This window comes from Oncorhynchus nerka, linkage group LG20 (assembly GCF_034236695.1).
Source record: "Oncorhynchus nerka isolate Pitt River linkage group LG20, Oner_Uvic_2.0, whole genome shotgun sequence".
NCBI classification, from domain to species: domain Eukaryota; kingdom Metazoa; phylum Chordata; class Actinopteri; order Salmoniformes; family Salmonidae; genus Oncorhynchus; species Oncorhynchus nerka.
The window spans coordinates 80106412-80250590 of record NC_088415.1 but is presented as its reverse complement, the minus strand read 5'-3'; the positions used below and the strand labels follow the sequence as shown (position 1 = coordinate 80250590).

Sequence of the window (144179 nt, the reverse complement as noted above, 5' to 3'; positions counted from 1 at the left end):
GAAACAATGGCATAATACTCACAGATTCGGGACAGAGTGTTAGCAGACAACATTACATTTGGAAATATTCACAATGTAAATGTATTCACAATGTAAGCATAACAACTCTATCTAGAGTTCTGAAACAACATCAAGTCAGGATGAAGCAGTTGTACACTGGCCCCTTTGAGAGGAACTCTGAACGAGTCAAGCAACTCAATATGTCCAGGCAAGTTGACTATAAAATACAGAACTGGTTTTAAACAAAACCAAACAGGGCAGAGGCACACAATGGATGTTTTTAGGTATAATGTAAACTACCGTAATAGCCTAACTCTTATGTTGCCTTGTGGATTTATTTTAGAGAGTCATGGAGATTGAAGCCAGGCAAACACCCCACATATTCATCTTTGTGGATGAGGCTGGTTTCAGCTTGGCCAAAACACGGTGGCGAGGAATTTGATTGGGAAAAGAGCCACAGTGGATGTCCCGGGTCAGAGGGGACAACATCACAATGTATGCAGCAATATCCTCTGATGGATGGCTGTTACACAAACTGCTAATTGGGCCATACAACACCGAGCGCATTTCATTCCTGGATGACCTCTATGGAAGGGTTGTGTCAGGTGAGGAAAGGGTTTGCAGTGAGGCAAAATTGGCCAAAGTTTGTAATTGTATGGGACAATGTGGCATTTCACCACTCCAGTCACAGGGTTTGCTACCGATCCCAAGATGGTGTCACTTTTCCTCCATCCTTACTCTCCATTCCTCAACCTCATAGAGGAATTATTTTCCTCATGGAGGTGGAAGGTTTATGACCACCCACATGGTGGTCATCCACATGTACACAAAAGGGCCAGTGTACACCATCCACATGATCAAATGTCCTTCCTGGATGCAATGATCGCTGGATACCTGGACATGTCTGCAGAAGATTGCCAGGGACGGACCAGGTATGCCAAAATATTATTTCCTAGGTGTATTGCCATAAGATGTGATGTGGATGAGAACCTGTCGCCAAATGCAGAAAACAGAGTTGACTAGCATTGCTACTGTTTCTGTATCGGTAGATGGTGTATATACAAATTATTGCATTTTGAAATCATTCAATGCCAAAAAATGACATAAAACATATTGAAGCATATTGCATCATGTCTGATTCATTCCTGTAACATATACTGTATCCTGTAGAGCACCAGGGTCCTGACATGTTCAATCAATCCCCTGTCATCTCCATCACCTTCAGCCTCGGTTACCTGCCTAGGGGGGCCTCTCCATGGGGATTCCACCGATGCACCTCCCCCCAAGGAACTCCTGCTGTGGAGCTCATCCTGTGGAGATCCCCTGATTACTGAACACAAATGCTGACCTGGCTGTTTATAGTCAGCCCATAAGCCATTTCTTTAGTTTTCCTCACTTTTCCTACTTCCAACCTGGCCATGCAGTTTGACTGGGACGAAACCAGGGTTAGTAGTAACGCCGACATACCTATTTATAGTGACAGTGTGGGAAACTGCTACTACTCACTTACCCCTATCACTTACATTCTCTTTTTCCTCTTACAGTATTATTCTAGCACTCCTGCAGTGGGACAGAACTTTCACTTCAAACCGTCCCGATGCAACTTCGCCCCACAGATCCCCAGAAGCAGCTCTCCACAGGGTAGTGTTTGAATCTCTGCCAGCCTTATATGTAATGAAACTTGAGCATCGAACCTTCATTTTGCCCTGTGGGATGAAATTCAGCTGAGGTATTAGTTTGTGAGAGGCTGTTGAGAAAGTCACGTTGCATTACTGCGGGCAGAAGACATTCTATAGCCGTGGGAGCATTTGTGTTCATTTCATGTCTGCGGTAAAACCTGGCTGAGCGCTGAACCGTACATGAACCCGAGCGCATTATGTCGTCACTGGTGTCTTGTGACTGCTATCGGCAGAACATGTCACTCGATATACACAGTACATTTGACATTGATGTGTGGTCACATTTCACTTGTCACCTTTCCTAACCTGCATTGTCACCAGTGATATTTGATATTGCTGTCAGTGGTGGAAAAAGTACTCAATTGTCCTACTTGAGTAAAGGTAAAGATACCTTAATAGAAAATGACTCAAGGAAAAGTGAAAGTCACCCAGTAAAACATTACTTGAGTAAAAGTCTAAAAGTATTTGGTTTTAAATATACTTTTAAGGATCAAAAGTAAATGGAATTGCTAAAATGTACTTATCAAAAGTATAAATCATTTAAAATTCCTTATATTAAGCAAACCACAGTTTTTTTTTTTAAATTGATGGATAGCCAGGGGCACACTCGAACACTCAGACATAATTTACCAATGAAGCGCTTGTGTTTAGTGAGTCCACCAGATCAGAGGCAGTAGGGATGACCAGGGATGTTCTCTTGATAAGTGTGTGAATTGGACCATTTTCCTGTCAAAATGGAACAAGTACTTTTGGGTGTCAGGGAAAATGTATGGAGTAAAAAGTACATTGTTGTCTTTAAAGATGTAGTGTAGTAAAAGTAAAAGTTGTCAAAAATATAAATAGTAAAGTGAAGTACAGATACCCCCCAAAAACTACTTAAGTAGTACTTGAAAGTATTTTTACTTAAGTATTTTACACCACTGATTGTTGTTATACTATGTAGTAACAATATGCTGTTTCATAGTTGTTGAGTTGTTTTATTGTATTACATTAAGGGCAATAAAGTAAGGTCTTCCTGCTTCTGGGTAGCATGTATCATTGTACTGTGCTCAAAATCAAAATGGTTCACATTCTCTCTCTGTTCTCTGAGTGGAATAACCAGTGGGAACAAGAACAGACAAACACTCAGTAATTTAACCCACAAAGGGACCAGGAACAATGATTGTAATGGCTATATTAGCGGTAATTGAAGATCAGTTAACGGATGTGCAGATTTTTCCTTCTTTCTCTACTCATTCACAGGATCTCTCTCTCATGGCCTGACCTACATTCTCTAGACCAACCCTCTTCTTCGTTTCAGAGAGAATAAGCCCCCGTGAATTTCTCTGCCAGAATAAGACATGATAGCGCTATAATAGAGATCTCAATAGGAATAGTTTTCCATTTATTTGATGGAGAACTGAAGTCTATGGGGGGTGCTTCAGGGCAATAGAAAATATGTTTGTCACAACAATTGCTTATAACGATTGCTGTTTTATTCCACCAATACTGAATATAGACACCAGTAATACAACATCTCGGTTATAGCACCCATAACACCCCTACCTTTGACAAAATTAGGCTATAGCTCACAATGCAGCGATGATCTATCGTGTCTGTCTCAGTCTTTATTGGTAGAGAGCAACCCTTCTCTTTCTTTCTTCCCTCCTTTCTTCCCTTCTCTTTCTCTTTCTCTTTCTCTTTCTCTCTTTCTCTTTCTCTTTTTCTGTCTCTTTCTCTTTCTGTCTCTCTCTTTCTCTTTCTGTCTCTTTTTCTGTCTCTTTCTGTCTCTTTTTCTGTCACTTTCTGTCTCTTTTTCTGTCTCTTTCTCTTTCTTTTTCTGTCTCTCTCTTTTTCTGTCTCTCTCTTTTTCTGTCTCTCTCTTTTTCTGTCTCTCTTTTTCTGTCTCTTTTTCTGTCTCTCTCTTTTTCTGTCTCTTTCTGTCTTTTTCTGTCTCTTTCTTTTTCTGTCTCTCTCTTTTTCTGTCTCTTTTTCTGTCTCTTTCTCTTTCTTTTTCTGTCTCTTTCTCTCTCTTTTTCTGTCTCTCTCTTTTTCTGTCTCTCTCTTTTTCTGTCTCTCTCTTTTTCTGTCTCTCTCTTTTTCTGTCTCTCTCTTTTTCTGTCTCTCTCTCAATTCAATTCAAGGGGCTCCATTGGCATGGGAAACACGTTAACATTTCCAAAGCAAGTGAAGTAGATAATATACAAAAGTGAAATAAACAATAAAAATGAACAGTAAACATTACACTCACAGAAGTTCCAAAAGAATAAAGACATTACAAATGTCCTATTATGTATATATACAGTGTTGTAATGATGTGCAAATGGTTAAAGTATAAAAGGGAAAATATATAAACATAAATATGGGTTGTATCTTCCCACAGGGCCGTGGGGTGATATAGGGATGCAGCTTAACCCCCACCCTCTCCAACATATGTATCAACGAATTGGCGAGGGCACTAGAAAACTCTGCAGCACCCGGCATCACCAAATGTCTACTGTTTGCTGATGATCTGGTGCTTCTTTCACCAACCAAGGAGGGCCTACAGCAGAACCTAGATCTTCTGCACAGATTCTGCCAGACATGGGCACTGACAGTAAATCTCAGTAAGACTAATGGTGTTCCAAAAAAGGTCCAGTCGCCAAGACCACAAATACAAATTCCATCTAGACACAGTTGCCTTAGAGCACACAAAAAAACTATACATACCCTGCCCTAACCATCAGCGCCACAGGTATCTTCCACAAAGCTGTGAACGATCTGAGAGACAAGGTAAGAAGGGTGTTTTATGCCATCAAAAGGAACATGTAATTCGACATATCAATTAGGATCTGGCTAAAAAATACTTAAATCACTTATAGAACCCATTGCCCTTTACGGTTGTGAGGTCTGAGGTCTGCTCACCAACCAATAATTCACCAAATTGAGACTCTGCATGCAACCTATCCTCCGTGTACCACGTAAAACACCAAATACCAAATGCATGCAGAGCAGAATTAGGCGAATCCCCTCTAATTATCAAAATCCAGAAAAGAGCCGTTAAATTCTACAACCACCTAAAAGGAAGCAATTCCCAAACCTTCCATAACAAAGCCGTCACCTACAGAGAGATTAACATGGAGAAGAGTGGCCTAAGCAAGCTGGTCCTTGGGCTCTGTTCACAAACACAAACAGACCACACAGATCCCCAGCACAGCAACACAATTAGACCCAACCAAATCATGAGAAAACAAAAGGATAATTACTTAACACATTGGAAAGAATTAACAAAAAACCCCAGAGCAAACTAGAATGCTATTTGGCCCTAAACAGAGACTACACAGTGGCAGAATACCTGCCCACTGTGACTGACCCAAACTTAAGGAAAGCTTTGACTATGTACAGACTCAGTGAGCATAGCCTTGCTATTGAGAAAGTAGGCAGATCTGGCTCTCAAGAGAAGATAGGATATGTGCCCACTGCCCACAAAATCAGGTGGAAACTGAGCTGCACTTCCCAACCTCCTGCCAAATGTATGACCATATTAGAGACACATATTTCCTCAGATTACACAGATCAACAAAGAATTCAAAAACAAATCGAATTTTGATAAACTCCCATATCTACTGGGTGAAATACCACAGTGTGCCATCACAGCAGCAAGATTTGTGACCTGTTGCCACAAGAAAAGGGCAGCTAGAGAAGAACAAACACCATTTAGAAGAAATGTATGTGCCTATTTTGCCTATTTTAACCACACAAATGTGTGTTTGTGTACAAGGATTTTATAATGTTGTATGTTTTTCCCCCAACACCACTTTCTATCAGTTTGTATAGCAGACTTTTGAATTTCTAACCAAATGTAAACTGTTCCTGTTTTGATTAATTTAATGGATTGAGTTAGGTCTGCTCTATACCAAATTAGCATACCCCCTGAGTCTTTTCCCTGTTTTACACCTGATAGTTTGGTGGATGGGACTACCAGCTCTCTGTAACCTAGAGGGTAGCCTGTGGGTCCGTCTCCTTTATACCATGTTTCTGGTAGGATGACAATGTCTGTATTTCCAATTTCTTTGATGACATCTGGGTTCCTGCTCTTTAGGCCAAAGGATGAGATAGTAAAAACGTTGTGTTCCATAGTGTCTAGTGTTGTTTTTGTGTGCTTTAGGCCTGGACCATCACAGTAGGTGTGAGCAGAGCATGTTGAGCATCTGATACATACCTCTTAGGTCGCAGGATAGGGCTTGGGCAGGTGTAATAGTGGGGGCTGGGCCTGTTGCTCTGCTCTCTCTCTCTCTCTCTCTCTCTCTCTCTCTCTCCAGCAAGTCAGAGATGAGCTTGATTGACGTCTGATAGAGTGTGCCACTTCATTACTGACTCAGTCTGAGGTTAAACAACAGAGGACTGGACTCTGAGGCCCTTATCTCTTATAGACCTCACTAAACAACAGAGGACTGGACTCTGAGGCCCTTCTCTCTTATAGACCTCACTAAACAATAGAGGACTGGACTCTGAGACACTTATCTCTTATAGACATCACTAAACAATAGAGGACTGGACTCTGAGACTGAAATGGCTCCACATAAAGTGTCAGACAAGTTCAGGCAATGAAGTTGTGTGTGTGTGTGTGTGTGTGTGTGTGTGTGTGTGTGTGTGTGTGTGTGTGTGTGTGTGTGTGTGTGTGTGTGTGTGTGTGTGTGTGTGTGTGTGTGTGTGTGTGTGTGTGTGTGTGAAATGCATTCAGAGTGGAATGTATTTGGGGGTCAGCAGACACCTGCCTTCTGTAGATTTGTATTGTGCATTGGGGGTTGAGAGGTAGCAGACATGGTGCCACACGTCTGCCCAGAGGGGAGCCATCTTGGAAGTGGAAGGATCATATTCTCAGTCATGTCTGTGTTGATGACCTCACACTGAGAGGGGAATAACAAGCCTGGTCTTACAAGAAGCTAGAATGACTATGCATGCGGAGGATTCCACACTCTACATGTCAGCACCCAAAGCCAATGAGTTCACTGAAATTCTAAGTAAGAAGTAACAGTCAGTATCAGAATAGGTGATTAATAACAAACTGGTCTTAAAAATGAAAAGCATATAGCCAAGAGCAGCAAAGAAAGCTCAAAACAGAGCAGCACATCTTGCCCTTAACTGCACATATAGAACTAACATCAACAACATGCCAGTCTTTGCTGGTTGAGGATTGACGAGAGATGAACTGCTTCTCTTCTAGTTTTTATGATAAATATTACTGTGATAAAAATTCCAGATTGTCTGCATTGTCTTCCGGCGCCGACTGAGATGGCCGCCTCGCTTCCCGTTCCTAGGAAACTATGCAGTTTTTTGTTTTTTTACGTGTTATTTCTTACATTAGTACCCCAGGTCATCTTAGGTTTCATTACATACAATCGAGAAGAACTACTGAATATAAGATCAGCGTCAACTCACCATCAGTACGACCAAGAATATGTTTTCCGCGACGCGGATCCGGTGTTCTGCCTTACAAACAGGACAACGGAATGGATCGCATGCAGCGACCCAAGGAAACGACTCCGAAAAAGAGGGAAACGAGGCGGTGTTCTGGTCAGACTCCGAAAAAGGGCACATCGCGCACCACTCCCCAGCATTCTTCTTGCCAATGTCCAGTCTCTTGACAACAAGGTTGACGAAATCCGAGCAAGGGTAGCATTCCAGAGGGACATCAGAGACTGCAACGTTCTCTGCTTCACGGAAACATGGCTTACTGGGAAGACGCTATCCGATGCGGTACAGCCAACGGGTTTCTCTACGCATCGCGCCGACAGAAACAAACATCTTTCTGGTAAGAAGAGTGGCGGGGGCGTATGCCTCATGACTAACGAGACATGGTGTGATGAAGGAAACATACAGGAACTCAAATCCTTCTGTTCACCTGATTTAGAATTCCTCACAATCAAATGTAGACCGCATTATCTTCCAAGAGAATTCTCCTCGATTATAATCACAGCCGTATATATCCCCCCAAACAGACACATCGATGGCTCTGAACGAACTTTATTTAACTCTTTGCAAACTGGAAACCATTTATCCGAAGGCTGCATTCATTGTAGCTGGGGATTTTAACAAAGCTAATCTGAAAACAAGACTCCCTAAATTTTATCAGCATATCGATTGCGCAACCAGGGGTGGTAAAACCTTGGATCATTGTTACTCTAACTTCCGCGACGCATATAAGGCCCTGCCCCGCCCCCCTTTCGGAAAAGCTGACCACGACTCCATTTTGCTGATCCCTGCCTACAGGCAGAAACTAAAACAAGAGGCTCCCACGCTGAGGTCTGTCCAACGCTGGTCAGACCAAGCTGACTCCACACTCCAAGACTGCTTCCATCACGTGGACTGGGACATGTTTCGTATTGCGTCAGATGGAAATATTGACGAATACGCTGATTCGGTGTGCGAGTTCATTAGAACGTGCGTCGAAGATGTCGTTCCCATAGCAACGATAAAAACATTCCCAAACCAGAAACCGTGGATTGATGGCAGCATTCGCGTGAAACTGAAAGCGCGAACCACTGCTTTCAATCAGGGCAAGGTGTCTGGTAACATGTCCGAATATAAACAATGCAGCTATTCCCTCCGCAAGGCTATTAAACAAGCTAAGAGTCAGTACAGAGACAAAGTGGAATCTCAATTCAATGGCTCAGACACAAGAGGCATGTGGCAGGGTCTACAGTCAATCACGGACTACAAGAAGAAACCCAGCCCAGTCACGGACCAGGATGTCTTGCTCCCAGGCAGATTAAATAACTTTTTTGCCCGCTTTGAGGACAATACAGTGCCACTGACACGGCCTGCAACGAAAACATGCGGTCTCTCCTTCACTGCAGCCGAGGTGAGTAAGACATTTAAACGTGTTAACCCTCGCAAGGCTGCAGGCCCAGACGGCATCCCCAGCCGCGCCCTCAGAGCATGCGCAGACCAGCTGGCCGGTGTGTTTACGGACATATTCAATCAATCCCTGCATGCTTCAAGAGGGCCACCATTGTTCCTGTTCCCAAGAAAGCTAAGGTAACTGAGCTAAACGACTACCGCCCCGTAGCACTCACTTCCGTCATCATGAAGTGCTTTGAGAGACTAGTCAAGGACCATATCACCTCCACCCTACCTGACACCCTAGACCCACTCCAATTTGCTTACCGCCCAAATAGGTCCACAGACGATGCAATCTCAACCACACTGCACACTGCCCTAACCCACCTGGACAAGAGGAATACCTATGTGAGAATGCTGTTCATCGACTACAGCTCGGCATTCAACACCATAGTACCCTCCAAGCTCGTCATCAAGCTCGAGACCCTGGGTCTCGACCCCGCCCTGTGCAACTGGGTACTGACTTCCTGACGGGCCGCCCCCAGGTGGTGAGGGTAGGCAACAACATCTCCTCCCGCTGATCCTCAACACGGGGCCCCACAAGGGTGCGTTCTGAGCCCTCTCCTGTACTCCCTGTTCACCCACGACTGCGTGGCCACGCACGCTCCAACTCAATCATCAAGTTTGCGGACGACACAACAGTGGTAGGCTTGATTACCAACAACGACGAGACGGCCTACAGGGAGGAGGTGAGGGCCCTCGGAGTGTGGTGTCAGGAAAATAACCTCACACTCAACGTCAACAAAACTAAGGAGATGATTGTGGACTTCAGGAAACAGCAGAGGGAACACCCCTATCCACATCGATGGATCAGTAGTGGAGAGGGTAGCAAGTTTTAAGTTCCTCGGCATACACATCACAGACAAACTGAATTGGTCCACTCACACTGACAGCGTCGTGAAGAAGGCGCAGCAGCGCTCTTCAACCTCAGGAGGCTGAAGAAATTCGGCTTGTCACCAAAAGCACTCACAAACTTCTACAGATGCACAATCGAGAGCATCCTGGCGGGCTGTATCACCGCCTGGTACGGCAACTGCTCCGCCCTCAACCGTAAGGCTCTCCAGAGGGTAGTGAGGTCTGCACAACGCATCACCGGGGGCAAACTACCTGCCCTCCAGGACACCTACACCACCCGATGTTACAGGAAGGCCATAAAGATCATCAAGGATATCAACCACCGAACCACTGCCTGTTCACCCCGCTATCATCCAGAAGGCGAGGTCAGTACAGGTGCATCAAAGCTGGGACCGAGAGACTGAAAAACAGCTTCTATCTCAAGGCCATCAGACTGTTAAACAGCCACCACTAACATTGAGTGGCTGCTGCCAACACACTGTCATTGACACTGACCCAACTCCAGCCACTTTAATAATGGGAATTGATGGGAAATGATGTAAATATATCACTAGCCACTTTAAACAATGCTACCTTATATAATGTTACTTACCCTACATTATTCATCTCATATGCATACGAATATACTGTACTCTAGATCATCGACTGCATCCTTATGTCACTAGCCACTTTAACTATGCCACTTTGTTTACTTTGTCTACATACTCATCTCATATGTATATACTGTACTCGATACCATCTACTGTATGCTGCTCTGTACCATCACTCATTCATATATCCTTATGTACATATTCCTTATCCCCTTACACTGTGTATAAGACAGTAGTTTTGGAATTGTTAGTTAGATTACTTGTTGGTTATCACTGCATTGTCGGAACTAGAAGCACAAGCATTTCGCTACACTCGCATTAACATCTGCTAACCATGTGTATGTGACAAATACATTTTGATTTGATTTGATTTTGATTTGATCAAATAACATTCACCCGTACATACCCCACCAGACATGACACCAGGGGTTTCTTCACAGTCCCCAAATCCAAAACGAATTCACATCATGTCTTGGAAATTCTAACCAAAAGGAAGAGATACTGTAGATTCTTCAAATAACAACTTTATTATAAGATTTCCAAATCTGGAGCAGTTAACAATCACTCAATAGTGTAGAGTTAAAAGCCCAACGAACAGAGTTGATACATGGGATTTAAAGAGCCTTTCAAGAAACCCAAGGACACTCTACAGCAAGAGAGTAAAAACTAAAAAAGGATAAAACAATATAATAAAAATAAACAAAAGCTACATAGCTAAGCGATAGCTGAGTAAGGTCTGAGCTAAGCTAAGAGGAGAGACAGACTGAACGAGTATGTTGTGGTGCATCAAAGTTGCAGCATAATTTAAAATTAGCAGTAAAAATCTAACAAGGACATGCATTACTTAAATACGGCTGTTAAAACCTATTCACAAAGACAACGTGATTTATCCTAACATATTGAATGACATTTGGACCATTTTGGGGTTCCTGGACTCATAAACCTAATCCTGGACCAAAAAGTGATTTCATTGGAGATTCTCCATTGGTTTTTAGTCAAGGATAGGCTTAATCCAGTTCTTTAAGTTCAGAGCAACATGTGTGCTAACATAAAACTGTTGAAAGCGAGTGAGTAATTAACGACCATAGAGTTGAACCTAAAGACCTTCCAGTACAGTGTCTTCAACTCTCTGACAGGAAAATATATTTTAATGGTTCTGTGTTGCACCCAGGTCACACCCATAGAATGACCCCTATTGCAGAGCTCTGATGATTTCACTCAGCTGTTCAGCAGCTCATAAGTGCAAAGGCAAGGTCATAACTGCGTCTCCTACACTGTAGTAAACTGATTCCACTACAGTGTGTCATGTATGAGAGAGAAATATCATACTTGTGCACTGGCTTTAATAGAAAGATGGTTCTCACCATTTCCCTGTACATTTATATTCCTACTGATCACTTAGCAATGAAAACAATGATCCATTATTCACAAGCGTTAAGGAACAAGTAATACGATACTGACAGTGAATGCTGAGATATTTTGTTAGGCTATGTTTTGTATGTTTGTGGCCGACCTCCATCAAATTACCTTGAGGAGAACACTAGATATATTGGACAATTATTTTGTCAGTGGAGCATAGTATTTCAATATTAGTGCCAACTCTCTACCTGGGAAGAGAAGTCTCATTGAGAAATGAGTGGCTAGATTTTCCTGACCACATTTGTTTGGCTCAGAGGTCGTGGGTGGCTAAATATAGGGATAAATAAATAAATATGTAAATAAATAAATATTAAGAGAAATAAATAAATAATTGGGTGCATTAGCAGACCCACCCACATTAGCAGTTCCAACATGTCGACTAATTGGAACATTTGCCTTAGTGCTCCATTTGGGAATACCCCAGAAAGGGAAGAGAGATGGATTTAAATAGAGAGAGAGAGAGAGAGAGAGAGAGAGAGAGAGAAAGAGACAGAGAGAGTAGCCCAGAGAAGAGAGATTAATTGAAATAAATCAATAAAAAGCTAGAGAGAGAGAGAGGTAGATAGAAAGATAAAGTGAAACCCTGCAGTGTCGTATCAACAATTCATTCAACATTCAAAGGAATGCCCCAGACACATAAAAGCAGTGAATGAAACAAACTAATTAGAGTAGGTTGTCATATCGACGCCCCTGGCCTTGATCTAGCCATCACTATTATGCTTTTATGACTTGTCTACGCACCAATATCCTTCTGTTTATATACCTCCCTAGGCTCCAACATTATACAGTACTTTGTAGCGGCTTGTCAAAAATTCAGAAACTAAACAACATATCCCCTCAGGAGAGATATTGGACATGGGTTTTCATTTTGTTTCCCACCTCAGGGCCAGAGAGCACATTAGAGCTCTTGGGTTGTTTTTTCTTTTCCCTCCCTTCCCTCCCTGCCTCTGATTTTGAAAACCACATAGAGTTGGGGAATAATAAGCCACAGATGGATCAGGCTAATACAGGGATGACTGTCTGGTTCTATTTCTTGGTGACATCAGCTCAAACACACATAGCAACACAGAGAGACTGACAGGTCCCCCTTCTTGAACTACAAACAACAAGATAGTCTTGGTGTTTTAATACTGTGTGTTGACGGGCATCCAGCTTTAATCACAAGGATGTAATGAAACATGATCTACTGTCAGATTGTTTTGCTTTTGGATGTGTATGTGTGTGTGGGACTGTCTAGTCCACAATGCTGAACACTCATGCCCATCTTTTGACAAAAAGCATTGATTGGTAACGCTTACTCTCTTCTATCTGGAGAACAGGGACTAGAGCTCCCGCTCTCGCCTCTCCGGAATTACCATGGCAACGCGGGTGAGACAGCAAAGTTGTGGTACTTCTCTCTGCACAGATTCAGAGGCTGCTGGTGACGGTTAAATAGGACACCAGCGTGTGTGTGTGTGTGTGTGTGTGTGTGTGTGTGTGTGTGTGTGTGTGTGTGTGTGTGTGTGTGTGTGTGTGTGTGTGTGCTCTGCTAGGGAGAGAAAAAAGAAAGCACACAATGCGGTGAAGAAGAGTCCTGTCCAATGGAGCTCCATGTACTGTAGATTGGGTATTAATGTTGTACATTATTACAATCATGGTTTTTCTTGTTTTTCTTGTTCCTCTATGATGTAGACAGGACTAAATTGATCCACACAGCTGATTCAGATACTGGAGCCAAATAATCATGTACTGGTCCTGACAGAATAACCCCTTTGAAATCGATCTGAAATATGAATGCATGATTTAGACACAATACCCTCCCACTGGGGACACTGGTTGAATCAACGTTGTTCCAGTGTCATTTCATTGAAATTATGTTGAACAATGTGGAATAGACGTTTAATTGACATCTGTGTCCAGTGGGTTGTGTCTATTGCAATGTTGCTACAATCATGGAATGAATCCCTACTGTCACGCCTTGACCTTAGAGAGCCTTTCTCTATTTGGTTTGGTCAGGGTGTGATTTGGGTGGGCAGTCTATGTTCTTTATTTCTATGTTTTGTGTTTCTATGTTTTGGCCGGGTATGGTTCTCAATAAGGGACAGCTGTCTATCGTTGTCTCTGATTGGGAATCATACTAAGGCAGCCTGTTTAGCCACCTTAGGCTGTGGGATGTTGTTTTTTTGTTAGCTCTGTGTAGCCTTCAGAACGTGACGTTCGTTGGTCTTTTGTTGTTTTGTTTGGTGTTCGGATTAAATAAAGAATCATGAACATGTACCACGCTGCACCTTGGTCCACTTCTTCCGACGAACGTTGCACCTACAACAGATTTGAAATAATAAAGGATTCATCTCTGTTATATGATGTTGATGTATTGAGAGGACATACCGTATGCTCTTTGCAATTGTCCTGTTGCTACGCCAGTTAATGTGCCTGAGGAAAAAAGATGGCAGAAATACAGACAATTTGAAAAATGTTTTTATCAAACTGATGGCCGTTCACACTCACAGTGGAAAATAATGTATCATTTACCAATCTCGGATGGCATATTGGTTTTAGGGTTCTAACACACAAGGGCAGTTATCACTGTCTTTGGTTCCATGAGAGGACCTGCTATTGCTCTGTCACAGAGTTCCATGAGAGGACCTGCTATTGCTCTGTCACAGAGTTCCATGAGAGGACCTGCTATTGCTCTGTCACAGAGTTCCATGAGAGGACCTACTATTGCTCTATTACATAGTTCCATCACAAGGCATGCTATCGGGCCGACTCTTTTCTCTGTATATATCAATGATGTTGCTCTTGCTGCGGGTGATTCTCTGATACACCTCTACGCAGACGACACTGTATACTTCTGGCCCTTCCTTGGACACTGTGCTAACTAACCTCCAAACGAGCTTTAATGCCATACAACACTCCTTCCATGGCCTCCAACTGCTCTTAAAAGCTAGTAAAACCAAATGCATGCTTTTCAACCGCTCGCTGCCCACCGGCCCGACTAGAATCACCATCCTGGGCGGTTCTGACCTAGAATATGTGGACAATTATAAATACCTAGGTGTCTGGTTAGACTGTAAACTCTCCTTCCAGACTCATATTAAACATCTCCAATCCAAAATCAAATCTAGAATTGGCTTTCTATTCGTAACAAAGCCTCCTTCACTCATGCCGCCAAACTTACCCAGGTAAAACTGACTATCCTATCGATCCTCGACTTCGGCAATGTCATCTACAAAATAGCTTCCAATACTCTACTCAGCAAACTGGATGCAGTCTATCACAGTGTCATCCATTTTGTTACCAAATCACCTGATACCACACACCACTGCGACCTGTATGCTCTAGTCGGCTGGCCCTCGCTACAAATTCGTCGCCAGACCCACTGGCTCCAGGTCATCTATAAGTCTATGCTAGGTACACGATAACAACCCACCCGTAGCACACGTTCCAGCAGGTATATCTCACTGATCATCCCCAAAGCCAACACCTCATTTGGCCACCTTTCCTTCCAGTTCTCTGCTGCCAGTGACTGGAACGAATTGCAAAAATCACTGAAGCTGGAGATATTTCCCTCACCAACTTTAAACATCAGCTATCTGAGCAGCTAACCGATCGCTGCAGCTGTACATAGTCCATCTGTAAATAGCCCACCCAATCTACCTACCCCATACTGTTTTTATTTACTTTTCTGCTCTTTTGAACACCAGTATCTCTACTTGCACATCATCATCTGCTCATTTATCACTTCAGTGTTAATCTGCTAAATTGTAATTATTTGCTACTATGGCCTATTTATTGCCTACCTCCTCATGCCTTTTGCACACACTGTATATAGACTTTCTTTTTTCTACTGTGTCATTGACTTGTTTATTGTGTTATTGGCTTGTTTATTGTTTACTCCATGTGTAACTCTGTGTTGTTGTCTGTGTCACACTGCTTTGCTTTATCTTGGCCAGGTCGCAGTTGTAAATGAGAACTTGTTCTCAACTAGCCTACCTGGTTAAATAAAGGTGAAGTCATTTTATTTTATTGTTCCACCACAGAACCCACTCCTTGTCCCCAAGCGCCGTTTCAGAGCCCACTACCTGTCTTGAGAGGTGGACATTGATTTATGCTTCTCTTCTAAAGCTGTTGTGGCCAGTCTCTAACTCAGTGTCAACTCTTGGACTCCTTAGTTCCCACCTAAAGCTTCTCAAATGCATGCGCATCTGTTTCACGCTGTCTCTCTTTTTCCCATAGTTGTCTATCACCAGGCTCTCTCTCTCTCTCTCTCTCTCTCTCTCCCTGTCACGTTCTGACCTTAGTTCCTTTTCTATGTCTTTGTGTTAGGTTGGTCAGGGCATGAGTTGGGGTGGGTAGTCTATGTTATTTTTTCTAGGTTGTTATATTTCTATGTGTTTGGCCTAGTATGGTTCTCAATCAGAGGCAGGTGTCGTTCGTTGTCTCTGTTTGAGTACCATACTTAGGTAGCCTGTTTTCCCCATTTTGGTGGTGGGTGTTTATTTTCCGTTTTAGTGTTTTTCACCATTCAGGACTGTTTCGGTTTTTCTTTATTCGCGTGTTCGTTTGTTTCCTGTGTTCATTAAATAAATATGACGAACACTTACCACGCTGCATATTGGTCCGATATTTCCTACTCCTCCTCAGAAGAGGAAGACGACAACCGTTACTCTCTCTCTCTCTCTCTCTCTCTCTCTCCTTCTCTTTCTCTTTCCTCTCTCCCTCAGCGCATTCCGTTTGGTCTTCAGGGATGCTGTTTAAGCTGGAGACGAGCAGGATATCTCTCTTTCAATTTAGGTCAACTCCTTGCCCTACTTAAGACCTCCTGATGATTATTACTCCCTCTCTCTTTCTCTCTCTCTGTGCCGTGATAACAAGGCCCATTTCCACCATCACATGTCCGCACACGCATGTGTTTCATATATACAGCAATGCTATTCATTTGTCATTACAAAGAGTTGAAAATAGGATGTTAAGGGGTGAACAGTCAATATTGCCTGTGGGGTCATGGAAATGCAGAGGCTTGAACAAGTCATGGCAGTGAAGAGGATCACCATTGTTTATGGATGAAGCAGTGTGAAACGGGGTCAAGAACAACGCATATCATTTTCACTGTCCAATCACAAAAGCTCCACTTTCACTTCATTTGAATATGATTGTGATGCGTTCTGCAGCCATTTTGATAAGTAAATGTAGCTATACTATTTCATCTTTCCATCTGAGGACAAAAACCGGACAAAAAAAACACAATACTTTCATCTGTGCAAATACACTAGTCAACTGAAGCCACAAACTCTACAGTTGGAAGGGCAGCAAAATAAGTGTCTATTTTCATTGCTTTTCTATTGCCATTTAATTAGATATAGCTATCCATGATAATAATATTGTTGCATGATTTTGTCTGGATCAGAAAAGTTTGTCTCGTCCGTGCACAGCATTCTCCGTAGATGGGCAAGACCGCATTTCAAAAGTGAGAAATTGTTTCCGAGGTCAGAAAGGCAGACAGCAAGGTTTACAAACCATCACTGTTGGAAATCAAATGCTAGGCTAGAAGCAAGAGGACATCATTTGTTAATAAATGCCTTACTTATAACATTGGTCGCATGGCAGAGATAGATTGTTGGTCGCATATTGTGTTTGTCCGTTAGCCCAGGGCTTTGGAATACAAGTGTGAATCCTTAGCCTAGGGCTAAAGCTTAGCGCCAGGTTAACAAATGCTTGTGTGAACACAGGATAAGCTAGCCCAGGACCAGTCTTAGCCTGGGGCTAAGATAGCCTGGGGCTAAGAACAATGCAGTGTGAAAAGGCCTTACATGTCAACATACTGTTTGTGCTTCTGTGTCACAGGGACCTGAACGTTTGAAATGCCTGTGTGACAGAGATACATTACATTATGATGTGCCTCTGCAACACAGAGAAATCATATCACAATGTACCATGACACAGTGATGTCATAATTCGGTCCTGCTGTTACACAGAGAAATCACATCACAAAGAATTTGATGCTGTGACACAGAAAATTTACATCACAAAATGTTACTGTGATGGAGAGATATACCATTACACCACAATGTATACCTGTGAGACAAAAGTACATTATATCACTATGCATCTCTGTGACACAGAGTGAGACAGAAAAATACATCACCATCAACAAACCTTTCTCTAGTTTGATATCAAACATTTATTTCAATATTTAGACATAGTCGACCTCATAGAATGGTGAAATTCAGAGTGACTTCTAACTGAGACGACTGTTTCGTTAGCAACCACGCTATCCACCAATCACCACGTCTATTCTGAATGCACACAGGCCAATCTTACAGATGTATAATAAAGCCAACTGACCTAGCAACCATGGAAATATAATGACTAGATTATATTTCTATAAATTCTATTTCTATGCTCTCAACTCGTCACAAATACATCCTCTGCCAAACCTGATTTCTTTCTGTAGATATGTTGTCCTACCTACTCTACACTGTAACAGCATTGTCTGCATGGCAAAGTTACAAAGATTGTATTTACAGTGATAGAAAGAATGAAGAGTTAATCAATTGGTTGATTGATTGATGAATTGAGTAGGTATAAATCAAGGTACGAGCCATAACTTTCAAAAGGTGTCATATACAGAAAATAAGCATTTAGATACAGTACATAACAAATTACCATGCAGATATGACCACAGTTTAAAGCCATCATGGAACGTACAAGTATACAGGAAAATATACAACTTTTTCCCTTCAGTTGTCGCTGCTAATATCCCCTTTGAGAAGTAAAAAATATGTGTAATATTTATATAATATCAATTCAGTTTCAATGAAAAAAAAAGAAAACCTTGATTATTGATAGAAATGTTCAACAATATCTAAAATGTATACATCCAGTCTTACTTTTGTATTATTGTGTACAAACCAGGAGTTGGAACCAGCTCAGGGAACAGAACCAAAAACTGGAAATAAACAACATTTTTCAAGGAACAGAATCAGAACCGGGAATGAAAGTGATTTATACTGTTCCGGAACATAACTCTTATTTTAAAAGGATGGGAACCATTTATTAACATTATTTTATGCTCCAGGCATGTTTTTTTCTGTCCTACAAAAAATGCTACAAAGTGCCTATACAAAGCCCTCACTCTGTCACTCAGAAACATATTCCAGTGCCTGCCTGACTGCCAGATGAAAGTCTTACATTTTTGTTATTTTTAAAAATTTTTAACTTTGTGGTATCCAATTAGTAGTTACAGTCTTGTCTCATCGCTGCAACTCTTGTACGGACTCGAGAGAGGCGAAGGTCCTCCGAAGGTCCTCCGAAACACAACCAAGCCGCACTGCTTCTTGACACAATGCCCACTTAACCCGGAAGCCAGCCGCCCCAATAGTCGGAGGAAACACCCTACACCTGGTGACTGTGTCAGCGTGCACTGCGCCTGGCCCGCCGCAGGAGTTGCTAGTGCGTGATGGGACAAGGATATCCCGGCCAAACCCTCCCCTAACCTGGATGACGCTGGGCCAATTGTGCGCCGCCCCATGGGTCTCCCGGTCACGGCTGGCTGCAACAGAGCCTGGACTCAAACTCAGAATCTCTAGTGGCACAGTTAGCACTACAGTGCCTTAGACCACCATGCCACTCGGGAGACCCAGCTGAAAATCTTTGCCTGTGTGTGTACGTGTGTAGGCTACCTGTCCCTCCCATCTGAAGCATAGGCTACTGCAGCCTACTTACATTACTAGCGTGATTCATAAATTAGGGAGAAACATTTTTAATTGGAGAAGAATGGATTCACTATTTCAATGCTAGTTAAGGATACTATAGTAATTACGTTTCACATAGGATTTATTAAATACAAAAAGGTAAGACGTGTTGGTTATTTATTATTCTGGTGCCGTTCTGCACACACAAGCTTACAAGCTAGCTCTGGTCCAACGTTAAACCAACTCTCGGAAGTTCAAAGACATTCAATGTTCCTCCATAGAAGCCCCTCCTACGTAGGTACAATTCTGTAGGCCTAATTCAGATCATGCATGTCTTAACAAGATGCCCAGTGTTTCAAGCCAAGCCACCTCCACCCTCTCTTGTTCTCTCCCCACCCGCAAAATTTCTGTCACATCTCGCACCCTACAGTTGTCTGTCCAATGTAAACACCTATAGCTCCATAGCAAGCTGCTCTATCCACTGATTGATGAAGTCATTTAAATATATATATATATATTTAACTTTGATTTCAGAGGTTTAAAAAGGAACAGAAATGAACGATATTAACCATTTTTGGGGTTCGAACCGTTTCAGAACTTTATTTAGCTGGTCGGAACAGTGTGAAGGAACAAACAAAAAGAATGGTTGGTACTGTTCAGAACGAAACGATTGGAAAATAATTTCAGTTCCAACCTCTGGTACAAACACAAACAAGCTCAATACAAGAATTATATTGGTAATCCAAATGCAACTGGCATATTATGACCACTGTAAAAACGACTGTAAACACTATTGTAGCTATCTCAGGTGTCATGAGTAAAGCTAGTGTTCTATGCAGATAGCACTGTATATCAGGGATCTCAAACTGATGGCCCGCAGGCCTCATTAAAGACAGAATGTGGACCCGGGTGAAATGTCTTTGAAACCCCTGATGTATATGAACAGTAAGCTCTTGGCAGTCTTATAAAGGTATCAGCGTGTCAGAGGCTGGTGGGAGGAGCTATATGAGGATGGGCTCATTGTAACGGCTGGAATGAAAAAAATGGTTTCCATATGCTTCCGTATGTTTGATGTGTTTGATACCATTCCATTTATTCCATTCCAGTCATTACAATGAGCACATCCTCCTATAGCTCCTCCCACCAGCTTCCTCTGCAGCATAGTATACTATATGTACTGTAAAAGCCTCACTTCCGTTCATGTATTGTTGATTGGCCCTACCTTTGCACAACAAACTGGATAAAAATCATTGAAAGATTTTCATTGAACAATTATATTGTTCAATGGCAGCATATAACACACATAGAGTAATGTTAGAATTACAGTGAACTAACCAATGGTAGTGTTTGTAATGTCATTGTTGCACTTACGTAGTTTGGATACTGAGTATGACTCACTTGTTTACTGTTCTCTTGTGGGAGGGAGAGGGATGCTATTGCCATTATACAACCTCTCCTCAGTCCTGAATCATGCACGGTTCATTATCGCCCAAGGAACACTAATGTATGATTGATTTGAATCTAACAGCATAACCAAAGTTCCCAGCACAGGCTCTGCTGCCACATTGTTCAATCAGGAAAATCAAACTGGACAATTAAATCAATTATTGTGCGCATATCAATGTACCAGGAAGAGCAGCCTCTACCGAGAGTGGTTTCCCTTTTATGTCACTCATCAATAGATACATTTACTTAAAAAATATTTGAGTGCACAGTAAGTAGCATTAACAACTTGTACAGCTGTTAAACATTTTGCAGAAAAAACTAACATTTTCTTAAACTACCATACAGGTTGCTAATAGGAAAAAGGTCACTGTATCAAAAAACAGCGAATACTTGTTAGTATACTTCGTCAAAGGCAATACAGGATGCAAAGTTTAAAGTCCCTCTTGAATTTCCAGTCTTTAAGCAAAACTAATTTGATTAAGGTACTGTATCCACTGCCCCTGGTAGTCTATTAACATACTTCATTTGCTGCCCTTGTAAGCTAAGAAAAGCATGTTATACTGTTCGAGGGATACAATGTGTGGCTAAAGCACAGGGAAAGACTGGTGTGTTCACAGCGATAATTAGGGTTGCAAAATGATGTTCATTTCCCCCAAATTCCCAGGGTTTACAGAAATCCCAGTTGGAAGAACCCTGGAGTTGTGAGGGAATTCAACCAGGATTTCTGGACAACCCGGGAATTTGGGGAAAGTTAACGGAATTTTGCAACCCATGGATAATATTTGGTGATTTCTTAAAACATTGCTCTGTTATAAATCACCTGCCAAACCAATTCATATCCCGCAAAAGTTCTAAAAACAAACAACATTGAATAAACCCACATTTGTTCAAATAGACTATCAATAATTAGTAATAAGCCAATGAAGACATCTGAATATTGTTGCAGATCAATCGGGAGAACTATAAATATGTACATAGCAAAAAATATAAAAATGTATTTTCACAATTGTCATGGTACTGTATGTCGTCTTATGAAAAGCCCCTCCAGCGTTGCTATGCAGTGCAACACCCAATCACGGTCACATTACACAAGGACATTTATATGTTGCTGAGAAAGCACACAGTACATCAATGGAAAAGGCCTACAAAACATCATGTCCATCAACTCAATACATAACCTGCATGGTTCATTGCCATCAAAGCCTCTTGCAAGTTGATAACAAATAGTATCAAATTCAAAGTTAAAACCACTATAGCCATTGTATTAAAAGAGTTAGTACTTGTGCTTGTCAAATGGAAGTTTATGTAATGAAATAAGGGTTGAAAGGTGTGCGCAAAATGACTTTGTGGCGATTATTCCAGCATCTCCTGCATTCTTAAAGGACCATTGTGTGTGATAGTGTTTCATTTTCAAATCAAAAAAGAACCATGCCTGGGGCGTAAAACCGCCAATTCAGACAAACAAAGAGGTGTAATGGGTCTGCACTCAAAAATCTGTCACATAAAGCTTACTTAAAATATATATATTTTTACTGCATTTCTCAAAGAACACACACCAATACATTTAATCCGGTCCTATCAAACCAAGTCTAACAATAAACTGCTGAAAACAACAACAAAAAAACAGATTTTTGCAGAACGGAAAAACACTGTAGTGGCCGTCCTGTACTAGACACACTGAGCTAGCTAATGAATTATGACCTTCAGAATGGCACTGGAAAAGGTAAGCCAGCCCAGTTAACACCACTGAATCCATGATGGGTTTGATAATATACAGTCGTAGCTGAATGTGTTCCTATTGGTCCTATTGTGGTCATATTGTGGGTTCCAGACTAGACCCAGTGTAGAAGGCCACTCATGGGGACAGATAGGCCACCACATGGGCGGTAAGGGGGAATGGTAAGGGTAAGGGATGACTGGGGCAGCTGTTCACTCTCTATAGGCCAGTCCCAGGGTGGGGGGCGGTGTGGGGGAGGTCCCTTTGAAATAGTTTCTGGAGTTGTCTGGACTCTGACCTCTCTCCGGGAGCAGGATGATGTTGCCTTTTCTCCGCAGGGTGGACTCCCTGCTGGAGGCGATGGACAGGGTCTCGGAGGCGGCCTCGCTTCCTCCTCCTAGTCCCTCCACAGGGGTCACACGGATGGTGGTGATGCCTTGGTGGGGGTGGTGGTGGTGGTGGTAGTGAGGGTGGTGCACGTGTGGGTGACCACCTCCCCCGCTGCCACCGCCATGCTCGCTGCCGGTGTCGGTGCCTGTCTGGCTCCTCCTGCCATCGAAGGAGCCGTAGCCGTCCTTGAGCGAGTCGCAGCTCTCCGTGTCGCGGTTGAGGTCGTTGAGCTCGAAGGCCTGGCGGATGCTGCCACGCTGCTCCTGGGGCTTCCACCTCCAGGAGCCACTGCCGTCCGGAGGCTTGATCACAGGCTTGTTCTCTGGATGGGCCTCCACCCTCACGATCCCCTGGCCGGCCTCCTGGTCCATCAGGGCCTTGTACTGGATGGAGCCTGTGCAGCTGACCACGCTGCCGTCCTCGGAGCTCTTGGGGCTGCCGTGCTGGAGCAGACCCTGCTGCTTGGACATGGTGATGACCTGCATGATGCGTGGCTGGTTAGTTAGACTGTTAGTCCTGCAGGGGGCGCCCTCCTTCAGCCACTTGGAGCGAACCGAGCCTCCCCCACCAGGAATCCCACCGCCGCCATAGTTATCCTCCCTGTCGTCATCATCCTCGTCCTCCCTACTGGAGGTGCCGCTGTTGACGTGCTCCTGCGTCTCCTCTGGGATGTGGACGAGCTGGGAGGAGCCTGGCCGGGACTGGATGGACACGCGGGCCCCCCCTGCCAGGCCGCTGCTGCCCCCGTTGTGGGGGAGGTGGTTGGACAGTGGCACGGTGCTGGCTGCCAGCTTCATGTACTGGGCGGGGATGTGTCCCTGAGCACGGAGCTCTGCCTCCAGGCCCATGGCGGATGGCTCAGAGCTGCACCTCAGCTCCATGGTCCTCTGAGGCGAGGAGGAGGAGGATGTTGAATGGTGGCGTCCCACAACCACCCCGCTGTCCATCACCTGAAGAGAGAGCTTCCGGTTCTCGTTCTTGCTCTTCCACTGAGACAGCAGCTGCTTGGAGCGCGTGGAGTCCATGGAGGAGTGGATGCTGGCGTGGCGGCGAGGGACGCGGTGCTCCTCAGGTAGTGAGCCACCATGTGACCTGGGTAACGTGCTACTGTTAAAGGTCACCAGACAGTCCTGTTTACCCATGGGACTCGGCGGGGTGATGCACTCCAAATCGGCGCTGGCCCTCTTCAGATTATTCAGGGAGCTGGACTCGCGGCAGGAGGGCACCCGGGTCAGGATGGTCTCGGGGTGGGCCGCGGTGAGGCCGTCCGCGGTGCTCACGCTATTTAGGCTGTTCATGCTGTTGAGGCTGTTGGGCTGCAGGTGGCGACCTGCATTCTGGCTGACGTTGGGCACAGTGTTGCTCCTGGGGGGCTCTCGGAGCGGGGGAGGCTGGGGTTGCTGTCTGGATGTGTCCTCACTGGGCTGGAAGTTACCCACTGCATACAGACCCTGAGAAGAGGAGAGACCATGACAGCATTCATTATTGGTTCAACTTATCTATAACCTAAATCTACTTCTACCTACTGTATCTATCTACCTACAACTGTCTAAAATAAGTCTCTTTTGGGAAGACAACATTCATTATAGGTTGAATGACCTATCCTGAACTACCTCTACCTACCTTTGCATTCCTACTATGTCTATATCTACCTATAACAAAATGGTCTTAGGCGTCTCAAGACAGACATTAGTATAAAATTCCAGGATTCCATGACGTTTTTTCAAGCACTATTGAAGCACAGTGAATATACAGTATCTGACACAATAAGACATAAATAGCCTAACCAAGAGCCAAGAGACATTTGTTCAACAGGAGGACTGCAAGATTGTGACAGTGGATTTGTCTTGGTCATTGAGTCAGATAGAATGCAGCAGTCCAAACTAAACTGCATTACTGTTGGGGTAAATTACCAGTAGCACGATCATAGCCTCAAGCACCTCTGATTGAAGAATATTAAATGTGAGGATATTGCATGGGTTTGTGTAGGCGGTGTGTGTGTGTGGGATGTGCATATGTGATATTTATAACTTGCTATGATTCAGTACAGTCAAAGATGGAAGTGGATTTTACAGCACATTGCTGAAATGGACAGTATCTTTCCCAATTGTAATCATGTTATGTATCTGCACATTAAGCTAATTCAATGCACATTTCATTTTCTCACATATCCATTACCGTATTGCCTACTTACCATATAGCCGACAATATTGAAATAATGTTCAAACATTGATAAAGTCATAAACTCAGCAAAAAAAGAAACGTCCCTTTTTCAGGACCCTGTCTTTCAAAGATAATTCGTAAAAATGCAAATAACTTCACAGATCTTCATTATAAAGGGTTTATTATAAAGGGTTTCCCATGCTTGTTCAATGAACCATAAACAATTAATGAACAAGCACCTGTGGAACGGTCGTTAAGACACTAACAGCTTACAGACGGTAGGCAATTAAGGTCACAGTTATGAAAACTTAGGACACTAAAGAGGCCTTTCTACTGACTCCAAAAAACACAGAAAGAAAGATGCCCAGGGTCCCTTCTCACCTGCCTGAACGTGCCTTAGACATGCTGCGAGGCACGAGGACTGCAGATGTGGCCAGGGCAATAAATTACAATGTGTGTACTGTGAGACGCCTAAGACAGCGCTACAGGCAGACAGGGCGGACAATTGATCGTCCTCGCAGTGGCAGACCACGTGTAACAACACCTGCCCAGGATCGGTACATCCGAATATCACACCTGCGGGACAGGTACAGGAGGGCAACAACAACTGCCCGAGTTACACCAGGAACGCACAATCCCTTCATCACTGCTCACACTGTCCGCATTAGGCTGACAGAGGCTGGACTGAGGGCTTGTAGGCCTGTTGTAAGGCAGGTCCTCACCAGACATCCCCGGCAACATAGTTGCCTATGGGCACAAACCCACCAAACCTCACTGAAGAGTTGCGGTTTGTCTCACCAGGGGTGATGGTCGGATTTGCGTTTATTGTCACCGAGCGGGATCGATTTGGAGCTGGAGGGTCCATCATAGTCTGGGGTGGTGTGTCACAGCATCATCGGATGGAGCTTGTTGTCATTGCCGGCAATCTCAACGCTGTGCGTTACAGGGAAGACATCCTCCTCCCTCATGTGGTACCCTTCCTGCAGGCTCATCCTGACATGACCATCCAGCATGACAATGCCACCAGCCATACTGCTCGTTCTGTGTGTGATTTCCTGCAAGACAGGAATGTCAGTGTTCTGCCATGGCCAGTGAAGAGCCCAGATCTCAATCCCATTGAGTACGTCTGGGACCTGTTGGATCGGAGGGTGAGGGCTAGGGCCATTCCCCCCAGAAATGTCCAGGAACTTGCAGGTGCCTTGGTGGAAGTGTGGGGTAACATCGCACAGCAAAAACGGGCAAATCTGGTGCAGTCCATGAGGAGGAGATCCACTGCAGTACTCTTTGCAGCTGGTGGCCACACCAAATACTGACTGTTACTTTTTATTTTGAACCCCCCTTTGTTTAGGGACACATTATTTCATTTATGTTAGTCACATGTCTGTGGAACTTGTTCAGTTTGTCTCAGTTGTTGAATATTGTTATGTTCATACACATTTTACGCATGTTAAGTTTGCTGAAAATAAACGCAGTTGACTTTTACTGAGTTTATAATAGCATGAAACATATTGCTCAAAACTAGAGCATCCTGTTCTCATTCATACGGATAATTGAATATCTCTAACACCCTATACAAAAGTGCAACAGGACTCAACAAACAAGATAGCGAAACATGTCACTATTCATTACATCCATCAATATACAGACAGACAATTTTATATCACCTTATATCAGAGAATAATCAAATCAAATCAAACGTAATTTAGCAGATGTAATTGCAGGTGTAGCAAAATGCTTGTGTTCCTAGCTCCGACACACCTAACAATTCACAACAATACACACAAATGGAATTAAGAAATATATAATATATAATATTAGGACAAGCAATGTCGGAGTCCGGAGTATAAATACAGTATATACAGTTGGAGTCGGAAGTTTACATACACTTAGGTTGGAGTCATTAAAACAATTTTTTCAACCACTCCACAACCTCATTGTTAACAAACTATAGTTTTTGCAAGTCGGATAGGACATCTACTTTGTGCATGACACAAGTCATTTTTCCAACAATTGTTTACAGACAGATTATTTCACTTATCCACTGTATCACAATTCCAGTGGGTCAGAAGTTTACATACACTAAGATGACTGTGCCTTTAAAAAGCTTAGACAATTCCAGAAAATTATGTCATGGCTTTAGAAGCTTCTGAAAGGCTAATTGACAGTATTTGAGTCAATTGGAGGTGTACCTGTGGATGTATTTCAAGGCCTACTGTCACGCCCTGACCATAGAGAGCCCTTGGTTCTCTATGGTGTTGTAGGTCAGGGCGTGACTAGGGGGTGTCAATTATTTCTATGTTTGGGTTTTAGTATGGTTCCCAATTAGAGGCAGCTGATTATCGTTGTCTCTAATTGGGGATCATACTTAAGGTCTCCCTGTACCTACCTGCATTTGTGGGATATTGTTTGTGTTTGTGCTTGTTGCACCACATAAGTCACGTTTCGTTGTTTGTTTATTATTTTGTTAAGTTTCACTGCAAATAAAATATGTGGAACTCAAATCACGCTGCGCCTTGGTCCGTCTCTTCTAACAACCGTGACACCTACCTTCAAACTCAGTGCCTCTTTGATTGACATCATGGGAAAATCTAAAGAAATCAGCCAAGACCTCAGAAAAAATATTGTAGACCTCCACAAGTCTGGTTCATCCTTGGGAGCAATTTCCCAACACCTGGAGGTACTACGTTCATCAGTACAAACAATAGTATGCAAGTATAAACACCATGGGACCACGCAGCCGTCATACCACTCAGGAAGGAGACGCGTTCTGATATCTATTTAACAATCTGATGGCCTTGAGATATAAGCTGTTTTTCAGTCTCTCGGTCCCAACATTGATGCACCTGTACTGACCTTGCCTTCTGGATGATGACGGGGTGAACAGGCAGTGACTCGGGTGGTTGATGTCCTTGATGATCTTTTTGACCTTCCTGTGAGATTGGGTGCTGTAGATGTCCTGGAGGGTAGGTAGTGTGCCCCCGGTGATGCGTTGGGAAGACCGTACCACCCTCTGGAGAGCCCAGCACTTGCAGGCTGTGCAACTGCCGTACCAGGCAGTGATTCAGCCCGACAGGATGTTCTCAATGGTGCATCAGTAGAAGTTTGTGAGGGTCTTAGGGGCCAAGACGAATTTCTTCAGCCTCCTGAGGTTGAAGAGCCGCTGTTGTACCTTCTTCACCACACTGTCTTTGTGGGTGGACCATTTAAGATTGTCAGTGAAGTGTACACAGAGTTGCTTGAAGCTTTTCACCTACTGCACTGTGGCTCCGTGGTGTTCTCCCTCTGCTGCCTCCCGAAGTCCACGATCAGCTCCTTTGTTTGAATGGTTTCAATAAGATTAATCTTTAGATTAGTGCTCTCCAATCCTGGTCCTAGTAACCTATCGGGTATGCAGGCTTTTGTTCTATCCCAGTACTAACACACCTAATTCAATTAATCAATTTGATCTGTTATTTCATTGACTAGATGAATCAGCGTGGTATGTTACAACATGGACTAGAACAAAAACCTGCATCTCCTGTCGGTCTCCAGGACCAGGCCTGAAGAGCCTAGGGATGTGTCCGAAATGGCACCATTTCCCCTATATAGTGCACTTCTTTTGACCAGAAAACATAGTGCCCTTTATAGGGGCTACGGTGCTACTGGCAGAGCAGCCTATATCTACAATAGTACAATAGTATCACCATGTAGTGTCCATGGACCAAGACCTAGAAGATCAGTGATCTAATAGAGATATGCTAGATTTACTTGAGATGTACTGCAGATGCTGTACCTTAATTTGACCCAGTTTCTCACAAAAGGAAAATAATCCTGTAGATTATAAATAAATTATAATGAATGGACATTTGTTTGGGGGGGTTGATAAAATATTTGTTAGGGCTAATCAAGTCTAACTTTTATTTATTTTTTATTGATTTTCTTTACCCAATTTCCTGGTATCCAATTGTTAGTAGTTACTGTCTTGTCTCATCACTACAACAGGTCAAGAGTCCTCTGAAACACAACCCAACCAAGTCGCACTGCTTCTTAACACAGCGCACATCCAACCCGGAAGCCAGCTGCACCAATGTGTCGGAGGAAACACTGTACACCTGGCAACCTGGTCAGTGTGCACTGCGCCCGGTCCGCCACAGGAGTCGCTAGTGCGCTATGAGACAAGGATGTAGGTCAAGACATGGCAACCTGGTCAGTGTGCACTGCGCCCGGTCCGCCACAGGAGTCGCTAGTGCGCTATGAGACAAGGATGTCCCTACCGGCCAAACCCTCCCTAACCCGGACAACGCTAGGCCGTGCGTCACCCCATGGACCTCCCGGTCGCGGCCGGCTGCGACTGAGCCTGGGCTCGAACCCAGAGTCTCTGGTGGAACAGCTAGCACTGCAATGCAGTGCCTTAGACCACTGCACCACCCGGGAGGCCAAGTCTGACATTTTTAAGGGGAAATTAGCCTTTTTATACCTCAAATGGACTACAAATGTGCATTCCCTGCTGTGCAGGTAAATTCCTGTAACAACAGCATGATCAAATTAAGATACGGCATCTGTAGCTCTACTAGAGCTCTACTGAAGCATCTCACCAGGTAGACGGCGATCCCTCCTCCGATGAGGAAGCCACAGTAGACGTCGATGGCGTGGTTCTTGAACTGGATGATGCGGGTCAGCCCACAGATGATGCCACCCATGATGAAGGAGAAGACCAACAGGGGCTTCAGCAGCTTGGAGGATTCTGTCAACGTCGCGTTGAAGTACATCTGGAGAAGAGAGGAGCGATACACTCCGGCATCCATATCAGGAAGTCACCAACTAACTAACTAAAGACTTCCTAGTATGGATTGCATACAGCTAATAATTCAGCTGTCTTCTACACAGTTATCTATAGATACTGTATATCCAGTTTAATTAAGGATTCTACTCTGAACAAATTGTTCTTGTCTGTAGAGAGGCCTGGAATCAATATACTATAAACAAAGGACTTTTAACTTCAAACGGAGGTAGCCCCTTGTTCAAAACTTGATTTGCATTATGACTGCAGTCCAATTCAATCATTACAAGGATGACTCATGTTTTGGAGAACATTACAACCGTTTACTGCAGTGGGCTGAATCAGCGTCACATGGAGTGTTTTTTGGTAGTCTTAAACCAATCTACTTTGAAAAAAAAGTATAGACCTCACACACATGGTTATGGGCTTGTACCATGTCATATATAGAGTTGAAATGTACTCCATTTTGAGTTTGCATCCCAATATTACACTTTATGTACACCATATTTATAAAATGTATGTATGTAGACACCCCTTCAAATGAGTGGATTTGGCTATTTCAGCCACACCCATTGCTGACAAGCGAGCACACCGCCATGCAATCTCCATAGACAAACATTGGCAGTAGAATGGCCTTACTGAAGAGCTCAGTGACTTTCAACGTGGCACCGTCATAGGATGCCACCTTTCCAGCAAGTCAGTTTCTCACATTTCTGCCCTGCTAGAGCTGCCCCTGTCAACTCTAAGTGCTGTTATTGTGAAGTGGAAACGTCTCAAAGCAACATTGGCTCAGCCGGAGAGTGCTACCTGCCTCAATGCATAGTGCCAACTGTAACGTTTGGTGGAGGAGGAACAATGGTCTTGAGCTGTTTTCCATTGATCGGGCTAGGCCCCTTCATTCAAGCGAAGAGAAATCTTAACGCTACAGCATACAATTACATTCTAGACAATTCTGTGCTTCCAACTTTATGGCAACAGTTTGGGGAAGGTGCTTTGCTGTTTCAGCATGACAATGCGCAAAGAGAGGTCCATATAGAAATGGTTTGTTGAGATCGGTGTGGAAGAACTTGACTGGCCTCTACAGAGTCCTGACCTCAACCTCATCGAACACCTTCGGGATGAATTGGAAAGCCGACTGCGAGCCAGGTCTAATCGGCCAACATCAGTGCCCGACCTCACTAATGCTCTTGTGGCTGAATGGAAGCAAGTCCCTGCAGCAATGTTCCAACATCTAGAGGAATGCCTTCCCAGAAGCGTGGAGGCTGTTAAAGCAGCAAAAGGGGGACCAACTCCATATTAATGCCCATGATTTTGGAATGAGACGAGCAGGTGTCCACATACTTTTGTAGTGTACATCACAGAATAATTAAATATAACAAAACCGTTTGACATAAACACCAGATTTTCTGCGTTTTCTTATTTTTATGTTATTTAATTATGAAATTACGCCCATGAGGCCTCTAGAGGGTGATTTTGTTATTTGACTGCAGGAAGCACAGTGAAAATCATCATAGAGCAGCCAGCATTCAGTGCACTTGATGAGAACCAGTTATACCAGATTGCTGTGAGGCAGTAGACAGAGGAGGTATGTGTGTGTGTGTGTTTCTGTGTGTGTGTATGCGTGTGTACCCCTACAGTATGTGTGTGTGTGCGTGTGTGCTTGTAGCTGGATTACTTACAGAGATATAGACAGCAGCGAAGGCAGCCAGAGTAGCATGCTGCGAGGGAAAGGACTTCCTAGAACGACAGGGGAGGGAGACAGACTTTTTAATCTTCTGCTTGAGAGATAGTGAGACAGACTGAAAGGAAATCCACCGTAAAGGGTACAACCCATGATCGCATTGCCACAGCAGTGAGTTGGTTTTATTTGCCCCTCAAATCACTGACCATATTATAGGCAGTTTGAGCACATACGCATAGCAGGCTTTTGTTATATACCAAGCCTGAGCTAGCTTTCCAGCAAGGAATAAAGTCAACAAATAGCCCTTTATGTACTTTAATAATAAAATGACAACCAATCTGATTTCAGGGCTGTGCTGTAGCCACCATTTGTCTATGGTCCAGACCCACTTGTCTACTAGAGTTTTCCAAACCCTACATCATCTGTACAATACAAAAACAGCACCCTTAAAGAACTTAAAAGCGAGTTTTGTCTGACAACTGAGGGACTTTCTAATATCGATGCCATAGTTAGGGCAAATGTTAACAGGCCAACTTCTCTTCATGAGAGGCTGGACAGAACAGAAACACACAGTATACATTCCGCATATTGATGAGTAACAGGAAGTGACAGCCGTGGTAAGATCTGAAAATGATAGCTGTGAAATGCTCAGCTGCCTGGGCTGTGTGTGGGTGCAGGCAGGTCTGCCACAACATTCCCTGTTTCGTAAGTGCACGGGGGATGAACTGAGTGGGTTGTAGAAACACCATCTTCAGTTTTCCTCGCTCTCTTCTCATTGCGGTACCAGCAGACCGTAGCTAGGACTGCTACATTGTTCAGTGAGTCAGACACAGTATTCATTAGGTTAAGCCAGTGACTTGGTATAGAGTGGAGACATTAAGTGCCTTCAACAAACTAATGTATCTGAGACTGGTAGTGAGTCACTCCTGAGGTAGAGGCTACTATGGGTGTTTTTCTGCAAGCTAGCGCTGTTATTAACATTACACTGTTATTAACATTACGCTGTTATTAACATTACACTGTTATTAATAGTACGCTGTTATTAACATTACGCTGTTATTAACATTACACTGTTATTAACATTACGCTGTTATTAACATTACGCTGTTATTAACATTGCTAATGAGCATTTTGTAACATCCCAACCAAAAATGGGTTGAATCAACGTCGTTTCCACGTCACCCCTCATGCTTTAGTATTCACTTTAGTTTTCTTTGCAGACTGAAGTCTACAATATTTACTGTACTATACTGTAGTATTACAGTTTACTATAGCATAAGTACTGTAGTTAAAGAAATTGTAGTGTATACTATAGAAATGACTGTCGTGTTTTTGCACACTGTAGTATACTGTAATATTTACTCTAGTGTTTTGCGGACTGTAGTATCCTGTAGCATTTATTGTTGTGTTTTTGCGGACTGTAGTACAGTATACTGTGCTATTTACTTTAGTGTTTTTGGGGACATTACTGTAGTATTTACTAGTGTTTTTGTTTTATTATCTTCGGCATAGAAGTGAGGGGGGTGCTTTCTCCTTGAGGAAACCTAGTGAAGAAATACAAAAAGAGCAAATCTTCCATAAACTGTAGGTCTGAATGGATAGTTCATAGCTTCTGCTATTTCCTATAACCTGTAGGGAACACAATATATTGTCTATACTTGGCATGCAGGCTTCTCATCTACGGATGGCACAAATTGGGATATGGGAGAGTGGAATGAGCATGGTATATGCAAATTAAATACTAGTATTTACTATAGTCTTTCAGTGTTTTTGTGGACTGTAGTGTTTTTGCAGATATTTTATTTTGTGGATAATACTGTAATGTTTAGTATTTTACAGTATAATACAACATTCTATAATGAGTACAACACATGATCGAGGAATACTACAGTATGTAGTAAAGTATCCTACCGTATACTACAGTTTCTGTATACTACAACAATATTTTTTACTTTCTGAAGGCAAATGCAAAACTGTCTAGGACAGGGGTGGGAAAATGTTTTGGCTGAAGAGGCCACATCAGGATTTCAAAATTTAGCGGAGGGCCGCACAGATTTATATTTGGGCTGATTTGTTCATCAAAAGCAATTTGCGTGCCAGAAAAAGGGCAGTTATTTTAAAATACACAGGTCCATTATAATTTCTGTCCAGTTTTAGACATTCAAGAGTGGCCTGGAGTGTTTTTCTAATAATACCTCCCCCTTCAAATAAAAATAGTGATACTTCCCGCGGGCCGTATTTTGCCCACCCCTGGTCTAGGTGCAACTTCACCCTACACCTGTTTCCACAGACACAGTGGAGATTATTCATAAATGCTGACTGCCATGGTCAACCACATGTTCTACCAACCATCTAGTTTCTCCTGAGGGTGATGGTGCATGCGTCATTCCAACCTCTATGCATATTTTAAATACATTTTCAGAACAGTCTGGTTTACTGGGCCCGTATCCATAAACTGTCCAAGGGTAGGAATTCTGATCTAGGATCAGATTTTCCCTGTCCATGTAATCTTATTTATTATTACTTGTTTATTAACGCAAAAATGATCCTAGATCAGCACTCTAACCTGCCAGAGTTGATGACGGCTGGGTCTGCTCCATCAGAACAGATGTCCTCTATGATGAAGGAGCTGTCGTCACAGGTCATGTTGAGTATGGTGTAGTTGGGTTTACACACTGTCAGGAAGTAGGGGGCGTGGTAACCCGTCGACAGCTGGATGATGTCAGTGATGAGAGCCGTGATGCATAAGCCAAATACATGGACCCCTGGTAGAGAGAGATGGGAGGAAGAGGTGAGAGACAACCCGCAAAGGTGGGGACAGAAAGAGGGAGAACAAGGGAGATATTACTCAGCTAATCACCAAAAGACAAGACAAAACACTATACAAAACATGTGGCTGTTCACTACACAGCTAGGTCCCACAGAGTTTATGTTTTGTGAAGTGAGATACACCATATGTTTTCATATGTCATGATTGAGAAAATATCAAAACTTACCAACAAACCGAACAGCTCGCCGTATATACGAGTTGAAATTGCAGCCGGCTGCGTTGATATTGGCCTCTGTTTTGACCCCACTCTTTTTCCTGGACAGACAGCAATACAGGATACCTTCTCCTATCATTATCTAGGGAGAGATTTGACAGAAAGGACAGACAGAGTGAGGGTTTAATTCCTGTATGTTGAATAATTGGACCAAATAATTTATTAATAGGAGTGCAATTCCATTCCTGAATTGACTGGAATTTAAATGGCAATGACACTAACTGACAGATAAGTTATTCATAATCTCAGTTATGAGTTGCCTGTGGATAGCAGCAGCTGTTAGGGAAGGAGAGATAGCTAAAGTCAATGCAGGGCTGCTCCACCACCTAAGCCTTCTGTTGTGAATCAGCTAAAACAACTACAGTATGTGCCTATGACAGCCTGACAATGAGGCATGTGGGGCAGCTACGCTAACTGCCTGCCTGTGGGGCAGCTACACTAACTGTCTGCCTGTGACACCTGACGCCATGCTGAGGTAGAGATCTGTTACAACAGGACGGCAGCTGCGACAAACCTTAGACAGCTAGCACGTACCATCTCACCTGGTGGGGAGAAACAACTGACCTGTGTGGAAACACTAAACATCTCGGTCGAACCATCTAACCAGCGTGTGAGATTTCCCTTGGCACATTGTTTTTATATACAGTATATCTTTTTTAATTTCACCTTTATTTAAAAAGGCGGCCAGTGAATTGACCAGTGAATTGAGATAAGGCGTAGCTTTACCTAGCATAGACTTTTTTAAAAATATATATTTTTATATATACTTTTAATTTTTTTTACCCCTTTTTCTCCCCAATTTCGTGGTATCCAATTGTTTAGTGGCTACTATCTTGTCTCATCGCTACAACTCCCGTATGGGCTCGGGAGAGACAAAGGTTGAAATTCATGCGTCCTCTGATACACAACCCAACCAAGCTGCACTGCTTCTTAACACAGCGCCATCCAACCCGGAAGCCAGCCACACCAATGTATCGGAGGAAACACCGTGCACCTGGCAACCTTGGTTAGCATGCACTGCGCCCGGCCCGCCACAGGAGTCGCTGGTGCACGATGAGACAAGGATTTCCCTACTGGCCAAACCCTCCCTAACCCAGACAATGCTAGGCCAATTGTGCGTCGCCCCACGGACCTCCCGGTCGTGGCCGGTTACGACAGAGCCTAGGCGCAAACCCAGAGTCTCTGGTGGCACAGCTGGAGCTGCAGTACTGCACCCTTAACCACTGCGCCACCCGGGATGCTACCTAGCATAGATTTATAGATGACCTGGAGCCAATGAGTCTGGCGACGAATATGTAGCGAGGGCCAGCCGACTAGAGCATACAGGTCGCAGTGGTGGGTGGTATAAGGTGATTTGGTAACAAAACAGATGGCACTGTGATAGACTGCATCCAGTTTGCTGAGTAGAGTGTTGGAAGCTATTTTGTAGATGACATCGCCGAAGTCGAGGATCGGTAGGATAGTCAGTTTTACTAGGGTAAGTTTGGCGGCGTGAGTGAAGGAGGCTTTGTTGCGAAATAGAAAGCAGATTCTAGATTTGATTTTGGATTGGAGATGTTTAATATGAGTCTGGAAGGACAGTTTACAGTCTAGCCAGACACCTAGGTATTTATAGTTGTCCACATATTCTAGGTCGGAACCGTCCATGGGTGGTGATGCTAGTCGGGTGGGCGCAGGCAGCGAACGGTTGAAAAGCATGCATTTGGTTTTACTAGCGTTTAAGAGCAGTTGGAGGCCACGGAAGGAGTATTGTATGGCATTGAAGCTCGTTTGGAGGTTAGTTAACACAGTGTCCAAGGAAGGGCCAGAAGTATACAGAAGGTACACATAGGCACGCCCTTGCTGAACAACTTAGTATTCATTGTCAAATTTTGTTACTGTTCTTTAACAGCCTATGTTTTTTAAAATGTTGATTCTAGGATCAATTACTACTGTATAGCCTATACTGTACAGAAAAACATGTGCGTTCGGCACAGTAGGAGGCACATGACATTTAATAGGGCATTGCCTGCATTTACTTTAATGATGAGAGGATCAGTGAGTGGGAACTAATTAAACAGGCAGTATATATAGTCAAGGCAATCATATCTCCTGCTGCAGTGTAGTGATGTTATATAGATGATACTGCATTTCTTAAACAAGGGACCCAATATGAAGTTAATGACTCAAGGAGAGCGATAGGAGTTGCATTAACCATCATAGAACATGTTGCTAGAGGCAAAGCCATTATACTAAAAGGTTTTTAGTATGGCTTTGTATGGCTGTCTGTAGTTTTTGTGTGTAATACTAAAGATGACCTAGTGACCTATTTCTTCTCAACAAAAGGAATTCGATTACAAGTCGCAGCTAAACATCTGAACCGTATCCAAGTTGCCTGCGAAGCCAGTGTCATACTGCGATAACGTTGTCATAGCTAAAGTCAAAGAAAGCAACATAGAGAAACCAAGTGTAATCTGTGTGTTTCGACCAAACATCAAAACCAAGTCATTCAAGCATAAACAAAAACAAGAAACCCCTTCACTGGGAAGCTGTTTTATAAGTCATAAAATCTGTCTGTCTGTCTTTCTGTCTGTCTGTCCCTCTGTCTGCCTGTGTTGATGTTCTGACAGTGGCCCTAGGTGGACAAGGCATGACACTGCAAGAAGCACCACCCCGCAGGTTGCCTAGGTGATAACAGTCGAAGGAGAGAAAGAGAATGTGTCGCCGAGCGAAACGCAGTCAAGGGAATATTTGCTGAGGAGCATTGAGAGAGAGAGCAGCAGCAGAGTGATGCTAAGAATTGTACAAATATAACATGTCCAATTAATGGATAATTGTATGAATATATCACGTCAAATTAATGGAGAATTGTTTGAATATAACACGTCAAATTAATGGAGAATTGTATGAATATAACACGTCAAATTAATGGAGATTTGGGGTGATCATCAACCAGCAAAATCAGGACATTATATTTTAGGCCAACACTTTTCATAAAAGTCCATGGGAAAGTGTCTCGCAGACACCTTGAGGTTTGCTGTTTTCTCACATTACTAGTGTATAGAATACAGAAGACACCATAGACAGAACAACGTAGAGATGTTATCTTTATAGAAGATACTATTACAAAACCATGACCTTTAGCAAAATGATGACACTTGACCCCTACACCCAAGAGCAGAACACTTCTGGAAGAGTGAGATATTAAATATTAAAACAATGAAAACCTATTCTTAACTAGACCCTAAAAGCGGAACCACTCTACAAGAAAAAACTCTAGGGAGAATACACTTCCCTCAGAAGTGATCCCATTGCCTATGAGCGAATTCATCTGCATGAGTAAACACATCTGAGCATACTTTAGGGAGAAAACCCTTCTGATTAATCCAGGAAAATGAGAATGCTAAATTATTAAATGTGATACTTTTTGGAATGAACCCCAGACATTGTAAGCAAACCCTTTGGATTCTCCCTGGACCCTTAGGAGTGAACTCTCATTCAGCATGAATAAACCATAAGATGTGAGCACTGATAAGTGGATGAACCCTTTGGAAGGAACACACTGAGTATAAGGACATGCTGGCCGTGAGTAACCCTTAGAAGTGAAATATGAAGAGTGAATTTTGCTGGTACACTAAATATAGAACCCTTAGAGGGGGACTATCCACACTCACAGAGAGTAAACCAGGACTGAGTGAGTTTGCCAGCAAACAGGCCCTAAAGCCTTAGATGTGATCCCTTGGTATTGCAATTAGGGTCCCTTGAGAGTAAGAGCACACTGCTATTATGAATTTAAGATGTTGACACTATTCTCAGCATGCTCTGGTGAATGGAGAGGGTGAACTCTGATCCGGAGAGTAAAACTGATCCTAATCTATTTGATCTATTGGAATCATGATGCTTGTCTTAGGTCATGTTCATTTGGCACCAACGGAATACATTTTACTTAAACCAAGAGTCACTATCTGGATTTGTCCAACAAGATATGCTAATGTTAGTTTCTGGGATGGAAATAGTTATTTCCACCATGCTGATCCATTGGAGTGTGCTAGATAACTAAAGATGATTTTATTCAACTCCATTGTTGCATGTACTGCATTATGCATTAAATATGTGCTTTTCATGAAGATATAGCTTTGAACCTCATAATCTGTATGCATCTTATGTTTTTCTTCATGGGTTCGTGCAGGTGACTGTGCATCATGACCTCCCCAGACAAATTGGTAGAATAGTTAGAATATGTGTTGGAGGTTGAAATGGGAGACAGTTATAAAATGCTGTGGCTCAAATCCCCTCGTTGAGTTCTCAGTGATCACCTCCAGGGGTGTTTACCGACCAGCTCCATTACTGCACTAATTCAATAATAAAGTTTGATTGTTTTGAAGAAATCTAAAAGTCTCTCCTTTTGATTACAATAATTCCACCACAGGAATGAGGTTTGTGGTTACACTGACCGTGGCTGCAGGTCCAGCGAAGGCCAGACTGAAGAGAATGAGGAAGGGGATGGCCTCCTGAGCGGGCTCGATGTAGGGCATGCTCAGACTTCGGTCATTGCAGCTGTAACCTGACCGCACCGGTTTGAACACATCTGTCAGCTCCAGAAAATACAGACTGACCACAGAGGAGGCCAGGATGGGAAGCTAGAGAGAGAGAGAGAGAGAGAGAGAGAGAGAGAGAGAGACAGAGACAGAGACAGAGACAAAGAGGGGGAAAGGTTAGAAGCTGTTTTAAGAACATATGGCAAGCAGCAGACCGAAAACAGACTAACATTAGAGCACTGTCAGACAAGCCATCCAAAAGACAACCTAATATTCTTCAAAATTACATCCTTCCTGAGTAACTCTTATCCTTCCTGAGTGATCCTCATCCTCCCTGAGTGATCCTCATCCTCCCTGAGTGATCCTCATTCTTCCTGAGTAATCCTCATCCTTCCTGAGTAATCTTCATCCTTCCTGATTGATCCTTATCTTGACCTGAGTAATCCTTATCCTTCCAGAATGATACTCACCCTTCCTGAGTAATCCTCATCCTTCCTCAGTAATCCTCATCCTTCCTGAGTGATCCTCATCCTTCCTGAGTAATTCTCATCCTTCATGAGTAATCCTCATCCTTCCTGAGTAATCCTCATCCTTCCTGAGTGATCCTCATCCTTCCTGAGTAATTATCATCCTTCATGAGTAATCCTCATCCTTCCTGAGTAATCCTCATCCTTCCTGAGTGATCCTCATCCTTCCTGAGTAATTCTCATCCTTCATGAGTAATCCTCATCCTTCCTGAGTAATCCTCATCCTTCCTGAGTGATCCTCATCCTTCCCGAGTAATCCTCATCCTTCCTCAGTAATCCTCATCCTTCCTGAGTGATCCTCATCCTTCCTGAGTGATCCTCATTCTCCCTGAGTAATCCTCATCCTTCCTGAGTGATCATCATCTTTCCTGAGTTATCCTCATCCTTTCTGAGTAATCCTCATCCTTCCTGAGTGATCCGCATCCTTCCTGGGTGATCCTCATCCTTCCTGGGTGATCCTCATCCTTCCTGAGTGATCCTCATCCTTCCTGAGTGCTGAGGACTTTTAAGCTATAATTCTCTTTCCAGACAGGGCCACAAAGGATCAGAAAATGCTTCCAATCAGTGACTTAATAACTTGAACTACAATTTAATTTGGCAAACTAAAAAACATAAAGGATACAATAGGAATAAGTGGTTCTATATTATACACAATTGTGGTAAGAGTGATTGGACCCCAATTATACTTGTAATGGCTAACATAACAGAATGGAAGTCTCTATATAAAATATTTACCCCTAGCACCTGTTGATGACCAACTGATTTACTTAATGTTTGTACTCTTATCTTTTCTTATTGTTGTTGCATTGTCGAGAAGGAACCTGCAAGTAAGCATTTCATTGGACGGTGTATACCATGTGTATCAAGTACATACCACTAATAAAACTTGAAACTGTTACCCAAGCACAAAAACACTGTGTATCGCAGAACATGACCTGAACATACAATGGCTTACAGTGGCTTATGAAAGTGGTTACACAGGGTGGGTTTTCCATTCATTCTCCATTTATAGTTCTCTCTACCTCAGCAAAGAAAAGCAATTATCTGAGTGTTCTGTGAGAACTGAATTTCTACAGCAATTAGACAGGCAGTTTCCATATGCCTCTTGCCAATGGTGATTACAAATGATTACAACAGCAACAGAATGGGATAGCATACGATCTGTTGAGGATCAGTATGGGCAAGCGATCAAAGACGATGGAAATGTAACATTTGAAGGGAAATGTTATCTTACTACAGCTGACCAAAGGCATCTTCAGGAGCTACATTTACAGATCTTACATGAGTGAGATCAATGTTCTCTGTTGGGGACGGGGGTTACAGTACGGAACTCTTTAAAGTAAATGTACACAAATGGGACTTTCTCGCACCAGGAGTTTCTCGCACCGGATCATAAGGTAAGGAAAAACTCCTGGCCCTACACAACTCCTCCCTCATTCAGTGCATGATGGAGACTAAGGGTTTAATTCAATCAGATCTGCTTTAGCCGATATCCACATGTCGGAGGTGGAACTGCGTTAGAGATGTCAAATCCACAAGGGGCTCCCGGCAAACTAGAATTTGAGATGTATTCTACACTTCCAATAGGCTGATAGAAATCCTAATTATTTCATTGAATGATTTGATCTTCGTTATTAGGGCTCCCGAGTGGCGTACCGGTCTAAGGCACTGCATCTCATGCATCTCAGTGCAAGAGGTGTCACTACAGTCCCTGGTTTGAATCCAGGCTGTATCACATCCCATCGTGATTGAAAGTCCCATAGGGCAGCGCACAATTGGCCCAGCGTCGTCCGGGTTTGGCCGGAGTAGGTCGTCATTGTAAATAAGAATTTGTTCTTAACTGACTTGCCTAGTTAAATAAAGGTTAAATAAATAACTATTTCTATATAGCCTAAACTTTCTCTTTCTGAACTTGTAACGCGAATGGGACGGGTGTAGGTTCGTGACAAGCAGCTGTTCCCCGATTTGACAGCTCCAACGCAGTTACACCTCTGACACCGCCAAAACATCAGCTATGTAGGTGTCGCCTACTGCCCGTTAACATTTGATCTGATTGAATCACTAGTTCTAAATTAGACTAATTCAGGTCATTTAAGACTCCAACCAGAAGGAATTTAGAGCCAACCCAGTATGGGTCAATGGGTTATTTCTTCATGCAGTTTCCAACCTGCTAATATACCAGCGCTATAAACGATGAGGTCTTGCTTAAAATTATACTGGAATTAACAAAATAACGAAGAGGATCATCATGATTGATATAATGCTACAATAACTGGTTCAACTAACGACCACAACAGCTGACAATGCTACTACTACTATACTACTACTAGTACTATTAATACTATACTACTACAACTACTATACTACTACTAATACTACTACTGATGCTAATAATGCTACTACTATACTACTACTACTATACTATACTACTGCTACTACTACTACTACTACTACTACTACTACTAAAACAACCAAAACCAGAATTTTGACCTACTATTTATGAGCAAAAGAATAAACGGACATAAACAATGGCATCAAAATAATACCTAGCAAACTATTGGTATGAACCTAATCACAAACAAACACCTTAGAAGCTGTGCTACATGGATGCTGCCTGGTTGCCCACCACACTGACAGCACTTTGCAACCTTGTGCTCGTTTAATAAGAGCTTATCATGCAAGTCTGTCCCTGCATCTGTTTGATTACTGACATCCAGGTTATGTGTAGGCTTTCTGCTTGTTGTGATGACACCAGTTAATTTACTATATAATTGAGCTCCATGAAGCAAATAACTGAATGATGATCTGCACGACCATCTTGCCTGTCACTAAGCAGTTGTAAAGGAACATCCATCTGAATAGGCTGAAGGTAAGGAGGAACAGTAGGTTGTCCCCCACCAAAGGGCAAATGACAAAAATGCAATTCCAGTAAATCTGGAAGGCTCTGTTTGAGCAACCATTGTTTTTAGCCACTTCTGCTGTAGTTATGTAGCAAAAGTCGAATACTAACCATAACCATAGAAATAGGAATCCCCATTCAAGTCAATAACGCCATGATGGATGGCATTCTAGCGATTCTATTTCTATGACCATACACTATTTTTAAGTTATTCAACATAACTTGAGTTCATGGTTTCCAGAGATAATGTTTTGTATTTCATTGCAATCCTATGATAGAAGAGACTGGGCCACCAGGGCAGCTCGCAAGATCAAGTGGCTAGCGAGGCCAGTGATTTAGGTCCCAGGGTTTGACACTTTTATAATCCAATGATCCCTCATACTCTCCCTAGATGGAGTCTCTCTCTCTCTCTCTCTCTCTCTCTCTCTCTCTCTCTCTCTCTCTCTCTCTCAGGGAGCAGATCCATTGTCTACCAAGGGCTATCCTTCTTGTTGATGTCACACTTAGACAGAGAGTTAGCCTGCATTCATGTCCTGTTGAGGTTCTTTATGTTTACTGAAGCATAGCAAACACAGTCGACATATTCAGCTAAAGAGGGTAGAGGAAGAAGTAGAGGATGGAGCAGAGAACGCTGCTTGGTGCTCAAATGAGACATTGTGCACCACTGTGTGGTTTCTCCATTTTCACTACTCGTATCTTGTTTTCCTCTCACTCACAAGTTAGCAGGACATTTGTGTTGTTATCGAGCAGCACTGACCTTGCTGATAGCTGCTTTATTGATGAACAGTTCTACTTACTATGACTGATATCTTGTTGTCTTACCTAGCTACAGTTGAAGTGGGAAGTTTACATACACTTAGGTTGAAGTTATTTATACTCGTTTTTCAACCACTCCACAAGTTCCTTGTTAACAAACAATAGTTTTGGCAAGTCGGGTTAGGACATCTACTTTGTGCATGACACAAGTCATTTTTCCAACAATTGTTAACATACAGATTATTTCACTTATAATTCACTGTATCACAATTCCAGTGGGTCAGAAGTTAACATACACTAAGTTGACTGTGCCTTTAAACAGCTTGGAAAATTCCAGAAAATGATGTCATGGCTTTAGAAGCTTCTGATAGGCTAATTGACATCATTTGAGTTAATTGGAGGTGTACCTATGGATGTATTTCAAGGACTACCTTCAGACTCAGTGCCTCTTTGCTTGACATAATAAGACAATCAAAAGAAATCAGCCAAGCCCTCTGAAAAATAATTGTAGACCTCCACAAGTCTGGTTCATCCTTGGGAGCAATTTCCAAACGCCTGAAGGTACCACGTTCATCTGTACAAACAATAGTACCCAAGTATAAAAACAATGGGACCATGCAGCCGTCATACCGCTCCAGAAAGGAGACGCGTTCTGTCTCCTAGAGATTAACGTACTTTGGTGCGAAAAGTGCAAATCAATCCCAGAACAGCAAAGGACCTTGTGAGGATGCTGGAGGATACAAAAGTATCTATACATTTACATTACATTTAAGTCATTTAGCAGACGCTCTTATCCAGAGCGACTTACAAATCCAGTGGAACAGCCACTTTACAATAGTGCATCTAAGTCTTTTAAGGGAGGGGGGGGGGGGGGTGAGAAGGATTACTTTATCCTATCCTAGGTATTCCTTAAAGAGGTGGGGTTTCAGGTGTCTCCGGAAGGTGGTGATTGACTCCGCTGTCCTGGCGTCGTGAGGGAGTTTGTTCCACCATTGGGGGCCAGAGCAGCGAACAGTTTTGACTGGGCTGAGCGGGAACTGTACTTCCTCAGTGGTAGGGAGGCGAGCAGGCCAGAGGTGGATGAACGCAGTGCCCTTGTTTGGGTGTAGGGCCTGATCAGAGCCTGGAGGTACTGAGGTGCCGTTCCCCTCACAGCTCCGTAGGCAAGCACCATGGTCTTGTAGCGGATGCGAGCTTCAACTGGAAGCCAGTGGAGAGAGCGGAGGAGCGGGGTGACGTGAGAGAACTTGGGAAGGTTGAACACCAGACAGGCTGCGGCGTTCTGGATGAGTTGTAGGGGTTTAATGGCACAGGCAGGGAGCCCAGCCAACAGCGAGTTGCAGTAATCCAGACGGGAGATGACAAGTGCCTGGATTAGGACCTGCGCCGCTTCCTGTGTGAGGCAGGGTCGTACTCTGCGGATGTTGTAGAGCATGAACCTACAGGAACGGGCCACTGCCTTGATGTTAGTTGAGAACGACAGGGTGTTGTCCAGGATCACGCCAAGGTTCTTAGCGCTCTGGGAGGAGGACACGATGGAGTTGTCAACCGTGATGGCGAGATCATGGAACGGGCAGTCCTTCCCCGGGAGGAAGAGCAGCTCCGTCTTGCCGAGGTTCAGCTTGAGGTGGTGATCCGTCATCCACACTGATATGTCTGCCAGACATGCAGAGATGCGATTCGCCACCTGGTCATCAGAGGGGGGAAAGGAGAAGATTAATTGTGTGTCGTCTGCATAGCAATGATAGGAGAGACCATGTGAGGTTATGACCGAGCCAAGTGACTTGGTGTATAGCGAGAATAGGAGAGGGCCTAGAACAGAGCCCTGGGGGACACCAGTGGTGAGAGCGCGTGGTGAGGAGACAGATTCTCGCCACGCCACCTGGTAGGAGCGACCTGTCAGGTAGGACGCAATCCAAGCATGGGCCGCGCCGGAGATGCCCAACTCGGAGAGGGTGGAGAGGAGGATCTGATGGTTCACAGTATCGAAGGCAGCCGATAGGTCTAGAAGGATGAGAGCAGAGGAGAGAGAGTTAGCTTTAGCAGTGCGGAGCGCCTCCGTGATACAGAGAAGAGCAGTCTCAGTTGAATGACTAGTCTTGAAACCTGACTGATTTGGATCAAGAAGGTCATTCTGAGAGAGATAGCGGGAGAGCTGGCCAAGGACGGCACGTTCAAGAGTTTTGGAGAGAAAAGAAAGAAGGGATACTGGTCTGTAGTTGTTGACATCGGAGGGATCGAGTGTAGGTTTTTTCAGAAGGGGTGCAACTCTCGCTCTCTTGAAGACGGAAGGGACGTAGCCAGCGGTCAGGGATGAGTTGATGAGCGAGGTGAGGTAAGGGAGAAGGTCACCGGAAATGGTCTGGAGAAGAGAGGAGGGGATAGGGTCAAGCGGGCAGGTTGTTGGGCGGCCGGCCGTCACAAGACGCGAGATTTCATCTGGACAGAGAGGGGAGAAAGAGGTCAGAGCACAGGGTAGGGCAGTGTGAGCAGAACCAGCGGTGTCGTTTGACTTAGCAAACGAGGATCGGATGTCGTCAACCTTCTTTTCAAAATGGTTGACGAAGTCATCTGCAGAGAGGGAGGAGGGGGAGGGGGAGGAGGATTCAGGAGGGAGGAGAAGGTTGCAAAGAGCTTCCTAGGGTTAGAGGCAGATGCTTGGAATTTAGAGTGGTAGAAAGTGGCTTTAGCAGCAGAGAGAGAAGAGGAAAATGTAGAGAGGAGGGAGTGAAAGGATGTCAGGTCCGCAGGGAGGCGAGTTTTCCTCCATTTCCGCTCGGCTGCCCGGAGCCCTGTTCTGTGAGCTCGCAATGAGTCGTCGAGCCACGGAGCGGGAGGGGAGGACCGAGCCGGCCTGGAGGATAGGGGACATAGAGAGTCAAAGGATGCAGAAAGGGAGGAGAGGAGGGTTGAGGAGGCAGAATCAGGAGATAGGTTGGAGAAGGTTTGAGCAGAGGGAAGAGATGATAGGATGGAAGAGGAGAGAGTAGCGGGGGAGAGAGAGCGAAGGTTGGGACGGCGCGATACCATCCGAGTAGGGGCAGTGTGGGAGGTGTTGGATGAGAGCGAGAGGGAAAACGATACAAGGTAGTGGTCGGAGACTTGGAGGGGAGTTGCAATGAGGTTAGTGGAAGAACAGCATCTAGTAAAGATGAGGTCGAGCGTATTTCCTGCCTTGTGAGTAGGGGGGGAAGGTGAGAGGGTGAGGTCAAAAGAGGAGAGGAGTGGAAAGAAGGAGGCAGAGAGGAATGAGTCAAAGGCTGACGTGGGGAGGTTAAAGTCGCCCAGAACTGTGAGAGGTGAGCCGTCCTCAGGAAAGGAGCTTATCAAGGCATCAAGCTCATTGATGAACTCTCCGAGGGAACCTGGAGGGCGATAAATGATAAGGATGTTAAGCTTGAAAGGGCTGGTAACTGTGACAGCATGGAATTCAAAGGATGCGATAGACAGATGGGTAAGGGAGAAAGAGAGAATGACCACTTGGGAGAGATGAGGATCCCGGTGCCACCACCCCGCTGACCAGAAGCTCTCGGGGTGTGCGAGAACACGTGGGCAGACGAAGAGAGAGCAGTAGGAGTAGCAGTGTTGTCTGTGGTGATCCATGTTTCTGTCAGTGCCAAGTAGTCGAGGGACTGGAGGGAGGCATAGGCTGAGATGAACTCTGCCTTGTTGGCCGCAGATCGGCAGTTCCAGAGGCTACCGGAGACCTGGAACTCCACGTGGGTCGTGCGCGCTGGGACCACCAGATTAGGGTGGCCGCGGCCACGCGGTGTGGAGCGTTTGTATGGTCTGTGCAGAGAGGAGAGAACAGGGATAGACAGACACATAGTTGACAGGCTACACAAGAGGCTACGCTAATGCAAAGGGGATTGGAATGACAAGTGGACTACACGTCTCGAGTGTTCAGAAAGTTAAGCTTACGTAGCAAGAATCTTATTGACTAAAATGATTAAAATGATACAGTACTGCTGAAGTAGGCTAGCTGGCAGAGGCTGCGTTGTTGACTATGTAGGCTAGCTGGCAGTGTCTGCGTTGTTGACACTACACTAATCAAGTCGTTCCGTTGAGTGTAATAGTTCCTACTGTGCTACTGTGCTGCTATTCGGGGCTAGCTGGCTAGCTAGCAGTGTTGATTACGTTACGTTGCGTTAAAAGAACGACAATAGCTGGCTAGCTAACCTAGGAAATCGCTCAAGACTACACAATTATCTTTGATACACAGACGGCTATGTAGCTAGCTATGTAGCTAGCTACGATCAAACAAATCAAGCCGTTGTACTGTAATGAAATGCGACCGGATTGTTGAGTGCGGAAGTTCTGTTCGGTAGACGTTGGCTAGCTGTTGGCTAGCTAGGAGTGTCTCCTACGTTAAGGACGACAAATAGCTGGCTAGCTAACCTCGGTAAATTAAGATAATCACTCTAAAACTACACACTCTAACTACACAATTATCTTGGATACGAAGACAGCAAAGACAACTATGTAGCTAGCTAACACTACACTAATCAAGTCGTTCAGTTGAGTGTAATAGTTGTGCTGCTAATCGGTAGACGGTGGACTAGCTAACGGTGGACGTTAGCTAGCTGGCTAGCTGCAGGGCAGTGTAGACTGCGTTAGGACGACGAAATACGATAATTACGCAATTATCTATGATAGAAAGATGGCTATGTAGCTAGCTAAGAAGAAATTGCTAAGATTAGACAAGATTAGATCTATATCCACAGTAACACGAGTCCTATATCGACATAACCTGAAAGGCCGCTCAGCAAGGAAGAAGCCACTGCTCCAAAACCGCCATAAAAAGACAGACTACGGTTTGCAACTGCACATGGGGACAAAGATCGTGCTTTTTGGAGAAATGTCCTCTGGTCTGATGAAACAAAAATAGAACTGTTTGGCCATAATGACCATCAATATGTTTGGAGGAAAAGGGGGAGGCTTGTGTAACCAATGTGAAATGGCTAGCTAGTTAGCGGGGTGCGCACTAATAGCGTTTCAATCTGTGATGAGACTCGATCTGAGACCTTGAAGTAGTTGTTCCCTTTGCTCTGCAAGGGCTGCGGCTATTGTGGAGCGATGGGTAACGATGCTTTGTGAGTGTCAGTTGTTGATGTGTGCAGAGGGTCCCTGGTTCGAGCCCAGGTAGGGGTGAGGAAAGGGACAGAAGCTAAAACTGTTACATTAATGCTGTTGACCTGGATCACTGGCTGCTGCAGAAAAGGAGGAGGTCAAAAGGGGGGTGAGTGTAACTGATGTGAAATGGCTAGGTAGTTAGCTGGGTGTGTGCTAATAGCATTTCAATCGGTGATGTCACTTGCTCTGAGGCCTTGAAGTAGTTGTTCCCCTTGCTCTGCCACGGCTTTTGTGGAGCGATTGGTAACGATGCTTTGTGGGTGTCAGTTGTTGATGTGTGCGGACGGTCCCTGGTTCGAGGCCAGGTAGCGGTGAGGAGAGGGACAGAAATTATACTGTTACACTTGCAAGCCGAATAACACCTTCCCAACCATGAAGCACGGGGGTGGCAGCATCATGTTCTGGGGGTGCTTTGCTGCAAGAGGGACCGGTGCACTTCACAAAATAGATTGCATCATGAGGGAGGAAAATAATGTGGATAAATTGAAGCTTCAGTCAGGAAGTTAAAGCTTGGTCGCAAATGGGTCTTCCAAATGTGCCCAAGCATACTTCCAAAGTCATGGAAAATGGCTGAAGGACAACAAAGTCAAGGTATTGGAGTGGCCATCACAAAGCCCTGACCTCAATCCTATAGAAAATTTGTGGGAAGAACTGAAAAAGCAGGTGCGAGCAAGGAGGCCTACAAACCTGACATTTCACATTCTTAAAATAGAGTGGTGATCCTAACTGACCTAGGATCAAATGTCAGGAATTGTGAAAAACTGAGTTTAAATGTATTTTGCTAAGGTGTTTGTAAACTTCTGACTTCAACTGTACCGTAAAATGAATGCACAAACTGTAAGTCTCTGTGGATAAGAGCGTCTGCTAAATGACAAAAAATGTAAATGTAAAACCAAAAGAGTCAGCGTTAACAGACAAAGAAGAGAGGACCTCTGCTTGTCAATGACATAGGTTTGCATTGCAACCCTCCTTACCTGCACTATAGAAGCCCCCTGAGAATGCTTGTCCTACTTAATATGGGCATCGTGCCCCTCTCCCATTTGTACATCCAAGAACCAGGCCATATAGCCTTCAATGGCTGCATTTACACAGGCAGCCCAATTCAGATCTTTTTCAGAGCTGATTGGTCAAAAGATCAATTTGTGTAAATGTGTAAATGCAGCCTATGTAGGGGAAAACATTAGACCCACCCGGTGCTCTTTCAGGTAATCATCTATGGTTAATCTTCACTTGATCTATAATGAATGGTAAAACCTACATATTTGTTGGAGCATCATCAAACTCATAATAATGCATTGAAACCACGCAGCAGTCTTCAGTGCTATGGAGAGCTCCCAGATTCAGCAGATGACATTACTGTCTTTGTCAGTTAGGCCTCTAGTCACAAAAAATGCTAATGCATTTATTAATCCATTGGCTGTATAGGCTTATGTCATTTTACATAGGCGTCACATGCTGTATAACAGAGTAATCCTTTATAAACTAGCATGGCATATCAATATTCATGATTTGCAGTTTCATTATAATCACTGCGTGGGAGAAAACTAACAGGGCTAAATATGTTTCCTTCCTGTTTTATCTTGAACGCACCCTTGGGAGTCATTTTTGCATAATCCAACTAGTTTTGGACGAACATTCTCTAAATTATGTGGGTGTTGAGTTATATGATCGATAAAATAGAGATTAAACAAGAGAGATGTGACTATTCGAGTCACAAGATTTAAATGATTTATTCTCTATCATGTTCACCACTTTACATCATCGCTACTGTATGAATCTGTGATATGACACAAATGACAGAAAGACATGAGGAGAGCTCGTTAACCTTGAATAAGTAGCTTTATGGCAACCTCATCATTAATCCTAGCTTTGATCGTGACTGCCATACCAATGCACAGCGCCGTGACTGAAAATTACACACATTTTGCGCGGCTACCTGTAGGCAATGAGATGCATACAATAAGATACAGCTGCATTTTGTTGCATTTCCGCTGTTAGTGACCGCATATTCATTCAAAACCATAGATATTCTATTAAATTATATTATTATTATAATGTTCTAATTCCTAATTGTATTGTATTAACTCACCTACCTCAACGAAATAGAAACATGGCAGTAAGGTAACGCTGTCTTTGGTCACCTTTCCTTTTAATCTCTCTTTTGCAGACATGATGAACCTCCTGTCTCTCCTTTGAGAGGCCGGAGACAGAGAGTTGTATTTAATTCCGCCCGTAATTTTGGCAATGTAAGAGATTATGCTTCTGTAGCTGGTGGTTTCTGCTCCATCGCCAAGTGTCGCGCTTGTGTTGAAGGAACCGCTCCACTGCAGTCAGTCACTCGCGCAAAAATCACTGTATCGAAACCAGACACAAAACCAAATGATACAATTCAAAACATTGTGCGTATTTAGATATCTAGAGGGCAGAAACATGTTCCAAATATTGCATTACATTCCTTGTGAGTATTTAGTATTTGCAGGTGACAACGATGTGGAACGACTCGAGAAGGAAAATGCTAAAAAGATCGATATAAGTGACGTCAGAACAAATGTACTTAAAACCTATTTTTCGCACGGGTGGCGCGCATTAGAGTACGCGCATACCCGAATGAATACTGGGTGCATGACAAGTGTTTGTATGTGTTACACATATAACTATTGTAGAGTCGCCCCTCTAGTGTTGCACCACTAATTGTTCATTTTCATATCAACACAAAATCCATTTTGCCTTTGTAGCCTAAGTGTCTAGATCAGAGAGCTACAGGCAGAGAGCTGGATGCAGAGGACACACACACACACACACACACACACACACACACACACACACACACACACACACACACACACACACACACACACACACACACACAAATACCCACCTCCAACTTCATTGCTGTACAACACAAACACATCCTCAACTTCCCTCTGGTTTTCCCCTTTTTACAGAATGCTTTCCAATCCAGTGTTGCTGGTTTTCTCTTGCTCTCTGTGTTATTCCACACATGTCTTTAAGTGTGAGAATCCTGCCATCTTCCACCTCTTCTTATGACAACCTAGTGAATACTGAGACAGTTAGTTGAAATGTGTCACCCCATCTGGGATTGAAACTCTCAGCTCAACCACAGTGTCTGTTAACTCCTTCATGTGGTCAGTGAGTTCACTTCATTGTTCTTATGTGGTGGTGGCAGTTGCATCCTCATGGTATTGTGTCTGTCATTTCAGCTTTATTCATTATCTGGAAGGCATTTGGGAATTTCAGAGCACACCATCAGTTGCCCTCTCCTTCCAATAAACACTGGACAATTAGCTTATTTATAACCCACAGTAGCTTCATGCAGACAGAAATGGAAACACCCCACACGTTCATCTCCAGTTGAACTCTCTCTTGAATGACTTCAGATATGAGATGAAAAGCGCTTGGGGATTAACCATTGCTGTAGTGTAGGCTGCAGAAAAGTTGGATGAGATGTGTTTCACCTCAGGTATCCAGAAGTCAAAGCAGATAACTGCTGCCATCTAATGGTAGAGCTTTAATGTTACAATAGAATGGAAGACAGCACCCCAATTGTTTGGAAAAGCTTCCTTTCCTTTCTACCTTAGTACTGTACCTTGACGACCAATTATCTTCAAGGACCTGATAAAACAATGCCCTGAGTTCTTCTGAGACATGTGAGCTGACCAGACAAACTGTCCTTGTGATAGAGTACAACTACTGCATAACACAGAGTTTTTCCTGGTCAAGTAACATGGTCAGGAAGAATCCAGGGGCTCTAACTGAAAGTATTATTGAAAAGATTCATTCCAGACATTTCAACTGTCAGTGATTAACTAGGAAATAGTGCTATTATATAGTACTGGAATATTGCTAATGGTGTGCTATAAAACATGTAAGGTCCTTAAAACGCACAAATTCATAGCTCAGAATAACCACATCAGGCAGGCAGGCAGGCAGGCAGGCAGGCAGGCAGGCAGGCAGTCGCACGTCTCTTCAACTCCCTCTGTTAGGGGAGAATCTCAATTGCATTTCCTTGATTATTTGCATCAAGGGGAGGGACCCCTGACCTTCTCATCCAATGTGTTATGAGAAGAAGAAGAGGAAATGAGGATGCAACGAATCAAGGAAATGTAATTGAGATAATCTTCCAAGGACAGAATAGGAAGTATTTGACAGCTATGACATTTTTTTGGTCTGTGCCCAGACTGCCTGACTGGCTGAGCAATCACAATACACATGGCCTGTCCAGAAACAACCCCTAGTCCTTACTGCCAAGAGTATAGACATTTGTGGAGATCTGAGAGGAATTGATGGGTGGTGACATGGTGGGAGCTCCACCTTACCCTCTAATTCTCCGTGTACACTAGCACACGAAGCCGCGCATTGAAACACCGCTTCCCATTCATTTTCAATGGAAGGATAGTGGTGAGGAGCGGAGAGGGCGTGGGACCGTTGGGCGGTGGGACGGCTCATTTTTAGTTTTTTATTTCACCTTTAACCAGGTAGGACAGTTGAGAGCAAGTCCTCATTTACAACTGCAACCTGGCCAAGATAAAGCAAAGCAGTGCGACACAAACAACACAGAGTTACACATGAGATAAACAAACGTACAGTCAATAACACAATGGAGAAATCAACTCGTAGCACTCACGTCTGTAGCCATGAAGTGCTTTGAAAGGCTGGTCATGGCTCACATCAACACCATTATCCCAGAAACCCTAGACCCACTCCAATTCGCATACCACCCTAACAGATCCACAGATGATGCAATCTCTATTGCACTCCACACTGCCCTTTCCCACCTGGACAAAAGTAACACCTATGTGAGAATGATATTCAGTGACTACAGCTCAGCGTTCAATAACATAGTGCCCTCAAAGCTCATCGATACGCTAAGGACCCTGGGACTAAACATATACCTCTGCAACTGGATCCTGGACTTCCTGACGGGCCGCCCCCAGGTGGTAAGGATAGGTAACAACGCATCCGCCACACTGATCCTCAACACAGGGGCCCCTCAGGGGTGCGTGCTCAGTACCCTCCTGTATTCCCTGTTCACTCTTGACTGCACGGCCAGGAACGACTGCAACACCATCATTAAGTTTGCCGATGACACAACAGTGGTAGGCCTGACCACCGACAACGACGAGACAGCCTATAGGGATGAGGTCACAGACCTGTCCGTGTGGTGCCAGAATTCAGGGGGTCGCTGAAGGGGGGGGCTTGCCCAGGAGCCATACAAGCTAGAACCGACACTGTTCCTACAGATACCTTGTAACTGGAGATTCCTTCAAAACGATTGTCTACAGTTACCGTGTAGGGCACTGCAAGGTTGGATGACCTGGACCATCTGGGACTGCCTCCTGGGGGAATTCAGGCCTGTGAAGGTTACCTGTCAAAGACTTCAGCAACCCTAGTCACATACTGTTCTCTCTGCTACCACACGGCAAGCTCCGGTACCGGAGCACCAAGTCTAGGTCCAAGAGGCTTCTTAACAGCTTCTACCCCCAAGCCATAAGACTCCTGAATACCTAATTAAATGGCTACCCAGACCATTTGCATTGCCCCCCGCCCTTTTACACCGCTGCTACTCTCTGTTGATATCATCTATGCATAGTCACTTTAATAACCCTGCCTACATGTACATATTACCTCAACTAACCGGTGCCCCCGCACATTGACTCTGTACCGGTACACCCCGGTATATAGTCTCGCTAATGTTATTTTACTGATGCTCTTTAATTACTTGGTACTTTTATTTCTTACTCTTATCCATATTTTTTTTTTTACTGCATTGTTGGTCAGGGGCTCGTAAGTAATCATTTCACTGTAAGGTCTGCACCTGTTGTATTCGGTGCATGTGACTAATACAATTTGATTTGATTTGATACCTGTGTCCTGCATACATTAACTTCATGAGGATGGAAACGAGGACCAGGAGGGGATCTGCAGCTCGACGCCGTGTGCCAGAGGAGAAGTCTGCTGCTCTGCAGGATGTTTCAAGGATGGGGTCCAACAACGCAGCAAGAGAGGCAATCCGTGTGCTGGAGATCTTCACCTCCTACTTCTTCAAAGATAATGCTGTTCCCTGGCAACACCATAGACTACACTATGCACAACCAAAGGCTCTTTTAAGAGCCATCCACATTGCAATAAGAGTATTCTTCCATTTACTTAGCTATGTCAACTGCAGTTATTCAATTCCCAGTTTCTCTCCCTTTGATTTCTACTTCTCAGGTGAGGGTGTTGTGTAGGTAAGGGTGTGATGTCTGTACAAAAACAAAACAGGCTATTTTAAGTCATCCATATTGAAACCATGGAGAACAATTAAACACCCTATAACCCACACCTACACACTCATGTATCAATCTGATGGATTGTGTTGTGCAGTAAGCAGGCTCAGGTGTATAACTGTGGCTCCTTCCACCTTCAAAGAACAGCAAGAGTGCTAACCATGGAGAATAGTAAGACACTTCATTATTTCTATAACTACGCTATATTGCTTGTCCTTGTGTCTGTGCATGTTTTTCAGCATAAAGTACTCTGCAGCCAATTAGTGTGGACACCAGGTGAGGCCACACACACATATTCCTGTTGAACATTGTCTCTTTACTACCTCATTTTCTCAATAACAGTCTCTATCCTTCACTTTATCTCTCTCTCCCCTTCTCCCTAAATCCTTTAGGTTATATCAGCTGTGTCGGTGAACCCCTCCCCCATTTGAACTGGCTACATAGAGGGCACAACATGATCAGAGGTGAGAGGTCACTTGGTCGGGTCAACAGGAAGTATTATTAAAGAGATGTTTTACATAGAAATACAGATAGAGATGTAGTAGTCTCAGAGTTAATGATCCAAGGTCAGTTTTGCACTTCACCTCCTGATGATTATGATGACTGCCAGTGTTAGAATACAAAAAACACAAGGCTAAATCATGCTCTCTCTCTCTCTCCATCTGTCTCTCAACTGCAGGTATGTTTTGATGTGAGAGAGGATCCCAACCCCCGACCAGCTATAGCTAGGGGATATCTCTAGTCTTTATTAGATTTTTTTTGGGGGGGGGTATATGTTTTTGTAACTTTTTACCCATTGTTTCTCCACAATTTCGTTATATCCAATTGGTAGTTACTGTAGTTGAGGACTTGGTGGACTGTATATTCTGTAGGGTTATGTTTACTTGTTCTCTTCCAGGCGCTTGTGAGGGCACAGATGACAGACCGGTAGGAATCTAGTTGAGGTTACTTAATGACACTGATTCACATATCGTAGTAATGGCACAGCACAGCACAGTGCATGGCTTGACAATTGTGTTAACCAAGAGTGTGTGTGATTCTGAAAAGGGAGAAATTAAATACAATAGTAAATGGAAGGTATAGGCTTAATACAACCTGCAATTACATAAGCTATAAATAATATGGCTACAATAGGTTGTCTGCTGCACAGGGCAATACAACCTAACACCATAGCTGTGACTTCACTAATGAATGATCAGAGGAGTGAAACTACACAACAGTACTGAGGAGCACCATCATCCTCACACCGCTTCATGAATTTTAATGTATAATGCATCCACAAGGTCATTGCTAACAAAATACCCACACAATCTATAAAGTATAAATCCATACAACCACAGGGAATATATGACTAGACACTGATATGCTAAATGTCTAAAATTGGATGACAGAAACAAGAGCAAGCTTAGAGTTACTAGCTCTCGGTAAAAATGCAAATTAGCATAACAAAGGAATGCGTCCACAACACAAGAATTGTAAGAATATGAACTCACATTTATGAAGGATGCACACTAGCCTTGGCTAGGTAATCATACGAGATGGATGGAATTTATCAAGGCTTGTGTACTTTCTCTAGTTTCTTCCTTCTCATTAGTTAGAGATCGGGGAGAAAAAGGGATTAAAAAAATATATTACAAATATGCGTCCTCTGAAACAAGACCCTGCCAAGCCGCACTGCTCGCTTAAGTCAGCTGACCAATGTGTCGGAGGAAACACTGCACAACTGTCAGCGTGCATGCACCCGGATTGCCACAAGGAGTCACTAAAGCGCGATGGGACAAGGGCTTCCTGGCCAGCCAAACCCTCCCCTAACCCAGACAACACTGTGCCAATTGTGCGCCGCCTCATGTGTTTCCCGGTCGCGGCCGGGATCGAACCTGGATCTGTAGTGACACCTCAAGCACAGTGATGCAGTGTCTTCAGACTGCTGTGTCACTCGGGAGGTCCCTGATATCTCTAGTCTAGCAATAGATGCTGTTGTTTTGTCTGTATAGCCTCATTTAATAAGATTATCAATAGTTAGCTAGGTAGCTAGGATATATCAGTCAGCTAACCATTGACAGTAACTGCAGTTCATTACTAAGTCAATTAGCACTAAATCATATGCAGCAATTGAGAAATCTTACCTCATCTTGGAACTTTGACAATTAATTAAATGACATGTTTCACAAAAAATATATACAGTATATGAGTAGTGCAAATATGTATGAATCTGATAAGTCACTTTTTTTGTTTTACAGTTGAAGCCAACTACATTTAAACTCAGTTTTTCACAATTCTTGACATTTAATCCTTGTAAAAATGTCCTGTCTTAGGTCAGTTAGGATCACAACTTTATTTTAAGAATGTGAAACGTGAGAACAATAGTAGAGAGAATAATTTCTATCAGCTTTTATTTCTTTCATCACATTCCCAGTGGGTCAGAAGTTTACATACACTCAATTAGCATTTGGTAGCATTGCCTTTAAATTGTTCAACTTGGGCCAAACGTCTCGGGAAGCCTTCCACAAGCTTCCCACAATAAGTTGGGTGAATTTTGGACAATCCTCCTGACACAGCTGTGTAACTGAGTCAGGTTTGTAGGCCTCCTTGCTCACACATGCTTTTTCAGTTCTGCCCACAAATGTTCTATAGTATTGAGGTCAGGGTTTGTGATTGCCACTCCAATACCTTGACTTTGTTGTCCTTAAGCCATTTTCCCACAGCTTTGGAAGTATGCTTGGGGTCATTGACCATTTGGAAGACCCATTTGCGACCAAGCTTTAACTACATGACTGATGTCTTGAGATGTTGCTTCAATATATCCATATAATTTTCCTTTGTCATTATGCCATCTATTTTGTGAAGTGCACCAGTCTCTCTGGCAGCAAAGCACCCCCACAACATTATGCTGCCACCCCCGTGCTTCACGGTTTGGAAGGTATTCTTCGGATTGCAAGCCTCCCCCTTTTTCCTCCACAAATAACGATGGTCATTGTGGCCAAACAGTTCTACTTTTGTTTCATCAGACCAGAGGGCATTTCTCCAAAAAGTACGATCTTTGTCCCCATGTGCAGTTGCAAACCGTAGTCTGGCTTTTTATGGAGGTTTTGGAGCAGTGGCCTCTTCCTCCCCATGTGCAGTTGCAAACCGTAGTCTGGCTTTTTATGGAGGTTTTGGAGCAGTGGCCTCTTCCTTGCTGAGCAGGTTATGTCGATATAGGACTCGTTTTACTTTGGATATAGATACTTTTGTACTTGTTTCCTCCAGCATCTTCACAAGGTCCTTTGCTGTTGTTCTGGGATTGATTTGCACTTTTCGCACCAAAGTACGTTCATCTCTAGGAGACAGAACGCGTCTCCTTCCTGAGCGGTATGACGGCTGCATGGTCCCATTGTTTTTATACTTGCGTACTATTGTTTGTACAGATGAACGTGGTACCTTCAGGCATTTGGAAATTGCTCCCAAGGATGAACCAGACTTGTGGAGGTCTACAATTATTTTTCTGAGGTCTTGGCTGATTTCTTTTGATTTTCCCATGATGTCAAGCAAAGAGGCACTGAGTTTGAAGGTTGGCCTCGAAATACATCCACAGGTACACCTCCAATTGACTCAAATAATTAGTCTGTCAGACGCTTCTAAAACCATAACATAATTTTCTGGAATATTCCAAGCTGTTTAAAGGCACAGTCAACTTATTGTATGTAAACTTCTGACCCACTGGAATTGTGAATTATAAGTGAAATAATCTGACTGAGAACAATTGTTGGAAAAAATTACTTGTGTCATGCACAAAGTAGATGTCCTAACCGACTTGACAAAACTATAGTTTGTTAACAAGACATTTGTGGAGTGTTTGAAAAATAAGTTTTAATGACTCCAACGTAAGTGAATGTAAACTTCCGACTTCAACTGTAAGTTTCATCACTAAAGTCATGTTCACCGGATATGTTGCTGAACAATTCAACCAGTTTGTTAGTGTCATTGATATATGGAAATTCACATACAAATATTCAGTTCATAAGCATTGACTGTAATACCTCTAGGGTCCTGTGGTGAAAGACTGCAGTGCAAGGTATTGGTCAATATCTGTTTCAGTATGATATGTTGGATAAAGGAATAAAGACAGACACCAAATTTCAAGTTCAATAGCCTTGTTCATGCATTGTACAAATCCTTACACTCGGAGTCCGGGGAACAGTCCAGCTAGTCGATTACCTATCAACTAGACTCCGTAACATCATCCTTTTCAATAGAAAGTGCAAACATAACGGCATAACATTAAGTTCTTAACAGTCAAGTCATAACAATTGAAAAAGCATTACATTTTCTTTTTACTTCAGTTGTCAGTAGTTATGTTCAGTAGTTCCAAAAACATCCGGTGATTTTGCAGAGAGCCAATTTACAGAAATACTCATTATAAATGTTGATGAAAATACAAGTGTTATACATGGAACTTTAGATACACTTCTCCTTAATGCAACCGCTGTGTCAGATTTAAAAAAAGCTTTACGGAAAAAGCAAACCATGCAATAATCTGAGTACGGTGCTCAGATACCAAACAAGCCAAACATATATCCGCCATATTATGCAATCAACAGAAGTCAGAAATAGCATTATAAATATTCACCTACCTTTGATGATCTTCATCAGAATGCACTCCCAGGAATCCCAGTTCCACAATAAATGTTTGTTTTGTTCGTTAAAGTCCATCATTTATGTCCAAATTCCTCCTTGTTGTTAGCGCATTCAGCCCAGTAATACAACTTCATGACGCACGAGTAGACGAAAAGTCCAAAAGTTCCGTTAAAGTCCGTAGAAACATGTCAAACGAAGTATAGAATCAATCTTTAGGATGTTTTTAACATCAACAATGTTCCAACCCGGAGAATTTCTTTGTCTGTAGAATTGCGATGGAACAGAGCTCACTCTCACGTGAACGAGCGTCACGTGCTCAAGGCATTCTGGCAGACCTCTGACTCATTCCCCTCTCATTCACCCCCACTTCACAGTAGAAGCATCAAACAAGGTTCTAAAGACTGTTGACATCTAGTGGAAGCCTTAGGAAGTGCAACATGACCAATATCCTACTGTATCTTCAATAGGGAATGAGTTGAAAAATGACCAACCTCAGATTTCCCACTTCCTGGTTGGATTTTTTCTCAGGTTTTTGCCTGCCATATGAGTTATATCCAAATATACTAATAATATGCATATATTAGCAACTGGGACTGAGTAAAAGGCAGTTTACTCTGGGAACCTTATTCATCCAAGCTACTCAATACTGCCCTCAGCCATAAGAAGTTAACGCAGTCTCTTGCTTACAGAGTAAGCCTGTCCGGTGGCTTGCACAGCCGACCCACCCGTGAGTAAGTATTGGCTCTGACAGGGGTAGGATTAGGGCCACGAGCTGGAGAACTTGGTGGGGTAGAAGCCTCACCTTCAGTTGGCTCATGTCTCAATTCTGCATCCCTTACCCTTAGGCCTGGACTGTGATCCAGCTCATCTAGGTGAGTGTATGGTGTGTTCTGGTTTGTCTGCTCTGCTACGCGCAGATCCACCCTATTGCGACGATGGAGGGAGCCACCAACATCCACCAGATAAGAACATGGTGCAACTCTCTGTAGGCACGTGCCCAGCCTCCAAAGTCCTGTGTGGTCTCGCGGCAGCGGTTTCATCCTTATCGTTTCACCCACCTCCAGCTCTGGTAGGTCTCGAGCAGTCCGGTCGTGGAAGCTGGTTTCTGTGACGCAGTTTGTCCATGACGCCAACCATGACGCAGGGCTCAAGTAGTTTGTTAGCTACGGGGATGGTAGTTTTCAGACATCTGGACAGAAGGCATTGTGCTGGGCTGCTGTCCATGTTTTCGGTGGGTGTGTTCCTCTTACAGTTCCACTGTAAGATCGCTTTCCATGGGTCGTTGCTGTCATGCAAGGCCCTGCTTAACAGGTTTTTTGCAATCTTGACAGCTGACTCTGCCTTGCCATTTGCTTTTGGGTGTCTTGGAGAGGAGGTCACGTGGTCAAACTCCCATTCTGAGGCGAAATGCTTGAACTGTGCAGGGAATTGTGGGCCATTGTTCGTGATGACCTTGTCAGGCTGACCTTGCCTTGCAAACTGCGCCTGCATCCATGACCGTCTCTGCAGACAAGTCAGGGAGCAGTTCAATTTCCCAAAAGTCAGAGTAGTGATCAACAATGAGAAGATAGTCCTTATGTCTGTGGCTGAATAAGTCCATGCTGACGATTTGCCAGGCCCTTGTGGGCAGTTCGTGTGACATCATGGTTTACTTTTGCTGTTCATGAGCGTACTCGTTGCATGTGGTACAGCTGCTGACAAAGTCTTTAATTTCTGCTTCCATGTTTGGCCAGTATAATGTTTCACGAGCCTGGCGGTAGCATGCGTCACCTCCAACGTGACTCCAACGTGATTTGATAATAATGACCTTCTGACCTCTGAACAAGACGCCATTTTGCACGCTGATCTCATCTCGAAAGGTCCAGTATTCTCTCACTGTGAAAGGTGTCTCCTCTTTCAGGTATGGCCAACCTGCAAGAGCCATGGACTTCAGTGACTGTAGGTGTTCGTCCTTGTCAGTGTGTTGCCTGATCTGGGCTAGGCGGTGATCTGTGTGTTTAAGTAGTCTGCCTGATTGATCTGTTGAACATCTTGTTGTTCCTGCTGTAGCAAACAGATGGCATGCCGCTGATAGGCAGTGCCTCTGCCTGTACATTGTGCTGTTGCCCTGCTCAGTGTGTCACTGATGTACATCTCTGGTTCTGGCTTGTAAATTACCTTCAGGCTGTAGTTTTGCAGAGTCAGGAGCATGCTTTGAAGCCTCTAGGACTTGTTGAGGAGAGGTTTACTGAATATGACAATGAGTGGTTTGTGGTCAGTTTCAGCCGTGACCAGCTCTCGACCATATAAGTAGGGATGGAAGCGCTGGCAGGAGAAGACGATGCTTAGGCACTCTTTCTCAATTTGTGCATAGTTTTGTTCGGTGGAGGTGAGCGCTCTTGAGGCAAATGCAACGGGCTGGCCTTCCTGCGTAAGGTAACATCCAAGTCCCCTTTGGCTGGAGTCACTCTGGATTGTGACAGGCTTCGTGACGTCATAGTAGCGCAACACTGGCATGGATGAAGCCAGAGATTTAAACTCCTGCACTGCGGCCTCGTGCTTGGGTAGCCAGTGCCATGGTGTGTCTTTGTCCAGCAACCGGTTCAGAGGCTCACAGACTGCTGATAGGTGTGGCATGAACTTTGCAAGATAGTTTGCAAAACCGATGAGATGTTGTACTCCTTTTGCATCAGGGTTTGGCATGTCGAGGATCGCTCTGACCTTGTCTGGATCTGGCTTCAGGCCTTTTGCCGAGAGAATGTGGCCATGGAAGTGGACGTCTTTCACCTTGAACTGCAGCTTCTTCAGGCCAAGACGAAGCTTAACCGATCGGCAGCGCTCCATCAGTGCCAGGAGCTTCACACCGTGGTCGCGTTCTGCTTCTTCGTCTGTGTCACCACAGCCTACGATCAGGACATCATCGGCGATGGATTCAATGCCCTTGAGCCCAACCAGTAACTCGTGCTGCTTGCGTTGGTATACCTCAGGTGCCACTGAGACACCAAATGGGAGCTTGAGCCAGCGTTTCTGACCCTAGCGGGTCCAGAAGGTAGTCATGAAGCTGCTTTCTTCATCCAGCTTGCATTGAAGGAATGCATCTTGGCCTTGGGAAGCTTGTATAGGACATCCTCTAGTGTCGGCATGATGTAGTGGGATCGTTTCAGTGCTTGGTTCAGATGCTTTGGGTCGATGCAGACCCTCACTATGACCATATTGCTGATCCAGTCAGTTGGTTCAGTCACAGATGTCATGTGGCCATCTGTCCCCTACTTGTCCAGCTGGGCCTTCACAGCCACTTTCATTGCAATGGGCACATTGCGAGGAGCACACTGGACTGGAGTGATGCTCTCATCCACTTCAAAGTATACCTCCCCAGGCACAGATTCAACGGGCATGTTGAATACATCGTCATATCTGCTGAGTAGCTGTTCTTTAGACAGGGGTCCATGCTGGACATGCTCTACAATGTGCAGGTCCTTTGGTACAGTGAACTGCATCAGTCCCAGGCGTTCACATGTAGAGCCTGAGAGGAGAGGATGTTGGCTGGTTTTCACAATCTCAAACTCCAGCTTGTGTTTGCGTCCCTGAATAACACGTTCGGTCTCAAAGGTGCCCATAGAGCTCATTAGCTCTCCTGAGTAGAGCTTTAGTTTAGTATCGCTGGGCAATAGTTGTGTGTCAGGTGCCAGATTGATTTTGTCTTTGTAGCTCATTACGTTGCATGTAGCACTGGAATCCAGTTGACATTGTTGTTGCTTGTTGTGTAATCGTAGTGTCACAAACCATTTCTTCCCTCTTAAGTGTATAGCCCCAATGGATTCATGCATGTAAATGTCACTTTCACTGTTCTGCTCTGAACATTGAGTGACATCATCAACAGTGAATCTTGCCCTCACTCACCCTTCTTTTGCTTCTGAGACACACAAAGTGATTATTAGTTCCACAAGCACTGCATGGTTTTCCGTAGGCAGGGCAGTGCTCTTTGCCACGGTTGTGTGTATTCCCACAGTATTTACATGCTATGGGGCTCTCTGTGTTCACCGTTCGTGGTGTATTACTCTGCCTCGATTGGTTTTGTCGGAATGTCTGACTGGCAACAGCGTGAACAGTATCAACGTCGGAGCGTGGGGTTTCCATTTCCATTGCTCTCATTCTCATGTCAGTGACTTCAGCAGTGCGGCACATTTCAATGGCAGTTACTAATGTTAAGTCTCTCTCTCTCAGTAGACGCCGGCGCGTATTCTCATTTGCAATTCCCAGTACGATTTTGTCATGAATCAATTCATCTTTCAATCCCCCGTATTCACAAGTGGCGGATTTTTCTCTCAAACGGGTTACAAAGTTGTGTACGGACTCACCCTCTTCCTGTTTGCAGCTTCAGAAAACGAACCACTCGTAAATGACGTTTCTGGCGGGTTTGAAGTTCTTTAATCAGAACAACCGTTTTCAGCTGTGCTAACATAATTGCAAAAGGGTTTTCTCATGATCAATTAGCCTTTTAAAATTATAAACTTGGATTACCTAGCCCAACGTGCCATTGGAACACAGGAGTGATGGTTGCTGATAATGTGCCTCTGTACGCCTATGTAGATATTCCATTAAAAATCAACTGTTTCCAGCTACAATAGTCATTTACAACATTAACAATGTGTACACTTTATTTCTGATCAATATGAAATTTATTTTAATGGACAAGAAATGTGCTTGTCTTTAAAAAACAAGGAAACGTCGAAGAAACGTCGAAGTTTCCCCAAACTTTTGAACGGTAGTGTATATATATTTTTTTTTGGGGTGGGGGAGCTTGCCTGTTTTGCATGTTATTTTAGCATTAAATATTAAAATCAGTATGCAAACAATGTAAAAAAATATATATATATCATTCAGTTAATAAAGTCGCATTCAAACAGGCAGTTCCAAAATGCAGGTGTTTCACCCTAGCTCAGTGCTTTCTGTGGTGGTTGGACAGGCCAGCAGAAAATAGGAGCATTGCACCATGATTGGCTCAGCATTGCACCGTGATCGGCTCAGTGTTAAGTCACCTTTGGGGACACTACGTCACCCGCCTTTAGTAAGGGTAGACATAAAAAATGTGAGCCCTTTTGGTGCTGCCGTAGAGTTACATAACAAGTTCCCTTCCAAGAAGGCTCAAGGTCATTGGCCACAGAAATTACGTCAAATCACGCTATATGTACAGTAGCTTTGACTGGGCTGATCATGTCAATATCTTACTTTCACCATCTTAGCTAGTAGTCATCATCATGAATCAAGTCTACTGGCAAATCATTTTTAATCCTTGTCATATGAAGAGAAATAATGAAGAGAAAATATAGATAAAACATATCAGTGCTCATCGGCCATTGGACATAAACATTACACAACAGTTTGGATATCGCAAATTCAACTGAGTGCTTTGTAATTAATCAGTGACAGTGGCTAACTGCAAGCATTGCAACTGGGAAGTCTGGAATAAACAGCTCAAACTGGGAAAATAAGTTTTGAGTGGTCATTCAACTCGGAATTGTAAATCCGGCATCTTTCTGCGCCACTTTCCTGTTCAAGCACATCATAACAATGTTGTCAAAATATGTCTTATGGTGCTTCATAAATTATGTAGGATGCCAGAGAGATATGTATACTGTCGCTAAGAAAGTAATACTAAGTGTATGTTGTGTAGTAAGCTGTTAGTAGCCCATGTGCCTCACCCTAATAATTTTGGTCTATTTTTACCAACGCGGTATTGTAAACACATCGTTCGTGTCCCGGTGTGTGCTCGTTTGCTATCTTTTTTTGTACAGCTTTGACAGTTCTACTGATAGCAGTACACTGTAAGAATGGCACATGTTCTGAATTCTGTTGCTTTACATTTCAAAATTGCTGAACAAATAGTTATATTGACTATGTCCGTTGTCGCTCGGTCATTAATTGCTTAATCGAAATTACGGATTGCCTCTTATCCGCCTGTCGTCCCCTTATGCCGTAGTTTGTACATCTCAATTGTCGGTAGGAACCACATTTGGTTAAGCAAGTCTGCCATATCAGCAACATTTTTTTTAAAGGCAGTAAATTAGGCTAAATTAACTGTTTTTCTGCAAGACAAGGCTCCGCTGAAAGCCAAGTGTTTGGACTGCTGTTGGGACTCTGCTGTTGGGACAGATTTATGTTGGCCCTAACAGTTTGTGGGCACCGTTTGTCACCAATATAATGTAATTCATGTATTGCTTAGTGTTGTGTTGTGTGGCTATGCTGCATCCCACATTTTGTTTTGTTTGCCCCGCCAAGATTTACATGTTAAAATCGCCACTGGTTTTCACACAAGAGGTTCACAGGATCAAGGTCAATGTGTAATGATTTAACAACAAACAACAGTATCATAAATGTAAGGAAAGAAAGTTAGTGTTTTAAGTCACACGATTTTTGCCAAATCTGTGAAGACTCAAAGAATGAGAAACGGTTTAAACATAGGTTTTGATTCAACTCATGAATTATGTTGAATGTATCTACAGTATGTTCCCACTTTATATCTTAATGAATGTATTCACATGGGGGAAAAAGCGAATTATTATTAATGATTTTGTAACAGCGTCAAACAGTTGTCCACTACAAGAAATGCTCAAGGGGTACATCCCGTCCTGGACCAGCTTCCAATATGGTGACCTTGTACATTTCACACACAGGGGATCATGTTGGAACAAACTGATGAGTAGGTAAAAGTTGCCCCTAACCACTCTCATAATTGTCATGATGCAACATTGTGTAGCAGTGAATCTCAACCAAGGGGACTAGGACCCCAGTATTTGGAAGTTATGGCTGGGATTTTTTTTAACCTCTTCCCTCTACTCGGGACGCTTGCGTCCCAACTAGAGCTCTGGAAATGCAAATGTGCTACGCTAAATGCTAATAGTATTAGTTAAAACTCAAACGTTCATTAAAATACACATGCAGGGTATCGAATTAAAGCTACACTCGTTGTGAATCCAGGCAACAAGTCAGATTTTTAAAATGCTTTTCGGCGACAGCATGAGAAGCTATTATCTGATAGCATGCACCAATACACTACAACACAAAAGCACAGCAGGGGACGTAAACAAAATAATTAGCATTTCGGCGTTACACAAACCGCACAATAAAATAGAAAACAGTCATTACCTTTCACCATCTTCTTTGTTGGCACTCCTAGATGTCCCATAAACACTATTGGGTCTTTATTTCGATTAAATCGGGCCATATAAAGCCAAGATATCGATATATGTAGACTGTGTGATAAACGAAAAAAACAGCGATTTCACAACGTAACGTAATTTTTTTAAATTCAAAAAGTAGACGATAAACTTTCACAAAACACTTCGAAATACGTTTGTAATGCTACTTTAGGTATTAGTAAACGTTAATAAGCGATAAAAATCATCAGGAGGCGATGTAAAAATCATTAGCTGTCGTCTTGGAAAAAATTTCACGAGAGAGCTCTTCCAAATGATCTGGGCGAAGACTGGAGGTAAGTGGTTCCCCTGATTCGGTTCAACCAAGAATCAAAGATTATTCAATTCACAAGACTCTAGACAACATGCGGATGCTGTGGGAGTTGAATCCTCGGTCTTATCTAATTCGGCTCACTGTGAACAATTGCTGGAAGTGGCGCAAGGATATTTATTTCCATTTTCTGTGATCAGGTTTTCCTGCGCTTTCCGATGTAACACACGTTATGTTATAGCCACAGTCGTGATTTAACCAGTTTTAAAAACGTCCGAGTGTTTTCTATCCACACATTCTAACCATATGAACGTACTATATTTACATTTACATTTAAGTCATTTAGCAGACGCTCTTATCCAGAGCGACTTACAAATTGGTGCATTCACCTTATGACCTCCAGTGGAACAGTAGTGCATCTAAATCTTTTCAGGGGGAGGGGGGGTGAGAGGGATTACTTTATCCTATCCTAGGTATTCCTTAAAGAGGTGGGGTTTCAGGTGTCTCCGGAAGGTGGTGATTGACTCCGCTGTCCTGGCGTCGTGAGGGAGTTTGTTCCACCATTGGGGGGCCAGAGCAGCGAACAGTTTTGACTGGGCTGAGCGGGAACTGTACTTCCTCAGTGGTAGGGAGGCGAGCAGGCCAGAGGTGGATGAACGCAGTGCCCTTGTTTGGGTGTAGGGCCTGATCAGAGCCTGGAGGTACTGAGGTGCCGTTCCCCTCACAGCTCCGTAGGCAAGCACCATGGTCTTGTAGCGGATGCGAGCTTCAACTGGAAGCCAGTGGAGGGAGCGGAGGAGCGGGGTGACGTGAGAGAACTTGGGAAGGTTGAACACCAGACGGGCTGCGGCGTTCTGGATGAGTTGTAGGGGTTTAATGGCACAGGCAGGGAGCCCAGCCAACAGCGAGTTGCAGTAATCCAGACGGGAGATGACAAGTGCCTGGATTAGGACCTGCGCCGCTTCCTGTGTGAGGCAGGGTCGTACTCTGCGGATGTTGTAGAGCATGAACCTACAGGAACGGGCCACCGCCTTGATGTTAGTTGAGAACGACAGGGTGTTGTCCAGGATCACGCCAAGGTTCTTAGCGCTCTGGGAGGAGGACACAATGGAGTTGTCAACCGTGATGGCGAGATCATGGAACGGGCAGTCCTTCCCGGGAGGAAGAGCAGTTCCGTCTTGCCGAGGTTCAGCTTGAGGTGGTGATCCGTCATCCACACGGATATGTCTGCCAGACATGCAGAGATGCGATTCGCCACCTGGTCATCAGAAGGGGAAAGGAGAAGATTAATTGTGTGTCGTCTGCATAGCAATGATAGGAGAGACCATGTGAGGTTATGACAGAGCCAAGTGACTTGGTGTATAGCGAGAATAGGAGAGGGCCTAGAACAGAGCCCTGGGGGACACCAGTGGTGAGAGCACGTGGTGTGGAGACGGATTCTCGCCACGCCACCTGGTAGGAGCGACCTGTCAGGTAGGACGCAATCCAAGCGTGGGCCGCGCCGGAGATGCCCAACTCGGAGAGGGTGGAGAGGAGGATCTGATGGTTCACAGTATCGAAGGCAGCCGATAGGTCTAGAAGGATGAGAGCAGAGGAGAGAGAGTTAGCTTTAGCAGTGCGGAGCGCCTCCGTGATACAGAGAAGAGCAGTCTCAGTTGAATGACTAGTCTTGAAACCTGACTGATTTGGATCAAGAAGGTCATTCTGAGAGAGATAGCGGGAGAGCTGGCCAAGGACGGCACGTTCAAGAGTTTTGGAGAGAAAAGAAAGAAGGGATACTGGTCTGTAGTTGTTGACATCGGAGGGATCGAGTGTAGGTTTTTTCAGAAGGGGTGCAACTCTCGCTCTCTTGAAGACGGAAGGGACGTAGCCAGCGGTCAGGGATGAGTTGATGAGCGAGGTGAGGTAAGGGAGGAGGTCTCCGGAAATGGTCTGGAGAAGAGAGGAGGGGATAGGGTCAAGCGGGCAGGTTGTAGGGCGGCCGGCCGTCACAAGACGCGAGATTTCATCTGGAGAGAGAGGGAGAAAGAGGTCAGAGCACAGGGTAGGGCAGTGTGAGCAGAACCAGCGGTGTCGTTTGACTTAGCAAACGAGGATCGGATGTCGTCGACCTTCTTTTCAAAATGGTTGACGAAGTCATCTGCAGAGAGGGAGGAGGGGGGGGGGAGGAGGATTCAGGAGGGAGGAGAAGGTTGCAAAGAGCTTCCTAGGGTTAGAGGCAGATGCTTGGAATTTAGAGTGGTAGAAAGTGGCTTTAGCAGCAGAGAGAGAAGAGGAAAATGTAGAGAGGAGGGAGTGAAAGGATGTCAGGTCCGCAGGGAGGCGAGTTTTCCTCCATTTCCGCTCGGCTGCCCGGAGCCCTGTTCTGTGAGCTCGCAATGAGTCGTCGAGCCACGGAGCGGGAGGGGAGGACCGAGCCGGCCTGGAGGATAGGGGACATAGAGAGTCAAAGGATGCAGAAAGGGAGGAGAGGAGGGTTGAGGAGGCAGAATCAGGAGATAGGTTGGAGAAGGTTTGAGCAGAGGGAAGAGATGATAGGATGGAAGAGGAGAGAGTAGCGGGGGAGAGAGAGCGAAGGTTGGGACGGCGCGATACCATCCAGTAGGGGCAGTGTGGGAAGTGTTGGATGAGAGCGAGAGGGAAAAGGATACAAGGTAGTGGTCGGAGACTTGGAGGAGTTGCAACGAGGTTAGTGGAAGAACAGCATCTAGTAAAGATGAGGTCGAGCGTATTTCCTGCCTTGTGAGTAGGGGGAAGGTGAGAGGGTGAGGTCAAAAGAGGAGAGGAGTGGAAAGAAGGAGGCAGAGAGGAATGAGTCAAAGGTAGGCGTGGGGAGGTTAAAGTCGCCCAGAACTGTGAGAGGTGAGCCGTCCTCAGGAAAGGAGCTTATCAAGGCATCAAGCTCATTGATGAACTCTCCGAGGAACCTGGAGGGCGATAAACGATAAGGATGTTAAGCTTGAAAGGGCTGGTAACTGTGACAGCATGGAATTCAAAGGAGGCGATAGACAGATGGGTAAGGGGAGAAAGAGAGAATGACCACTTGGGAGAGATGAGGATCCCGGTGCCACCACCCCGCTGACCAGAAGCTCTCGGGGTGTGCGAGAACACGTGGGCAGACGAAGAGAGAGCAGTAGGAGTAGCAGTGTTGTCTGTGGTGATCCATGTTTCCGTCAGTGCCAAGAAGTCGAGGGACTGGAGGGAGACGTAGGCGGAGATGAACTCTGCCTTGTTGGCCGCAGATCGGCAGTTCCAGAGGCTACCGGAGACCTGGAACTCCACGTGGGTCGTGCGCGCTGGGACCACCAGATTAGGGTGGCCGCGGCCACGCGGTGTGGAGCGTTTGTATGGTCTGTGCAGAGAGGAGAGAACAGGGATAGACAGACACATAGTTGACAGGCTACACAAGAGGCTACGCTAATGCAAAGGAGATTGGAATGACAAGTGGACTACACGTCACGAGTGTTCAGAGAGTTAAGCTTACGTAGCAAGAATCTTATTGACTAAGATGATTAAAATGATACAGTACTGCTGAAGTAGGCTAGCTGGCAGAGGCTGCGTTGTTGACTAAGTAGGCTAGTTGGCATTGGCTGCGTTGTTGACACTACACTAATCAAGTCGTTCCGTTGAGTGTAATAGTTTCTACTGTGCTGCTATTCGGGGCTAGCTGGCTAGCTAGCAGTGTTGATTACGTTACGTTGCGTTAAAAGAACGACAATAGCCTGGCATTCCTGGCATGAGTAGCAGGGCGCTGAAATGTTGCGCGATTTTTAACAAAATGTTCAAAAAAGTAGAGGGTAGGAGCAAGTTAAACAATGGAGATGTCTATTTTCCTTTGGTTCCAATTTATTCCCTATTATTTACAGTTCTAAAGTTTGGATTGAAAAAGTCAATATGGCTGCACAGGCAAGAAAATGTGAGTTCATATAGGACAGCCTTCCCCTTACAGGATTTTGGGCTTCTTATGTTTTGGTTAGGCCTTCGTGATTCTCCAGTGGGAAGTGGCAGCTCCTGATAAGGTCGCTGTACAGTACACTGTCCTGTAGTAGTGAACTTTGGAGTTGTGATTCTGCCGTCGTCCGCCTCAGTCGTTCTGAATCGCAGATTGTTGCGGTTACACCTTGTTGATTTAACATCTGACCTTTTGCATTGTGACAACAAGGTGACCACAGGAGTATCACTAAGTTGGTAAAGTTTGATAACCCCTGAAAAAGAGAACATAATTAGCAGTAGGGAAGTGTCTGAAAATCCAATTTCACCACTGTGACCTTCTCAGTCGTTGTCTACACTGCAAGTCTAACCACATAGAAGGGTAGATGACGGGATTGTGTAGTTCCCTTGGGTCTAGCTAACTCTAGGTCTATGTGAAGATGAAGAATAAGCTGTCGGAAACAATGTTTCCTCTACATAAAGACCAGGCTAAACCTTAAACCAGTCCCATAGCTGCTAATCAGAAGTGTTTGCCTTCATATTAACACAACCTCATTTTTATGTAAAGGCTTCCTAGTTAAATTATTCATAATTTAGTAGGATGAGACCTTTAGGAAGAGAAAGGAGGAGAATGTGTTTGCTGTCTCTTCTTATTATTAGATAGTTTTGTCAAAGCATTTATTCACAGTTCTCTGTCCCTAAATTGTCTCCAATCCAGTCCTGTCTGGGCCACCACCTAAACATTAGTCACTAAGCAACCGCAAAAAAAACAAAGCAAAATAAATTATTATCACACCAAGAGTGTCCATAGAGGACAAATACAGTAACTGAACCAAGATGACTGTTTAGTTTCGCTCGCTGACTGAGCTACCCTGCGTTATTTTAGGGACTGTGACAAATCCATTTGTAGGCTACTCTCTGTCTCAACTCCACATGCCTGATTGGGATGGCAAGTCTCACCATCTTATATTCAGATTTAGGTTACCCTGTCTCATTGCAAAAGGTCTAAGGGGATTGTATGTATTTTTTTGTCTATTGCTGTTGTGCCGACCTGAGAAAGATTCATTTAGTAAAGATATTCAGGTGTATGGCAGTGGGTCTTTACTGAAAAGGTGACATTGATTTGATGTTATGAAATAGGACTTGTTTGACTGGATATGAAAAAACAGCAGCTCATCTAGTGTGTCATTCAGTGACAACGAGGTCATCAGGTTGTTAGTACTAGGAGACAAATATTTTCCTGTTCGTCATATTCCACTAGAGGGTGCACGGACATGCCACAATATTGTTAAAATGAGGGAACTAAAACAAATCACGATTAATTAATGTTATCAAGAGGGAAATGTTCTTTGTTAACCATTTCTACAATATAAAGTGTTACTGAATATGTCTCAGATCGCCCTTCTATTAAATCTACCTGATTGTCAAGGTGATCTGAATTTGAGTAGTGTCATCTTTTCTTGGTGAATACGACAGTAGTAAATTATAGGAAAACAAGACACCTTATCAGTCTTGATGTTACTGTAGCATACAGTATTTCATTCCTCATATACATTCAATTAATTCACAGTAAACACATTCCATATTCACTGTACAATGTTTCTGTGCTGTACAATCATCACAAGAACCTTTTGATCTCGATGATGAGGGGAACGACATAACAGTATCAACATTATTATTATTATTATTATTATTATTTTCGTAATCCATAATCTGATATTCATAATCTACAAAAATATGTGGCCACTGTAGGATACTTCCAATCGGCTCCCTTTTACTTAGAAAGGGTGCCATGTTTATTATGCAATACACCAAAAGATTAAAGAAATTCAGGGTTGCCACTGGAACAATACTTGGTTTCCTTTGAAATAATCATGAGGTTGCTGAATAAATTATGGAGCACCCACCTTGTTTAGCTGAGCCACAACTTTTAGGAAGAGGGATTGTGACAGTCACAGCACATTTGGCACATTTTAGGTTGGACTATTAGGAACCAAACTCTCATCAGATCACCATCAGAAACCCTCTCTACATCAGTGGTTACAAGAATAACACTGTTAAAGATGATGACATCAACAGGAGTTATGAGAACGGTGGGGAGGACAGTGGCAACAGAAATGCTGCTGCTGCTGAAAAAGAAGAAGAAGAAGACAGACATAAACACAAGATTGGATACACAGTTGAAGTCGGAAGTTTACATACACTTAGGTTGTAGTCATTAAAACTTGTTTTCAACCACTCCACAAATTATGCGTCAGATCACACTGGGCAAACGTTGCCTTATTATTCTACAGGCATCTTATTAGTGTAGGATTTGCATTCATTGAGCACTATTACAATGATTTTCATATTATCTCCCCACTGAGCTCTGTCTCTAATGATTTTCTGTCCATGGATGTAAAGGAAGGAAGTATGCTGTTCGGAAGGAGTAACTACAGTCACATTTAGTCTTACCATTATTTTCTGAAATCGTTCTCTTTTCAAGATATCTGTAGTTATCTAGCTAGTAATCAAGTGCTTGAGCTTGAGGTTACATAGCAAACCAAAAGTGGTTCTGTCAACATTCCCAGAACATTCATTAGGTTGCCCCAAAATGTCTAATTACACAAAAACTGTCCAGTTGTGCTGATTCGCCTGATGTTGCAAGAACATTCCCAGAACACATGTTGTTATTACATTACCTGGAAACCTAATAAGAACCTCAGGGGAATGTTCTGTGGTGGTTGGTAAAGATGTTGTGCACAACATTTTAGTGAATTTTAGGAGAACATTTCAAGAATTTGTAGTATTATCTGAAAATAAAAAAAACATTTTATCATGTTATCATCCTAATGTTAGATAAAATGATAATTAGAACTTAATGGGAATGCTAGCAGCTAATGTCCTGGGAATGTTCCCGGTTTGCTTGACTCCAGATGACCAGGTGTGTGTGTGTGTGTGTGTGTGTGTGTGTGTGTGAAGGACATTCTCCATTTGATTTATTTTGGCTGACAGCATGATTTATCTAAGTCAAAGACCTCATGGCCTGAAATGCACAGTATAGTAGATCATCAACATCAGGACCTTTGGTCTAGCAAAACACTAACAAACACACACACACACACACTTGTAGATTACCTAGAGAATATCATAGCCTATTAACACCTGAAGAGCACGAGTCATTGGTGAGAATTTGGCTGCTACTGACCTGTATACTTTTTTGATATGCATAAAACATCAAACTGATGTCAAACAATATGTTTTTTTTTCGAGAATTGTGTTTTTGACCCATAGCCTAGTATTTAGCTCACACATTAACGTTAACACGTGTTTGGGACTACAATAAACGCAATATTGTCTCATCATCGCTCGAGGCGGGAGGAGGGCTGCACGCCACGCATATCTCTCGCGCCATCGAGTCCATTCCATTCCACGCGTGCATTTTCTACCCCCCTCCCCTCACTTTTGCGCGGAGCTATTGAGTGGTGTCATGACTGAAAGCTCGCCTGTTCACTCAACACAATGTTTTATGGATTATCTTCCCTTGTAGTAACGAGAGATAGATGTGGAAGGAACGCGGAGCGAGACGGAGCACTGCCCGTGTTACAGCAGTAGCCTAAAAACCGGGCGACTGGGGGGTTCCATTCAACCGGGCTTTTCTAATGCCCGTCGTTTTCGTGGGGCTCGGTTCGCTTCACCTCTGTGATCATGCTTTACTTCCAGCTGGTGATCATGGCAGGGACTGTCATGTTGGCTTACTACTTTGAGTACACCGACACTTTCAACGTGCACGTCCAGGGGTTTTTCTGCTATGACAATGCATACACGAAGCCCTACCTTGGACCAGAGGCGTCCAGCGCTGTTCCTCCTGCCATACTCTATGCAGTGGTCTGCGGAGTGCCGTCGCTTCTGGTGAGTTTTGGGAAATGGACAAATGTATGGATAAGTAAGGCATAAGTTAATCGACACACCGATTGTATAGAGATGAACAACACAAATGTCAAACTTTAGGTTACAGCAGTTGCACAGCTATCCCTTTGGAAAGAGGCACTCTAACCTCAATGAGGTTACCTGGTCAATTGTTGTTGTTGTTGCTACGTTGGTAAAGAATCGATGGAGATTGGTTGTGCCAGCCATATATTATTGATGAGCCATTCAATATTTCCCTTGCTTTTACACGTCTGACACTGTGGTGCAGTCACTACTGAATCCCTTTGACAGTCCCCATGGATGTATTCAGGTCTTTCATAATTTTGTGATTAATAAATAGATGTCTTTCTTCAAGCTGCTGATGCCTGACAATGGCGAACTCACCATACAGCCAACTAGAACCACGAGGTATAATGTCACGTTTAACGTAGTCTTACAGGTGCTGTACTCTACTTGTATGGGTTTAGGCTTAAACAACAGCTAGATAGATGCATTGGGTTACAAGAAAACATAACAATTTGTGATTATTAATGGAATTATTTTCCATTATGGGTACTTCCATTTGCCAAACCTACTTAGTTTACTTGTGCAAAACAGCCACAACCTGTCTGTGAATTCTTATTAATACTTCTCTCTTCTCAGCTGTCAAGGTATGGTCCATTGTCGAGATGTCGTCATCTTTAGTGGTCCTCAGAGGCAGTTAGTCTTCAGTGATGTTACAGCAAAATGCATTCATTCAAATGTATTCATTCATTGTAGTCCTGCTGCCATTTTTAACTTCTGACATGGGAAATCATTAACAGTAAGAACACGCCTCAGGCTGCAACATGTTTCTCAAGGAGTCTGTGTGGGTGGGTGTATCTGTGTGCTTGTGTGTCCTCCTAGACTAAACAGCCTACACTCTTAGAAAAAAAGGTTCCAAAAGGGTTCCTCGACTGTCTCCATAGGAGAACCCTTTTGGGTTCCATGTAGAATCCTCTTTGGGAATTGTTCTATATTGAACCCAAAATCATTGTACCTGGAACCAAAAAGGTTCTACTTGGAAACAAAAATAGTTATTCAAAGGGTTCTCCTATGGGGACAGCCAAAGAACCATTTTAGGTTCTAGATGGCACCTTTTGTTCTAAGAGTGTATAATAAAAATGTAGTAACAGAACTCTGAATTTATGATCGACTGAGTCAGGGCAGGCCTCGCCTCCCCCATCTCAAACTGAGTAAGTAACCGATGCTATCCAACCTTCTTATTACCATCCATTTCCCCAGAGTTGTTACCTTTGAGACTGGAGGTAAGACAGTGAGAGAAAAAAATCTAGCAATACCAACGTAGGACAAGTTTTTATTGCAGATAGATAGGGAACAGCTAGGAGGATCATTCAAAAATACCTTTTACTCAGCTGCTCTAAACTGCTCTAGAGAGCTAGATTAAAAAGCCTGACTTGACACCTCAGTGTAGTATTGCAGATGTTAACTAGCTAGTGAGAGCTAGCCATGCTTGTTCAGTGACCTCACCTTTTTTTGAGACCTGAAGTACTGCCATGGTTTAGTAGGCTACCACGTGTCAGTAGCTTTGTGGGTTTTACGTATTGTTGGGAATGCAAATCCTTTTCAACTATGCGCCCAAAGGCGTATGTCTGAGGACTTTTGAGTTGAGTACAGAAATCCTTGGCTCTGGCAGTTCCTGGGCTGTACAGGGATGGATTCCATTTTATCATTAGATGGGGTAAATATCTTACACAGTCCAACCCCCAAATCCTAGGAAGATTAGAATCAGAAACATCCACTGAAGTCTCTCACCGGCTTAGCCTTGCCCTAGAGTTCGCTGGACCTCCCTTATGGCCCTATATCATGTTGAGGGGGAATTTGTGATGAGCGAGATATTGACGGACCCAGCTATCAATAAAAGAGTAGCAGCAGAAGCATCACCATCGAGACACACGCGCACGCGTTTGCACGAACGCACACACACACACAAGACAATTCAAACACTGACTTCTCAAGCTAAAACAAAGAAGATGGCACAGTTTTCCACTGTGCTGTCTTTAAATCAAATCAAAATGTATTTGCCACATGCACAGGATACAGCAGGTGTAAACAGTACAGTGAAATGCTTACTTGCAAGCTCTTCCTCAACAATGCAGTATTCCTTGTGGAATTGACAAGAGAGCAGGAACAGACTGGCATCCAGGCTAGGATGAGCTGGCTTTATACAGTATCTATGTTGTCAAGATTAGGGATGTTAAGGTGACTGTAGTACCGCCAAACCGGCGGTCACCAGTTATGACCATTTAGTCACGGTAATTAGGCTTCTCCAAGCTCTGATGCTGGTCATTAGTAGCCTACCAAACTTTCTAACTGCCTGGTAATCAGCACTCTATTGTCCCTCTAATCACTCTGACATCAATGCAAATGTAATCGGAAATCTAATCAAACACTTCATGAGAGCCCATGAGCTCATGTTGCGCAACATTTCTATAGGCTATGCAGTTGCGTGAGAAAACAGAGTGATGGCCTTTACTAAAAACAGGAGGATCCCATCAGCTTTCTATAGGCTAGGCATATTATATGTATTTCTCAACTTTCCTAATATTAAGCAAATTGATTATATTTACAACAGGAGTATAGCCTACCTGGTAGACATGAAAAGGAACCACGTGAAAAACGTTCTCCATCCTCTATTTAAGTGCATAGATGACATGTATTTTTTCCAACTGCCCTTGTTTTGAGACAGGTGCATCATAATGGTCCATTCTAAATCAAAACAAATTTCACACTTATTATTTTGTATATGTAAAGACAAGATTAAATCAAGAATAGTCTGATGGGTGACAATATTAGCCTATCACTTGGGAATTATATATTATCACTTGTGATTGATGTCCAGCATAAGAAACAATGCCTTTTTTGCTACTTTTTCTAATCATAGTTGCACCCCTCATGTAGCCTAGCCCATTCGCCAATATGTTTTGATACGGTTTGTATCACAACTAAAGTAGCCAAATAACTTCTTAAAATTAAGCACATTAATCCGCTTTACAATGGGTGTAGATCCTAACTGGCATACATAAGCAGTGCGTGAGTTTCAAGTTTGGGGAAGATAATTTTCACCATAAAAATGCACCTTTATAATAAAAGCTTTACATGCATAATTGCATTTGCGGTCATTTTTGATAATGGTGTTTTCTGCTAATGGAACATTTGTGCTGATAGTCTACTACCAGGTGCGCATTGCTGCACTTATAATGTGAAGAAATAGCCTAATAGTTGGTCAACATTTTAAGCTAAACGTTCTCATCTGTTGCGTCAGCCACATTGCGTAAAAAATCTAGCGCATCCCACAACTGTCCCAGACTATGTTTGGAATATTTATTTCTCGTACAGAATAGAATAGGTAGGCTTTTGTACTATGGGGGATAGTAGATTGACATAGGCTAGTGCTTTTGCTGTTCGTTATACTCATCTTCTTGGATGGCGAAAAGTAAATGTGGACAGTTCTTCCAATATCGTCAATATGTACCTTGGAATTGGATAAGGATGAGCGCAGTTGCATCCTCGGCGTATCTGTCTTCACTTGTAGCCTGTGAGAAAGACCCAATCACATGACGGAGAGCCATGTGAGAGGTGATTCTGAGTGCTTAGCACTCGGAGAAGGGCACAACGGCCACTGGCCGCAAAAGGCATGAACTTTTTTAGGGTGCGTAATGGCCACACAAGGGGATGCCGCTGTGAAATTTGAGGTATTATCAAGAGCTTGTCAAATTGTGAATGAGTGACTGATGTAGTGTGTACAGCCTGCATGAAAAACAAAGCAGAGCTCCTGCCTTTCATGAAACTTTTTTCAAATCATCATTAGAGTCGCATAATGCAGTCTTTCAATGTATTAAAAATCAAAACACATAGCCCAACATTTGTAGTAGGGAGCAACGATATATCGGTAAGCATGTCGGAATCGGAAGATATTAGCTAAAAATGCCAACATCGGCATTTAACGCCGATGTGCAAAACCGATGTCAAGCTGACGTACATACCTATATAACATAGGTAGATGATTAATGACGCCAGGAAAAATATAGCGCTACACGTACAACACAGCTGTGTGGATCGAGTAGTCAACAAGTCGAGCTGTCATTTGAAAGAGTAAGAAAATTTCAGCGAGACAACGCAAAGGCAAAATCCATTATCACAAAGATAATGGAATGTATTGCCCTTGACAATCAACCGTTCTCTGTCGTGGATGATGTTGGCTTTCGCCGACTGGTCGAGCACCTTGAGCCCTGGTACACACTACCAAGTAGGCACTATTTTTCAGATGTTGCCCTACTGGAGTTACACAGTATTGTTGAAATGCACATCCATGAGCTACTTGCTATGGGCATCACTGCTATTAGCTTCACGACTGACATATGGACCTGTGATGTCAGCCCCATGAGCATACTGAGTCTGACAACACAGTGGGTCGATTTTGTACTGAGGAAAGCTGTATTGCATGCTTAAGAATGTGCTGGTTCTCATACCGCTGCTGCCATTTCAATGGCATTTGAGAACATGTTTGAAACCTGGAGATATGAACACACTCCTAGCTCCATTTCGAACAACTGACTCGAGAAATAATCTCATCAACTGCGTCTGCAGCAGACGTGATACCCTCTGTCATGGCATTGAAACACCTGCTCAACAAAACTGCCGACACAGACCATGGGGTTAACTTAAAAGTACTCTACTAGACGCTGTGAACAAGCGATTCGGTGGCATTCTCTGTGAGCCTCTTTACTGTGTCGCCACCATGCTTGATGCTAGGAACAACAACCATGCGCACCGAGGAGAGGAGAGGCCACGGACAGACAGAGCTGAAACTTCACTGCTTGACATGTATGATGGAATCCTGGTTGAGAATGAAACGGCTGAACAAATGAACAATGAAACAGCACAGCAAGTAAGTGAAAGAAATAGGTTTTAATTATGTTTTACTAGTAATGGGGACATACGTAAATGTCAACAAAATAACTTTTTGGTCAGTGTGTGTGTGCGTGTATGTGTGTGTGTTTCAACTATTTATCTGTACTAGAAGGCCTAAAAGGCCGCAAAACATTTTTATATTGGGTATCATTATCAGGTTTTTTGACAAGGAAAATATCGGTTATCTGTATCGGCCAAAAATGTCATATCGGTGCATCCCTATGTCACGCCCTGGTCTAAGTATTTTGTGTTTTTCTTCATGTATTGGGTCAGGCCAGGGTGTGGCATGGAGTTTTTGTATTGTGGTGTGTTTTGTCTGGGGGTTTTGGTGTGTATGTTAGTGGGATTGTAGCTTATTAGGGTGTTCTAGGAAAGTCTATGGCTGTCTGGAGTGGTTCTCAATCAGAGGCAGGTGGTTATCGTTGTCTCTGATTGGGAACCATATTTAGGCAGCCATATTCTTTGGTTTTATTGTGGGTGATTGTCCTTAGTGTCTTGATGTCCTTTTTCTGCGTTAGTTTGCACCAGTATAGGCTGTTTCGGTTTTCTTTACGTTTATTGTTTTTGTAGTATTGTATTTAGATTTGTGTTACGTTTGTTTATTAAAACATGGATCGTAATATACATGCTGCATTTTGGTCCGATTCTCCTTCACCATTAGAAAACCGTTACAGAATCACCCACCACAAACGGACCAAGCAGCGTGTCAACAGGCAGGAGCAGCCCAAAGAGGAGAAGCGCTATAAGGATTTCTGGACATGGGAGGAAATCCTAAACGGAGAAGGACCCTGGGCTCAGGCTGGAGAATATCGCCGCCCCAAGGAGGAACTGGAGGCGGTGAAAGCTGAGAGGTGCAGATATGAGGAGGCAGCACGGCGACGCGGACGTAAGCCTGAGAATCGGCCCCAAAAATTTCTTGGGGGGGGGCTAAGGGAGAGTGTGGCAGAGTCAGGAGTCAGACCTGAGCCAACTCTCCCTGTTTATCGTGAGGAGCCTAGGAGGAGACCAAAACCAGAGCCGGTGTTGGAGGTGAGCGAAACAGAGACCGTGAAGGAGTTAATGGGGAAATTGGAGGAGAGAGAAATGAGGGAGTTGCTGTGTTGGTGCTTTTTGCATGGAATTCGACCGACGGAACGTGTCGGGGATTTGATGGCACCTGGGTTAGCGCTCCATACTCGTCCTGAGGTGCGTGTTAGTCGGCTGGTGAAGTTGGTGCCAGCCTCACGCACCAGGCCTCCTGTGCACATCCCTAGCCTTACACGTCCTGTGCCAACACTGCTCTCAAGATCTCCAGTACGCCTTCACGGTCTAGCCCATCCTGTGCCACCTCCACACTCTAGTCCTCCGGTAGCAGCTCCCCGCACCAGGCTTCCTGTGCGTGTCCTCGATCCAGTACCACCAGTTCCAGCACCAGGCCTTCAGTGCGCCTCGACTGTTCAGCGCAGCCAGAGCCTGTCTCCTTTCCTGCGCTGCCGGAGTCTCCCGCCTGTTTAGCGCTGTCGGAGCCTTTCTCTTCTCCTGCGCTGCCGGAGTCTCCAGTCTGCCCAGCGCCGCCAGTGCTCCCAGTCTGCCCAGCGTCGCCAGTCTGCCCAGCGTCGCCAGTCTGCCCAGCGTCGCCAGTCTGCCCAGCGTCGCCAGTCTGCCCAGCGTCGCCAGTGCTCCCAGTCTGCCCAGCGCCGCCAGTCTGCCCAGCGCCGCCAGTCTGCCCAGCGCCGCCAGTCTGCCCAGCGCCGCCAGTCTGCCCAGCGGCGCCAGTCTGCCCAGCGCCGCCAGTCTGCCAGACTCTTCCAGATCTGCCAGTCAGCCAGACTCTTCCAGATCTGTCAGCCAGACTCTTCCAGATCTGCCAGTCAGCCAGACTCTTCCAGATCTGCCAGTCAGCCAGACTCTTCCAGATCTGCCAGTCAGCCAGACTCTTCCAGATCTGCCAGTCAGCCAGACTCTTCCAGATCTGCCAGTCAGCCAGACTCTTCCAGATCTGCCAGTCAACCAGACTCTTCCAGATCTGCCAGTCAGCCAGACTCTTCCAGATCTGCCAGTCAGCCAGACTCTGCCAGTCAGCCAGACTCTTCCAGATCTGCCAGTCAGCCAGACTCTTCCAGATCTGCCAGTCAGCCAGACTCTTCCAGATCTGCCAGTCAGCCAGACTCTTCCAGATCTGCCAGTCAGCCAGACTCTTCCGGATCTGCCAGTCGGCCAGGATCCGCCAGAGGCGCCAGTCGGCCAGGATCCGCCAGAAGCGCCAGTCGGCCAGGATCCGCCAGAAGCGCCAGTCGGCCAGGATCCGCCAGTAGCGCCAGTCGGCCAGGATCTGCCAGTCAGCCAGGATCTGCTGAGACCACCAGCCAGCCAGGATCTGGTAGATCTATCTACCTGCCTGAGCTTCCTCTCACTCCCGAGCTTCCTCGCACTCCCGAGCTTCCTCTCACTCCCGAGCTTTCTCTCACTCCCGAGCTGCCTCAGTCCCGAGCTGTCCTTCACTCCCGATCTGCTCCTCAGTCCAGTGGGGTTCTGGGTGAGGACTACTAGGCCATGGTCGGCGGCGAGGGTGGACTATCCAGGGACGCGAGGAGAGGGGACTAAGACATTTATTGAGTGGGGTCCACGTCCCGCGCCGGAACCGCCACCATGGACAGACGCCCACCCGGACCCTCCCTATTTGTTTTGAGGTGCGTCCGGGAGTCCGCACCTTGGGGGGGGGTTCTGTCACGCCCTGGTCTAAGTATTTTGTGTTTTTCTTCATGTATTGGGTCAGGCCAGGGTGTGGCATGGAGTTTTTGTATTGTGGTGTGTTTTGTCTGGGGGTTTTGGTGTGTATGTTAGTGGGATTGTAGCTTAGTAGGGTGTTCTAGGAAAGTCTATGGCTGTCTGGAGTGGTTCTCAGAGGCAGGTGGTTATCGTTGTCTCTGATTGGGAACCATATTTAGGCAGCCATTTTCTTTGGTTGTATTGTGGGTGATTGTCCTTAGTGACTTGATGTCCTTTTTCTGTGTTAGTTTGCACCAGTATAGGCTGTTTCGGTTTTCTTTAAGTTTATTGTTTTTGTAGTATTGTATTTAGATTCGTGTTACGTTTGTTTATTAAAACATGGATCGTAATATACATGCTGCATTTTGGTCCGATTCTCCTTCACCATTAGAAAACCGTTACACCCTAGTTTGTAGAACAACTAAAGTTACATTAATAACTCTAAATTAAGCATATAGGAATACCTATTTCTTTATTATCTGCTCAACACAGAATAGCCGTATGTGTGCACTCCCTCATTGTTTGGAGAAAATATTATATTCAGCTTTGTTCAATTCTATTCTTCATACTATAAAATAATGCCACGGAATTCTAAGCAAATCTTGTCCGCTAAAGATTTGCTAAATGAACTAGTGTAGGCCACAGCCATTTGGCATAGCCAGGTCAGGACCTAACATAAGGACAACTCAGAGTATGCTATTCTGTTCTTCTGAAATAGACTACATTTTCTTCATATCATGCTTCTTTAGACCTGTCTAAAATAAGTAATGGATTTATTGTAAAGGTGTAGGCTATATGACATGGATTTATTAGACTTTTTAAAATGTAGATGTTCCAAAGGTCTGTATCAGTGGCGTGTTGGAAGCCAGGAGATGCTAAACGTGTTTATGTTAATTAATGGTCAATTACCCTGAGACTGACAGTTATTTGCTTGACAATCACCGGCTGATGAAATTTCGTGACCGCCACAGCCCTAGTCAAGACTTCTTTTTTTGACAACACATGTTAGTAATGTGTACATTACTAATTTGATGCAGGAAAATTACTGCACTGGGCTGTATCAGGGTCACCCAGAGTGTTTCTTGGTAGTCTTAAACAAATCTACTTTGAAATGGAAGTATACAGCTCACATACATGTTATGGACTTAAACAAAAGAAAACACCTGTACCATGTCAGATATACAGTTGAAATGTATTACATTTTGAGTTTAAATTGGTTTCTGTCGCAATTTCCACTCTACCGATGATTTTGTGACAAACAGTTGCGTTAAATAGCAAATGTGCCACACTGGTCTTGGTACGTGTGCTCTGCCACCAGCTTGCAGACACAGTGAGGATAGGCTAGCCTACATGATGAGATTATTATAGACAAGAGCAAGATTATTTTTATTTGTCAAATGGCAGCCAAGCATCAATCATCATGTCACCAGAATAAGACTCTTGATATTTATTGGAAAGGAGCATCAAGCTCATCACTGTGCACATTCACCACCCTGTGAAGTTCATCATAATTTATTTAATCTGTAGCCTAATAAACTGCATGCTTTCCCCAAGTCGTAGTGGGAAGACCACACAACATGTCATCGCGTGACTGCAACTTTACTACAATATAATGGTTATTATATCAGTATTTGCGCATAAAGGCATTTCCACTGCCATTTCTCACATTATACATTTTACAGACACAAAAACATTCCACCTTGTCCAGCATATTTTGTTTTGTCAAAATGTGGAAACTTAACCGATAAAGGCCTGTCGTGACATTTTTTTATCCAACATGTACTTAAACTCGCATAAAAATGTTGGATGGAAACGTTGTTTTCATACCATGACATACATTGCATTAGTGTTCATGGGAAAGGACACATTAGCTCTATACATTGTGCACTGCTATTGACATTGCCTTAACCAGGAACTCATTCTCTCTCCATGTCCATTAGAGTAAGTCTACATTGATTTTAAACCGCCCATATAAAACACATGAACACGTCCATGCATTCACACACACGTGTAGACACAATCATTTGGACACACTCTTTTTACTCCCCTTGGTTGTTGGACAACAACGCCCTTTTTTCTTCTGATGGATGACTTCATTAAAAGCGGAACTATGTGACCTGTCATTAGTAGTACAGTCGCCACACGTTTAACGAACTTGCTTTTCCCTTCAGCTTTACTTAAGTCTTTTAAAGGACTTCTGGCCTCTGCGATTGGATGTCAGGATGCTTAATGATAACACTTTCTCCATAATTCTCCAAGGCATTAGATATTTATTTATTAATATAGTCATACATTTAAAAACAATCTGAGCAGTTGTATGCAGATTTGTCTTTCAGGCTTTCATGTCACTGTTCTGCTGCTTTGTTCAGTTCTTCAATGTCTTCACAAGTTACAAAATATACTGGTTAAGTTATACAGCAGTTGAGGATATTCCAAAATGTAAAGTTGTCCAACATGTCCTCTGTGCAGTATCATGCTAGCACATCATTTTAGCCTAGCTCTGATTGTCCAGTCCAGCTCCCATTGACCACTAGCCGCACAGTTTGAGCAACCTCTAACTAATAATCACCTCATTTCAATTTCATTTGACGCTTTAAGTGAGCAGTGTAAACTGCAAAGTTTAAAGTCAACTATGACGTACACGCAGAACCCTGCTGATCCCCTTTCATTTGGATGAGATGGATGATGAGATTAATGTTTCACCCAATCAAATATGTATTTGTGACCGACTGCCTCGATTCTGTCTTATGTAACAAAATTTGAAAAGTTTTTTTTATTTTTTACATTGGATAAAAGTAAAGACTCAGAGCTACGAAATGGTATATCCTACACTACAGTTGAGGAACAATGGGAAAGTTATTCTGCTTTGAAACTTGTAACCCCGCTTGAATATTTTGGTACACCTACTGGAGAGCTCTTCTTTGTCTAAACCCATTCAGCATCATTCACAGCCTCTTAAGCCTTAGCCCCACCCATCTCTTTATGGATTCATATGCGAGGAGGCCATGTGGTAAACACACTATATCAAATAAGTTTATTGTCACACGCACAGGATACAGGTGTATTTATTGTTGTTGTTTTATTTAACCTTTATTTAACTAGGAAAGTCAGTTCAGAACAAATTCTTATTTACAATGACAGCCTAGGAACAGTGGGTTAACAGCCTTGTTCAGGGGCAGAACGACAGATTTTTACCTTGTCAGCTCAGGGATTCAATCTAGCAACCTTTTGGTTACTGGCCCAACGTTCTAACCACTAGGCTCCCTGCCGCCCCAAAACAGTACAGTGAAGTGGTTACTGGCCCAACGTTCTTAGGCTCCTGGCCCAAAACAGTACAGTGAAGTGGTTACTGGCCCAACATTCTAACCACTAGGCTCCCTGCCACCCCAAAACAGTACAGTGAAGTGGTTACTGGCCCAACATTCTAACCACTAGGCTCCCTGCCACCCCAAAACAGTACAGTGAAGTGGTTACTGGCCCAACGTTCTAACCACTAGGCTCCCTGCCGCCCCAAAACAGTACAGTGAAGTGGTTACTGGCCCAACATTCTAACCACTAGGCTCCCTGCCACCCCAAAACAGTACAGTGAAGTGGTTACTGGCCCAACGTTCTAACCACTAGGCTCCCTGCCGCCCCAAAACAGTACAGTGAAGTGGTTACTGGCCCAACATTCTAACCACTAGGCTCCCTGCCACCCCAAAACAGTACAGTGAAGTGGTTACTGGCCCAACGTTCTAACCACTAGGCTAACCCTGCCACCCCAAAACAGTACAGTGAAGTGGTTACTGGCCCAACGTTCTAACCACTAGGCTCCCTGCCGCCCCAAAACAGTACAGTGAAGTGGTTACTGGCCCAACGTTCTAACCACTAGGCTCCCTGCCGCCCCAAAACAGTACAGTGAAGTGGTTACTGGCCCAACGTTCTAACCACTAGGCTCCCTGCCGCCCCAAAACAGTACAGTGAAGTGGTTACTGGCCCAACGTTCTAACCACTAGGCTCCCTGCCGCCCCAAAACAGTACAGTGAAGTGGTTACTGGCCCAACGTTCTAACCACTAGGCTCCCTGCCGCCCCCCAAAACAGTACAGTGAAGTGGTTACTGGCCCAACGTTCTAACCACTAGGCTCCCTGCCGCCCCAAAACAGTACAGTGAAGTGGTTACTGGCCCAACGTTCTAACCACTAGGCCCCAAAACAGTACAGTGAAGTGGTTACTGGCCCAACGTTCTAACCACTAGGCTCCCTGCCGCCCCAAAACAGTACAGTGAAGTGGTTACTGGCCCAACGTTCTAACCACTAGGCTCCCTGCCGCCCCAAAACAGTACAGTGAAGTGGTTACTGGCCCAACGTTCTAACCACTAGGCTCCCTGCCGCCCCAAAACAGTACAGTGAAGTGGTTACTGGCCCAACGTTTCTGCCGCCCCAAAACCAGTGAAGTGGTTACTGGCCCAGCGTTCTAACCACTAGGCTCCCTGCCGCCCCAAAACAGTACAGTGAAGTGGTTACTGGCCCAACGTTCTAACCACTAGGCTCCCTGCCGCCCCAAAACAGTACAGTGAAGTGGTTACTGGCCCAACATTCTAACCACTAGGCTCCCTGCCGCCCCAAAACAGTACAGTGAAGTGGTTACTGGCCCAACGTTCTAACCACTAGGCTCCCTGCCGCCCCAAAACAGTACAGTGAAGTGGTTACTGGCCCAACATTCTAACCACTAGGCTCCCTGCCGCCCCAAAACAGTACAGTGAAGTGGTTACTGGCCCAACGTTCTAACCACTAGGCTCCCTGCCGCCCCAAAACAGTACAGTGAAGTGGTTACTGGTCCAACGTTCTAACCACTAGGCTCCCTGCCGCCCCAAAACAGTACAGTGAAGTGGTTACTGGCCCAACGTTCTAACCACTAGGCTCCCTGCCGCCCCAAAACAGTACAGTGAAGTGGTTACTGGCCCAACGTTCTAACCACTAGGCTCCCTGCCGCCCCAAAACAGTACAGTGAAGTGGTTACTGGCCCAACGTTCTAACCACTAGGCTCCCTGCCGCCCCAAAACAGGACAGTGAAGTGGTTACTGGCCCAACGTTCTAACCACTAGGCTCCCTGCCGCCCCAAAACAGTACAGTGAAGTGGTTACTATTGCATAGTAGCAATATCAAAAACATAAATATTTTATCATTATTAGATGACGCTTACCTGACACACTTGTCTAAATTTATAGGTCACGTGAAGGAAATGTCACCCCCCCCAGCCACTTCTAGCTAAGTGGATGGGTCACTATTGTCTAGACATGTACACACGTTCATGAAATAAAATGGATAGCCGTAATCACCCCCAGACACACCTGGTTAATTTGATGGATTATGTAATAATCTGGTCGAAGTGGAGTCTTTTGTTTAGACATGTAGCTAGCTAGCTAAACAATTAACCGGCATAATCCCAACTCATACTACTACCAATACAAACATTGTCATAGCTGTAATATGAATCTTCAGGTAGCTAAAGCTAATAAACTAGGTTCAATGTTAGCTAGCTAACATTAGGCTATAACTAGCAATGCAAATGGTTTTCTGATTCGAATAATATTACTTTAATCATACACGTAAGGTTTGCTAGCTAACTAACAGTACACTTTAACTTGCAATAAAAACAGCTTTTTGACCAAATTAAAAAAATGTAGCTAGACTCTTACCCGTATACATGGATGAACGCTTCACAATTTAACTCCATTTTGTTTGTAGCTATATCTTGTTTGGCCAGCGTTGTGTCAAGTCACTCCGGTTCACACTGACACTTGTGCAGAAAGTAGCCCATCACTTTTTTCAACTGATTTGTTGATAGCACCTGCTAAATACAGGGCTACAATGTTGTTGAGAAAAGTAGCAAAACTTTTGTAGTTCTCGATGGCTAACGTTATATCTTTCAAAAACAGTGCTTTAGAAAGGACTGTCAACACATACTGAACAGCTCACTTTATAGACAGAGAGAAACATTTCAGTTTTAAAGTACATTTCATGCAATTCTACACATTTTGGGGTGTAGAGAATGTGTTACTGTTTTAAAACAAGTTTTCATGCCATGTGGTGGAGAGAAATCTTTGCAGTTTAAAGCAATTCTACACATTATGTGATGTTAATATAATATCTGAGTGAGAGTGACTAACAAAATCGATGGAGGTCTGGGCCCCTGGGCATGTGCCCTGCGTGCTCTGTCGTTATTTGGCCAAGAATAAAATAATTGCCCACTGTAGTCCTTGTAAAGCGGCCAGAGGAACAGTCCCACTCATCAGGGTTATACTGTTTGACATTTATGGGCCAAAGATGACATGATTGCTATTATTAGTGAGCAGTGAGTAAGGCTCGGGCTCGATCTTGTTCACAGTACAGGATCAGGGAATAGGGGATGGGTTTGCAGTGAGACGTGAATACACTGCACAGGGTTTAGGCCCCTGTGCTCTGCGAAGAGAAAGGGGGGAGCATAATATAGTTTAATTAATGACTATTAATAACTTCCTTTATGAACAGTCGTTTATATGTTTTTATTGAAAAGACAGGTGACTTGTCATGAAGCAGATTGGCCAACACTTGTCTTATTTACAGTAGGTTTCTAAAGCCTAAATAATGAGTGCTCTACAACATTAAAAGAAAAGTGGGAATAGATGAAATTGATGGTTTGTTCATGGAAAGCAAGTCTAAGGCTACTCTGGGCACATCATGTCCAAAGGCTTGATTCAAGTAGGCTGACCGTCAGACCGTCACATTCAATGGTTTCCTTCATATCAGTTTTTTATCAGCTGATATTAGTTGTCACCGTGTTTTGAACGGCTTCTCAATGGATTGGGGGCTTGGACTATTTGATAGAGATTTCTTTTTCACATTCTTTGTCTTTCTCTGTCTGTCTCTCTCACTCTCTCTCTCTCACTCTCTGAGCCAGTCAGGTGTTTGTTTGTAATTAGCACAACAGGAAGTGAGCTGGTGAGTCCACAGTGTTCTATATCTATCAGTGAGTGTCTGTTGTGCGGCGCACATGAGGTGATGAAGTTACACCTGTATGCAATTCACTACTAAATGTTTGCCATCAGATATCTTATGACTTTCTGCCAGAAGTCAAAGAGCTCTGGATGAGTTCTGTACAGTTGTCATATTTTCCCTGTGCTTCCTACTAGAGTATTTTTCCTCCTCTGTTCTTCTCACCTCTGCTCCGTGTATACATGCTGCTCTTCCTTCAGAAAACATGAAAACATGCATCACAACTTTGTTCATTTGCACAATTTATTTAGTTTACTTTTACTTGTAAATGTCCACACTCACTGAAAATGACATTCAGTAGCTACTAGAAATACTTGTATAACTTTATGAGCTGGATTTGCCTCTCTTTGCAAATTGGTTTCGCTCGTTAGCATTTATGTGATTTCACTATTAGTTTGTGCAAATTTTATTAGCATTCTGGTTATAGAGGCCCAATGGGCTTTACTTGAATTTTTAGCGCCCTCTTGTGTGCTATGCCGGTAATACCGTAAATCCCGGGATGAGAAAAGGATGGTATGTCGATATGAAAATCTGGATACCGCCCAATCCTAGAAACAACGTTGATTCAACCAGTGGGTCTTTCTCGTTCTCTCTCCCACTTTCTCTCACTGGAATGTGAGGTCCAGCTGCAAAGAGTGCCAGTAGTAGTAGAGAGAGAGAGAGAGATGGTCCCACTGATTTCTCATTGTAACGTCAGCTGCACTAATGCCTACTGTGCTGTACTTCGAAGACACCCTGGTTTGAGTGGATAGCTGTGTCACATTTTGTGGTCGAGTTCACAAGTTCGAACAGTCACTCCATGTGCTTTTTCACACGGTTACAAGAACAGAGACATGGGCGATAATGGAGCGGAAATCTGTTCGCACAAGGTCACACTGTCACAAGGAGAAACAGGGTGGCTAGAGAGAAGAATGCACAAAAAGAATAGGGGTTTGTTGGTGCTCCACAGCAGGCCTACCTATGAGAAGGGCCTAATGTTATGTTATGCATTGGGCTGAAGTGCTGATGGGTTAAAATATATATCTGATCCATATTTTATCAAAGAGATTATGTTGCATTTATTAATAAGTAGATGTATTGATGATGACAGATCAGAAGGGAAGAGTAAAGGTAGCTGAAGCAACTTCTTTGAAGAAGACAGGAATGCTCAAACAGTTTTATGCACAATTGATTTCATGAACTTGCCAAACCTTTGACATTTAACTATGGAAAAGTTCTAGAACAAGACTATATAATCGAAAGTGATAAAGTTAGGGTGGCACACTCAAAATCATCAGACAGAAAATAAATAATGAAAAGTGATCTGGCTTCATTCCAGATGGAAACAAAGGAAGTTATTACTGGATTTCTGTCCGTTTTTTTGTGTGCTTCGGAACTGTGACATTATGACTTGTAAAATGAATGTTAACAACTTACAAAGTCCTGAACATCTAAGTATTTAGAAGGCATAGGCCCAGTTGGCATACTTTTCTGGTGTGATTTCGTCGTGATTCTGTTTTTGATTGTTCCATACTCAATAGATCTGGTAAGGATAGTGTCTAGAGTCTAGGGACACTAGGGAGAGAGAACATTTTTGACTAAGAGATGTGCTGTTAGAGAAGGTTATGAACATGTCTGCTCTCTCTGCTGCATTATGAATGGTCAAACTGGTCTAGACTGCAGCTTTATTGTTCCACACTCTTAAAGCTGATGGCTTAAGTCACAAACCTATCATGATTGCCAACCACCCGTGTAACACACAATGGTTTAACGTTCTACCACCACAACATGTTTAGTTGCCTGTTTCAGGAAGTGATTGCACACATCATCTAGGCATCTGCACAGTTCATTGTGTCTTTTCCTGAAAGCGCTTATCAGTGTTTCAACCCATTGACCTCTGGCGATTGAGCTAAACGGGCCAATCAAGGCCAACAGCTGTAGTGGAACACTGGCATTACAGCTGAACTGAATCAGAACCCAAATCAACTCCATTGTTCATTGGTGCAGTATTCTTCCGCCTTAGGTTTATATACTGGACTCTATTCTTAGTTGCAGCGAGACAACAAGAATAGGTCTTAATTTGTGCCCTCAAGGGAATATTTGGTTCAAGTGGTACAAAGGCATCGCTATATCAGAGAAATGTCCCGAAAATCAGCTGCATTTGTTAGCATAACGGACCATGATTTGAATGAATGGCATTTTCTGCAAAAAAAGGTCACAATATTCAGATCCTGTTATCAGTGATTAGAGTCTATCTCTCTCTCTCTCTCCCTGTATGTTAGATCACAGCCATAGAGTCGTTGTTGTTTCTGCTCCAGTATGTGTCAGAGGACCTGGACAATCGGGAGAAGATCATTGTCATGGGAGACTGCTGTTACCTCAACCCTCTGGTGCGCAGGACCTTCCGCTTCCTGGGTACGTATTTTGGCAGTAACCTACCTCCATACCATTTGCCGAATGCTTACTGTCCCCATGTAAAATTGCTGCCCTAACTCATGATGTGGTAGCAAGGACCTTGGGTGCAATATAATTTCAAAGGTCTGCAATTCAAATTAAACAACGATTGTTGGTATAAGTGGTGAACAGGAAAGGTCTGACCTAAAATAAGATGATAAGTGATGCATAGCTATATTTAATACTGCTAGTAAAATACAATGTAGAAACATCTTCTAAGCTATCATCAGTGTCATCAAAGTTGAACCTATCCTATGTCTGGCTGCAGTCAACAGTAAACGTGAATGGAATGTTTGTCTTTGCCGTGGGCTTGCTTGAAGCAATGCTCTGTTGTGTTTACCCTTGCTGAATGAAAATAAATGACCAAACGCTCTAGAAATTACATGTAGAAATGACACGGAGTGGAATTGATTGGATAAAATCAGTTTGAGTAGCTGTACTATGGTAAATGTCGACTGTCGACTGTCGCCGACTAAAATACATTTTGGTCGACCAAGAGGAACCCTGTTCTTTCAACCAGTCGATTGTTTGAAATGTTTCAACTTATTTTTTCCATATGTAGACAGACAGTGTTTGAATAAAACCAACTGCACTGAGATTGACTGATGCTTTAAGCACACTGTTTGATTAAATAATTCAAACACAAAAAATGACTCAAGAAAGAGCCTGATGACAGCGAGAGCCTGTGTGACTGGCACACATTGTCTCTCTCCTCCCTACTGCAGTGAAAAGGCGCCATTTAGTTTCTTACTTGTTTCTGACTGAAAAGCTCTGTTACTGAAATGCCTCAAGAAAAATTAGGGTATAGGAGCAAGCGTTGTGAGAGTATTATGTGTGACAAACAGTTGCTGTTAGATTTGAATAATATATATTTTTCAGACCATTTTTAATATTGTAAACAACACACACATTTATTTAGTATCAGAGTCTGTTCTAACAAAAAAAAAAGAAATATATAAAGCAGTCTAAAAACAGTTGCATGCATTCATGAATTGCGGTTTATTTATTGTTTAGGCTAATTAGGGGAGCTGCGTGCATAGACAGTAGGGGGCTGCGTGCATAGACAGTAGGGGGCTGCGTGCATAGACAGTAGGGGGCTGCGTGCATAGACAGTAGGGGCTGCGTGTGCATGCGTGCATAGACAGTGGGGGGCTGCGTGCATAGACAGTAGGGGGCTGCGTGCATAGACAGTAGACAGTAGGGGGCTGCGTGCATAGACAGTAGGGGGCTGCGTGCATAGACAGTAGGGGGCTGCGTGCATAGACAATGGGGGGCTGCGTGCATAGACAGTGGGGGGCTGCGTGCATAGACAGTAGGGGGCTGCGTGCATAGACAGTGGGGGGCTGCGTGCATAGACAGTGGGGGGGATGCGTGCATAGACAGTAGGGGGGCTGCGTGCATAGGCTGAGACAGACTCAAATCAAACAGGTATCTTGTGCACCATGCAACACAAAAAAAGATTGCGAATACTCGACTTAATAAATCTCGGTCGACCAACAGCCTATCGACCAAACAATCGTCCAGTCAACTAAGTGGAGTCAGCCCTAAAATGAACAGTAGTGCTATGTTTTACCAGAGGATGCTGGTGGGAGGAGCTTTAGGAGGATGGGTTCGGGCTCATTGTAATGGCTGGAATGTAATAATGGGAATAGAGTCAAACATGTGGATTCCATATGTTTGATGTGTTTGTTACTGTTTTTATTCCATTCCTAATGAGCCCATCCTCATATAGCTCCTCCTACCAGCCTCCTCTGGTTTTTGCAGTGACTGTGAGACTCTGAGCATTTCCTCAGAGAGACCCTGTAGTCTTGGCCAGTGGCAGCTTATAGGACAGGAAGCACATTTCCAGTGTAACCCTCTGGGCTTAAGTGTGTCCAACCTTATTTTCTTGCTATGGCAGGCTTAGAAGTAAATGTGTCAGACCTAGTAGTAAATGGAAACCCACTACCGTCCTGTCTTGTTCTTACCACTCATTTAGAGATTTTAAAGGTCTTTGGGTAATTAAGTTAAATAGATTCTCAGCTCAATGACTAGTAGTTTGTCATCTCACTTTTGAGAATAATCAGAAACTTGTTTATTTTCTCTGGATTAGTGTTGCAACATCAACGCATCAAAGGACACATTCAAGGTGAAGGACTATAGTCTAGACAAGATCATTACATGGTGCTCATCAGTAGTCTGTGACTCATAAGACACAGTGGTTGATCACTCTGTCTCTTCACTTCCTCACCTCTGACCTTTTGTTGATGTCCTCATCAATCTCCCTCTTTCTGCCCCTCCTTTCTCTCTCTCCCGCCTTTGACTCTCTTTCTCTTGCTGTCTCTACCCCCGTTCTTTCTCACTCTCACTCTCGCTCTCTCTCTCGCTGTCTCTACCCCCGTTCTTTCTCACTCTCGCTCGCTCTCTCTCTCTCGCTTTCTCTCGCTTTCTCTCGCTGTCTCTACCCCCGTTCTTTCTCACTCTCGCTCTCGCTCTCTCTCTCTCGCTTTCTCTATTTCTCCCTCTCCCTCTCCAGGTGTGTACGCTTTTGGCCTTTTCTCCACTGACATATTTGTGAACGCGGGCCAAGTGGTGACGGGGAACCTGTCCCCCCACTTCCTGACGGTGTGTAAGCCCAACTACACAGCCCTGGGCTGCGTGCAGACCGCCCGCTTCGTCAACCAACAGGGGGCGTGCACGGGCAACGAGGACGACATCATGCACGCCCGCAAATCCTTCCCCTCCAAAGAGGCGGCGCTCAGTGTCTATGCCGCACTCTACACAGCGGTAAATCAGGGATGCAATTTGGAGAAGTGACCGTTTTTGTTTGTTTGTTATTAGGGATGATGTATGATGGTATTATTACACCACAGTTTGCTATTATACAGTACATAGTGTGAAGTGGGGGATGTCACGCTAACTATATGTTTCTCATCCTGCAGACTACGCCAAATGTACTACTAAAGACAGTTTGTAGCCAATCTACACCGGCTCTCAATCTACACTGAGCACCGCATCCAGGAACTATATAATAGGCGGTGTCAGAGAAAAGCCTATAAAATTGTCAGAGACACCAGTCACCCAAGTTATAGACTGTTTTCTCTGCTACCGCACGGCAAGCGGTACCGGAGTGCCAAGTCTAGGACCAAAAGGCTCCTCAACAGCTTCTATCCCCAAGCCATTAGACTGCTGAACAATTCATAAAAATCACCACCGGACAATTTACATTAGCCTCATTATTGTTATTCTTATTGTGTTACTTTTTATTATTGCTTTTTATTTTAGCCTACTTGGTAAATATTTTCTTCTTCTTGAACTGTACTGTTGGTTAAGGGTTTATAAGTAAGCGTTTCATGGTAAAGTCTACACTTGTTGTATTCGGCGCATGTGGCAAATAAAATTGGATTTGATTTGTTTAAAGGGGCTATTATACATAGTTAACTTCTATTGGTGGTCCTACTTCAGTAGCTTGATGTTGACTCTGCTGGTACCTCTTTAACATTTGATAATAGAAAATGTCCCCTGATTTGACCAAAGCGAGGTCATTGCTATGAAATTCTGAACGGATTTCAGAATGTTAATGTTTGCCTATTAATTTGATGTCAATGAGACTGAGATAAGTTCCATTGGAAAGATGTTTGGCTTGACTACTTTTTGAACAGCTAAATTATATTCATTTAAAGTGAGATCTGAGTAGACTGTTGCACAATATCTCTATGGTGACTACCTGTTTAGTACAGATTTAGAACCTAATTGTATCCAGTTGTTATTCAGAAAGGTAGGCCCATGGCTTTTCACCCCGGGCCTACATTGTACTGCTGCTATGATATTGAATGAAAGGTTGGATGTAGGCTGAGCAGAATGCTCTGCTTGGATTCTGCTCTGCTCAGAATGCCCTGTTGATGTTTTGAGGGGTTGCTGCTGTTGTTGATGTCGCTGGTATTGAGCGCTTTGATTAAATTAGTTCTTATTGAAGAGCTTCCTCTCTGAAGACGGTGGGAGAAGGATGCTGCAAAATCAGCAGCATCACCACCCGGTCCTCTTCTATGCTCCCTCATTTCCAAATTCAGCTCAAGTGGTGAGTTTTCTAAGATTTGGATGTTTCTAAGGAGGAGAAGAGTTCTCTCCTAGAAATGGATTGTATGTGAAGTCTGAGGGTAGAGGCTAGACACAGCAGTTTGGTGGGCATGCTTTTCAGAAACGATAACAGTTAATGATAATGGAACCTTTGAGATTAATGGAAAATGGTCTGATCTCTGTGGCTCAGTTGGTAAGAGTATGGCAATGGTGGCACTAGCAGGCTAACATCAAGGTTTCAGGTTTATTTTCCGCAGGAATCACAGCCACACACATAGCAAAAATGCATGCCCTCACTGTACTGTAAGTTGCTTGGGAAGTGTCATATTTAATTAGTCTCAGTTGGATAGACATGTTACTGTAGTGTTGCCACAATATACAGTGCATTCGGAAAGTCTTTTTCCACATTCTGTTACGTTACGGATTTATTATCAAATCTATACACAGTACCCCATAATGACAAATCGAAAACAGGTTTTTTAAATAAAAATACTTTATTTATAGGGATGGACGATATATCGGTGAACATATCGGAATCGGACGATATTAGCTAAAATCGGGATCGGCCCGATGTTTAGTTTAACGCCTATGTGCAAAACTGATATACCTATATAACGTACGTACATGAAGTAATGACGCCATATATAATGTTGCGCTACACGTGCAACACAGCATTCCTAACCTAGCCCACAATGCCTGCTGTGTGGATCGAGCAGTCAACAAGTCGAGCAGTCCGTTGAAGGAGTAAGAACATTTCAGCGAGACAACTCAATGGCAAATCCATTAACGCCAAGATAATGGAATTCATTGCCCTTGACAATCAACCGTTCTCTGTCGTGGGTGACGTTGGTTTTTGCGACTGGTCGAGCACCGGTACACACTACCAAGTGCGCTATTTTTCAGATGTAACTCCTTACCGGAGTAACACAGTAATAGCGTCACTGCAATTAGCTTCACGACATACTGCCGTTTGGGTCTTTGCGTGTCAAAATATACGTCAAATAACACTTTGACAATAACACTGTTTGACACGTTAAATAAGCTTTTAATTTGACATGTAAAATAACACAGTTCTATTATAGAATGTTGTGTGTTCTGAATTTGCACGTGGAAGCCAAGCGCCACCACTACTATCAGTAGCACTGTCAAAGCTGTACAAAAAAAGTCTACAAACTAGCAAACACTGGCCACGAACAATGTGTTTACAACACCGCGTTAGTAATAAAGCATTATTTGTTAGACCGCAACTTCTAGGGTAGCTAGCTAGCGTTAGCTTGGTACCTAGCTAGCACCAAACTGCAGTCATGCTCATTATTCTTAGCAATGATTTAGGAAGTATTAGCTAGGTAGCCACTTGTTGTTCGCCTATTGAAATTGAACTTCAGTTCATGAAAATAAATAGCTAGCTGGCTACTTAACCCTTTTGCCCAAAGCTAACGTTGTAAGCAGCCAGCTAGCTTCATCTGGCTAGTGAGGCTCGACCGGACCGGGTTATGTGTTGTGAAGCTAGCCACAATAAGGATTAGGCACAATAGTGGGATTTGCAGTTTTCCTTCAAAATTAAGGTACTGTCACGGTCGTCCTCCTCTTCCTCTGAAGAGGAGAGGCGAGAAGGATCGGAGGACCAAAATGCAGCGTGATATGTGTTCATGTTGAATGTTTAATTAAAGAAAGAACTGAACACTGAAACACTATACAAAAACAGTAAACAAAATAACAACCGTGAAGCTAATGTGAGCTGCGCTGAAACAAGCCATCAACATAGACAATCACCCACAAACAAACAGTGCAACCCAGGCTACCTAAGTATGATTCTCAATCAGAGACAACTAATGACACCTGCCTCTGATTGAGAACCATACTAGGCCGAAACATAGAAATACCCCAAAACATAGAAAAACAAACCTAGACTGCCCACCCAACTCACGCCCTGACCATACTAAATAAATACAAAACAAAGGAAATAAAGGTCAGAACGTGACAGGTACCTCTTTGAAAGTGATGCAGAAGGTTACAATTGGTGGAATCATGCCATATTTAGACTAGATAATTTTAAACAAGGTTACAATGTGGAGCAGTGAAATGGGGTATCAGTCTACTCGGTGACACGCACATAACACAACTGTGAAGAGTTACGCAAATAATTAGAGTTGTAGCTCTTATCACGGGACTGTGACTGTGAAATCAGCTCCCCAGTCAGCCTATGGTGTGTATTGACATTCATATTGCACTGTACAGCTTTACCTAAGGATTTGGGATCAATGAAATGGGATATCAGGCTACTCAATACCCAAGCTATTTTTTCCCAACGTCCTCCACAGAGTTATCAGACTCCAAAACATCCATGCAGAGTCCCACAATAAGACCTACGATGAGCAATCGGGGGAGAAGAGTCTTGGGAAGGGAGGTCACGTCGTAGCTCTTATTGTGGGACTCTGAAACAACTGTGAATTGAGCCACATTTATTGTCAACCTATGTGTATTGAACACTATTCCAAAGGAAAAACAATACTGCATGGATATTTTGGAGTCTGATAACTCTGTGGAGGATGTTGGGAAAGAAATAGCTTGGGTATTGAGTAGACTGATATCCCATGTTCTCTGGGTGTCACTGAGTAGACTGATATCCCATGTCATTGATCCACAATCCATAGGTAAGGATGTACAGTGAAATAAGTATACCCCAATCAATTCTAAAGTATAATATATCCAGTTTGATTTCAACAGATTTTTGTCAAATTAACAAATGATTGTCTTTTGTTGATTTTATAACAACATTACAATCTCGTTTAGATCTATTCAATTATAGCATAATTCTACTATTTGTATTCATTTTTTATTTTCACATTTATTTTAATTTTTATGACCAGCACTGTTTGTGCGCTAGATGACTTTACCAGCATCATAGCATACGTATCGATGAATCGTTGTGACATATGAAATACGAGTGATAGTGTAATCAATGTGTAACAACTACGTAAAAAATGTATGTCGTTAAATTAATATGTGACGTGCAGTCATATTCAGGTCCTGATTGGTCAACAAGCTTATTTGACACATCAAATAGTGTAATTTGACACGTATCTTTTTGACACACAAAGACCCAAACGGCATTCCACAGAAATCCTGGTTGGCTATGAAATGATTTAACAAATGAAAAACGAAACAGCACAGTAATAAGTAAGTGAAAGAAATAGGTTTTGATTATGTTTTACTGGTAATGGGGACATGCGTAAATGCCAACAAAATAACTTTTTAGTCAGTGTGGTGTGTGTGTGTGTGTGTGTCCAACCTTTATTTATCTAGGCAAGTCAGTTAAGAACAAATTTTTATTTACAATGACGGCCTACCACGGCCAAACCCAGACGATGGTGGGCCAATTGTGCGCCGCCCTATGGGACTCCCAATCACGGCTGGATGTGATACAGCCTGGATTGGAACCAGGGACTGTAGTGACGCCTCTTGCACTGAAATACAGTGCCTTAGACCGCTGCGTCCATGTGTGTGTGTTAACTATTTAACTGTACTAGAATGCTTAAAAGGCCGTTAAAATGTTAAATATCGGTATCGGTATTTTGGCAAGGAAAATATCGGATATCGGTATCGGGCAAAAATGTCATATCGGTGCATCACTGCTTATTTACATAGGTATTCAGACCCTTTGCTATGAGACTCGAAATTGAGCTGAGGTGCATCCTGTTTCCTCTGATCATCCTTGAGGTGTTTCTACAACTTGATTCGAGTCCACCTGTGGTAAATTCAATTGATTGGACATGATTTGGAAAGGCACACCCCTGTTTATATAAGGTCTCTCAGTTGACAGTGCACGTCAGAGCAAAAACCAAGTCATGGGGTTGAAGGAATTGTCCGTAGAGCTCTGAGGCAGGAGTGTTTCGAGGCACAGATCTGGGAAAGGGTACCAAAACATTTCTGCAGCATTGAAGTTCCCCAAGAACACAGTGGCCTCCATCATTCTTAAATGGAAGAAGTTTGGAACCACCAAGACTGTTCCTAGAGCTGGCCGCCCGGCCAAACTGAGCAATCGGGGGAGAAGAGTCTTGGTCAGGGAGGTCACCAAGAATCCGATGGTCACTCTGACAGAGCTCCAGAGTTCCGCTGTGGAGATGGGAGAACCTTCGAGAAGGACAACCATCTCTGCAGCACTCCACCAAAGGCCTTTATGGTAGAGTGGCCAGACGGAAGCCACTCCTCAGTAAAAGGCACATCACAGCCCTGTTGAAGTTTGCTAAAAGGCGCCTAAACAATTCTCAGACCATGAGAAACAAGATTCTCTGGTCTGATGAAACCAAGATTGAACTGTTTGGCCTGAATGCCAGATGAGTGGCTGATGTGTCCAGAACAACATTGGAATGCCTAGAAGACAGTATTTCTATTTGCTTACTTATTTCCAATGTTATCGCTAGAGTCGTGCTGGTTGCTAAAGGAGCAAAGGACTGGAGGTGAGCTGGAAGGAGAGAAACAATGACGCCGGAAGTCGTTTCCAAATGTTACTGGAGCAAAAGTTTCCTCTCATCTCCAACTAAATTGAAACTGCAAAATCATTTAAAATGTAAATGTAATTAACCTTTAGTGGCAGATTCAGCAATAGTACCTTTCTTTCAGCAAATGAACTACAGAGACAATGGGCTTGTTCGACATTGCAGCCGGCATTGCAGGCGAGTCGCAACTGACAGATCAACAAATCACCTTGCTTCATTATTATTTGTAGGTCAGTCACAATTTATCCACCATGCATCACTGATTTGAGGATCTTGAACGCGGCCAATTATCTTATAATTATAAGCCCTCCCAAAAATGTGATGAACTCTTAATAATTCATGCTCATTGCAAATTACCCTTAAGCATCTCCCCCTTACACACTGTTGTGTCTCTTTGGCTATGCCGGATTAAGTGATATGACTTGCTATTCTATAAAATAATTTCTCTGTAATTAATATTACCTGATTACATAATCAGGTGAACGTAATTAACTAGAAAGTCGGGGCACCACAAAATAATGTTTATAGAGCTGTTATCTTCCGAATAAACTCTTAAAGACCTAGTAATCTTTTACATCAATAGCAGTCAATATTTAATCTTGACTTTATTCAGTCTCATCTGAAAGTTGTAAATTCTTGGTTATCTTCACGAACCCTGGCTAACAAGTTGAATCGGCAATACAAAGTTTGGTTTAATTATTTATTTACTAAATACCTTAAATAATCACACAGAATGGATCATACATTGATTACAAATTATGTAACAAAGAAAACGTCCCTGGTGGACGGAACAGATACGTTGGCTGGTTACACAAAGAGAGGGGACTGGGTTTGAGTGAAAGAGTGGAAAAACTGAGTAAGAAAGGGAGAAGCTATGCTATCGTAAATACAGAATCTTATGCATTCTAAATAACCGCCCATTTGAAAAAGGAGAATGCAATAAATATTTACTCTGATCTGTGCTTCGGTAGATTGGTCGTCGATGGAAGGCCGGTTTGTCCTTTATGGATCTCTGGTCCTCTGAAGAATGGCTAGTGGTGAATTGGAGCGTAGTAGATGGATACTTGGTAGTACCGTTGTCATGTGGTAGAACAGATACTCTGTCCGTTCTCCCCTAGCCCATGTCTACAGTTGCTGCGCTAACACGATGGCTAGGAGGTATCACTTCTTTAGTGAATAAGAGTTCAAAGTTCATACCAAGTTGCCATGCTACAGTGGGGCAAAAAAGTATTTAGTCAGCCACCAATTGTGCAAGTTCTCCCACTTAAAAAGATGAGAGAGGCCTGTAATTTTCATCATAGGTACACTTCAACTATGACAGAAATAATTTGGGGGAAAAATCCAGAAAATCACAGAGGTCATTTTTAATGAATTTATTTGCAAATTATGGTGGAAAATAAGTATTTGGTCACCTACAAACAAGCAAGATTTCTGGCACTCACAGACCTGTAACTTATTCTTTAAGAAGCTCCTCTGTCCTCCACTCATTACCTGTATTAATGGCACCTGTTTGAACTTGTTATCAGTATAAAAGACACCTGTCCACAACCTCAAACAGTCACACTCCAAACTCCACTATGGCCAAGACCAAAGAGCTGTCAAAGGACACCAGAAACAAAATTGTAGACCTGCACCAGGCTGGGAAGACTGAATCTGCAATAGGTAAGCAGCTTGGTTTGAAGAAATCAACTGTGGGAGCAATTATTAGGAAATGGAAGACATACAAGACCACTGATAATCTCCCTCGATCTGAGGCTTCACGCAAGATCTCACCCCGTGGGTGAACTTGCACAATCCCAGAACCACAGTGAATGGCCTGCAGAGAGCTGGGACCAAAGTAATAATTTGCAAATACATTCATTAAAATTCCTACAATGTGATTTTCTGGATTTTTTTTCTAATTTTGTCTGTCATAGTTGAAGTGTACCTATGATGAAAATTACAGGCCTCTCTCATCTTTTTAAGTGGGAGAACTTGCACAATTGGTCGCTGACTAAATACTTTTTTTGCCCCACAGTAAATGCTCATGCTATATTATTGCTGGTATAGTTGAAATTCGATGCTAATTTCATTAGATTCTTGCTGAGGTTGGCTTAGTTCTGTAGGTGGTCTTTGTCCTTTCAACGTGGGGACCTCAAGTCCACACGTCCTTGGAACAGTAAGTTACATTTTCATCAAGGGCATATATAGGAGGGGAGAGAAGGGCGTGTCTCATAGTTTATAACCAATGTCTGTTCACATGGGCAGGGCCACTGAGTTGAGGATAGTTCACTCATGAAAACCCAATTCTCTCATTTGGAATCTAAAATTACATTTAATCTTTTCACAAATAGTTTCACATTTAAATATTTAAATTGCACAACAATTCCATGTGAATCTGATGTGAATCTACACTAGAATGTGTAGGCTTTCCAAGATACAGTTTGTCGTCCTATCATCAGTAATAATGTCTCAGCCGCCAACTGATCTGGCATCATATTCATTTAGTACCAACGCATATTGTCAGCTGGTTGGATTACCGAAATATGGTTCCGTTCCCATCTGTTGATGTCACCAGACTCTCTCTTAATGTTAACAAAGGGATTTTCAATAGTCACATCGGTAGAGTAGAGAGAGGAAAAAGGGGAAAGGTATTTAAACCTCCCCACTCAGGCCAACGTCATGACAACACTTAACATACTATCAAACTGAGTACTGTTGTGTGTGTGCTTGTCTCCCTGCTGCAGATGTACATCACGTTAAAAGTGAAGGCCAAGGGGACCAAGCTGGCCAAGCCACTCCTATCTCTGGGACTTATGTGTCTGGCCTTCCTCACAGGAATCAACAGGGTAGTGGAGTACCGCAACCACTGGTGTGACGTCATCGCCGGGTTTATCATCGGAGGGGCCATAGCAGTCTTCATGGTGAGTGAACCAATGTCTTGATACGAGAGACTTATGTTTAAAGAGACTGCTGTTTAAAGATAGAAGGATCAGTTCTGTGAATGTGTTTGTTAAATCCTGTTACGTGCTCATTACATACACATGTTTATTACATGCTTATAACTTACGTATTACATGTTTAGTCCATGTGTATTACTGCTTATTACATGTTTATTACACTTTTGTTCCATGCTTATAACATGCTTATTACATATTACGTTTTTTACATATACTCTTCATGATGAGGCCCTCGCCATTTTCAAATGTATATGCTTGTTGTTTGAACTCTGTACAAGTGTTTGTTTTGTATTTGCTACATGTGTAAAATCATGTTTTGCAGTCTCACTGTCAGCTCTTCAATTTCTTTCATTTGAATCTAAAATATGATCACGCCGTCATTACTTTTTTCTGGTCCAAGTCAAGTCATCTACATACTGTATATTCATTTACATGATAAAGTGAAGAGTCATTCTGTTCTTGAACTTACATTGGTGAGGCAATAGAAAAGAAGGCTCTATGAATATTTTATATTAGATGAATGGGAACTTGTTATCTGCTCCTTTGACCGATAGACTTGTTTGGACCAGTGTTTTTCTCTGTGTGTTGTGAGTCCGTGTCAAACCCCTGTCCAAGTCTTTCAAAAGCCACAGATGGTGCAAAATCATTTTCCCATGCTGCCAACATCTAGGGAAAACTCATTTGGATAGATGATGGGGGGCATCAGGTGTTTTCAGTGTTGATATGTCGAACAACAACCACAACAACTACCAAACATCAGAGTACCGGTACATACCCAATGGATTTATGGGGTTTCATATTCATTCTGAAGAATCCAGAAGGGAACATAATGGAAAGATGTGCTTTATATTTTAGTCTAGATGAATTTATGAACTTAATAGGTTCCCCAGGTATCACTGAGTCAGACAAGTATACGTGTGTATCTGCCTGGGGTGTATTCAATTTGAAAGTAAATGATTATTACCCTGTGCTTGCCTGTGTCCCTTCTCTCTCACCATCTCCTAGGTGGCACAGGTTACTCATGTTGTTTCATATTGCCACAAGGCTCCTATTTTAGAGGAGAATGGCCAGGGATAACAACAAGATGTAGGATGAAGTTTCCCCAAAGCACTGATCTAAGGCCTGTTTTACTGTTTCCTTCCAATGATTGAGATTAAGACATGGATTAGTTTGATCTGGTTTCCACTAGCTAGACACAAAGTCAAAATGGGCTATATTCATGAAAACAAAAAGGAGCTTTTTGGTCTTCGTTTGTTAGGTATGAAGTTAGCATTGTGGTTAAGGTTATGGTTAAAGTTAGGGTTAGGTTAATAATCACATTTTAAGAAGAGAAATTGTTGAAATAGTCAGGCTTTATGACTTTGTGGCTATGGTAACTTGTGACGACCATCTGATCCTGAATCTGCTACCGTGATCCTTATTTAACTGTCTAGATGTTGATGGAAACCCTGCATATCCCTGGCAATGGCTCAGTCCTGCGAGGGTTTTCTTCCTCGTATGGCTGGCTAATTGGGTCAGATGAATGCAGTGGGGCCATGTGGAGCTGTTTAGGACAGTTCAAGTGAGCTCCTGTATGAGTGGATTCCTGTGATATCTCTGCAATACAACGTTATTCTATGGTGTGTTTCTTAATAGAGTGAGTATGAACAAGCGTTTCTCAGAATGCAGAGCACTATTCTGTGGAGAAATCTATCTGAACTGTTTGTGGATTACAAAGTGGGTGTGGATACATAAGCGCTAGATTGTTGCTCATACTGTAGCTAACATGTTTATCCTCAATAACTTCAAATTACTACTAGCACATACTTATCTTCAAAGACGAGCAAATCATTAAAAAAAAATCCAGCATAGATGGAGAGTTGTAGTGTAGTTTTTCCCTGGGTAGAAGAGAGGTGGAGGGTTGTGCTAGGTTCTGTCCCAAGTGATAAACTACACCATGGGCCCTGGTCAGACGTAGTAGTGCACAATGTAGAGCATAGGGTTCCATTCGGGACAACCTAGTATGGCCTAGTTAACTAGACTGAATGTGGAAAGGGGATACGTGGCTATGGACCAGCATGGGATTTCTGAGATCAAATTACAGGCTAGCAGACGCATATCACACATTATCAGCAAGAAAGCACAGGTGTAAAGAAAACTTGAAAAAATAAATATATGTTTTTCGGGACACGTGTGAACAATTTCCATAAATGTTTTTGTGATTGAAATTCAGACAGTTTTCCCTTGTAAAAATGTTTTGATCCATGCAGGGTGGTATGCTGCTGGAATGAATGTGCCAAAACATGCCATTGGAAAAAAGACAGTGAAAGCCAAGCCCAGGGTAACACAACCTAAGATAGGGAACATTTTAGGAAAGAGGGAGGTGTTTTATATAATCACGTTATCAGATTATTTTTTAAAAACTATTTAAATTGAACCTGCTCTAAAACAATATATTCTCTCCTCTGTTCCGCGAATGTCCCGTAAAATCGTTCCCTTGTCCTGCATTTGGGATTTTTAGATGTGGTCACCCAAATTCCACCAGTAAAAACATTGCAACTGCAACTTGTTAACACCATCTTTTCACGTGTGGAGAATAACATTATTTCAACTCCTTATGTGAACTTGCAATTCCACATGTGAAAGTGAGATTTTCTTACATATGGAAATGCAAATTAGAGTTTAATCTTTACATCTGGAATTGCAAGTTGTGGCGGAAGAATCAGAATTAGTTGGGTAACATAGATAATTAATATGTCTTATCTGCATAATATGCTTATATGATGTACTTGTTATTAGAATGTATCCCTTCGGACTCTGGTGTTGGCAGTTGCACGTCTTTCCTCACCTGGGGCCCAGTCACCTGGGGCCCAGTCACCTGGGGCTCAGAGAGGGGAGAGGTCAGGCTTGTCTTTCACATGTCCCTGGTGCTATGCAGAATATAAGAAAGGGAAGAGGACAGGAGGGAACATTGTCTTCATATGTGAATATATCTTTACCTATTCTTAAACCGTGAAGGGATGGCGTGATTAATGGGGAACCAATTACTTGTCTCCACAATGTCTGTGCGCAAGTCACTCCCTCCTTTGGCATTGGGGGATGTGTGTGGTAGTGTCTGGAACCATTGTATGTCATCTCTAATGTTGCACTTGTCCTGGGATAGTGTATGACCTAAAGGCTCACTCCCCTCAGTGAGCTTGTCCAGGAGTGGGGTCAAGAAGGGATTTAACTTGAGATGGGAGTATCTGAAGTTGACTAATTATTTATGCCAATGGATGAGTTGGTGTTTTTGTGCTATGAAGTACCAGATCGGAACCTCGTCTTAGTGGCCAAACTGAACGATAATTTATAGTGAATGCTATGTGGCTACGGGATACTCCTTTCTCATTTAAAAAGTCTCACCTTGTGACCCGTTCTAAACATCTGTGGTTTGTTATGTCGACTAGGGGATCTTTGCTATTAAAGATCTCAGTAGCCTTTGTGTTGTGGCTCTCAATGAATCATCACAAAGCTCTCACTAATAAAGATTCCGTTTAAGTGTAACTCTGACTTGTGTGATAAGTTTGTCTCTCCTCATTTGATAATACAGAAATGAATCACCACAAAGTTAATGTGTAAAAAACAATCACAAGTGGAAGTTATTCACATGTGAAACTGTAAATGTGATTTTTACATGTGAGTGTTTTTCACATCTGTGGAGTTTTCTTACATGTGAACCTGTGAATTTGATGTTCAAATGTGATTGAATTTCACATGTGAACTTGCAATTCCACGTGTGAGAAGGTGAGATTTTCCCTTGTGAAACTTCATATCCGATTTCACGTGAATGTTTTTAACATGTAAAACCGCTCATTTCATACCTGAGGTGAAAATGTTATTCTTCTCCCATGTGAATAGGTGGCGTTAACATGTGAACTATAATTATGGTTTCACGTCTGAAATGTAAACTGAACATGTGAAAACAGCTATTTCAGGTGAAAATGGGATTAGCAGATTTGATGTGTTTATATGTAGAACGTGTTCTTTCTGCGTGTGTACACAACATACTGTATGAATCTCACATTACCGCACACATGTCTTTTACCTCTGATGTGCACTATATTTGTTCACTGGCTATGTGCTTGTACCCTGCTTGTGTTAATCCACTCTCACATGCAATGTTCAGTCACGCCTGTGTCTGGAGAATGTAGTGCCGTGGTGTGAGATCGCCATTTGCGCACAAACAGTTATCACCACATTTGAAGTTTTATAACATGCCATATCTCAAGCTGAGGCAGGTTTTTATGCTGCATGCTACAGCAACCTGCTGAGATGATGGAAGTGTGCTGAACACATACTGAAAATAACTACCAGGTATACAGTATTATTTATTTATTTGGGATGTAATTCAACAAATGACTGCGGGGCTCTTTGGCCTGTAATGGTAATGGAAGAGTCCCTTTAGATGATATTGTTCTCTGAGTTGCATTTCTCCTCTGTCTGAACATTGCCTTAGATAGTAGTCAAATACAAAAAGCTTGTTTGGGCTCTGGTAATGGATGGAACTCCTTGAGGACACACACATGCATGCAGGCATGCACACACACACACACACACACTCAGGCGCGCATGCATTCAAACACACACACACACACTCAGGCGCGCATGCATTCAAACACACACACAGCTCTGATTGAATTCATATTTTTGGGCAGTCATGCGAATCCTTCATCTTAGGAAAAAGGACTTATATAACCCTTGTTACGAGAAGAGAAAGGAAATCTGCTCTGCAAAAAACGCCACAGGGTCTCTCTATCTCCATATCCGCCTAACTAACTTACTTATTAACTACAGATGTAGGAGCCAGTTTGCTACAGCAGGAAAATAATCCTTCAGCAGGCCAGTAACAGGAAATGTGAATTAATGGAAATTTTTGTAGGGGTTGATACATTTTTTGTAAGGGAAAATCAAGTCTGACATTTTAAAATGGAAATTAAAACATCAGAAGCCTTTTTAAACCTCATACTACACGTAAAATATGTTCTGCAACAGGGTGATCAAATTAAGATCCTATATCTGTACAGTATCTCTTCCTTATCTCTTTGTCCTGTCTTTTCTCTTTCTTTCCCTCTCTCTCTGTCTCTCGGTCTCTCTATCTCTCTTTTGCTCTTTCCCTCTCTCTTCCTCACCCTCCCTCTCTCTCTTTCTCTCTATCTCTCTCTCTCTATTTTCCTTTGTCTCTGCCATGGCTGTGAGTGTAGGTTCTAGGGGTGGTGCAGAACTTCAAAGGGAAGAGCCTGCTGAATGAGATCCCGCCGGAGGAGAGCGTGGTCAGCAGTATTCCTATGATGGGCCAGCCCAGGATCATGGACAACACAATGGAGAAGTACATAGCCTCACAGGTACTGGCAGACACATTTAAATGTAGTAGGCTAAGTACAACATACTGTGCTCCCGGCTCTGCTAGGTACACTTTCCTAGTGTACTTTGCATTTTAGCCTCAGCCAATTCTCCTGTGCCCACCATACAGAAAGACACATCAGATGCATTCTATCCTCCATTCTCTGTATAGAAATATCAACATTTCCACCATTTCCAAGGTGTGAGGGTGTATGAAAATGGATTTAAAAAATATACATATGTGTTTGGAATACAAAGTACTGTGTCTAACTTGAGAGTCCTATATATTGTACAGGTACAATTATTTTAAGCTCTTTCAATGTCTCAGCCAAGAGTCCACAATCCCGGTCCCTGAGGGAGATAGTGTCTGTCTGCTAATGTCTATTTTCCTAAATAGATTCATACAGGTGATTAGCTACAGTATATACTGTACCATACACATTGTTACATTGGGATCAACCATACACATTGTTACATTGGGATCAACCACACACATTGTTACATTGGGATCAACCACACACATTGTTACATTGGGATCAACCACACACAGTGTTACTTTGGGATCAAACACACACATTGTTACATTGGGATCAACCACAGACAGTGTTACATTGGGATCAAACATACACATTGTTATATTGGGATCAACCACTGACAGTGTTACATTGGGATCAAACATACACATTGTTATATTGGGATCAACCACACACAGTGTTACATTGGGATCAACCACACACAGTGTTACATTGGGATCAACCACACACAGTGTTACATTGGGATAAACCACACACAGTGTTACATTGGGATAAACCACACACATTGTTACATTGGGATAAACCACACACAGTGTTACATTGGGATCAACCATACACAATGTTTTGTTGGGATAAACCACACACATTGTTACATTGGGATAAACCACACACAGTGTTACATTGGGATCAACCACACACAGTGTTACATTGGGATAAACCACACACAGTGTTACATTGGGATCAACCACACACAGTGTTACATTGGGATCAACCATACACAATGTTTTGTTGGGATAAACCACACACAGTGTTACATTGGGATCAACCATACACAATGTTTTGTTGGGATAAACCACACACAGTGTTACATTGGGATCAACCACACACAGTGTTACATTGGGATCAACCATACACAATGTTTTGTTGGGATAAACCACACACAGTGTTACATTGGGATCAACCACACACAGTGTTACATTGGGATCAACCACACACAGTGTTACATTGGGATAAACCACACAGTGTTACATTGGGATCAACCATACACAATGTTTTGTTGGGATAAACCACACACAGTGTTACATTGGGATAAACCACACACAGTGTTACATTGGGATAAACCACACACAGTGTTACATTGGGATAAACCACACACAGTGTTACATTGGGATCAACCATACACAATGTTTTGTTGGGATAAACCACACACAGTGTTACATTGGGATAAACCACACACAGTGTTACATTGGGATAAACCACACACAGTGTTACATTGGGATAAACCACACACAGTGTTACATTGGGATAAACCACACACAGTGTTACATTGGGATAAACCACACACAGTGTTACATTGGGATAAACCACACACAGTGTTACATTGGGATAAACCACACAGTGTAAACAGATAAGGTAAGAGTAAAAACCTGGCTCTGTTACCTGTCTGTACAAAGTGTTTTGATAACTACAAAGCCGTGTGTGTGTGTGTGTGTGTGTGTGTGTGTGTGTGTGTGTAATTGGCATAAGTTGCCCATTTGCGGTTTATTGATTTGAAGCTAGAGTAACCCTATAACTGACAGGAGATCACTGTTCAGACCACTGTAAGCTAGAGTAACCCTATAACTGACAGGAGATCAGTGTTCAGACCACTGTAAGCTAGAATAACCCTATAACTGACAGGAGATCAGTGTTCAGACCACTGTAAGCTAGAGTAACCCTATAACTGACAGGAGATCACTGTTCAGACCATTGGAAGTTGGAGTAACCCTATAACTGACAGGAGATCAGTGTTCAGACCATTGGAAGTTGGAGTAACCCTATAACTGACAGGAGATCACTGTTCAGACCACTGTAAACTAGAGTAACCCTATAACTGACAGGAGATCACTGTTCAGACCACTGTAAGCTAGAGTAACCCTATAACTGACAGGAGATCAGTGTTCAGACCATTGGAAGTTGGAGTAACCCTATAACTGACAGGAGATCACTGTTCAGACCACTGTAAGCTAGAGTAACCCTATAACTGACAGGAGATCACTGTTCAGACCACTGTAAGCTAGAATAACCCTATAACTGACAGGAGATCACTGTTCAGACCACTAAGCTAGAGTAACCCTATAACTGACAGGAGATCACTGTTCAGACCACTGTACGCTAGAGTAACCCTATAACTGACAGGAGATCACTGTTCAGACCACTAAGCTAGAGTAACCCTATAACTGACAGGAGATCACTGTTCAGACCACTAAGCTAGAGTAACACTATAACTGACAGGAGATCACTGTTCAGACCACTGTAAGCTAGAGTAACCCTATAAATGGCAGGAGATCACTGTTCAGACCATTGGAAGTTGGAGTAACCCTATAACTGACAGGAGAGAAGAACACTACTGGAATGCACTGTGTTTGTAGATGGATGGGGATACATGTTTCGCAAAATTCAAGTTTTTGTCTAATGACAAAGTTCTGTTTTGTTTATTGTTTTCAGTTGAATTCATATATCCCATATGCAACAATAGTTTCATCCAGGAAAAACTATAATGCCCTTTAAAATACACATGTTGCCTTGTCAATACTATTATTACTTTTTGTATTAGTAGTAAGACATGATATCCTTCATTACTAACAACTGGCTTGATTATGGGATGTTTATTAATGAACTCTGTTCAAATCTCTGAATGCTGTAGCAGGCAACCAGGAAGTCAGGCAGCCAGGCAGTCTGGGGAGCAGTGAGCCTGTCTCTAAAGGGTTTTCTAAAACATCCTAATGTGTCAGATGTATTTGGGTCACCTTCTGTACTCTGTTTCCAGATGGCCTATGGCCATGGTGATGTTGAGTGTGGCAATGCATTCAGTGTGGAAATGCATTTAGATATATCCTCCTTGCCACAACGCTACATTGTACACTGAGTGAAACTGCTTTCCATTGGATGTTTGATTTCTATAGTACACCTAAAGTACATCTTGTCCCTCAAACATAACCTACTACAAATTTGATCATTCTTGCCATTAAGGCTTTGTTCATCGTACGCATGCACGCACCTGCACACACACACACACACACCTCTCCACATATCCGCCTCCTTATTCACCTCACACACCTCATGTTAGCGAGATGAGGGCATCCTCTTTTGCTTTGACGAATGGCCCAATGTAACTTCCCCTGGACTCATTGTGGATTCATATAGGTGGAGCACCTGGTCTCCACAAGGCACTTCATCAAGATTACCAAGGAGGTCAGCGACTTTATTTCCCTGCAATGCATGGCCTAGCATTCCCTACCACTATAGAGCCTCCAAAGACTAAATCATTAATCTCCAGGAGCTTTGCTATATGCTTAGAGGCAAACCAGAAGCTGTACAGTGTGTTAGCTTCAACTTCATGCAGGCCGTGTGTGTGTGTGTGTGTGTGTGTGTGTGTGTGTGTGTGTGTGTGTGTGTGTGTGTGTGTGTGTCAGAGGGACCGGGAAGATTTAAATTGACTGGCCATTTGAGAAATTTAACGGACCCATATGCATTGGGTGCATGATAATGCATCTTAACAGAACATGCAACTAATTGCCAAAATGCAATTCACAGGAAAACACCATTCTTAACAGTGCACCTTATAGCGGTTCCATATGTGACAGAGATAAAAATGTCTGTTTGAAACTTAGAGGGGAAATCTAAAGATGCAACAACTACGATGGGTTGCTAATATGACAAGGATTGCGCCTTGGGTTCCAGACAACAAAAGAAAGTTGATATGAAAACCAATAGAACAGGAAAGAAATGGCATAGCAGTGGGTCCAATAGGGAAGTAAATGAAAATACAGTGCCTTCAGAAAGTATTCACACCCCTTGACTTTTTTCACATGTTATTGTGTTAGTCTGAATTTAATATTGATTACATTTAGATTTTTGTGTCACTGGCCTACACACACTACCCCATAGTGTCAAAGTGAAATAATGCTTTTTTGAAACTAATTAAAAATGAAAAGCAGAAATGTCAAGAGTCAGTAAGTAGTCAACCCCTTTGTTATGGCAAGCCTACATAAGTTCAGGAGTAAAAATGTGCTTAACAAGTCACATAATAAGTTACTTGGACTCACTCTGTGTGCAATAATAGTGTTTAACATTCTTTTTTATTGACTAAATCATCTCTGTACCCCACACATACAGTAAACTGTAAGGTCCCTCATTTGAGCAGTGCATTTCAAACACAGATTCAATCATAAAGACCAGGGAGGTTTTCCAATGCCTTGCAAAGAAGGGCACCTATTGGTAGATGGGTAAAAAAAATTAAGCAGACATTGATATCCCTTTCAGCACGGTGAAGTTATTAATTACACCTTGGCTGGTGTAACCCAGTCACTACGAAGATACAGGCTTTCGTCTTAACTCAGTTGCCGGAGAGGAAGGAAACCGCTCAGGGATTTCACCTTGAGGCCAATGGTGAATTCAAAACAGTTACAGAGTTTAATGGCTGAGTGAAAAGAAGTATAGAATAAATATTCCAAAACATGCATCATGTTTGCAACAAGGCACTAAAGTAATACTGCAAAAAATGTGGGAAAGAAATTCACTTTTTGTTCTGAATACAACATTTTATGTTTGGGGCAAATCTAATACAACGTGTTACTGAGTACCACTCTCCATATTTTCAAGTGGTGGCTGCATCATGTTTTGGGTATGCTTGTAATAGTTAAGGACTTGGGAGCTTTTCAGGATAAAAATGGAATGGTACTAAGCACAGGCAAAGTCCTAAAGGAATATCTGGTTCAGTCTGCTTTCCACCAGACACTGGGAGATGAATTGATCTTTCAGCAGGACAATAACCTAAAACACAAGGCCAAATCTACACTGGAGTTGCTTACCAAGAAGACAGTGAATGTTCCTGAGTGGCTGAGTTACAGTTTTGACTTAAATATGCTCGAAAATATATGGTCAAGTTTGGTGGATGTCTAGCAATGATCAACATCCAATTTGACAGAGCTTGAGGAATTCTGAAACAGATAATTGGCAAAAATTATACAATCCAGGCATGTAAACCTCTTTGAGATTTACCCAGAAAGCCTCACAGCTTTAATCCCTGTCAAAGGTGATTCTAACATGTATAGACCCAGGGGTGTGAATAATTATGTAAATGATTATTTTCAATACATTTTCAAACATTTCTAAAAGCATGTTTTCACTTTTTCATTATGGGGTGTTTTGTGTAGATGGATGATAAACTAAATAATTGTAATACATTTTTAATTCAGGCTGCAATAACAAAATGTGAAATATGTCAAGGGGTCAGAATACTTTTTAAAGGCACTGTAAATTTGCCAAAATTGTTAAATTACCCCTCTATACGGAAATAAAATCAGTAAAAATAGCTCACCAGAAAGCATGACAGCCACAGAGGAATCGAGGATCATTAACGTATTTTAAATTGCTGTGGATTGTTTCAAATCACAAGTTCCGAGGTTGATGCCTTGATTTGGGCAGCGCACCTGGCAATAGGCCTAGCTAATTGTTGCAAAATCTATCTAAAATATGTGTGAAAAAAGCATCTAAAATATGTGAAAATGTGTCTTGAGTATAATTTAAAATGTTGAGACAAGAAGAAGGGGAGGGGTAAGTGACGAAGGTATAGTCAAGTCTGTCTCCTGCCAATTCTTGCGCATTCATAGTTAAAAAATAAATACAAAAATGGACCCCTTTTTTCTCCACAATTTCGTGATTACGATCTTGTCTCATCGCTGCAACTCCCCAATGGGCTCAGGAAAGGTGAAGGTCGAGTCCTGCGTCCTCGGAAACATGACCCGCCAATCCGCGCTTCTTAACCTGTCTAGCGGAACCCTCGCCAATAGCCAATGAAATTGCAGGGCGCCAAATACAAATCAATAGAAATCTCATAAATTACATTTCTCAAACATACAGGTATTAGGCACCATTTTAAAGATACAATTCTCGTTAATCCAGCCACCGTGTCTGATTTAAAAAATGCTTTACAGCGAAAGCTCCACAAATGATTATGTTAGGTCACCACCAACTCACAGAAAAACCCAGCCAGAGGAGAGGAGTCACAAAAGGCACAAATAGAGATAAAATTAATCACTAACCTTTGATGATCTTCATCAGATGACACTCATAGGACTTCATGTTACACAATACATTTATGTTTTGTTTGATAAAGTTCATATTTATATCAAAAAATCTATTTTTACATTGGCGTGTTACGTTCAGTAGTTCTTAAACATACGGTGATTGTGCAGAGAGCCACATGAATTCACAGAAATACTCATTATAAATGTTGATGAAAATTCAACTGTTATGCATGGAACTTTAGATACACTTCTCCTTAATGCAACCGCTGTGTCAGATTTCAAAAAAACTTTACGGAAAAAGTATAATCTGAGAATGGCGCTCAGAGCCCAAATCAGCCAGAGAAATATCCACCATGTTGGGTAAGTCACCATTAGTCATAAATAGCATTATAAATATTCACTTACCTTTGATGATCTTCATCAGAATGCACTCCCAGGAATCGCAGTTCCACAATAAATGCTTGTTTTGTTCGATAATGTCCATCATTCATGTCCATTTATGTCCAAATGGCCCTTTTTTGTTAGGGCATTTGGTAAACAAATCCAAAAGCGTGTTCTGGTCCAGTCGGACGAAAAGTTAAAAAAAGTTATATTACAGGTCGAAGAAACTTGTCAAACTAAGTATAGAATCAATCTTTAGGATGTTTTTATCATAAATGTTCAATAATGTTCCAACCGGATAATTCCATTGTCTGTAGAAAAGCAATGGAACGAGAGATACCACTCATGAGAAATGCACGTGACTGAGAACGAGGCTGCTGGCAGACCCCTTAGTCAAACAGCTCTCATCCGCCCCCCCTTCACAGGAGCAGCCTGAAACAATGTTCTAAAGACGGTTGACATCTAGTGGAAGCCGTAGGAAGTGCAAAATAACCCATATCCCACTGTGTATTCGATAGGGGTGAGTTCAAAAACTACAAACCTCAGATTTCCCACTTCCTTTTTTGGACTTTTTACTCAGGTTTTTGCCTGCCATGTGAGTTCTGTTATACTCACAGACGTAATTCAAACAGTTTTAGAAACTTCGGAGTGTTTTATATCCAATACTAATAATAATATGCATATATTAGCATCTGGAACTGAGTAGGAGGCAGTTTACTCTGGGCACACTTTTCATCCAAAAGTGAAAATGCTGCCCCCTATCCCAAAGAAGTTTTAACATCTGCTCGCTTAACCTGGAAGCCAGCTGCACCAATGTGTCTGAGGAAACACCGTTCAACTTACGACTGAGGTCAGCCTGCAGGTGCCCAGCCCACCACAAGGAGTCGCTAGAGCGCAATGAGCCAAGTAAAGCCCCCCTGGCCAAACCCTCCCCTAACCCGGATGACGCTGGAACAGTTGTGCGCCACCATGTAGTGACGCTGCAACACTGCAATGCAGTGCCTTAGACCGATGTGCCACTCGGGAGATTAATTGTTTTATTGTTTGAATTATTTGCCCTTTTTATGCATAAAAAATAAATAAAAAATCCCCATTACATATGTCACCGGTAGTAAATATACCATTAATCCCCGTTATTTGGTTACATTCATTTCTTTTGATGCATGTATTAATTACAGTCATTTACCATTCTCATTCTTGGAGTGGAAATATTGTTTGCAGAGTTCACAACCTGCTAGACTTGTGAGAAACATGTTTGGGTTTATTTCATAACCGTCATTTACGAGTTTTGTCAATTTTTTTCATTGTTCGTTTGGAGTGCTACATGTGAGCAATGTGCATGTGTCTGGTTTCTCTGTACTGATCATGTTGAAGGAGCGCTCACTCCTCAGCATGCATAGAAGTACTTGGCCTGCTGCGCAGAAATGCAGGAAATCTGTTTGTTTTTTTTACATCCATTTTGAATGATAGTATATTAAAACTAATACATCCTCACAGTAGGCTATTTGAAAATCTTTCCAACCATCTCCCCCTCGATAATCACCAATCCTCGATGTGAAATAGCAATGGAAGTTATTGGCCTGCTGTTGCATTGGCCTATAGGTTATAAGTTCCATGCTCTCATTTCTTTAGCCGACAATGGAATCACGGTGTATCAATGTCTCCATATGGCAGAGGCTGGTGATCTCACATTTTATGATTAGTATTATTTTAATTATTACAATGATTTTGAGAAACTAAAACATTATTATTGAAATTAAGCTGTTCTAAAAAAAAATGCATTAATGAAAATCATAACTGGCATTCAGTACAGAAGAAATTGTATGATAAATTGTAAACTACCCCAGACTTGAAACTCGCGCTGCCTATAAAGTCTTTATAAAATAATTGCCTTCATTTTTCCATGGTCCCAGTTAGCCTATAGGCTACTTTGAAGAAAGGTAAAACTCATAATTCCTCATAATATGAAATAAAACTTTCAGGTTTCAAACAATTAAGTATGTTTTCAAAATGCATACTGCCTCCAGCTCACATTGTAAAGTGGTGGGTGACACGTTAATATCCTGTTGCCTGCACTTGAATGGTGAATGGGAGGCGTGCTTCAATTACCAGTTGAGAAATAAAATAGTAGCTCTTTTTAATCGTGCACCAAAACAGTTTTTAACACAGGATTGTATTTAGAATTGTTGCGAAATGAATGGGCTTATAAAAGCATATTTTACTCCAGCAGCAACCGGCTGAGTAGCAGCACGAGAAATCCCGCTCAAGATAGGCTCTGTATGCTGTGTGGTAGTTGTGTTGGATAAATAAGATGCATGATGACTAACGCAAATATACACAGGCCAAGTTCATTCCACTAAATGATGGTAATGAACCTACAGACAAATGAGCATGCCGGTCAAATGTATTTCCATCGACTGGTATTTCCATCAATGATAAAAAACATTATTTTGGCTTTTTTTTTCTCCTAGTCATTTTGGCCAGCAACAGTTTTATTTATCGGCTTTAAATATTTTTTATCAGCCAAAAGCCGGCAATTGCTTAACGGAAACCCTGGTGTGTGTCTTCGTGTGTGTCTACGTGTGTGCTTGTCTACGTGTGTGGACAGCAACCGACTCATTAGCTGATGGTTATGTAAGGGTTGCTACATCATTGAAGAAAGGAAAGGTGGAGATGTTGGGAATGAAGATATAATTGGACCGATACTATGCTGTATCTTGTCAGATGTTTTTTTTGACTTTGTAGTAAATTGACCAATAATATAAGCAATCTTCTTCTTCCGTTAAATCGAGACCGCAATTATCATCATGATACCAAGTAGCCTACTGTTTGATCTGTCTGAATCAGTATACTTAATAAATGCTTCAGTATGGTATTTCTGGTCTAATGCTGGAATGTGTTTAATCATTGAAGATATCTCGCTGTTCTTTAAATTTTTTCTTCTTTTCTCTTTAGAATCCTATTACTTTTGCCGAGGTTACATGACAATGAATGTGTCACATGACACACATTGTTTGGACGTGGTTGCTGCTCGCTTATCAGTCATCATGGTCGCCAGAGGGAGGGAGGGCCACACTGATCCTGATGTTGATGTGTATCTATACTAGGGTTGGGGATCAATTACATTTAAATTCAGGCATAAAACTGACATTCCGATTCAATAATTTACTTCTCAATAAACTGAAAACCTTTTCAGTTTTTGAATTGTATATTTAAATAACTTCCAGAAGTAACTGAGTGACTTTAATTATAATTGACCCCAACCCTGACCTATACAGTATGACACTATTTCCAATCAAACATTATGTTCACCCTGATCATTCCAAAGGAATTGGAGATATTTCTGTAGCTTTACCAGTTTATTTAATTTTTTCCAACCAGTCAACATTTTCTCTCCTTCTTTCTTCTTCTTCATTCCTCTCTCTCTCCTGTTGCAGTTTGACGTTTATTGTCATGAATCTTTCCCTGGCGGCAGAAGTGAGTGATTTCCGCTAGATGGGCCAGCTGCAATGTAGAAATTGGCTATTTCGTAAAAATTCATTGAAACAAACATTTGCTCTTTGGTCTTAATTTAAGGTTAAGGTTAGGCATTAGGGTTAGCAGTGTGGTTAACATTATTGTTCAGTTCAGGTTTCAAATCAGATTGTTTGACTTTGTGACTGTGCCAGCAAGTGAGCACTCTGCAGACCTGCCTCCAGAACACGAGTCATCCCAATAAAATGCCAAGCTGCTCTTCTGTCCTGCTGATTACTGGCGTTCATTGAATTCCCCAAAAGTATTCCTTATTTTATATACTGTATCAAACAAACATAATACTGCTGTATATGCACTTTTATTTCCTCAAAGATTAGGAATCCTATAGCCCAACTGTGTAAACCTGTATTATGTTTATTTCTTATTATGTCATATGTGTTGGCTTGACAGTATGATGTATGCATTGTAACCTGTGCAATCCAAACTGTATGTTGTCAGAGCCACTCTGTGGGTTTATTTCTGTTTAGATTTTCCCAACCTGAGAGAACGAAGATCCAAAGATCACTGACATTTTAGTATAGTCTTTATTGGTAGTTTTCAGAGGAATCCCTCTTGCGATTAGTTAGAAATACGTGTGTGTGCGACTGTGTGTACGTGTGCGAATGGATCCGTACATGTGTGTGCATGTGTACTGTATGTGTGCTTGGTAAACGTTTCAACATCATTTTCTCTTGTGGATTGAAGGATGTTGCTTAGGGCTTGCCAGACAATCAACAACCATAATATTGCCACAGTCAGGCAACAGAGCTATTATGGAAATAAGATGGAAATATAAAGATGTTTTTTTTAGAGGGTGTGTTTTTATTCCTCAGTTCTATTTTAATGTGTTGCGAAAGCATTGATCTTTTTGTACATTTTCAACATTTCATTAAATTGATATGCTATATGTTTTGTGTATTATTGATTCATACTATATGTTGATATGGCAGATACTTGTTTAGTACAATATGGAGTATTGTTTTAAACTCACAGGCCAGCAATGAGATTCATAGTTGATGCACGACTAGACGTCAGTTTCCCGAATGCATTGTGGTTGAAGTTTGTTTTTATACCACCACAGTTTGATGAAATCTCCTGTTGTATGTTCTTCTCCATGATGACATTTTTATACCCTTATACTGTACTGTTTACCTACATGTCTTACTGTATGTCCCCTCAATGTCTCATAGATATCATCTGAACATTGAGAGTGTTGGTATTCATGGGCCGTTAGAGGTTTCTATCCATGTACAGTTTGATTATATGGTTTTTATGCATTTAACATTTAATAAAATAATTATTTGTCCTAGTTTTTCTAGAAATGTATGGGACATTTGAATGATTCTGGAGATGTTCACTGTCAACCATTATGGTACTTTCAAAAAGATGTAAAGATATATGAATTATTATATATCAAATCAAATGTATCATATTAAAGTTGGATTTGTGTATTGTTTTGATTTTAGTTTCTGAGTGTTGTTTTTTTCCTTTGTACAGATTGTGTTACTATCCTAACCTCTGACTCTTCTGTTTTGCTACTATTAACTTCTGTTTTGATATTGTCCCATTCTACCTGATCTTTGTTTATTGATCTTGTCACCATGAGTAACAGTAGCCCAGCAGCAGCACATCTTACACTGTAGAAACATGTAAAAGAACCAAACCGTGAGAAAGTTGCGGGTGAAATGTATTTGAATATAATCTAAATAAATATGTTCTACTCAGGCATGTTTGTTGTGTTGAATATGTATCAGACTGGTGATGATGACAGAGCAAAACATATATTGGAAAGAAAATGTGTAGGGCCAACTACTGCACCACCCAAAAGGTTAGGCCCATTTAATTCACAACCAAATGGTTACTGGTTAAAATCCTATATGTGGGCTATACAGCAGAGGAACAAATGCCCTTGACAAAGAACATGTAAAGTTACCTAAATTGAAACTACTGTAGATGTGGCTCATAATTGTGGTTTGGCATCCCATACTAGTTATAAGGCATCCATATTAGGACTTCATATATCAAGCAAAACTATCTGATGACTTCCTAATATGGATTCCGTTAAAACAACTTTATATCTTGTATGTAAAATATAGGCCGACTACTCCAGATCATCTAGGACTACTGGAAAGAAAGTCAGTGGCATAGTAAATAGAAGGTGTGTTCAATATTTCAAATTAATATTCAGCGAGACATTTACTTTGCAGCTTTGCACGATTTGTTACCATGGCAGCTCTGGTTTATATTGATTAGCTGTAATGAAGCTTCTTTTTATCTGCTCCTAGCAACTGACTGGGAGACATGTAGCATTTCCTTCACTGCTTCTCATCATGGGCTGCTGTGTCATGTTTGGAAAAGGGTATGATGGTTAGTGAGAAATATTTGACTGCTGAAGTGAAGTTGAATTTCTAATTATTGGACAGAATGTATTTTTTATACTTTATATTAACATTTTAGTATTTTTGTTAACACACATTGAGGAAGATAGGTTTTTGTGTGTTTGTTAGTGCTGAGTGATTAGTGCTTTTTGAAGTCCGTTCGGTTTCGGTTTGATAATGAAAAAATAATCACAGCTTTCGGTTTCGATTTTTTTACATGAAATGCACTATACATGTGGGTGGAATGCTGTACCAACACGGAATTATAAATTAATAGAAGTTTTATGATGGTAGTGACTGCCCATTACTGCCTATCACACATAATTTAGTCACATTACTTTCATAAAATATTTGATGTCTTTATTTTTTCCTTCTAAGTCATCATCTCATCTCTATAGAGCTGCTGCATACTGTATGCTGTCTGACAAAATCACTATTTTAGTAGTTCTTCAAAGTAAATAAGGCATACTTTTATGACTACTGAATACCAACTATCAAGATCACTCTCAAGATTTTGAGGCTCGCGTAGCAACTGCTTTCTATCCCTGTCGATTGTGCGTTCTCTCTTCTCTCAGTCTCCTTGTCTTTCTCGGCACAGAACAGAGAAGTTTAAGCGTGCACGCAATGGATTATGGTAATTATAGTTAGTTTAGTGCAGAAAATGAGTAGAATTATGTAGAATATTAACCTGTTGGAAACTACAACTCCCTACTACATCACACAGTTCAGGCTTGATCTGGTTTATCTCTACAGAAACTGCACATCGAGCTTACAGTAAAAAAATAACAAAATGGAATTCAAATAATTGAACCAACGTCGGTCAATTAGTTGTTTAAAAAGTGAAAACTAACCAACATTTTGGATAATCGCTCAGCACTAGTGTGTATGTGTGTGTAAATGTGTGCATGCTTGCGTCTGCCTGTTTCTCTCTGTTTCTCTCTCTGCACAGAACAGTGAGCAGGGTTTTCTCTCAGGTGGTGGGTTTGGACTGGCGGCTCTGCTGCTGTTAGAGATCAGGCCAGGCCACAGATGCTCCCAGCCCTGCTCTGCTCTCTTCTCTGTGTTCCTGTACAGATGTCTCCGTCTCCCTCAGAGCCCTCTGCTCTCATCTCCACCGCTAATGGACAGACTCTGGCTGCAGTCTTGTCAGTCAGCCAACACATCCTACTTTCATCTTTTCTTTTAGGTTTGCTCTTTGGATGGATATGTAGTGTGTGTGTGTGTGTGTGTGTGTGTGTGTGTGTGTTTGTGTATTGCGTGGTCATGCAGTGTATGGCATATACAATATAATAGCCAATCGAAAAGACAACTTTGACCGTATGACATATACATGACACACATATCCCTATGTAGGTAATTCTGCGTGCATAATCTAGTCTTCTCATTATAGTTTACTGAGGCTTTCTCTCCTATTATTCTCTGTCCATTAGTTCCTACTGGTGTCCACTTTACAATGGAACTGTATCTAATCACATCAAAATGTACCGGTTATAGATAGGTTTATTTGATCAATTAAAACACAATACGAAACATTTAGAAAACATATTTCAATTGTGTTCCTCTTAATTTGCAAAACAATATATACATAACACAGTAGACCTAGGTTACACAGTAAACCTAGGTTACACAGTAAGCCTAGGTTACACAGTATGCCTATGTTACACAGTAGGCCTAGGTTACACAGTAAGCCTAGGTTACACAGTAAGCCTAGGTTACACAGTAGACCTAGGTTACACAGTACATCTATGTTACACAGTATGCCTATGTTACACAGTAGGCCTAGGTTACACAGTAAGCCTAGGTTACACAGTAGACCTAGGTTACACAGTAAGCCTATGTTACACAGTATGCCTATGTTACACAGTAGGCCTATGTTACACAGTAGGCCTAGGTTACACAGTAAGCCTAGGTTACACAGTAGGCCTAGGTTATGCAGTAGACCTAGCCTACTAGGCATAGTTGGGTTACTCATATAATAATAATGAATACATTTTTGAACTTGTATAGCAGTTTTCAAAGAATCTCAAAGCACATCAAAAGTAAAACAACAAACACTTTTTTTTATTGAGCATGATGGGATGAAGTTGATCCAGTTTGGACTGGAAAGGCAGTGTAGGTTCAGTGGAGGGGGAATTGATTTTTTAATATTTTTATTAACCTTTATTTTACTAGGCAAGTCAGTTAAGAACAAATTCTTATTTTCAATGATGGCCTAGGAACAGTGGGTTAACTGCCTGTTCAGGGGCAGAATGACAGATTTGTACCTTGTCAGCTCGGGGATTTGAACTTGCAACCTTTCGGTTACTTCAACGCTCTAACCACTAGGCTACCCTGCTGCCCCAGGGTAACCAAGGAGAAACAACAGAAACAACAGTGCACCGCTTCTCTGAATGGTCAGTCACTCCACTGACGCCGCTGTTTTGGTACTGGTGCTCCATTGCCAGGAATGTAGCACCCAGCTTTGGTGATGCCATGGCTGCTGAAAAGCCACCACATCTTGGCAGCGGTTAGGAGCATTCCCTGAACAGTCCCTGGACTGACTCTGCTACCCCTGGACACAGCATGCAGTCCTTGGTGTAATACTTACAAACAGATTATTTAAATCCAAACAGCCAGCTAGCTGCTAGCTAGCTATCAAGCCAAACGATAGATTCTGCAACTCTGACAGTCAAGACCACAGGACATACAGTAGTGGTCAAATCCTAGAGCAGCCAAAACCCTCAAATCTGTTATAGCAAGTGCAGTGAAAGTATTATGTTTCTAGCGCCTTACAATGCAGTAAAATGACACAAATAAATAAAATGTACAAAAAGTACAAAAAAAGAAAATAAATCAAGAACTTCGGGATTAATCCAATTAACAAAGCAAATAGGAACCCAACTATGTTGTTGTTAATTGTACAGTGTTTGTTCAGGTCATGTTGCCAGACCAGTGGTGGATGTATGACCATATTGCCAGACCAGTGGTTGGATGTATGACCATGTTGCCAGACCAGTGGTGGATGTATGACCATGTTGCCAGACCAGTGGTGGATGTATGACCATATTGCCAGACCAGTGGTTGGATGTATGACCATGTTGCCAGACCAGTGGTGGATGTATGACCATGTTGCCAGACCAGTGGTGGATGTATGACCATATTGCCAGACCAGTGGTGGATGTATGACCATGTTGCCAGACCAGTGGTGGATGTATGACCATATTGCCAGACCAGTGGTGGATGTATGACCATGTTGCCAGACCAGTGGTGGATGTATGACCATGTTGCCAGACCAGTGGTGGATGTATGACCATATTGCCAGACCAGTGGTGGATGTATGACCATATTGCCAGACCAGTGGTGGATGTATGACCATATTGCCAGACCAGTGGTGGATGTATGACCAGACCAGTGGTGGATGTATGACCATATTGCCAGACCAGTGGTGGATGTATGACCATGTTGCCAGACCAGTGGTGGATGTATGACCATATTGCCAGACCAGTGGTTGGATGTATGACCATGTTGCCAGACCAGTGGTGGATGTATGACCATATTGCCAGACCAGTGGTTGGATGTATGACCATGTTGCCAGACCAGTGGTGGATGTATGACCATATTGCCAGACCAGTGGTGGATGTATGACCATATTGCCAGACCAGTGGTTGGATGTATGACCATGTTGCCAGACCAGTGGTGGATGTATGACCATATTGCCAGACCAGTGGTGGATGTATGACCATGTTGCCAGACCAGTGGTTGGATGTATGACCATGTTGCCAGACCAGTGGTGGATGTATGACCATGTTGCCAGACCAGTGGTGGATGTATGACCATATTGCCAGACCAGTGGTTGGATGTATGACCATGTTGCCAGACCAGTGGTGGATGTATGACCATGTTGCCAGACCAGTGGTGGATGTATGACCATATTGCCAGACCAGTGGTGGATGTATGACCATATTGCCAGACCAGTGGTGGATGTATGACCATATTGCCAGACCAGTGGTGGACCATGGTGGATGTATGACCATATTGCCAGACCAGTGGTGGATGTATGACCAGACCAGTGGTGGATGTATGACCATATTGCCAGACCAGTGGTGGATGTATGACCATGTTGCCAGACCAGTGGTGGATGTATGACCATATTGCCAGACCAGTGGTGGATGTATGACCATATTGCCAGAACAGTGGTTGGATGTATGACCATGTTGCCAGACCAGTGGTGGATGTATGACCATATTGCCAGACCAGTGGTGGATGTATGACCATATTGCCAGACCAGTGGTTGGATGTATGACCATGTTGCCAGACCAGTGGTGGATGTATGACCATATTGCCAGACCAGTGGTGGATGTATGACCATGTTGCCAGACCAGTGGTTGGATGTATGACCATGTTGCCAGACCAGTGGTGGATGTATGACCATGTTGCCAGACCAGTGGTGGATGTATGACCATATTGCCAGACCAGTGGTTGGATGTATGACCATGTTGCCAGACCAGTGGTGGATGTATGACCATATTGCCAGACCAGTGGTGGATGTATGACCATGTTGCCAGACCAGTGGTGGATGTATGATCATGTTGCCAGAACAGTGGTGGGTATAAAGATGGCGCCGATAGAGATGGTAGCTTCGCTTAAAGTCCTTAGGAAACTGTACAGTATTTAGTTTTTTTATGTATTATTTCTTACTTTGTTAGCCCAGAAAACGTTAAGTGTTATTACATATAGCCGAGAATAACTATTGGATATCAGAGAGACGTCAACTTACCAGCACAACCAGCACTACGACCAGGAATACGACTTTCCCAAAGCGGATCCTTTGTCTGCACTTCCCAGGGCATTCGAACTGATTGCAGAGGCCGTCCCAAAACAACGCTTTCGGAGGTGAGGGTGCCAGAGCGGTCTTCTATTGAGGCTTCGGATGCGTGCACACCACCCACCGCATCCGAGTATATTACTCGCTTATGTCCAATCCCTAGTTAACAAATTCAACGAAATTAGGGCAAGAGTTGCTTTCCAAAGAGATATCCGGGATTGTAACATACTCGGTTTCACAGACACATGGCTAGCTGGGAACATGCTGTCGGAGTGCGTACAGTCAACAGGATTTTCATTGCATCGGCCAACAGGTATAAACATCTCTCTGGTAAGAAGAAGGGCGGGTTGTATCATGATTAACGACTCATGGTGTAATTGTAACAACATACAAGAACTCAAGTTCTTTTGTTCACCTGACCTAGAATTCCCCACAATCAAATGCCGACCGTATTATTTCCCAAGGGAACTCTCCTCAGTTATCGTCACAGCCGTGTATATCCCCCTGAAAGCAGATACCAAGACAGCCATCAAGGAACTTCACTGGACTTTATGCAAATTGGAAACCATATATCCTGAGGCTGCATTTATTGTAGCTGTGGATTTTAACAAAACTAATCTGAGAACAAGGCTACCTAAATTCTATCAGCATATCGATTGCAGTACACGAGCGAGTAACACACTCGACCACTGCGACTCTAACTTCTGCAATGCATACAAGGTCCTCCCCCGCCCTCCTTTTGGCAAATCTGACCATGACTCCATCTTGTTGCTCCCCTCCTATAGGCAGCACCTAAAACAGGAAGCGCCTATGCTTAGGTCTATCCAACGCTGGTCTGACCAATCGGATTCCACGCTTCAAGATTGCTTCGATCACGTGGACTGGGATATGTTCCGGGTAGCCTCAGACAATAACATTGACGTATACGCTGACTCTGTGAGTGAGTTTATAAGGAAGTGTATAGGAGATGTTGTACCCACTGTGACTGTTAAAACCTTCCCTAACCAAAAACCGTGGATTGGTGGCAGCAAAACTGAAAGCACGTACCACTGCATTTAATCATGGCAAGGCGACTGGAAACATGACAGAATACAAACAGTGTAGTCATTCCCTCCATAAGGCAATCAAACAAGTACTGTAAGTATAGAGACAAAGTGGAGTCGCAATTCAACGGCTCGAACATGAGACATATGTGGCAGGGTCTACAGACAATCATGAATCACAAAAAGAAAACCAGCCCCGTCGCAGACATAGACGTCTTGCTCCCAGACAAATTAAACAAAAAGAGATTGAGGACACGGCGATTCAGACAGTTAGCAGGCCTGTGCTAACAAGCTAACAGTTAGTAGGCCGGGGCTAAACAAGCTAGCAGTTAGCAGACCGGGACTAAACAAGCTAGCAGTTAGTAGCCCGGGGCAGGCTAGCAGTTAGCAGGCCGGGTTAGCAAGCAAGCAAGCAGATAGCAGGGGCTAGAAAGTTAGCCTTTGGGAGACGTCTCTATGTTTTTGCCTCTTCATGTGGTGACGTCGATAGCCCGGTCATGGAATTAGTAGGGTTAGTAGGTAGCTAGCAGGCCTAACTGGTTAGCATAATGGTCCTTCAGCGGGCGTCGCGCCTGAGTCCTCGGGCAAATTATGTCGGTATTCCAGTCGTAGGGGATCTGCGGCGTTCCATGCCCCGTACCGGCTGTAGAAGGGGTCCGGATGCAAACAAGTCAGGTGCTCGTGTGTCTGTGTACCCACATGTGCTACCCTCCCCACCACATTGCGAGCTAAACATTTTTGTAGTCCCACTCTTGACAGTGGAGAGAAGGTTTTGACATTTTAGCGTTCATTTCTTGCAATTCTACACAAATTTACTTTCGAAGACCTTAGATAGGCAGGGCAGGATGGATATAGGTCTGTAACAGTTTGGGTCTAGCGTGTCCCCCCTTTGAAGAGGGGGATGACTGCAGCTGCTTTCCAATCTTTGGGAATCTCAGACGACACGAAAGAGAGGTTGAACAGGCTAATAATAGGGGTTGCAACAATTTTGGCAGATCATTTTTAGAAAGAAAGGGTCCAGATTGTCGAGCCCGGCAGATTTGCAGGGGTCCAGATTTTGCAGCTCGTTCAGAACATCAGCTGACTGGATTTGGGAGAAAGAGAAATGGGGAAGGCTTGGGCAAGTTGCTGTACAGTGCAGTTGACCGGGGTAGGGGTAGCCAGGTGGAAAGCATGGCCAGCTGTAGAAAAATGCTTATTGAAATTCTCAATTATAGTGGATTTATCGGTGGTGACAGAGTTTCCTATCCTCAGTGCAGTAGGCAGCTGGGAGGAGGTGTTCTTATTCTCCATGGACTTTACAGTGTCCCAGAACTTTTTTGTGTTTGTGTTTCTGCCTGAAAAAGCTAGCCTTGGATTTTCTAACTGCTTGTGTATATTGGTTTCTAACTTCCCTGAAAAGTTGCATATCACGGGGGCTGTTCGATGCTAATGCAGAACGCCATAGGATGTTTTTGTGTTGGTTAAGGGCAGTCAGGTCTGGAGAGAACCAAGGGAAAAATCTGTTCCTGGTTCTAAATTTCTTGGGGCATGGGGGGCATGCTTATTTAAGCTGGTGAGGAAAGCATTTTTTTTTAAATAACCAGGCATCCTCTACTGACGGGATGAGATCAATATCCTTCCAGGATACCCCGGCCAGGTCGATTAGAAAGGCCTGCTCGCTGAAGTGTTTCAGGGACCGTTTGACACTGATGAGTGGAGGTCGCTTGACCACTGACCCATTACGGATGCAGGCAAGGAGGCAGTGATCGCTGAGATCTTGGTTGAAAACAGCAGAGGTGTATTTAGAGGGCAAGTTGGTTAGGATGATATCTATGAGGGTGCCCGTGTTTACGGCTTTGGGGTGGTACCTGGTAGGTTCATTGATAATTTGTGTGAGATTGAGGGCATCAAGCTCAGATTGTAGAATGGCTGGGGTGTTAAGCATGTTCCAGTTTAGGTCACCTAGCAGCACGAGCTCTGAAGATAGATGGGGGGCAATCAGTTCACATATGGTGTCCAGAGCACAGCTGGGAGCAGAGGGTGGTCTATAGCAGGCGGCAACAGTGAGAGACTTGTTTTTAGAGAGCTGGATTTTTAAAAGTAAAAGCTCAAATTGTTTGGGCACAGACCTGGATAGTATGACAGAACTCTGCAGGCTATCTCTGTAGTAGATTGCAACACCGCCCCCTTTGGCAGTTCTATCTTGTCTGAAAATGTTGTAGTTAGGGATGGAGATTTTTGGTGGTCTTCCTAAGCCAGGATTCAGACACGGCTAGGACATCCGGGTTGGCAGAATGTGCTAAAGAAGTGAATAAAACAAATTTAGGGAGAAGGCTTCTAATGTTAACATGCATGAAACCAAGGCTATTACGGTTACAGAAGTCATCAAAAGAGAGCGCCTGGGGAATAGGAGTGGAGCTAGGCACTGCAGGGCCTGGATTCACCTCTACATCACCAGAGGAACAGAGGAGGAGTAGGATAAGGATACGGCTAAAAGCTATGAGAATTGGTCGTCTAGGATATCCGGAACAGAGAGTAAAAGGAGGTTTCTGGGGGCGATAAAATAGCTTCAAGGTATAATGTACAGACAAAGGTATGGTAAAATGTGAATACAGTGGAGGTAAACCTAGGCATTGAGTGATGATGAGAGAGATATTGAATGAGTTAATAGACCAATAAGAGAGTTCCAAACCTCTCTGCAAAAAACAGCAAATTTTCAGTTTTCCACTCGCCAATCAGACCATTCCTATACAGTCTAATAAAATTCTTGCTTGAGAAATTTGCTAAAAAGCTATTTAAAACATCAGTTTGAGGCTCGGAATCAGAAGAATACTCTTCAGATATGTCATCATGATTAATTTCTTCCCCACCATCGGAGTCGTTTTTATTCAAATTCTGTAGTAACGCTCCATTCGTCTTGGTCTTCTTGCCATTGTAAATGACGCACGCTCTCACTGTGTACTCCAAGATGGCCAGAGTAGACTGATAGAATGCAATACATTTTGAGATTATAATTAGAATAGATCAGTACAATAGACTGGCCCACCCTGTTCTTCATTCACAATGGGTGATTACATAACTATGCATCCTTCGCTTCCCCTCGCAATTCATTAATTTCCCCCATCATACACTGAACAAAAATATAAACGCACATTTTCTGCATAGATTTGTTTACATTGCTGATAGTGAACATTTCTCCTTTTCCAGGATAATCCATCCACCTGTCAGGTGTAGCATATCAGGAAGCTGAACAGAGTGGTTATAGTATGGCAGGTATAAGCTATGGACAATGAACACAATTGCAATTCATCGATGGGAATTTGAATGCACAGAGATTCCGTGACGAGATGCTCAGGCTCATTGTCGTGTCATTCATCCTTCACCATCACCTCATGTTGCAGATTCCTGAAAATGTCTGTTCTTCAATGACCTGCATACTCACCAGACATATCACTAATTGAGCATGTTTGGGATGCTCTGGATTGACGTGTACAACAGCATGTTCCGGTTTTCGCCAATATCCAGCAACTTCGCACAGCCGTTGAAGAGGAGCGGGACAACATTCCACAGGCCACAATCAAAAGCCTGATCAACTCTATGTGAAGAATATGTGTTGCATGAGGCAAATGGTGGTCACACCAGATACTGACTGGTTTTCTGATCCACACCCCTACTTTTTTTTTAGGTACAGTATCTGTGACCAACAGATTCATATCTGTATTCCCAGTCATGTAAAATCCATAGATTAGGGTTTAAGGAATTTATTTGACTGAAATCATTTGACTGATTTCCTTATATGACCTGTAACTCAGTAAAATCTTTGAAAATGTTCCATGTTGCGTTTATATTTTGGTTCTGTATAATTTCGCCTCCTTCATTTATTTAATATTTTATTGTATGTGTGAAATTAGTTTCTGTATAGTTTAGGTTAACCTTTGAGGCAATTATCAGGTTGATTTTCAACTGGGCACGGCATCTTCAACCATCGGGAGAAGGAGGGGAGCAGGTCCTACTATCTAGAGGAGGGGCAAAGGGGAAATCCATATAAAAAATGACATGCCCTCCTAAAACTGTCTGTAACACCAGTTCTGTTTATGATATTACGATTCTAACAATAACAGTGTATAGTATAGACTTATTTAGGAAAAGTCAAAGATGGAGGGGGGAAATGACTTCAAAAATGGCAGAGTTATACATTTTTTAAATTCATGAGCAGTCCAAATGACTGCTTTAGTTGTTCTATTCTACATTTAATTTAACAGTAACAATGTATTAGCCTAGATTTTAATGTGGCATGAACACAACCAGTCATGATGTTTTCATCTGATTGTAAAAGAAATCACTTTAAAAAGTAGGTTACCTTTGCACGTTAGTCCAAAATAGCATCCAATCAGCTGAAACAGCACTCTTCTGTCTTACAATATGTAGCCCCATGTATCTGATGTGGTCTAGCAAAAGAAACATGTCATGCCATACTCTTTTAGTCCAGACAGCATCAGATACATGGGCTACACATACTGAGACAGAGAGAGGCTGTTTTGCTTGCTCTGATGCTTTATCTGACAATGATGGGTCTTACTGTCAGCGTGTGTTTAAATATTTTATTTGGATGAGCAAGGAGGTACAGTAGGGTGTGCCAGGAGGTACGTCAGGGTGGGCTAGGCCCTCTAAGGTCTGCCCATACCGCCGGCCCTGGTTGACAGTCTTGTCTCGTACCCTCTGACCCTGTGAATATGCTCAGCCAAAAGAAAGAAGGGAAAAAACGATTTAATTTCTCCAGTGGCAAGAAGGATGATGATATGCGTATTCATTTTCTAGCTGTTGATCTGACTCTATTAATCCTTTAGCTCCAGCCTCTGCCACTCTGCCCAAGGAGAATACATTTCCATGAATTTATTCAGAAACTGGGTAGGGTACGTATTAATGCTGGGCCTCCAGCACAGCAAGTCTGCTGGTAAGAAGTCCACATTCATCTATTGGAGATAGTGGAGGAATACATTGTCTGACTACACCACATTCTGAGAGACAAATTGACAATGTAAGCTAAGAAGTAAACAACGGGGGCTATCAAACTTCATATAGAGTTTAGCTCAAAACGAATGCCATGTTAAGACTGGAATATCTGTTAAGAAGGGTCAGAAATTCCTCCTGATTAAGTGACCTGACAAGGAAAACTCTGGGCCCTAGTATGATACAGGTCACAAGCTGATGATGATGATGATGATGGTGCAGTAAGTCTGATAAAAAGAGCTATGATTTTCCCTGACCACCTGGCCTGAACGGGAAAAACTCCAGGTCCTAGATAAAGTTTTATTTGAAGTGCATGACCTTGAATAACCAAACCTAATGACCTTGAACAAAGAAAGTAATTCCATTTCAGGATTTTAAATTCATCCCAAATCAGAGGGAGATGACTGAGTTGACACTGCATTTTATTTCATGGAAATTCCACATTATCAGAGTGATGCTGAGACTCCGATTTTTCTCTTTAAAATGTAAGCCAAACAAAAACCATACAATTCAATGCACAAGGACTACTTTAAAAAATTGTAATTCATTGTAACTGGGGATTTTAACGAGGCGAATCTGAAAACAAGACTCCCTAAATTTTATCAGCATATCGATTGCGCAACCAGGGCGGGAAAAACCTTGGATCATTGCTATTCCAACTTCCGCGACGCATATAAGGCCCTGCCCCGCCCTCCTTTCGGAAAAGCTGACCACGACTCCATTTTGTTGATCCCTGCCTACAGACAGAAACTAAAACAAGAAGCTCCCGCGCTGAGGTCTGTTCAACGCTGGTCCGGCCAATCTGATTCCACACTCCAAGACTGCTTCCATCATGTGGACTGGGATATGTTCCGTATTGCGTCAGACGACAACATTGACGAATACGCTGATTCGGTGTGCGAGTTCATTAGAACGTGCGTTGAAGATGTCGTTCCCATAGCAACGATTAAAACATTCCCAAACCAGAAACCGTGGATTGATGGCAGCATTCGCGTGAAACTGAAAGCGCGAACCACTGCTTTTAATCAGGGCAAGGTGACTGGAAACATGACCGAATACAAACAGTGTAACTATTCCCTCCGCAAGGCAATCAAACAAGCTAAGCGTCAGTATAGAGACAAAGTAGAATCTCAATTCAACGGCTCAGACACAAGAGGTATGTGGCAGGGTCTACAGTCAATCACGGATTACAAAAAGAGAACCAGCACCGTCACGGACCAGGATGTCTTGCTCCCAGGCAGACTAAATAACTTTTTTTGCCCGCTTTGAGGACAATACAGTGCCACTGACACTGCCCGCAACTAAAACATGCGGACTCTCCTTCACTGCAGCCTACGTGAGGAAAACATTTAAACGTGTTAACCCTCGCAAGGCTGCAGGCCCAGACGGCATCCCCAGCCGCGCCCTCAGGGCATGCGCAGACCAGCTGGCTGGTGTGTTTACGGACATATTCAATCAATCCCTATCCCAGTCTGTTGTTCCCACATGCTTCAAGAGGGCCACCATTGTTCCTGTTCCCAAGAAAGCTAAGGTAACTGAGCTAAATGACTACCGCCCCGTAGCACTCCCTTCCGTCATCATGAAGTGCTTTGAGAGACTAGTCAAGGACCATATCACCTCCACCCTACTTGACACCCTAGACCCACTCCAATTTGCTTACCGCCCAAATAGGTCCACAGACGATGCAATCTCAACCACACTGCACACTGCCCTAACCCATCTGGACAAGAGGAATACCTATGTGAGAATGCTGTTCATCGACTACAGCTCGGCATTTAACACCATAGTGCCCTCCAAGCTCGTCATCAAGCTCGAGACCCTGGGTCTCGACCCTGCCCTGTGCAACTGGGTACTGGACTTCCTGACGGGCCGCCTCCAGGTGGTGAGGGTAGGCAACAACATCTCCACCCCGCTGATCCTCAACACTGGGGCCCCACAAGGGGTGCGTTCTGAGCCCTCTCCTGTACTCCCTGTTCACCCACGACTGCGTGGCCACCCACGCCTCCAACTCAATCATCAAGTTTGCGGACGACACAACAGTGGTAGGCTTGATTACCAACAACGACGAGACGGCCTACAGGGAGGAGGTGAGGGCCCTCGGAGTGTGGTGTCAGGAAAATAACCTCACACTCAACGTCAACAAAACTAAGGAGATTATTGTGGATTTCAGGAAACAGCAGAGGGAACACCCCCCTATCCACATCGATGGAACAGTAGTGGAGAGGGTAGTAAGTTTTAAGTTCCTCGGCGTACACATCACAGACAAACTGAATTGGTCCACCCACACAGACAGCATCGTGAAGAAGACGCAGAAGAAGACGTTATACCTCAGGAGGCTGAAGAAATTTGGCTTATCACCAAAAGCACTCACAAACTTCTACAGATGCACAATCGAGAGCATCCTGTCGGGCTGTATCACCGCCTGGTACGGCAACTGCTCCGCCCACAACCGTAAGGCTCTCCATAGGGTAGTGAGGTCTGCACAACGCATCACCGGGGGCAAACTACCTGCCCTCCAGGACACCTACACCACCCGATGTCACAGGAAGGCCATAAATATCATCAAGGACAACAACCACCCGAGCCACTGCCTGTTCACCCCGCTATCATCCAGAAGGCGAGGTCAGTACAGGTGCATCAAAGCTAGGACCAAGAGACTGAAAAACAGCTTCTATCTCAAGGCCATGAGACTGTTAAACAGCCACCACTAACATTGAGTGGCTGCTGCCAACACACTGACTCAACTCCAGCCACTTTAATAATGGGAATTGATGGGAAATGATGTAAAATATATCACTAGCCACTTTAAACAATGCTACCTAATATAATGTTCCCTACATTATTCATCTCATATGTATATGTATATACTGTACTCTATATCATCTACTGCATCCTTATGTAATACATGTATCACTAGCCACTATAACTATGCCACTTGTTTACATACTCAATACATCTACTGTATCTTACCTATGCCGCTCTGTACCATCACTCATTCATATATCTTTATGTACATATTCTTTATCCCCTTACACTTGTGTCTATAAGGTAGTAGTTTTGGAATTGTTAGCTAGATTACTTGTTGGTTATTACTGCATTGTCGGAACTAGAAGCACAAGCATTTCGCTACACTCGCACTAACATCTGCTAACCATGTGTATGTGACAAATAAAATTTGATTTGATTTGATTTGATTTTGTGCATAGAGTTGTATGGTTTGCTTAACTTTGCTTTTTTTGTTTGGCATACATTTTAAAGTGACAAATCGGAGTCTCAGCATCACTCTGATACCGTGGAATTAGAAGCTTCTGAAAAGGAGAGTGACGACATTAAGAATTGGGTCACTGAGTTTACAAATGGCTGCAATAATGACATTAGGTATAAAAATAGCGCTTTGGAGCTCTGACACAGTGTCTATATTTAATTCTAGATCTTATCAGAGCCAGCCATCTGACCACGTTGTCCTGCTAGCTGAATCATACAGCATTAGAAGGTCACATTCAGGCCTGTCTTTTGTTATGTGAAGGGTTAGGCACAATATACAGTATATTCCATGGTCCATCACATTACTTTATTCAAGGAAATAATGATGGATTATAATGGTATAATGAAATCACTGCGGTTTTCTATCCAATTATTTTCACCGGTAATGTAATATGACGAAGGTTCTGTTGATGATCAAAAGGTACGTCGTTATATTATTTGCGTATGGTCTGTGGAGAAAGTCTTTCTACACCCCAAAAAATGGAGAGTAGAATAATTATGTTTATGAAAGACAATAAAAGACTCAGCATGCAGGAAGAGAAACGGACATTCTTGCTAAACTTTTCTAGACCCTCGTCTAACAAGACATATCAATCCATTCTCTTAATCCAAAAGGTGAAAACTAAGGATATTTAATTCTAGGAATATTCTGTTCTACGGCACGTCCCAACATCCTCGATGCCATCATGCCATAGCCTACAGACAGCGTCTATCAAATCCAGAACAACATGACTGTTGAGCCACCTTCATCGCCACTGCACCACTTCGTCTCCGCTCCCTCTCTGTGTCGCAGTGTCCTTCTGACAGCAACCAAAAAAGCCTCCTGTATGATCGATAGTGACAGCCAATAGGACTGACTGACATCACGTTTGACTCCGTCCCCTGTTAGTGTTATCAGTGACAGAGGGTATACAGTTTAGCTGGGCTCCATGCTCCAGGGAAGGGCCAGGGGGGAGGTGTGTGTCTGTTACGTGACAGAGATGGAGCTATCAGACAATGGATCTGGACAGAACTGTTGTCTGTTCTCTCTCTCCCTGTCCTTCCAGACCACCTGGGATAATCTAAAAGCAAAGCTGTTTTAATTTAGGGACTATGATTGCTCAGAGGGATTGTTGTTTAGCTGCTTCTGGTCGTGATAGCAACAGGCCAACATGTAATTGATTCTGCAAGTAAAGTTTCCAGGATTCCAAGAATCATGTTCCAGTGTTGTTATTGGCCAGAAAACCTGTTGGTAGTAATATTGCCATTGTATCGTATTATTAAATGGTTTAACCATATCAGTTGCTACTGTCAACCACACTTGACAGGCTGCTTGTAAATGCAAATTAAAATGTTAAATGATTAACTCAGTAATTCACTTGTGTCAATCAATATGAGATGGTGTTTTGTCATTTACTGTCATTCTGGAAAACAGATGGGCCTATATCTGAAACAAACAGATCAAAGACACTGAAATCTCTCTCTTTTCTCCCTCTTTTTCTCAGAAAGCTATATCATTTTTCATTTGATTAAGCCAACTCGTTAACTTAGAATGTGATCACACAGCCATATCACAGTCCTTTATGTGTGCATTATAAACATACACTAGATTAAAATAAAAATGAACATTTAGCTGTTTACACACACACGCACAAAGTAAACACCATTAAAATACATTTTGAAAGGAGTACAGTTTGCTAGTTAGGGTTTTCTTTCCTCTAGCCTCTAGCTTGGATGTTTACTTCCTAGCCTTCAGTAAGTATGGCATGGATTGCTTTTGAAGCACAAACTTAACACCATAGTACCCTCCAAACTCGTCATTAAGCTCGAGACCCTGGGTCTCGACCCCATCCTGTGCAACTGGGTCCTGGACTTTCTGACGGGCTGCCCCCAGGTGGTGATGGTAAGAAACAACATCTCCACCCCGCTGATCCTCAACACTGGGGCCCCACAAGGGTGCGTTCTCAACCCTCTCCTGTACTCCCTGTTCACCCATGACTGTGTGGCCATGCACACCTCCAACTCAATCATCAAGTTTGCAGACGACACTACAGTGGTAGGCTTGATTACCAACAACGACGAGACGGCCTACAGGTGAGGGCCCTTGGATTGTGGTGTCAGGAAAATAACCTCACACTCAATGTCAACAAAACAAAGGAGATGATTGTGGACTTCAGGAAACAGCAGAGGGAGCAGCCCCCTATCCACATCGACGGGACAGTAGTGGAGAAGGTGGAAAGTTTTAAGTTCCTCGGCATACACATCACGGACAAACTGAAATGGTACACGCACACAGACAGCGTGGTGAAGAAGGCACAGCAGAGCCTCTTCAACCTCATGAGTCTGAAGAAATTCGTCTTGTCACCAAAAACCCTTAGTAACTTTTGCAGATCCACAATCGAGAGCATCCTGTCAGACTGTATCACCGCCTGGTACGGAAACTGCTCCGCCCACAACCGTAAGTCTCTCCAGAGGGTAGTGAAGTTTGCACAACGCATCACCGGGGGCAAACTACCTGCCCTCCAGGACACCTACACCACCCAATGTCACAGGAAGGCCATAAAGATCATCAAGGACAACAACCACCCGAGCCACTGCCTGTTCACCCCGCTATCATCCAGAAGGCGAGGTCAGTACAGGTGCATCAAAGCGGGGACCGAGAGACTGAAAAACAGCTTCTATCTCAAGGCCATCAGACTATTAAACAACCATCACTAACATTGAGTGGCTGCTGCCAACATACTGACTCAAATCTCTAGCCACTTTAATAATCTAAAATTGGATGTAATAAATGTATCACTAGCCACATTAAACAATGCCACTTTATGTAATGTTTATATACCCTACATTACTCATCTCATATGTATATACTGTACTCTATATCATCTACTGCATCTTGCCTATGCCGTTCGGCCACCTCTCATCCATATATTTATATGTACATATTCAAATCAAAATCAAATCAAATTTATTTATATAGCCCTTCGTACATCAGCTGATATCTCAAAGTGCTGTACAGAAACCCAGCCTAAAACCCCAAACAGCAAGCAATGCAGGTGTAGAAGCACGGTGGCTAGGAAAAACTCTCTAGAAAGGCCAAAACCTAGGAAGAAACCTAGAGAGGAACCAGGCTATGTGGGGTGGCCAGTCCTCTTCTGGCTGTGCCGGGTGGAGATTATAACAGAACATGGCCAAGATGTTCAAATGTTCATAAATGACCAGCATGGTCGAATAATAATAAGGCAGAACAGTTGAAACTGGAGCAGCAGCACAGTCAGGTGGAAGTTGAAACTGGAGCAGCAGCATGGCCAGGTGGACTGGGGACAGCAAGGAGTCATCATGTCAGGTAGTCCTGGGGCATGGTCCTAGGGCTCAGGTCAGTTGAAACTGGAACAGCAGCATGGCCAGGTGGACTGGGGACAGCAAGGAGTCATCATGTCAGGTAGTCCTGGGGCATGATCCTAGGGCTCAGGTCCTCCGAGAGAGAGAAAGAAAGAGAGAAGGAGAGAATTAGAGAACGCACACTTAGATTCACACAGGACACCGAATAGGACAGGAGAAGTACTCCCGATATAACAAACTGACCCCAGCCCCCCGACACATAAACTACTGCAGCATAAATACTGGAGGCTGAGACAGGAGGGGTCAGGAGACACTGTGGCCCCATCCGAGGACACCCCCGTACAGGGCCAAACAGGAAGGATATAACCCCACCCACTTTGCCAAAGCACAGCCCCCACACCACTAGAGGGATATCTTCAACCACCAACTTACCATCCTGAGACAAGGCTGAGTATAGCCCACAAAGATCTCCGCCACGGCACAACCCAGGGGGGCGCCAACCCAGACAGGATGGCCACAACAGGGAATCAACCCACTCAGGTGACGCACCCCCTCCAGGGACGGCATGAGAGAGCCCCAGTAAGCCAGTGACTCAGCCCCTGTAATAGGGTTAGAGGCAGAGAATCCCAGTGGAAAGAGGGGAACCGGCCAGGCAGAGACAGCAAGGGCGGTTCGTTGCTCCAGAGCCTTTCCGTTCACCTTCCCACTCCTGGGCCAGACTACACTCAATCATATGACCCACTGAAGAGATGAGTCTTCAGTAAAGACTTAAAGGTTGAGACCGAGTTTGCGTCTCTGACATGGGTAGGCAGACCGTTCCATAAAAATGGAGCTCTATAGGAGAAAGCCCTGCCTCCAGCTGTTTGCTTAGAAATTCTAGGGACAATTAGGAGGCCTGCGTCTTGTGACCGTAGCGTACGTGTAGGTATGTACGGCAGGACCAAATCAGAGAGATCGGTAGGAGCAAGCCCATGTAATGCTTTGTAGGTTAGCAGTAAAACCTTGAAATCAGCCCTTGCTTTGAAAGGAAGCCAGTGTAGAGAGGCTAGCACTGGAGTAATATGATCAAATATTTTGGTTCTAGTCAGGATTCTAGCATCCGTATTTAGCACTAACTGAAGTTTATTTAGTGCTTTATCCGGGTAGCCGGAAAATAGAGCATTGCAGTAGTCTAACCTAGAAGTGACAAAAGCATGGATTAATTTTTCTGCATCATTTTTGGACAGAAAGTTTCTGATTTTTGCAATGTTACGTAGATGGAAAAAAGCTGTCCTCGAAATGGTCTTGATATGTTCTTCAAAAGAGAGACCAGGGTCCAGAGTAACGCCGAGGTCCTTCACAGTTTTATTTGAGACGACTGTACAACCATTAAGATTAATTGTCAGATTCAACAGAAGATCTTTTTGTTTCTTGGGACCTAGAACAAGCATCTCTGTTTTGTCCGAGTTTAATAGTAGAAAGTTTGCAGCCATCCACTTCCTTATGTCTGAAACACATGCTTCTAGCGAGGGCAATTTTGGGGCTTCACCATGTTTCATTGAAATGTACAGCTGTGTGTCAACCGCATAGCAGTGAAAGTTTACATTATGTTTTCGAATAACATCCCCAAGAGGTAAAATATATAGTGAAAACAATAGTGGTCCTAAAACAGAACCTTGAGGGACACCAAAATGTACAGTTGATTTGTCAGAGGACAAACCATTCACAGAGACAAACTGATATCTTTCCGACAGATAAGATCTAAACCAGGCCAGAACATGTCCGTGTAGACCAATTTGGGTTTCCAATCTCTCCAAAAGAATGTGGTGATCGATGGTATCAAAAGCAGCACTAAGGTCTATGCAGAGCCTCGGTCCGATGCCATTAAAATGTCATTTACCACCTTCACAAGTGCCGTCTCAGTGCTATGATGGGGTCTAAAACCAGACTGAAGCATTTCTGTTTGTCTTCAGGAAGGCAGTGAGTTGCTGCGCAACAGCCTTCTCTAAAAAATTTTGAGAGGAATGGAAGATTCGATATAGGCCGATAGTTTTTTATATTTTCTGGGTCAAGGTTTGGCTTTTTCAAGAGAGGCTTTATTACTGCCACTTTTAGTGAGTTTGGTACACATCCAGTGGATAGAGAGCCGTTTATTATGTTCAACATAGGAGGGCCAAGCACAGGAAGCAGCTCTTTCAGTAGTTTAGTTGGAATAGGGTCCAGTATGCAGCTTGAAGGTTTAGAGGCCATGATTATTTTCATCATTGTGTCAAGAGATATAGTACTAAAACACTTGAGCGTCTCTCTTGATCCTAGGTCCTGGCAGAGTTGTGCAGACTCAGGACAACTGAGGTTTGGAGGAATACGCAGGTTTAAAGAGGAGTCCGTAATTTGCTTTCTAATAATCATAATCTTTTCCTCAAAGAAGTTCATGAATTTATCACTGCTAAAGTGAAAGTCATCCTCTCTTGGGGAATGCTGCTTTTAGTTAGCTTTGCGACAGTATCAAAAAGGAATTTCGGATTGTTCTTATTTTCCTCAATTAAGTTAGAAAAATAGGATGATCGAGCAGCAGTAAGGGCTCTTCGGTACTGCACGGTACCGTCCTTCCAAGCTAGTCGGAAGACTTCCAGTTTGGTGTGGCGCCATTTCCGTTCCAATTTTCTGGAAGCTTGCTTCAGAGCTCGGGTATTTTCTGTGTACCAGGGAGCTAGTTTCTTATGAGAATTTTTTTTAGTTTTTAGGGGTGCAACTGCATCTAGGGTATTGCACAAGGTTAAATTGAGATCCTCAGTTAGGTGGTTAACTGATTTTTGTCCTCTGGCGTCCTTGGGTGGGCAGAGGGAGTCTGGAAGGGCATCAAGGAATCTTTGTGTTGTCTGTGAATTTATAGCACGACTTTTGATGTTCCTTGGTTGGGGTCTGAGCAGATTATTTGTTGCAATTGCAAACGTAATAAAATGGTGGTCCGATAGTCCAGGATTATGAGGAAAAACATTAAGATCCACAACATTTATTCCATGGGACAAAACTAGGTCCAGCGTATGACTGTGACAGTGAGTGGGTCCAGAGACATATTGGACAAAACTCACTGAGTCGATGATGGCTCCGAAAGCCTTTTGGAGTGGGTCTGTGGACTTTTCCATGTGAATATTAAAGTCACCAAAGATTAGAATATTATCTGCTATGACTACAAGGTCCGATAGGAATTCAGGGAACTCATATTCTTATTCATTCCTTTACACTTGTGTGTATAAGGTAGTTGTTGTGAAATTGTTAGATTACTTGTTGGATATTACTGCATGGTCAGACCTAGAAGCACAACCATTTCGCTACACTCGCATTAACATCTGCTATCCATGTGTATGTGACCAATAAAATTTGATTAGAATTTATTTGAATGTGACTTGAATTTGGAAAGGCACAAATTCATACTCAAACACAGGATCAGGCAACCACAGTAACATACATTAAATACATTTCCAGACATAGTGTAGGCCTATCTGTACAATCCATCTGCAACAGAAACAGTGGCACCATATTGATCATGTTGTTTTAAGATATTAAACATCTAGAGAGAGATAATAGCCTTTATCGATAAAGCAATGTTTAGCTTCAAAGATTGTCTAATGTGGACACATTACTGTGTGTTATCCTCCTCCTCTGTTTTCATGAAGGCCTGCCTGATCTGTCCTAGACCAATATGTCACAGCCCAGCCCGAGGGCAATTCCACCCACTCACCTGTCATTCCTTCATACAGACGACTCTGTACTGTCCTTTCTATTCTTATTCTGCCTCCACCCGCAGCAACAAACGGTGAGTGACACAGCCCACTGGGCACAGACATCAATTTAACGTTCATTCCATGTTGTTTCAATGTCATTTCATTGAAATGATGTGGAAACAACGTTGATTCAACCACAGTATGTGCCCAGTGGGATGAGACTGTGCAATCTGCTAGAGGTCTGGATGTCAGGTAAACATCAAGTCCAAGGACCTGGTGTTGTAGGGAATGCAAACAACACCATGGGTTATAGAGGTCCTAACACTTGAATCGGCCATAATTGTCTGTCTTTACACGGTTGTAACAAGTAATGGTAAATAGATAGCTCATCTGATCAAATTTCTGATGAGGATAAAGTACCTGTAGATCATATCGGATACATTAGAATTTTTACACATTCTAGTTGTTTACAATGGTAAATGTCAAATGTGAACTAAACACCTTCATGCAGATCACCTCATGTAAGCCATAAGAAGCTCCATGCTCACCCTTTTAAAGACTATCCATTGGCTTGCATCAGACAGTGACTGACAGCATACCAGAGACTCACGTCCTCTGGTGCAAAACTGTCTAAATGACTGAAGCTTTGCAGATACTGACGGTATCACCAATTCTATGTATAAACTCTTTGAATAGTCGCAAAATGGTCTCATTAGAATATGTCAAAATAGTGATATTTAACCATTGTAGTTGTCACATATTGTAAGGTCACATATAGGGTGCGTTTACACATGCATTCCAATTCTGATCTCAAGAGCTGACCAATTAGTGAAAAGACCAATTAGAGAACAATTAGACCAATTAGTGACACACATATCAGAAATGGGCTGCCTGTGTAAACGCAGCCATAGAAACATATTACTTACAGTTAGATCTAGCCTAGTTAAGCTCAAGGTGAACACTCCTGTCCCCCCTTTGGTATAGGTTTGACCCAGACCCAGAGGCCCATGCAGTGAGGGACAGCTCCCTGTCAGAGGAGGTTAGTTCATGTGAGGACTCTGTTGTTCTGTTTCCCCATGACCTTTAGAAAACTGCCTCTCTCAGGCAGCCATCCCGACTGCCCAGCATTGGGAGTAATCAAGACTGCAGGATGTAGGATGACACTGGCTGATACACTGGTTGCAGCGGTCTAAGGCACTGCATTTTGGTGCTAGAGGTGTCTCTACAGACCCTGGTTAGATTCCAACCGGCCGTGATTGGGAGTCCCATAGGGCGGCGCACAATTGGCCCAGTGTCGTCCGGGTTAGGGTTTGGCCGGGGTAGGCCGTCATTGTCAATAAAAATGTGTTCTTAATAACTGACTTGCCTACAGTTGAAGATGGACACTTAGGTTGGAGTCATTAAAACTAGTTTTTCAACCATTCCCCAAATTTCTTGTTAACAAACTATACTTTTGGCAAGTTTGTTAGGACATCTACTTTGTGCATAACACAAGTCATTTTTCCAACAACTGTTTACAGACAAATTATTTCACTTATCACAATTCCACTGTATCACAATTCCAGTGGGTCAAAGGTTTACATACTGTAACGGTCTTCTTCCTCCTCTGGCGAGTAGTAGTAGGAAGGGTCGGAGGACCAATGTGCAGCGTGGTAAGTGTCCATATTTTTAATAAAGAAATTGAACACTGAACAAAAACAACAAAGTGAACAAACGAAACCGAAACAGTTCTGTCTGGTGCAGAATACAAATACTCAACAGAAAATAATCACCCACAACTCAAGGGTGAAAACAGGATGCCTAAGTATGGTTCTCAATAAGGGACAATGATTGACAGCTGCCTCTGATTGAGAACCATACCAGGCCTAACACAGAAATACCAAATCATAGAAAAACGAACATAGACAACCCACCCACCTCACGCCCTGACCATACTAAAACAAAGACATAACAAAATAGCTAAGGTCAGAACGTGACAGTACCCCCGCCCCAAAGGTGCGGACTCTGGCCGCAAAACCTGAACCTATAGGGGAGGGTCTGGGTGGGTGTCTGTCCATGGTGGCGGCTCTGGCGCGGGACGTGGACCCCACTCCACCATAGTCTTTATCCGCCTCTTAACCCGCCGCCGTGGCGCCTTTCGAGCGCCGCCGACC

General features: G+C 43.1%; 2 protein-coding genes across 2 annotated transcripts; one reads left to right on the top strand and one right to left on the bottom strand.

Annotated features, from left to right (window-relative positions):
• Positions 1 to 19494: 19494 nt before the first annotated feature.
• plppr4a (phospholipid phosphatase related 4a) lies at positions 19495 to 50431 on the bottom strand. Its single transcript, XM_029623951.2, has 7 exons — positions 50206 to 50431; positions 38714 to 38899; positions 34233 to 34362; positions 33803 to 34001; positions 31235 to 31292; positions 29371 to 29544; positions 19495 to 24084 (listed from the first exon to the last, which is right to left on the bottom strand). Exons 1-7 carry the CDS (start codon positions 50281 to 50283, stop codon positions 22456 to 22458), a joined length of 2454 nt encoding a protein of 817 aa, XP_029479811.1. The 5' UTR covers positions 50284 to 50431; the 3' UTR covers positions 19495 to 22455.
• A 23345-nt stretch (positions 50432 to 73776) lies between these two features.
• LOC115103195 (phospholipid phosphatase-related protein type 5-like) lies at positions 73777 to 120246 on the top strand. Its single transcript, XM_029623950.2, has 6 exons — positions 73777 to 74283; positions 91278 to 91410; positions 93965 to 94215; positions 102731 to 102907; positions 108163 to 108303; positions 117963 to 120246. Exons 1-6 carry the CDS (start codon positions 74080 to 74082, stop codon positions 117990 to 117992), a joined length of 936 nt encoding a protein of 311 aa, XP_029479810.1. The 5' UTR covers positions 73777 to 74079; the 3' UTR covers positions 117993 to 120246.
• The last annotated feature ends 23933 nt before the right edge of the window (positions 120247 to 144179 follow it).

What these genes read in the sequence shown, in the direction of transcription:
- plppr4a (XM_029623951.2), bottom strand. Translation starts at nt 50,283, where the DNA reads ATGTCTGCAAAAGAGAGATTAAAAGGAAAGGTGACCAAAGACAGCGTT. An exon ending in TCGCTGGACCTGCAGCCACG is followed by an intron (nt 34,363 to 38,713) that starts GTCAGTGTAACC and finishes ATCTCTCCCTAG; the next exon opens with ATAATGATAGGAGAAGGTAT. An exon ending in GCCGTCATCAACTCTGGCAG is followed by an intron (nt 31,293 to 33,802) that starts GTTAGAGTGCTG and finishes CTGTCGTTCTAG; the next exon opens with GAAGTCCTTTCCCTCGCAGC.
- LOC115103195 (XM_029623950.2), top strand. Translation starts at nt 74,080, where the DNA reads ATGCTTTACTTCCAGCTGGTGATCATGGCAGGGACTGTCATGTTGGCT. An exon ending in CAGGACCTTCCGCTTCCTGG is followed by an intron (nt 91,411 to 93,964) that starts GTACGTATTTTG and finishes CTCCCTCTCCAG; the next exon opens with GTGTGTACGCTTTTGGCCTT. An exon ending in AGAAGTACATAGCCTCACAG is followed by an intron (nt 108,304 to 117,962) that starts GTACTGGCAGAC and finishes TTTTCTCTTTAG; the next exon opens with AATCCTATTACTTTTGCCGA.